This window comes from Oncorhynchus mykiss, unplaced genomic scaffold (genome assembly GCF_013265735.2).
Source record: "Oncorhynchus mykiss isolate Arlee unplaced genomic scaffold, USDA_OmykA_1.1 un_scaffold_331, whole genome shotgun sequence".
Lineage (NCBI taxonomy): Eukaryota > Metazoa > Chordata > Actinopteri > Salmoniformes > Salmonidae > Oncorhynchus > Oncorhynchus mykiss.
Window position 1 is genome coordinate 1 of NW_023493779.1, and position 130,000 is coordinate 130,000.

Below are 130,000 nucleotides of genomic sequence, written 5' to 3' on the forward strand. Positions count from 1 at the left end.
GATCTAGCTGGTCTGTCATAATACTATAGAGACAGTAGATCTAGCTGGTCTGTCATATTATAATAGAGACAGTAGATCTAGCTGGTCTGTCATAATATAATAGAGACAGTAGATCTAGCTGGTCTGTCATAATACTATAGAGACAGTAGATCTAGCTGGTCTGTCATAATATAATAGAGACAGTAGATCTAGCTGGTCTGTCATATTATAATAGAGACAGTAGATCTAGCTGGTCTGTCATAACATAATAGAGACAGTAGATCTAGCTGGTCTGTCATATTATAATAGAGACAGTAGATCTAGCTGGTCTGTCATAATATAATAGAGACAGCAGATCTAGCTGGTCTGTCATCATACTATAGAGACAGTAGATCTAGCTGGTCTGTCATAATATAATAGACACATTAGATCTAGCTGGTCTGTCATATTATAATAGAGACAGTAGATCTAGCTGGTCTGTCATAATATAATAGAGACAGCAGATCTAGCTGGTCTGTCATAATACTATAGAGACAGTAGATCTAGCTGGTCTGTCATAATATAATATACACATTAGATCTAGCTGGTCTGTCATAATACAATAGAGACAGTAGATCTAGCTGGTCTGTCATAATACTATAGAGACAGTAGATCTAGCTGGTCTGTCATAATATAATAGAGACAGTAGATCTAACTGGTCTGTCATATTATAATAGAGACAGTAGATCTAGCTGGTCTGTCATAACATAATAGAGACAGTAGATCTAGCTGGTCTGTCATATTATAATAGAGACAGTAGTTCTAGCTGGTCTGTCATAATATAATAGAGACAGCAGATCTAGCTGGTCTGTCATAATACTATAGAGACAGTAGATCTAGCTGGTCTGTCATATTATAATAGAGACAGTATATCTAGCTGGTCTGTCATATTATAATAGAGACAGTAGTTCTAGCTGGTCTGTCATAATATAATAGAGACAGCAGATCTAGCTGGTCTGTCATAATACTATAGAGACAGTAGATCTAGCTGGTCTGTCATATTATAATAGAGACAGTATATCTAGCTGGTCTGTCATATTATAATAGAGACAGTAGATCTAGCTGGTCTGTCATAATACTATAGAGACAGTAGATCTAGCTGGTCTGTCATAATACTATAGAGACAGTAGATCTAGCTGGTCTGTCATAATATAATAGAGACAGTAGATCTAACTGGTCTGTCATATTATAATAGAGACAGTAGATCTAGCTGGTCTGTCATAACATAATAGAGACAGTAGATCTAGCTGGTCTGTCATATTATAATAGAGACAGTAGATCTAGCTGGTCTGTCATAATATAATAGAGACAGCAGATCTAGCTGGTCTGTCATCATACAATAGAGACAGTAGATCTAGCTGGTCTGTCATAATACTATAGAGACAGTAGATCTAGCTGGTCTGTCATAATATAATAGAGACAGAAGATCTAACTGGTCTGTCATATTATAGTAAAGACAGTAGATCTAGCTGGTCTGTCATAACATAATAGAGACAGTAGATCTAGCTAGTCTGTCATATTATAATAGAGACAGTAGATCTAGCTGGTCTGTCATAATATAATAGAGACAGCAGATCTAGCTGGTCTGTCATAATACTATAGAGACAGTAGATCTAGCTGGTCTGTCATAATATAATAGAGACAGCAGACCTAGCTGGTCTGTCACAATACTATAGAGACAGTAGATCTAGCTGGTCTGTCATAATACTATAGAGACAGCAGATCTAGCTGGTCTGTCATAATATAATAGAGACAGTATATCTAGCTGGTCTGTCATAATATAATGGAGACAGTAGATCTAGCTGGTGTGTCATAATACAATAGTGACAGTAGATCTAGATGCTATGTCATAATATAATAGAGAGTAGATCTAGCTGGTCAGTCATAATATTATGGAGACAGTAGATCTAGCTGGTCTGTCATAATACTATAGAGACAGTAGATCTTGCTGGTCTGCCATAATATAGTAGAGAAAGAGATGTAGCTGATCTGTCATAATATAACAGAGACAGTAGATGTAGCTGGTCTGTCATAATATAATAGAGACAGCAGATCATGCAGGTCTGTCATAATATAATAGAGACAGGCAGATCTAGCTGGTCTGTCATAATACTATAGAGACAGTAGATCTAGCTGGTCTGTCATATTATAATAGAGACAGTATATCTAGCTGGTCTGTCATATTATAACAGAGACAGTAGATCTAGCTGATCTGTCATAATATAATAGAGACAGTAGATCTAGCTGGTCTGTCATAATATAATAGACACATTAGACCTAGCTGGTCTGTCATAATACAATAGAGACAGTAGATCTAGCTGGTCTGTCATAATACTATAGAGACAGTAGATCTAGCTGGTCTGTCATAATATAATAGAGACAGTAGATCTAAATGGTCTGTCATAACATAATAGAGACAGTAGATCTAGCTGGTCTGTCATATTATAATAGAGACAGTAGATCTAGCTGGTCTGTCATAATATAATAGAGACAGTAGATCTAGCTGGTCTGTCATAATACTATAGAGACAGTAGATCTAGCTGGTCTGTCATAATATAATAGAGACAGTAGATCTAACTGGTCTGTCATATTATAATAGAGACAGTAGATCTAGCTGGTCTGTCATAACATAATAGAGACAGTAGATCTAGCTGGTCTGTCATATTATAATAGAGACAGTAGATCTAGCTGGTCTGTCATAATATAATAGAGACAGCAGATCTAGCTGGTCTGTCATAATACTATAGAGACAGTAGATCTAGCTGGTCTGTCATAATATAATATACACATTAGATCTAGCTGGTCTGTCATAATACAATAGAGACAGTAGATCTAGCTGGTCTGTCATAATACTATAGAGACAGTAGATCTAGCTGGTCTGTCATAATATAATAGAGACAGTAGATCTAACTGGTCTGTCATATTATAATAGAGACAGTAGATCTAGCTGGTCTGTCATAACATAATAGAGACAGTAGATCTAGCTGGTCTGTCATATTATAATAGAGACAGTAGTTCTAGCTGGTCTGTCATAATATAATAGAGACAGCAGATCTAGCTGGTCTGTCATAATACTATAGAGACAGTAGATCTAGCTGGTCTGTCATATTATAATAGAGACAGTATATCTAGCTGGTCTGTCATATTATAATAGAGACAGTAGATCTAGCTGGTCTGTCATAATATAATAGAGACAGCAGATCTAGCTGGTCTGTCATAATACTATAGAGACAGTAGATCTAGCTGGTCTGTCATATTATAATAGAGACAGTAGATCTAGCTGGTCTGTCATATTATAATAGAGACAGTAGATCTAGCTGGTCTGTCATATTATAATAGAGACAGTAGATCTAGCTGGTCTGTCATAATATAATAGAGACAGCAGATCTAGCTGGTCTGTCATAATACTATAGAGACAGTAGATCTAGCTGGTCTGTCATAATATAATAGACACATTAGATCTAGCTGGTCTGTCATAATACAATAGAGACAGTAGATCTAGCTGGTCTGTCATAATACTATAGAGACAGTAGATCTAACTGGTCTGTCATATTATAATAGAGACAGTAGATCTAGCTGGTCTGTCATAACTATAATAGAGACAGTAGATCTAGCTGGTCTGTCATATTATAATAGAGACAGTAGATCTAGCTGGTCTGTCATAATATAATAGAGACAGCAGATCTAGCTGGTCTGTCATCATACTAATAGAGACAGTAGATCTAGCTGGTCTGTCATATTATAATAGAGACAGTAGATCTAGCTGGTCTGTCATATTATAATAGAGACAGTATATCTAGATAGTCTGTCATATTATAATAGAGACAGTAGATCTAGCTGGTCTGTCATAATATAATAGAGACAGCAGATCTAGCTGGTCTGTCATAATACTATAGAGACAGTAGATCTAGCTGGTCTGTCATAATATAATATACACATTAGATCTAGCTGGTCTGTCATAATACAATAGAGACAGTAGATCTAGCTGGTCTGTCATAATACTATAGAGACAGTAGATCTAGCTGGTCTGTCATATTATAATAGAGACAGTAGATCTAGCTGGTCTGTCATAACATAATAGAGACAGTAGATCTAGCTGGTCTGTCATATTATAATAGAGACAGTAGATCTAGCTGGTCTGTCATAATATAATAGAGACAGTAGATCTAGCTGGTCTGTCATAATACAATAGAGACAGTAGATCTAGCTGGTCTGTCATAATACTATAGGGACAGTAGATCTAGCTGGTCTGTCATAATATAATAGAGACAGATAGATCTAACTGGTCTGTCATATTATAATAGAGACAGTAGATCTAGCTGGTCTGTCATAACATAATAGAGACAGTAGATCTAGCTAGTCTGTCATATTATAATAGAGACAGTAGATCTAGCTGGTCTGTCATAATATAATAGAGACAGCAGATCTAGCTGGTCTGTCATAATACTATAGAGACAGTAGATCTAGCTGGTCTGTCATAATATAATAGAGACAGCAGATCTAGCTGGTCTGTCATAATACTAATAGAGACAGTAGATCTAGCTGGTCTGTCATAATACTATAGAGACAGCAGATCTAGCTGGTCTGTCATAATATAATAGAGACAGTAGATCTAGCTGGTCTGTCATAATATAATAGAGACAGTAGATCTAGCTGGTCTGTCATAATACAATAGTAGACAGTAGATCTAGCTGGTCTGTCATAATACTATAGAGACAGTAGATCTAGCTGGTCTGTAATAATATAATAGAGACAGTAGATCTAGCTGGTCTGTCATAATATAATAGAGACAGTAGATCTAGCTGGTCTGTCATAATATAATAGAGACAGTAGATCTAGCTGGTCTGTCATAATATAATAGAGACAGCAGATCTAGCTGGTCTGTCATAATACTATAGAGACAGTAGATCTAGCTGGTCTGTCATATTATAATAGAGACAGTAGATCTAGCTGGTCTGTCATATTATAATAGAGACAGTAGATCTAGCTGATCTGTCATAATATAATAGAGACAGTAGATCTAGCTGGTCTGTCATAATATAATAGACACATTAGATCCTAGCTGGTCTGTCATAATGCAATAGAGACAGTAGATCTAGCTGGTCTGTCATAATACTATAGAGACAGTAGATCTAGCTGGTCTGTCATAATATATAGAGACAGTAGATCTAACTGGTCTGTCATATTATAATAGAGACAGTAGATCTAGCTGGTCTGTCATAACATAATAGAGACAGTAGATCTAGCTGGTCTGTCATATTATAATAGAGACAGTAGATTCTAGCTGGTCTGTCATAATATAATAGAGACAGCAGATCTAGCTGGTCTGTCATAATACTATAGAGACAGTAGATCTAGCTGGTCTGTCATAATTATAATAGAGACAGTATATCTAGCTGGTCTGTCATATTATAATAGAGACAGTAGATTCTAGCTGGTCTGTCATAATATAATAGAGACAGCAGATCTAGCTGGTCTGTCATAATACTATAGAGACAGTAGATCTAGCTGGTCTGTCATATTATAATAGAGACAGTAGATCTAGCTGGTCTGTCATATTATAATAGAGACAGTAGATCTAGCTGGTCTGTCATAATACTATAGAGACAGTAGATCTAGCTGGTCTGTCATAATATAATAGAGACAGTAGATCTAACTGGTCTGTCATATTATAATAGAGACAGTAGATCTAGCTGGTCTGTCATAACATAATAGAGACAGTAGATCTAGCTGGTCTGTCATATTATAATAGAGACAGTAGATCTAGCTGGTCTGTCATAATATAATAGAGACAGCAGATCTAGCTGGTCTGTCATCATACTATAGAGACAGTAGATCTAGCTGGTCTGTCATAATATAATAGACACATTAGATCTAGCTGGTCTGTCATATTATAATAGAGACAGTAGATCTAGCTGGTCTGTCATAATATAATAGAGACAGTAGATCTAGCTGGTCTGTCATAATACTATAGAGACAGTAGATCTAGCTGGTCTGTCATAATATAATATACGACATTAGATCTAGCCTGGTCTGTCATAATACAATAGAGACAGTAGATCTAGCTGGTCTGTCATAATACTATAGAGACAGTAGATCTAGCTGGTCTGTCATATTATAATAGAGACAGTATATCTAGCTGGTCTGTCATATTATAATAGAGACAGTAGATCTAGCTGGTCTGTCATAATACTATAGAGACAGTAGATCTAGCTGGTCTGTCATAATATAATAGAGACAGTAGATCTAACTGGTCTGTCATATTATAATAGAGACAGTAGATCTAGCTGGTCTGTCATAACATAATAGAGACAGTAGATCTAGCTGGTCTGTCATATTATAATAGAGACAGTAGATCTAGCTGGTCTGTCATAATATAATAGAGACAGCAGATCTAGCTGGTCTGTCATCATACTATAGAGACAGTAGATCTAGCTGGTCTGTCATAATATAATAGACACATTAGATCTAGCTGGTCTGTCATATTATAATAGAGACAGTAGATCTAGCTGGTCTGTCATAATATAATAGAGACAGCAGATCTAGCTGGTCTGTCATAATACTATAGAGACAGTAGATCTAGCTGGTCTGTCATAATATAATATACACATTAGATCTAGCATGGTCTGTCATAATACAATAGAGACAGTAGATCTAGCTGGTCTGTCATAATACTATAGAGACAGTAGATCTAGCTGGGTCTGTCATAATATAATAGAGACAGTAGATCTAACTGGTCTGTCATATTATAATAGAGACAGTAGATCTAGCTGGTCTGTCATAACATAATAGAGACAGTAGATCTAGCTGGTCTGTCATATTATAATAGAGACAGTAGTTCTAGCTGGTCTGTCATAATATAATAGAGACAGCAGATCTAGCTGGTCTGTCATAATACTATAGAGACAGTAGATCTAGCTGGTCTGTCATATTATAATAGAGACAGTATATCTAGCTGGTCTGTCATATTATAATAGAGACAGTAGTTCTAGCTGGTCTGTCATAATATAATAGAGACAGCAGATCTAGCTGGTCTGTCATAATACTATAGAGACAGTAGATCTAGCTGGTCTGTCATATTATAATAGAGACAGTATATCTAGCTGGTCTGTCATATTATAATAGAGACAGTAGATCTAGCTGGTCTGTCATAATACTATAGAGACAGTAGATCTAGCTGGTCTGTCATAATACTATAGAGACAGTAGATCTAGCTGGTCTGTCATAATATAATAGAGACAGTAGATCTAACTGGTCTGTCATATTATAATAGAGACAGTAGATCTAGCTGGTCTGTCATAACATAATAGAGACAGTAGATCTAGCTGGTCTGTCATATTATAATAGAGACAGTAGATCTAGCTGGTCTGTCATAATATAATAGAGACAGCAGATCTAGCTGGTCTGTCATCATACAATAGAGACAGTAGATCTAGCTGGTCTGTCATAATACTATAGGGACAGTAGATCTAGCTGGTCTGTCATAATATAATAGAGACAGAAGATCTAACTGGTCTGTCATATTATAATAAAGACAGTAGATCTAGCTGGTCTGTCATAACATAATAGAGACAGTAGATCTAGCTAGTCTGTCATATTATAATAGAGACAGTAGATCTAGCTGGTCTGTCATAATATAATAGAGACAGCAGATCTAGCTGGTCTGTCATAATACTATAGAGACAGTAGATCTAGCTGGTCTGTCATAATATAATAGAGACAGCAGACCTAGCTGGTCTGTCACAATACTATAGAGACAGTAGATCTAGCTGGTCTGTCATAATACTATAGAGACAGCAGATCTAGCTGGTCTGTCATAATATAATAGAGACAGTATATCTAGCTGGTCTGTCATAATATAATGGAGACAGTAGATCTAGCTGGTGTGTCATAATACAATAGTGACAGTAGATCTAGATGCTATGTCATAATATAATAGAGAGTAGATCTAGCTGGTCAGTCATAATATTATGGAGACAGTAGATCTAGCTGGTCTGTCATAATACTATAGAGACAGTAGATCTTGCTGGTCTGCCATAATATAGTAGAGAAAGAGATGTAGCTGATCTGTCATAATATAACAGAGACAGTAGATGTAGCTGGTCTGTCATAATATAATAGAGACAGCAGATCATGCAGGTCTGTCATAATATAATAGAGACAGCAGATCTAGCTGGTCTGTCATAATACTATAGAGACAGTAGATCTAGCTGGTCTGTCATATTATAATAGAGACAGTATATCTAGCTGGTCTGTCATATTATAACAGAGACAGTAGATCTAGCTGATCTGTCATAATATAATAGAGACAGTAGATCTAGCTGGTCTGTCATAATATAATAGACACATTAGACCTAGCTGGTCTGTCATAATACAATAGAGACAGTAGATCTAGCTGGTCTGTCATAATACTATAGAGACAGTAGATCTAGCTGGTCTGTCATAATATAATAGAGACAGTAGATCTAACTGGTCTGTCATAACATAATAGAGACAGTAGATCTAGCTGGTCTGTCATATTATAATAGAGACAGTAGATCTAGCTGGTCTGTCATAATATAATAGAGACAGTAGATCTAGCTGGTCTGTCATAATATAATAGAGACAGTAGATCTAGCTGGTCTGTCATAATACTATAGAGACAGTAGATCTAGCTGGTCTGTCATAACATAATAGAGACAGTAGATCTAGCTGGTCTGTCATATTATAATAGAGACAGTAGATCTAGCTGGTCTGTCATAATATAATAGAGACAGCAGATCTAGCTGGTCTGTCATAATACTATAGAGACAGTAGATCTAGCTGGTCTGTCATAATATAATATACACATTAGATCTAGCTGGTCTGTCATAATACAATAGAGACAGTAGATCTAGCTGGTCTGTCATAATACTATAGAGACAGTAGATCTAGCTGGTCTGTCATAATATTAATAGAGACAGTAGATCTAACTGGTCTGTCATATTATAATAGAGACAGTAGATCTAGCTGGTCTGTCATAACATAATAGAGACAGTAGATCTAGCTGGTCTGTCATATTATAATAGAGACAGTAGTTCTAGCTGGTCTGTCATAATATAATAGAGACAGCAGATCTAGCTGGTCTGTCATAATACTATAGAGACAGTAGATCTAGCTGGTCTGTCATATTATAATAGAGACAGTAGATCTAGCTGGTCTGTCATATTATAATAGAGACAGTAGATTCTAGCTGGTCTGTCATAATATAATAGAGACAGCAGATCTAGCTGGTCTGTCATAATACTATAGAGACAGTAGATCTAGCTGGTCTGTCATATTATAATAGAGACAGTAGATCTAGCTGGTCTGTCATAATACTATAGAGACAGTAGATCTAGCTGGTCTGTCATAATACTATAGAGACAGTAGATCTAGCTGGTCTGTCATATATAATAGAGACAGCAGATCATGCAGGTCTGTCATAATATAATAGAGACAGGCAGATCTAGCTGGTCTGTCATAATACTATAGAGACAGTAGATCTAGCTGGTCTGTCATATTATAATAGAGACAGTAGATCTAGCTGGTCTGTCATATTATAACTAGAGACAGTAGATCTAGCTGATCTGTCATAATATAATAGAGACAGTAGATCTAGCTGGTCTGTCATAATATAATAGACACAGTAGATCTAGCTGGTCTGTCATAATACTATAGAGACAGTAGATCTAGCTGGTCTGTCATAATATAATAGAGACAGTAGATCTAACTGGTCTGTCATAACATAATAGAGACAGTAGATCTAGCTGGTCTGTCATATTATAATAGAGACAGTAGATCTAGCTGGTCTGTCATAATATAATAGAGACAGTAGATCTAGCTGGTCTGTCATAATACTATAGAGACAGTAGATCTAGCTGGTCTGTCATAATATAATAGAGACAGTAGATCTAACTGGTCTGTCATATTATAAAAGAGACAGTAGATCTAGCTGGTCTGTCATAATATAATAGAGACAGTAGATCTAGCTGGTCTGTCATATTATAATAGAGACAGTAGTTCTAGCTGGTCTGTCATAATATAATAGAGACAGCAGATCTAGCTGGTCTGTCATAATACTATAGAGACAGTAGATCTAGCTGGTCTGTCATATTATAATAGAGACAGTATATCTAGCTGGTCTGTCATATTATAATAGAGACAGTAGTTCTAGCTGGTCTGTCATAATATAATAGAGACAGCAGATCTAGCTGGTCTGTCATAATACTATAGAGACAGTAGATCTAGCTGGTCTGTCATATTATAATAGAGACAGTATATCTAGCTGGTCTGTCATATTATAATAGAGACAGTAGATCTAGCTGGTCTGTCATAATACTATAGAGACAGTAGATCTAGCTGGTCTGTCATAATACTATAGAGACAGTAGATCTAGCTGGTCTGTCATAATATAATAGAGACAGTAGATCTAACTGGTCTGTCATATTATAATAGAGACAGTAGATCTAGCTGGTCTGTCATAACATAATAGAGACAGTAGATCTAGCTGGTCTGTCATATTATAATAGAGACAGTAGATCTAGCTGGTCTGTCATAATATAATAGAGACAGCAGATCTAGCTGGTCTGTCATCATACAATAGAGACAGTAGATCTAGCTGGTCTGTCATAATACTATAGGGACAGTAGATCTAGCTGGTCTGTCATAATATAATAGAGACAGAAGATCTAACTGGTCTGTCATATTATAATAAAGACAGTAGATCTAGCTGGTCTGTCATAACATAATAGAGACAGTAGATCTAGCTAGTCTGTCATATTATAATAGAGACAGTAGATCTAGCTGGTCTGTCATAATATAATAGAGACAGCAGATCTAGCTGGTCTGTCATAATACTATAGAGACAGTAGATCTAGCTGGTCTGTCATAATATAATAGAGACAGCAGACCTAGCTGGTCTGTCACAATACTATAGAGACAGTAGATCTAGCTGGTCTGTCATAATACTATAGAGACAGCAGATCTAGCTGGTCTGTCATAATATAATAGATACAGTATATCTAGCTGGTCTGTCATAATATAATGGAGACAGTAGATCTAGCTGGTGTGTCATAATACAATAGTGACAGTAGATCTAGATGCTATGTCATAATATAATAGAGAGTAGATCTAGCTGGTCAGTCATAATATTATGGAGACAGTAGATCTAGCTGGTCTGTCATAATACTATAGAGACAGTAGATCTTGCTGGTCTGCCATAATATAGTAGAGAAAGAGATGTAGCTGATCTGTCATAATATAACAGAGACAGTAGATGTAGCTGGTCTGTCATAATATAATAGAGACAGCAGATCATGCAGGTCTGTCATAATATAATAGAGACAGGCAGATCTAGCTGGTCTGTCATAATACTATAGAGACAGTAGATCTAGCTGGTCTGTCATATTATAATAGAGACAGTAGATCTAGCTGATCTGTCATAATATAATAGAGACAGTAGATCTAGCTGGTCTGTCATAATATAATAGACACATTAGATCCTAGCTGGTCTGTCATAATACAATAGAGACAGTAGATCTAGCTGGTCTGTCATAATACTATAGAGACAGTAGATCTAGCTGGTCTGTCATAATATAATAGAGACAGTAGATCTAAATGGTCTGTCATAACATAATAGAGACAGTAGATCTAGCTGGTCTGTCATATTATAATAGAGACAGTAGATCTAGCTGGTCTGTCATAATATAATAGAGACAGTAGATCTAGCTGGTCTGTCATAATACTATAGAGACAGTAGATCTAGCTGGTCTGTCATAATATAATAGAGACAGTAGATCTAACTGGTCTGTCATATTATAATAGAGACAGTAGATCTAGCTGGTCTGTCATATTATAATAGAGACAGTAGATCTAGCTGGTCTGTCATAATATAATAGAGACAGCAGATCTAGCTGGTCTGTCATAATACTATAGAGACAGTAGATCTAGCTGGTCTGTCATAATATAATATACACATTAGATCTAGCTGGTCTGTCATAATACAATAGAGACAGTAGATCTAGCTGGTCTGTCATAATACTATAGAGACAGTAGATCTAGCTGGTCTGTCATAATATAATAGAGACAGTAGATCTAACTGGTCTGTCATATTATAATAGAGACAGTAGATCTAGCTGGTCTGTCATAACATAATAGAGACAGTAGATCTAGCTGGTCTGTCATATTATAATAGAGACAGTAGTTCTAGCTGGTCTGTCATAATATAATAGAGACAGCAGATCTAGCTGGTCTGTCATAATACTATAGAGACAGTAGATCTAGCTGGTCTGTCATATTATAATAGAGACAGTATATCTAGCTGGTCTTTCATATTATAATAGAGACAGTAGATCTAGCTGGTCTGTCATAATACTATAGAGACAGTAGATCTAGCTGGTCTGTCATAATACTATAGAGACAGTAGATCTAGCTGGTCTGTCATAATATAATAGAGACAGTAGATCTAACTGGTCTGTCATACTATAATAGAGACAGTAGATCTAGCTGGTCTGTCATAACATAATAGAGACAGTAGATCTAGCTGGTCTGTCATATTATAATAGAGACAGTAGATCTAGCTGGTCTGTCATAATATAATAGAGACAGCAGATCTAGCTGGTCTGTCATCATACTATAGAGACAGTAGATCTAGCTGGTCTGTCATAATATAATAGACACATTAGATCTAGCTGGTCTGTCATAATACAATAGAGACAGTAGATCTAGCTGGTCTGTCATAATACTATAGGGACAGTAGATCTAGCTGGTCTGTCATAATATAATAGAGACAGAAGATCTAACTGGTCTGTCATATTATAATAGAGACAGAAGATCTAAGCTGGTCTGTCATATTATAATAGAGACAGTAGATCTAGCTGGTCTGTCATAATACTATAGAGACAGTAGATCTAGCTGGTCTGTCATAATACTATAGAGACAGTAGATCTAACTGGTCTGTCATATTATAATAGAGACAGTAGATCTAGCTGGTCTGTCATAACATAATAGAGACAGTAGATCTAGCTGGTCTGTCATAATACTATAGAGACAGTAGATCTAGCTGGTCTGTCATAATATAATATACACATTAGATCTAGCTGGTCTGTCATAATACAATAGAGACAGTAGATCTAGCTGGTCTGTCATAATACTATAGAGACAGTAGATCTAGCTGGTCTGTCATAATATAATAGAGACAGTAGATCTAACTGGTCTGTCATATTATAATAGAGACAGTAGATCTAGCTGGTCTGTCATAACATAATAGAGACAGTAGATCTAGCTGGTCTGTCATATTATAATAGAGACAGTAGTTCTAGCTGGTCTGTCATAATATAATAGAGACAGCAGATCTAGCTGGTCTGTCATAATACTATAGAGACAGTAGATCTAGCTGGTCTGTCATATTATAATAGAGACAGTATATCTAGCTGGTCTGTCATATTATAATAGAGACAGTAGATCTAGCTGGTCTGTCATAATACTAGAGAGACAGTAGATCTAGCTGGTCTGTCATAATACTATAGAGACAGTAGATCTAGCTGGTCTGTCATAATATAATAGAGACAGTAGATCTAACTGGTCTGTCATATTATAATAGAGACAGTAGATCTAGCTGGTCTGTCATAACATAATAGAGACAGTAGATCTAGCTGGTCTGTCATATTATAATAGAGACAGTAGATCTAGCTGGTCTGTCATAATATAATAGAGACAGCAGATCTAGCTGGTCTGTCATCATACTATAGAGACAGTAGATCTAGCTGGTCTGTCATAATATAATAGACACATTAGATCTAGCTGGTCTGTCATAATACAATAGAGACAGTAGATCTAGCTGGTCTGTCATAATATAATAGAGACAGTAGATCTAGCTGGTCTGTCATAATATAATAGAGACAGTAGATCTAGCTGGTCTGTCATAATACTAATAGAGACAGTAGATCTAGCTGGTCTGTCATAATACTATAGAGACAGTAGATCTAGCTGGTCTGTCATAATATAATAGAGACAGTAGATCTAACTGGTCTGTCATATTATAATAGAGACAGTAGATCTAGCTGGTCTGTCATAATATAATAGACACATTAGATCTAGCTGGTCTCTCATAATATAACAGAGACAGTAGATGTAGCTGGTCTGTCATAATATAATAGAGACAGCAGATCATGCAGGTCTGTCATAATATAATAGAGACAGTAGATCTAGCTGGTCTGTCATAATACTATAGAGACAGTAGATCTAGCTGGTATGTCATAATATAATAGAGACAGTAGATCTATATGCTCTGTCATAATATAATAGAGACAGTAGATCTAGCTGGTCTGTCATATTATAATAGAGACAGTAGATCTAGCTGGTCTGTCATAATATAATAGAGACAGTAGATCTAGCTGGTCAGTCATAATATTATGGAGACAGTAGATCTAGCTGGTCTGCCATAATATAGTAGAGAAAGAGATGTAGCTGGTCTGTCATAATATAACAGAGACAGTAGATGTAGCTGGTCTGTCATAATATAATAGAGACAGCAGATCATGCAGGTCTGTCATAATATAATAGAGACAGCAGATCTAGCTGGTCTGTCATAATATAATAGAGACAGCAGATCTAGCTGGTCTGTCATCATACTATAGAGACAGTAGATCTAGCTGGTCTGTCATAATATAATAGACACATTAGATCTAGCTGGTCTGTCATAATACAATAGAGACAGTAGATCTAGCTGGTCTGTCATAATACTAAAGGGACAGTAGATCTAGCTGGTCTGTCATAATATAATAGAGACAGAAGATCTAACTGGTCTGTCATATTATAATAAGACAGTAGATCTAGCTGGTCTGTCATAACATAATAGAGACAGTAGATCTAGCTGGTCTGTCATATTATAATAGAGACAGTAGATCTAGCTGGTCTGTCATAATATAATAGAGACAGCAGATCTAACTGGTCTGTCATAATACTATAGAGACAGTAGATCTAGCTGGTCTGTCATATTATAATAAGACAGTATATCTAGCTGGTCTGTCATATTATAATAGAGACAGTAGATCTAGCTGCTCTGTCATAATATAATAGACACATTAGATCTAGCTGGTCTGTCATAATACAATAGAGACAGAAGATCTAGCTGGTCTGTCATAATATAATAGAGACAGCAGATCTAGCTGGTCTGTCATAATATAATAGAGACAGCAGATCTAGCTGGTCTGTCATAATACTATAGAGACAGTAGATCTAGCTGGTCTGTCATAATATAATAGAGACAGTAGATCTAACTGGTCTGTCATATTATAATAGAGACAGTAGATCTAGCTGGTCTGTCATAACATAATAGAGACAGTAGATCTAGCTGGTCTGTCATAATATAATAGAGACAGCAGATCTAGCTGGTCTGTCATAATACTATAGAGACAGTAGATCTAGCTGGTCTGTCAAATTATAATAGAGACAGTATATCTAGCTGGTCTGTCATATTATAATAGAGACAGTAGATCTAGCTGCTCTGTCATAATATAATAGAGACAGTAGATCTAGCTGGTCTGTCATAATATAATAGACACATTAGATCTAGCTGGTCTGTCATAATACAATAGAGACAGTAGATCTAGCTGGTCTGTCATAATACTATAGAGACAGTAGATATAGCTGGTCTGTCATAATATAATAGAGACAGTAGATCTAACTGGTCTGTCATATTATAATAGAGACAGTAGATCTAGCTGGTCTGTCATAATATAATAGAGACAGCAGATCTAGCTGGTCTGTCATCATACTATAGAGACAGTAGATCTAGCTGGTCTGTCATAATATAATATACACATTAGATCTAGCTGGTCTGTCATAATACAATAGAGACAGTAGATCTAGCTGGTCTGTCATAAGACTATAGAGACAGTAGATCTAGCTGGTCTGTCATAATATAATAGAGACAGTAGATCTAACTGGTCTGTCATATTATAATAGAGACAGTAGATCTAGCTGGTCTGTCATAATACTATAGAGACAGTAGATCTAGCTGGTCTGTCATATTATAATAGAGACAGTATATCTAGCTGGTCTGTCATATTATAATAGAGACAGTAGATCTAGCTGCTCTGTCATAATATAATAGAGACAGTAGATCTAGCTGGTCTGTCATAATATAATAGACACATTAGATCTAGCTGGTCTGTCATAATACAATAGAGACAGTAGATCTAATTGCTCTATCATAATATAAGAGACAGTAGATCTAGCTGGTCAGTCATATTATAATTAAGACAGTAGATCCAGCTGGTCTGTCATAATATGATAGGGACAGTAGATCTAGCTGGTCTGTTATAATATAATAGAGACAGCAGGTCTAGCTGCTAATGTAATAGAGACTGCAGATCTAGCTGGTCTGTCATATTATAATAGAGAAAGTATGTCTGGCTGGTCATAATATAATAGAGACAGTAGATGTAGTTGGTCTGTCATAATATAGTAGATATAGTAGATCTTGCAGGTCTGTCATAATATAGTAGAGACAGTAGATCTAGCTGGTCTGTCATAATATAATAGACAGTAGATCTAGCTTTTCTATCATAACATAAGAGACAGTAGATCTAGCTGGTCTGTCATATTATAATAGAGACGGTAGATCCAGCTGGTCTCTCATAATATAATAGAGACAGTAGATCTAGCTGGTCTGTAATAATATAATAGAGACAGCAGATCTAGCTGGTCTGTCATATTGTAATAGAGAAAGTATGTCTGGCTGGTCATAATATAATAGAGACAGAAGATCCAGCTGGTCTGTCATAATATAATAGAGACAGTAGATCTAGCTGGTCTGTAATAATATAATAGAGACAGCAGATCTAGCTGGTCTGTCATATTGTAATAGAGAAAGTATGTCTGGCTGGTCATAATATAATAGAGACAGTAGATCTAGCTGGTCTGTCAATTTTAATAGAGACAGTAGATCTAGCTGGTATGTATTATTATAATAGAGACAGTAGATCCAGCTGGTCTGTCATAATATAGAGACAGTAGATCTAGATGGTCTGTCATAATATAATAGAGACAGTAGATCTAGCTGCTCTGTCATAATATAATAGAGACAGTAGATGTAGTTGGTCTGTCATAATATAGTAGATATAGTAGATCTAGCTGGTCTGTCATAATATAATAGAGACAGTAGATCTAGCTGGTCTGTCATATTTAATAAAGAGAGTAGATCTAGCTGGTCTGTCATAATATAATAGAGACAGTAGATCTAGCTGGTCTGTCATAGTTATAATAGAGACAGTAGATCTAGCTGGTCTGTCATAATATAATAGAGACAGTAGATCTAGCTGGTCTGTCATATTATAATAGAGACAGTAGATCTAGCTGGTCTGTCATAATATAATAGAGACAGTAAATCTAGCTGCTCTGTCATAATATAATAGAGACAGTAGATGTAGTTGGTCTGTCATAATATAGTAGATATAGTAGATCTAGCTGGTCTGTCAGAATATAATAGAGACAGTAGATCTAGCTGGTCTGTTATAATATAATAGAGACAGTAGATCTAGCTGGTCTGTCATAATATAATAGATACAATATATCTAGCTGCTCTGTCATAATATAATAGAGACAGTAGATGTAGTTGGTCTGTCATAATATAATAGAGACAGTAGATGTAGCTGGTCTGTCATAATATAATAGAGACAGTAGATGTAGTTGGTCTGTCATAATATAATAGAGACAGTAGATGTAGTTGGTCTGTCATAATATAGTAGATCTTGCAGGTCTGTCATAATATAGTAGTGACAGTAGATCTAGCTGGTCTGTCATAATATAATAGATACAGTAGATCTAGCTTTTCTATCATAACATAAGAGACAGTAGATCTAGCTGGTCTGTCATATTATAATAGAGAAAGTATGTCTGGCTGGTCATAATATAATAGAGACAGTAGATGTAGTTGGTCTGTCATAATATAGTAGATATAGTAGATCTTGCAGGTCTGTCATAATATAGTAGAGACAGTAGATCTAGCTGGTCTGTCATAATATAATAGACAGTAGATCTAGCTTTTCTATCATAACATAAGAGACAGTAGATCTAGCTGGTCTGTCATATTATAATAGAGACGGTAGATCCAGCTGGTCTCTCATAATATAATAGAGACAGTAGATCTAGCTGGTCTGTAATAATATAATAGAGACAGCACATCTAGCTGGTCTGTCATATTGTAATAGAGAAAGTATGTCTGGCTGGTCATAATATAATAGAGACAGAAGATCCAGCTGGTCTGTCATAATATAATAGAGACAGTAGATCTAGCTGGTCTGTAATAATATAATAGAGACAGCAGATCTAGCTGGTCTGTCATATTGTAATAGAGAAAGTATGTCTGGCTGGTCATAATATAATAGAGACAGTAGATCTAGCTGGTCTGTCAATTTTTAATAGAGACAGTAGATCTAGCTGGTATGTATTATTATAATAGAGACAGTAGATCCAGCTGGTCTGTCATAATATAGAGACAGTAGATCTAGATGGTCTGTCATAATATAATAGAGACAGTAGATCTAGCTGCTCTGTCATAATATAATAGAGACAGTAGATGTAGTTGGTCTGTCATAATATAGTAGATATAGTAGATCTAGCTGGTCTGTCATAATATAATAGAGACAGATCTAGCTGGTCTGTCATATTTTAATAAAGAGAGTAGATCTAGCTGGTCTGTCATAATATAATAGAGACAGTAGATCTAGCTGGTCTGTCATGTTATAATAGAGACAGTAGATCTAGCTGGTCTGTCATAATATAATAGAGACAGTAGATCTAGCTGGTCTGTCATATTATAATAGAGACAGTAGATCTAGCTGGTCTGTCATAATATAATAGAGACAGTAAATCTAGCTGCTCTGTCATAATATAATAGAGACATTAGATGTAGTTGGTCTGTCATAATATAGTAGATATAGTAGATCTAGCTGGTCTGTCAGAATATAATAGAGACAGTAGATCTAGCTGGTCTGTTATAATATAATAGAGACAGTAGATCTAGCTGGTCTGTCATAATATAATAGATACAATATATCTAGCTGCTCTGTCATAATATAATAGAGACAGTAGATGTAGTTGGTCTGTCATAATATAATAGAGACAGTAGATGTAGCTGGTCTGTCATAATATAATAGAGACAGTAGATGTAGTTGGTCTGTCATAATATAATAGAGACAGTAGATGTAGTTGGTCTGTCATAATATAGTAGATCTTGCAGGTCTGTCATAATATAGTAGTGACAGTAGATCTAGCTGGTCTGTCATAATATAATAGATACAGTAGATCTAGCTTTTCTATCATAACATAAGAGACAGTAGATCTAGCTGGTCTGTCATAATATAATAGAGACAGTATATCTAGCTGGTCTGTCATAATATAATAGAGACAGCAGATCTAGCTGGTCTGTCATAATACTATAGAGACAGTAGATCTAGCTGGTCTGTCATATTATAATAGAGACAGTATATCTAGCTGGTCTTTCATATTATAATAGAGACAGTAGATCTAGCTGGTCTGTCATAATACTATAGAGACAGTAGATCTAGCTGGTCTGTCATAATACTATAGAGACAGTAGATCTAGCTGGTCTGTCATAATATAATAGAGACAGTAGATCTAACTGGTCTGTCATATTATAATAGAGACAGTAGATCTAGCTGGTCTGTCATAACATAATAGAGACAGTAGATCTAGCTGGTCTGTCATATTATAATAGAGACAGTAGATCTAGCTGGTCTGTCATAATATAATAGAGACAGCAGATCTAGCTGGTCTGTCATCATACTATAGAGACAGTAGATCTAGCTGGTCTGTCATAATATAATAGACACATTAGATCTAGCTGGTCTGTCATAATACAATAGAGACAGTAGATCTAGCTGGTCTGTCATAATACTATAGAGACAGTAGATCTAGCTGGTCTGTCATAATATAATAGAGACAGAAGATCTAACTGGTCTGTCATATTATAATAGAGACAGAAGATCTAACTGGTCTGTCATATTATAATAGAGACAGTAGATCTAGCTGGTCTGTCATAATACTATAGAGACAGTAGATCTAGCTGGTCTGTCATAATACTATAGAGACAGTAGATCTAACTGGTCTGTCATATTATAATAGAGACAGTAGATCTAGCTGGTCTGTCATAACATAATAGAGACAGTAGATCTAGCTGGTCTGTCATATTATAATAGAGACAATAGATCTAGCTGGTCTGTCATAATATAATAGAGACAGCAGATCTAGCTGGTCTGTCATAATACTATGGAGACAGTAGAGCTAGCTGGTCTGTCATAATATAATATACACATTAGATCTAGCTGGTCTGTCATAATACAATAGAGACAGTAGATCTAGCTGGTCTGTCATAATACTATAGAGACAGTAGATCTAGCTGGTCTGTCATAATATAATAGAGACAGTAGATCTAACTGGTCTGTCATATTATAATAGAGACAGTAGATCTAGCTGGTCTGTCATAACATAATAGAGACAGTAGATCTAGCTGGTCTGTCATATTATAATAGAGACAGTAGATCTAGCTGGTCTGTCATATTATAATAGAGACAGTAGATCTAGCTGGTCTGTCATAATACTAGAGAGACAGTAGATCTAGCTGGTCTGTCATAATACTATAGAGACAGTAGATCTATCTAATCTGTCATAATATAATAGAGACAGTAGATCTAACTGGTCTGTCATATTATAATAGAGACAGTAGATCTAGCTGGTCTGTCATAACATAATAGAGACAGTAGATCTAGCTGGTCTGTCATATTATAATAGAGACAGTAGATCTAGCTGGTCTGTCATAATACTATAGAGACAGTATATCTAGCTGGTCTGTCATATTATAATAGAGACAGTAGATCTAGCTGCTCTGTCATAATATAATAGAGACAGTAGATCTAGCTGGTCTGTCATAATATAATAGACACATTAGATCTAGCTGGTCTGTCATAATACAATAGAGACAGTAGATCTAGCTGGTCTGTCATAATACTATAGAGACAGTAGATATAGCTGGTCTGTCATAATATAATAGAAACAGTAGATCTAACTGGTCTGTCATATTATAATAGAGACAGTAGATCTAGCTGGTCTGTCATAATATAATAGACACATTAGATCTAGCTGGTCTCTCATAATATAACAGAGACAGTAGATGTAGCTGGTCTGTCATAATATAATAGAGACAGCAGATCATGCAGGTCTGTCATAATATAATAGAGACAGTAGATCTAGCTGGTCTGTCATAATACTATAGAGACAGTAGATATAGCTGGTATGTCATAATATAATAGAGACAGTAGATCTAGATGCTCTGTCATAATATAATAGAGACAGTAGATCTAGCTGGTCTGTCATATTATAATAGAGACAGTAGATCTAGCTGGTCTGTCATAATATAATAGAGACAGTAGATCTAGCTGGTCTGTCATAATACTATAGAGACAGCAGATCTAGATGCTCTGTCATAATATAATAGAGACAGTAGATCTAGATGCTCTGTCATAATATAATAGAGACAGTAGATGTAGCTGGTCTGTCATAATATAATAGAGACAGCAGATCATGCAGGTCTGTCATAATATAATAGAGACAGTAGATCTAGCTGGTCTGTCATAATACTATAGAGACAGTAGATCTAGCTGGTATGTCATAATATAATAGAGACAGTAGATCTAGATGCTCTGTCATAATATAATAGAGACAGTAGATCTAGCTGGTCAGTCATAATATTATGGAGACAGTAGATCTAGCTGGTCTGCCATAATATAGTAGAGAAAGAGATGTAGCTGGTCTGTCATAATATAACAGAGACAGTAGATGTAGCTGGTCTGTCATAATATAATAGAGACAGCAGATCATGCAGGTCTGTCATAATATAATAGAGACAGCAGATCTAGCTGGTCTGTCATAATATAATAGAGACAGCAGATCTAGCTGGTCTGTCATCATACTATAGAGACAGTAGATCTAGCTGGTCTGTCATAATATAATAGACACATTAGATCTAGCTGGTCTGTCATAATACAATAGAGACAGTAGATCTAGCTGGTCTGTCATAATACTATAGGGACAGTAGATCTAGCTGGTCTGTCATAATATAATAGAGACAGTAGATCTAGCTGGTCTGTCATATTATAATAGAGACAGTAGATCTAGCTGGTCTGTCATAATATAATAGAGACAGCAGATCTAGCTGGTCTGTCATAATACTATAGAGACAGTAGATCTAGCTGGTCTGTCATATTATAATAGAGACAGTATATCTAGCTGGTCTGTCATATTATAATAGACACATTAGATCTAGCTGGTCTGTCATAATACAATAGAGACAGTAGATCTAGCTGGTCTGTCATAATACTATAGAGACAGTAGATATAGCTGGTCTGTCATATTATAATAGAGACAGTATATCTAGCTGGTCTGTCATATTATAATAGAGACAGTAGATCTAGCTGCTCTGTCATAATATAATAGACACATTAGATCTAGCTGGTCTCTCATAATATAACAGAGACAGTAGATGTAGCTGGTCTGTCATAATATAATAGAGACAGCAGATCATGCAGGTCTGTCATAATATAATAGAGACAGTAGATCTAGCTGGTCTGTCATAATACTATAGAGACAGTAGATCTAGCTGGTATGTCATAATATAATAGAGACAGTAGATCTAGATGCTCTGTCATAATATAATAGAGACAGTAGATCTAGCTGGTCTGTCATATTATAATAGAGACAGTAGATCTAGCTGGTCTGTCATAATATAATAGAGACAGTAGATCTAGCTGGTCAGTCATAATATTATGGAGACAGTAGATCTAGCTGGTCTGCCATAATATAGTAGAGAAAGAGATGTAGCTGGTCTGTCATAATATAACAGAGACAGTAGATGTAGCTGGTCTGTCATAATATAATAGAGACAGCAGATCATGCAGGTCTGTCATAATATAATAGAGACAGCAGATCTAGCTGGTCTGTCATAATACTATAGAGACAGTAGATCTAGCTGGTCTGTCATATTATAATAGAGACAGTATATCTAGCTGGTCTGTCATATTATAATAGAGACAGTAGATCTAGCTGCTCTGTCATAATATAATAGACACATTAGATCTAGCTGGTCTGTCATAATACAATAGAGACAGAAGATCTAGCTGGTCTGTCATAATATAATAGAGACAGCAGATCTAGCTGGTCTGTCATAATACTATAGAGACAGTAGATCTAGCTGGTCTGTCATAATATAATAGAGACAGTAGATCTAACTGGTCTGTCATATTATTATAGAGACAGTAGATCTAGCTGGTCTGTCATAACATAATAGAGACAGTAGATCTAGCTGGTCTGTCATAATATAATAGAGACAGCAGATCTAGCTGGTCTGTCATAATACTATAGAGACAGTAGATCTAGCTGGTCTGTCAAATTATAATAGAGACAGTATATCTAGCTGGTCTGTCATATTATAATAGAGACAGTAGATCTAGCTGCTCTGTCATAATATAATAGAGACAGTAGATCTAGCTGGTCCGTCATAATATAATAGACACATTAGATCTAGCTGGTCTGTCATAATACAATAGAGACAGTAGATCTAGCTGGTCTGTCATAATACTATAGAGACAGTAGATATAGCTGGTCTGTCATAATATAATAGAGACAGTAGATCTAACTGGTCTGTCATATTATAATAGAGACAGTAGATCTAGCTGGTCTGTCATAATATAATAGAGACAGCAGATCTAGCTGGTCTGTCATCATACTATAGAGACAGTAGATCTAGCTGGTCTGTCATAATATAATATACACATTAGATCTAGCTGGTCTGTCATAATACAATAGAGACAGTAGATCTAGCTGGTCTGTCATAATACTATAGAGACAGTAGATCTAGCTGGTCTGTCATAATATAATAGAGACAGTAGATCTAACTGGTCTGTCATATTATAATAGAGACAGTAGATCTAGCTGGTCTGTCATAACATAATAGAGACAGTAGATCTAGCTGGTCTGTCATAATATAATAGAGACAGCAGATCTAGCTGGTCTGTCATAATACTATAGAGACAGTAGATCTAGCTGGTCTGTCATATTATAATAGAGACAGTATATCTAGCTGGTCTGTCATATTATAATAGAGACAGTAGATCTAGCTGCTCTGTCATAAGATAATAGAGACAGTAGATCTAGCTGGTCTGTCATAATATAATAGACACATTAGATCTAGCTGGTCTGTCATAATACAATAGAGACAGTAGATCTAATTGCTCTATCATAATATAAGAGACAGTAGATCTAGCTGGTCAGTCATATTATAATTAAGACAGTAGATCCAGCTGGTCTGTCATAATATGATAGGGACAGTAGATCTAGCTGGTCTGTTATAATATAATAGAGACAGCAGGTCTAGCTGCTAATGTAATAGAGACTGCAGATCTAGCTGGTCTGTCATATTATAATAGAGAAAGTATGTCTGGCTGGTCATAATATAATAGAGACAGTATATCCAGCTGGTCTGTCATAATATAATAGAGAAAGTATGTCTGGCTGGTCATAATATAATAGAGACAGTAGATGTAGTTGGTCTGTCATAATATAGTAGATATAGTAGATCTTGCAGGTCTGTCATAATATAGTAGAGACAGTAGATCTAGCTGGTCTGTCATAATATAATAGACAGTAGATCTAGCTTTTCTATCATAACATAAGAGACAGTAGATCTAGCTGGTCTGTCATATTATAATAGAGACGGTAGATCCAGCTGGTCTCTCATAATATAATAGAGACAGTAGATCTAGCTGGTCTGTAATAATATAATAGAGACAGCAGATCTAGCTGGTCTGTCATATTGTAATAGAGAAAGTATGTCTGGCTGGTCATAATATAATAGAGACAGAAGATCCAGCTGGTCTGTCATAATATAATAGAGACAGTAGATCTAGCTGGTCTGTAATAATATAATAGAGACAGCAGATCTAGCTGGTCTGTCATATTGTAATAGAGAAAGTATGTCTGGCTGGTCATAATATAATAGAGACAGTAGATCTAGCTGGTCTGTCAATTTTTAATAGAGACAGTAGATCTAGCTGGTATGTATTATTATAATAGAGACAGTAGATCCAGCTGGTCTGTCATAATATAGAGACAGTAGATCTAGATGGTCTGTCATAATATAATAGAGACAGTAGATCTAGCTGCTCTGTCATAATATAATAGAGACAGTAGATGTAGTTGGTCTGTCATAATATAGTAGATATAGTAGATCTAGCTGGTCTGTCATAATATAATAGAGACAGATCTAGCTGGTCTGTCATATTTTAATAAAGAGAGTAGATCTAGCTGGTCTGTCATAATATAATAGAGACAGTAGATCTAGCTTGTCTGTCATGTTATAATAGAGACAGTAGATCTAGCTGGTCTGTCATAATATAATAGAGACAGTAGATCTAGCTGGTCTGTCATATTATAATAGAGACAGTAGATCTAGCTGGTCTGTCATAATATAATAGAGACAGTAAATCTAGCTGCTCTGTCATAATATAATAGAGACATTAGATGTAGTTGGTCTGTCATAATATAGTAGATATAGTAGATCTAGCTGGTCTGTCAGAATATAATAGAGACAGTAGATCTAGCTGGTCTGTTATAATATAATAGAGACAGTAGATCTAGCTGGTCTGTCATAATATAATAGATACAATATATCTAGCTGCTCTGTCATAATATAATAGAGACAGTAGATGTAGCTGGTCTGTCATAATATAATAGAGACAGTAGATGTAGCTGGTCTGTCATAATATAATAGAGACAGTAGATGTAGTTGGTCTGTCATAATATAATAGAGACAGTAGATGTAGTTGGTCTGTCATAATATAGTAGATCTTGCAGGTCTGTCATAATATAATAGATACAGTAGATCTAGCTTTTCTATCATAACATAAGAGACAGTAGATCTAGCTGGTCTCTCATAATATAATAGAGACAGTAGATCTAGCTGGTCTGTAATAATATAATAGAGAGCAGATCTAGCTGGTCTGTCATATTGTAATAGAGAAAGTATGTCTGGCTGGTCAGAATATAATAGAGACAGTAGATCTAGCTGGTCTGTCATATTTTAATAGAGACAGTAGATCTAGCTGGTATGTCATATCATAATAGAGACAGTAGATCCAGCTGGTCTGTCATAATATAATAGAGACAGTAGATCTAGCTGGTCTGTCATAATATGATAGAGACAGTAGATCCAGCTTGTCTGTCATAATATAAGAGACAGTAGATGTAGCTGGTCTGTCATATTATAATAGAGACGGTAGATCCAGCTGGTCTCTCATAATATAATAGACACAGTAGATCTAGCTGGTCTGTTATAATATAATAGAGACTGCAGATCTAGCTGGTCTGTCATATTGTAATAGAGAAAGTATGTCTGGCTGGTCAGAATATAATAGAGACAGTAGATCTAGCTGGTCTGTCATATTTTAATAGAGACAGTAGATCTAGCATGTATGTCATATCATAATAGAGACAGTAGATCCAGCTGGTCTGTCATAATATAATAGAGACAGTAGATCTAGCTGGTCTGTCATAATATGATAGAGACAGTAGATCCAGCTTGTCTGTCATAATATAATAGAGACAGCAGATCTAGCTGGTCTGTCATATTATAATAGAGACACTAGATCTAGCTGGTCTGTCATAATATAATAGAGACAGTAGATCTAGCTGTTCTGTCATATTATAATAAAGACAGTAGGTCCAGCTGGTTTGTCATAATATGATAGAGACAGTAGATCCAGCTGGTCTGTCATAATATAATAGAGACAGTAGATCTAGCTGGTCTGTCATGTTTTAATAGAGACAGTAGATCTAGCTGGTCTGTCATAATATAATAGATACAATATATCTAGCTGCTCTGTCATAATATAATAAAGACAGTAGATGTAGTTGGTCTCTCATAATATAGTAGATATAGTAGATCTTGCAGGTCCGTCATAATATAGTAGTGACAGTAGATCTAGCTGGTCTGTCATAATATAATAGATACAGTAGATCTAGCTTGTCTGTCATAATACAATAGAGACAGTAGATCTAGCTGGTCTGTCATAATATAATAGATACAGTAGATCTAGCTGGTCTGTCATAATATAATAGAGACTGTAGATCTAGCTGGTCTGTTGTAATTTAATAGAGACAGTTTCTCTAGCTGGTCTGTCGTAATATCATAAAGATTGTAGATCTAGCTGGTCTGTTATAATATAATAGAGACAGCAGATCTAGCTGGTCTGTCATATTATAATAGAGACAGTATGTCTGGCTGGTCATAATATAATAGACAGTAGATCTAGCATGTCTGTCATATATTAATAGAGACAGTAGATCTAGCTGGTCTGTCATATTATAATAGAGACAGTAGATCCAGCTGGTCTGTCATAATATAATAGAAACAGTAGATCTAGCTGCTCTGTCATAATATAATAGAGACAGTAGATGTAGTTGGTCTGTCCTAATATAGTTGATATAGTAGATCTTGCAGGTCTGTCATAATATAGTAGAGACAGTAGATCTAGCTGGTCTGTCATAATATAATAGATACAGTAGATCTAGCTGGTCTGTCATAATATAATAGAGACAGTAGATCTAGCTGGTCTGTCATAATATAGTAGTGACAGTAGATCTAGCTGGTCTGTCATAATATAATAGATACAGTAGATCTAGCTGGTCTGTCATAATATAATAGAGACAGTAGATCTAGCTGCTCTGTCATAATATAATAGAGACAGTAGATGTAGTTGGTCTGTCATAATATAGTAGATATAGTAGATCTAGCTGGTCTGTCATAATATAATAGAGACAGTAGATCTAGCTGGTCTGTCATATTTTAATAGAGAGAGTAGATCTAGCTGGTCTGTCATAATATAATAGAGACAGTAGATCTAGCTGGTCTGTCATAATATAATAGATACAGTAGATCTAGCTGGTCTGTCATAATATAATATATACAGTAGATCTAGCTGGTCTGTCATAATATAGTAGTGACAGTAGATCTAGCTGGTCTGTCATAATATAATAGAGACAGTAGAACTAGCTGGTCTGTTGTAATTTAATAGAGACAGTTTCTCTAGCTGGTCTGTCGTAATATCATAGAGATTGTAGATCTAGCTGGTCTGTCATATTATAATAGAGACAGTATGTCTGGCTGGTCATAATATAATAGAGACAGTAGATCTAGCTGGTCTGTCATATTTTAATAGAGACAGCAGATCTAGCTGGTCTGTCATATTATAATAGAGACAGTAGATCCAGCTGGTCTGTCATAATATAATAGAGACAGTCGATCTAGCTGGTCTGTCATAGTATAATAGATACAATATATCTAGCTGCTCTGTCATAATATAAGAGACAGTAGATGTAGTTGGTCTGTCATAATATAGTAGATATAGTAGATCTTGCAGGTCTGTCATAATATAGTAGTGACAGTAGATCTAGCTGGTCTGTCATAATATAATAGAGACAGTAGATCTAGCTGGTCTGTCATATTTTAATAGAGACAGTAGATCTAGCTGGTCTGTCATATTATAATAGAGACAGTAGATCCAGCTGGTCTGTCATAATATAATAGAGACAGTAGATCTAGCTGGTCTGTCATAATATAATAGATACAATATATCTAGCTTGTCTGTCATAATACAATAGAGACAGTAGATCTAGCTGGTCTGTCATAATATAATAGAGACAGTAGATCTAGCTGGTCTGTCATAATATGATAGAGACAGTAGATCCAGCTTGTCTGTCATAATATAAGAGACAGTAGATGTAGCTGGTCTGTCATATTATAATAGAGACGGTAGATCCAGCTGGTCTCTCATAATATAATAGACACAGTAGATCTAGCTGGTCTGTTATAATATAATAGAGACTGCAGATCTAGCTGGTCTGTCATATTGTAATAGAGAAAGTATGTCTGGCTGGTCAGAATATAATAGAGACAGTAGATCTAGCTGGTCTGTCATATTTTAATAGAGACAGTAGATCTAGCATGTATGTCATATCATAATAGAGACAGTAGATCCAGCTGGTCTGTCATAATATAATAGAGACAGTAGATCTAGCTGGTCTGTCATAATATGATAGAGACAGTAGATCCAGCTTGTCTGTCATAATATAATAGAGACAGCAGATCTAGCTGGTCTGTCATATTATAATAGAGACACTAGATCTAGCTGGTCTGTCATAATATAATAGAGACAGTAGATCTAGCTGTTCTGTCATATTATAATAAAGACAGTAGGTCCAGCTGGTTTGTCATAATATGATAGAGACAGTAGATCCAGCTGGTCTGTCATAATATAATAGAGACAGTAGATCTAGCTGGTCTGTCATGTTTTAATAGAGACAGTAGATCCAGCTGGTCTGTCATAATATAATAGAAACAGTAGATCTAGCTGCTCTGTCATAATATAATAGAGACAGTAGATGTAGTTGGTCTGTCCTAATATAGTTGATATAGTAGATCTTGCAGGTCTGTCATAATATAGTAGAGACAGTAGATCTAGCTGGTCTGTCATAATATAATATATACAGTAGATCTAGCTGGTCTGTCATAATATAGTAGTGACAGTAGATCTAGCTGGTCTGTCATAATATAATAGATACAGTAGATCTAGCTGGTCTGTCATAATATAATAGAGACAGTAGAACTAGCTGGTCTGTTGTAATTTAATAGAGACAGTTTCTCTAGCTGGTCTGTCGTAATATCATAGAGATTGTAGATCTAGCTGGTCTGTCATATTATAATAGAGACAGTATGTCTGGCTGGTCATAATATAATAGAGACAGTAGATCTAGCTGGTCTGTCATATTTTAATAGAGACAGCAGATCTAGCTGGTCTGTCATATTATAATAGAGACAGTAGATCCAGCTGGTCTGTCATAATATAATAGAGACAGTCGATCTAGCTGGTCTGTCATAGTATAATAGATACAATATATCTAGCTGCTCTGTCATAATATAAGAGACAGTAGATGTAGTTGGTCTGTCATAATATAGTAGATATAGTAGATCTTGCAGGTCTGTCATAATATAGTAGTGACAGTAGATCTAGCTGGTCTGTCATAATATAATAGAGACAGTAGATCTAGCTGGTCTGTCATATTTTAATAGAGACAGTAGATCTAGCTGGTCTGTCATATTATAATAGAGACAGTAGATCCAGCTGGTCTGTCATAATATAATAGAGACAGTAGATCTAGCTGGTCTGTCATAATATAATAGATACAATATATCTAGCTTGTCTGTCATAATACAATAGAGACAGTAGATCTAGCTGGTCTGTCATAATATAATAGATACAGTAGATCTAGCTGGTCTGTCATAATATAATAGAGACAGTAGATCTAGCTGGTCTGTTGTAATTTAATAGAGACCGTTTCTCTAGCTGGTATGTCGTAATATCATAGAGATTGTAGATCTAGCTGGTCTGTTATAATATAATAGAGACAGCAGATCTAGCTGGTCTGTCATATTATAATAGAGACAGTATGTCTGGCTGGTCATAATATAATAGACAGTAGATCTAGCATGTCTGTCATATATTAATAGAGACAGTAGATCTAGCTGGTCTGTCATATTATAATAGAGACAGTAGATCCAGCTGGTCTGTCATAATATAATAGAGACAGTAGATCTAGCTGGTCTGTCATAATATAATAGAGACAGTAGATCCAGCTGGTCTGTCATAATATAATAGAGACAGTAGATCTAGCTGGTCTGTCATAATATAATAGAGACAGTAGATCTAGCTGGTCTGTCATAATATAATAGAGACAGTAGATCCAGCTGGTCTGTCATAATATAATAGAGACAGTAGATCTAGCTGGTCTGTCATAATATAATAGAGACAGTAGATCCAGCTGGTCTGTCATAATATAATAGAGACAGTAGATCTAGCTGGTCTGTCATAATATAATAGAGACAGTAGATCTAGCTGGTCTGTCATAATATAGTAGATATAGTAGATCTTGCAGGCCTGTCATAATATAGTAGTGACAGTAGATCTAGCTGGTCTGTCATAATATAATAGAGACAGTAGATCTAGCTGGTCTGTCATATTATAATAGAGACAGTAGATCTAGCTGGTCTGTCATAATATCATAGATACAATATATCTAGCTGCTCTGTCATAATATAATAGAGACAGTAGATGTAGTTGGTCTGTCATAATATAGTAGAGACAGTAGATCTAGCTGATCTGTCATAATATAATTGATACAATATATCTAGCTGCTCTGTCATAATATAATAGAGACAGTAGATGTAGTTGGTCTGTCCTAATATAGTTGATATCGTAGATCTTGCAGGTCTGTCATAATATAGTAGAGACAGTAGATCTAGCTGGTCTGTCATAATATAATTTATACAGTAGATCTAGCTGGTCTGTCATAATATAGTAGTGACAGTAGCTCTAGCTGGTCTGTCATAATATAATAGAGCCAGTAGAACTAGCTGGTCTGTTGTAATTTAATAGAGACAGTTTCTCTAGCTGGTCTGTCGTAATTTCATAGAGATTGTAGATCTAGCTGGTCTGTCATATTATAAGAGAGACAGTATGTCTGGCTGTTCATAATATAATAGAGACAGTAGATCTAGCTGGTCTGTCATAATATAATAGAAACAGTAGATCTAGCTGATCTGTCATAATATAATTGATACAATACATCTAGCTGGTCTGTCATAATATAATAGAGACAGTAGATCTAGCTGGTCTGTCATAATATAATAATAGAGACAGTAGATCTAGCTGCTCTGTCATAATATAATAGATACAATATATCTAGCTGGTCTGTCATAATATAATAGAGACAGTAGATCCAGCTGGTCTGTTATAATATAATAGATACAATATATCTAGCTGCTCTGTCATAATATAATAGAGACAGTAGATCTAGCTGGTCTGTCATAATATAGTAGATATAGTAGATCTAGCTGGTCTGCAATAATATAATAGATACAGTAGATCTAGCTGGTCTGTCATAATATAATAGACAGTAGATCTAGCTTTTCTATCATAACATAGGAGACAGTAGATCTAGCTGGTCTGTTATAATATAAGATAGACAGCAGATCTAGCTGGTCTGTCATATTGTAATAGAGAAAGTATGTCTGGCTGGTCATATATTAATAGAGACAGTAGATCTAGCTGGTCTGTCATAATATAATAGAGACAGTAGATCTAGCTGGTCTGTCATATTATAATAGAGACAGTAGATCTAGCTGGTCTGTCATAATATCATAGATACAATATATCTAGCTGCTCTGTCATAATATAATAGAGACAGTAGATGTAGTTGGTCTGTCATAATATATTAGATATAGTAGATCTAGCTGGTCTGTTGTCATTTAATAGAGACAGTTTCTCTACCTGGGCTGTCGTAATATCATAGAGATTGTAGATCTAGCTGGTCTGTTATAATATAATAGAGACAGCAGATCTAGCTGGTCTGTCATAATATAATAGAGACAGTTTCTCTAGCTGGGCTGTCGTAATATCATAGAGACAGTAGATCTAGCTGGTCTGTTGTAATTTAATAGAGACAGTATATCTAGCTGGTCTGTCATAATACAATAGAGACAGATCTAGCTGGTCTGTCATAATATAATAGAGACAGTAGATCTAGCTGGTCTGTTGTAATTTAATAGAGACAGTATATCTAGCTGGTCTGTCATAATATAATAGAGACAGTAGATCTAGCTGGTCTGATGTAATTTAATAGAGACAGTATGTCTGGCTGGTCATAATATAATAGAGACAGTAGATCTAGCTGGTCTGTCGTAATATCATAGAGATTGTAGATCTAGCTGGTCTGTCATATTATAATAGAGACAGTATGTCTGGCTGGTCATAATATAATAGAGGCAGTAGATCTAGCTGGTCTGTCATAATATACTAGATACAATATATCTAGCTGCTCTGTCATAATATAATAGAGACAGTAGATGTAGTTGGTCTGTCCTAATATAGTTGATATCGTAGATCTTGCAGGTCTGTCATAATATAGTAGAGACAGTAGATCTAGCTGGTCTGTCATAATATAATTTATACAGTAGATCTAGCTGGTCTGTCATAATATAGTAGTGACAGTAGATCTAGCTGGTCTGTCATAATATAATAGAGCCAGTAGAACTAGCTGGTCTGTTATAATTTAATAGAGACAGTTTCTCTAGCTGGTCTGTCGTAATTTCATAGAGATTGTAGATCTAGCTGGTCTGTCATAATATAATAGACAGTAGATCTAGCTTTTCTATCATAACATAGGAGACAGTAGATCTAGCTGGTCTGTTATAATATAATAGAGACAGCAGATCTAGCTGGTCTGTCATATTGTAATAGAGAAAGTATGTCTGGCTGGTCATATATTAATAGAGACAGTAGATCTAGCTGGTCTGTCATAATATAATAGAGACAGTAGATCCAGCTGGTCTGTCATATTATAATAGAGACAGTAGATCTAGCTGGTCTGTCATAATATAATAGAGACAGTAGATCCAGCTGGTCTGTCATAATATAATAGAGACAGTAGATCTAGCTGGTCTGTCATAATATAATAGATACAATATATCTAGCTGCTCTGTCATAATATAATAGAGACAGTAGATGTAGTTGGTCTGTCATAATATAGTAGTGACAGTAGATCTAGCTGGTCTGTCATAATATAATAGAGACAGCAGATCTAGCTGGTCTGTCATATTATAATAGAGACAGTATGTCTGGCTGGTCATAATATAAGAGAGACAGTAGATCTAGCTGGTCTGTCATATTAAAATAGAGACTAGATCTAGCTGGTCTGTCATAATATGATAGAGACAGTAGATCCAGCTGGTCTGTCATGATATAATAGAGACAGTAGATCTAGCTGGTCTGTCATAATATAATAGAGACAGTAGATCTAGCTGGTCTGTTGTCATTTAATAGAGACAGTTTCTCTACCTGGGCTGTCGTAATATCATAGAGATTGTAGATCTAGCTGGTCTGTTATAATATAATAGAGACAGCAGATCTAGCTGGTCTGTCATAATATAATAGAGACAGTTTCTCTAGCTGGGCTGTCGTAATATCATAGAGACAGTAGATCTAGCTGGTCTGTTGTAATTTAATAGAGACAGTATATCTAGCTGGTCTGTCATAATACAATAGAGACAGATCTAGCTGGTCTGTCATAATATAATAGAGACAGTAGATCTAGCTGGTCTGTTGTAATTTAATAGAGACAGTATATCTAGCTGGTCTGTCATAATATAATAGAGACAGTAGATCTAGCTGGTCTGATGTAATTTAATAGAGACAGTATGTCTGGCTGGTCATAATATAATAGAGACAGTAGATCTAGCTGGTCTGTCGTAATATCATAGAGATTGTAGATCTAGCTGGTCTGTCATATTATAATAGAGACAGTATGTCTGGCTGGTCATAATATAATAGAGGCAGTAGATCTAGCTGGTCTGTCATAATATACTAGATACAATATATCTAGCTGCTCTGTCATAATATAATAGAGACAGTAGATGTAGTTGGTCTGTCATAATATAGTAGATATAGTAGATCTAGCTGGTCTGTCATAACATAGTAGTGACAGTAGATCTAGCTGGTCTGTCATAATATAATAGAGACAGTAGATGTAGTTGGTCTGTCATAATATAGTAGATATAGTAGATCCAGCTGGTCTGTCATAATATAGTAGTGACAGTAGATCTATCTGGTCTGTCATAATATAGTAGTGACAGTAGATCTAGCTGGTCTGTCATAATATAATAGAGACAGTAGATCTAGCTGGTCTGTCATATTTTAATAGAGACAGTAGATCTAGCTGGTCTGTCATATTTTAATAGAGACAGCAGATCTAGCTGGTCTGTCATAATATAATAGAGACAGTAGATCTAGCTGGTCTGTCATAATATAATAGAGACAGTAGATCTAGCTGGTCTGTCATATTTTAATAGAGACAGTAGATCTAGCTGGTCTGTCATAATATAATATATACAATATATCTAGCTGCTCTGTCATAATACAATAGAGACAGTAGATGTAGTTGGTCTGTTATAATATAATAGAGACAGCAGATCTAGCTGGTCTGTCATATTGTAATAGAGAAAGTATGTCTGGCTGGTCATAACATAATAGACAGTAGATCTAGCTGGTCTGTCATATTAGAATAGAGACGGTAGATCCAGCTGGTTTGTCATAATATAATAGATACAGTATATCTTGCTGGTCTGTCATAATATAATAGAGACAGTAGATCTAGCTGGTCTGTTATAGTATAATAGAGACAGCAGATCTAGCTGGTCTGTCATATTGTAATAGAGAAAGTATGTCTGGCTGGTCATAATATAATAGAGACGGTAGATCCAGCTGGTCTGTCATAATATAATAGAGACAGTAGATCTAGCTGGTCTGTCATAATATAATAGGTACAATATATCTAGCTGCTCTGTCATAATATAATAGAGACAGTAGATGTAGTTGGTCTGTCATAATATAGTAGATATAGTCGATCTTGCAGGTCTGTCATAATATAGTAGTGACAGTAGATCTAGCTGGTCTGCAATAATATAATAGATACAGTAGATCTAGCTGGTCTGTCATAATATAATAGAGACAGCAGATCTAGCTGGTCTGTCATATTGTAATAGAGAAAGTATGTCTGGCTGGTCATAATATAATAGAGACGGTAGATCCAGCTGGTCTGTCATAATATAATAGGTACAATATATCTAGCTGCTCTGTCATAATATAATAGAGACAGTAGATGTAGTTGGTCTGTCATAATATAGTAGATATAGTAGATCTTGCAGGTCTGTCATAATATAGTAGTGACAGTAGATCTAGCTGGTCTGCAATAATATAATAGATACAGTAGATCTAGCTGGTCTGTCATAATATAATAGAGACAGCAGATCTAGCTGGTCTGTCATATTGTAATAGAGAAAGTATGTCTGGCTGGTCATAATATAATAGAGACGGTAGATCCAGCTGGTCTGTCATAATATAATAGAGACAGTAGATCTAGCTGGTCTGTCATAATATAATAGAGACAGTAGATCTAGCTGGTCTGTCATATTATAATAAAGACAGTAGATCCAGCTGGTCTGTCATAATATAATAGAGACAGTAGATCTAGCTGGTCTGTCATATTTTAATAGAGACAGTAGATCTAGCTGGTCTGTCATATTATAATAGACACAGTAGATCCAGCTGGTCTGTCATAATATAATAGAGACAGTAGATCTAGCTGGTCTGTCATAATATAATAGATACAGTAGATCTAGCTGGTCTGTCATAATATAATAGAGACAGTAGATCTAGCTGGTCTGTTGTAATTTAATAGAGACAGTTTCTCTAGCTGGGCTGTCGTAATATCATAGAGATTTTAGATCTAGCTGGTCTGTTATAATATAATAGAGACAGCAGATCTAGCTGGTCTGTCATAATATAATAGAGACAGTAGATCTAGCTGGTCTATTGTAATTTAATAGAGACAGTTTCTCTAGCTGGTCTGTCGTAATATCATAGAGATTGTAGATCTAGCTGGTCTGTCATAATATAGTTGATATAGTAGATCTAGCTGGTCTTTCATAATATAGTAGTAACAGTAGATCTAGCTGGTCTGTCATAATATAATAGATACAGTAGATCTAGCTGGTCTGTCATAATATAATAGAGACAGTAGATCTAGCTGGTCTGTTGTAATTTAATAGAGACAGTTTCTCTAGATGGTCTATCGTAATATCATAGAGATTGTAAATCTAGCTGGTCTGTCATATTATAATAGAGACAGTATGTCTGGCTGGTCATAATATAACAGAGACAGTAGATCTAGCTGGTCTGTCATATTTTAATAGAGACAGCAGATCTAGCTGGTCTGTCATATTATAATAGAGACAGTAGATCCAGCTGGTCTGTCATAATATAATAGAGACAGTCGATCTAGCTGGTCTGTCATAATATAATAGATACAATATATCTAGCTGCTCTGTCATAATATAATAGAGACAGTAGATGTAGTTGGTCTGTCATAATATATTAGATATAGTAGATCTTGCAGGTCTGTTATAATATAATAGAGACAGTAGATCTAGCTGGTCTGTCATAATATAATAGATACAGTAGATCTAGCTGGTCTGTCATATTTTAATAGAGACAGTAGATCTAGCTGGTCTGTCATATTAAAATAGAGACAGTAGATCTAGCTGGTCTGTTGTAATTTAATAGAGACAGTTTCTCTAGCTGGTCTGTCGTAATATCATAGAGATTGTAAATCTAGCTGGTCTGTTATAATATAATAGAGACAGCAGATCTAGCTGGTCTGTCGTAATATCATAGAGATTGTAGATCTAGCTGGTCTGTCATATTATAATAGAGACAGCAGATCTAGCTGGTCTGTCATATTATAATAGAGACAGTAGATCCAGCTGGTCTGTCATAATATAATAGAGACAGTCGATCTAGCTGGTCTGTCATATTTTAATAGAGACAGCAGATCTAGCTGGTCTGTCATATTATAATAGAGACAGTAGATCCAGCTGGTCTGTCATAATATAATAGAGACAGTCGATCTAGCTGGTCTGTCATAATATAATAGAGACAGTAGATCCAGCTGGTCTGTCATAATATAATAGAGACTGTCGATCTAGCTGGTCTGTCATAATATAATAGAGACAGTAGATCCAGCTGGTCTGTCATAATATAATAGAGACAGTCGATCTAGCTGGTCTGTCATAATATAATAGAGACAGTAGATCTAGCTGGTCTGTCATAATATAATAGAGACAGTAGATCTAGCTGGTCTGTCATAATATAATAGATACAATATATCTAGCTGCTCTGTCATATTTTAATAGAGACAGTAGATGTATTTGGTCTGTCATAATATAGTAGATATAGTAGATCTTGCAGGTCTGTCATAATATAGTAGTGACAGTAGATCTAGCTGGTCTGTCATAATATAATAGATAATGTAGATCCAGCTGGTCTGTCATAATATAATAGAGACAGTAGATCTGGCTGGTCTGTCATATTTTAATAGAGACAGTAGATCTAGCTGGTCTGTCATATTATAATAGACACAGTAGATCCAGCTGGTCTGTCATAATATAATAGAGACAGTAGATCTAGCTGGTCTGTCATAATATAATAGATACAGTAGATCCAGCTGGTCTGTCATAATATAATAGAGACAGTAGATCTAGCTGGTCTGTTGTAATTTAATAGAGACAGTTTCTCTAGCTGGTCTGTCGTAATATCATAGAGATTTTAGATCTAGCTGGTCTGTTATAATATAATAGAGACAGCAGATCTAGCTGGTCTGTCATAATATAATAGAGACAGTAGATCTAGCTGGTCTGTTGTAATTTAACAGAGACAGTTTCTCTAGCTGGTCTGTCGTAATATCATAGAGATTGTAGATCTAGCTGGTCTGTCATAATATAGTTGATATAGTAGATCTAGCTGGTCTGTCATAATATAGTAGTAACAGTAGATCTAGCTGGTCTGTCATAATATAATAGATACAGTAGATCTAGCTGGTCTGTCATAATATAATAGAGACAGTAGATCTAGCTGGTCTGTTGTAATTTAATAGAGACAGTTTCTCTAGATGGTCTATCGTAATATCATAGAGATTGTAAATCTAGCTGGTCTGTCATATTATAATAGAGACAGTATGTCTGGCTGGTCATAATATAACAGAGACAGTAGATCTAGCTGGTCTGTCATATTTTAATAGAGACAGCAGATCTAGCTGGTCTGTCATATTATAATACAGACAGTATATCTAGCTGCTCTGTCATAATATAATAGAGACAGTAGATCTAGCTGGTCTGTCATAATATAGTAGATATAGTAGATCTTGCAGGTCTGTCATAATATAGTAGTGACAGTATATCTAGCTGGTCTGTCATAATATAATAGAGACAGTAGATCTAGCTGGTCTGTCATATTTTAATAGAGACAGTAGATCTAGCTGGTCTGTCATATTATAATAGAGACAGTAGATCCAGCTGGTCTGTCATAATATAATAGAGACAGTAGATCTAGCTGGTCTGCCATAATATAATAGAGACAGTAGATCTAGGTGGTCTGTCATATTTTAATAGAGACAGTAGATCTAGCTGGTCTGTCATATTAAAATAGAGACAGTAGATCTAGCTGGTCTGTTGTGATTTAATAGAGACAGTTTCTCTAGCTGGTCTGTCGTAATATCATAGAGATTGTAGATCTAGCTGGTCTGTCATATTATAATCGAGACAGTATGTCTGGCTGGTCATAATATAATAGAGACAGTAGATCTAGCTGGTCTGTCATAATATAATAGAGACAGTAGATCCAGCTGGTCTGTCATAATATAATAGAGACAGTCGATCTAGCTGGTCTGTCATAATATAATAGAGACAGTAGATCCAGCTGGTCTGTCATAATATAATAGAGACAGTCGATCTAGCTGGTCTGTCATAATATAATAGAGACAGTAGATCTAGCTGGTCTGTCATAATATAATAGAGACAGTAGATCTAGCTGGTCTGTCATATTTTAATAGAGACAGTAGATCTAGCTGGTCTGTCATATTATAATAGAGACAGTAAATCCAGCTGGTCTGTCATAATATAATAGAGACAGTAGATCTAGCTGGTCTGCCATAATATAATAGAGACAGTAGATCTAGGTGGTCTGTCATATTTTAATAGAGACAGTAGATCTAGCTGGTCTGTCATATTAAAATAGAGACAGTAGATCTAGCTGGTCTGTTGTGATTTAATAGAGACAGTTTCTCTAGCTGGTCTGTCGTAATATCATAGAGATTGTAGATCTAGCTGGTCTGTTATAATATAATAGAGACAGCAGATCTAGCTGGTCTGTCATATTATAATCGAGACAGTATGTCTGGCTGGTCATAATATAATAGAGACAGTAGATCTAGCTGGTCTGTCATAATATAATAGAGACAGTAGATCCAGCTGGTCTGTCATAATATAATAGAGACAGTCGATCTAGCTGGTCTGTCATAATATAATAGAGACAGTAGATCCAGCTGGTCTGTCATAATATAATAGAGACAGTCGATCTAGCTGGTCTGTCATAATATAATAGAGACAGTAGATCTAGCTGGTCTGTCATAATATAATAGAGACAGTAGATCTAGCTGGTCTGTCATAATATAATAGATACAATATATCTAGCTGCTCTGTCATATTTTAATAGAGACAGTAGATGTAGTTGGTCTGTCATAATATAGTAGATATAGTAGATCTTGCAGGTCTGTCATAATATAGTAGTGACAGTAGATCTAGCTGGTCTGTCATAATATAATAGATAATGTAGATCTAGCTGGTCTGTCATATTTTAATAGAGACAGTAGATCTAGCTGGTCTGTCATATTATAATAGACACAGTAGATCCAGCTGGTCTGTCATAATATAATAGAGACAGTAGATCTAGCTGGTCTGTCATATTTTAATAGAGACAGTAGATCTAGCTGGTCTGTCATATTATAATAGACACAGTAGATCCAGCTGGTCTGTCATAATATAATAGAGACAGTAGATCTAGCTGGTCTGTCATAATATAATAGATACAGTAGATCCAGCTGGTCTGTCATAACATAATAGAGACAGTAGATCTAGCTGGTCTGTTGTAATTTAATAGAGACAGTTTCTCTAGCTGGTCTGTCGTAATATCATAGAGATTTTAGATCTAGCTGGTCTGTTATAATATAATAGAGACAGCAGATCTAGCTGGTCTGTCATAATATAATAGAGACAGTAGATCTAGCTGGTCTGTTGTAATTTAATAGAGACAGTTTCTCTAGCTGGTCTGTCGTAATATCATAGAGATTGTAGATCTAGCTGGTCTGTCATAATATAGTTGATATAGTAGATCTAGCTGGTCTGTCATAATATAGTAGTAACAGTAGATCTAGCTGGTCTGTCATAATATAATAGATACAGTAGATCTAGCTGGTCTGTCATAATATAATAGAGACAGTAGATCTAGCTGGTCTGTTGTAATTTAATAGAGACAGTAGATCCAGCTGGTCTGTCATAATATAATAGAGACAGTAGATCTAGCTGGTCTGCCATAATATAATAGAGACAGTAGATCTAGGTGGTCTGTCATATTTTAATAGAGACAGTAGATCTAGCTGGTCTGTCATATTAAAATAGAGACAGTAGATCTAGCTGGTCTGTTGTGATTTAATAGAGACAGTTTCTCTAGCTGGTCTGTCGTAATATCATAGAGATTGTAGATCTAGCTGGTCTGTTATAATATAATAGAGACAGCAGATCTAGCTGGTCTGTCATATTATAATCGAGACAGTATGTCTGGCTGGTCATAATATAATAGAGACAGTAGATCTAGCTGGTCTGTCATAATATAATAGAGACAGTAGATCCAGCTGGTCTGTCATAATATAGTAGATATAGTAGATCTTGCAGGTCTGTCATAATATAGTAGTGACAGTAGATCTAGCTGGTATGTCATAATATAATAGATACAGTAGATCTAGCTGGTCTGTCATAATATAATAGAGACAGTAGATCTAGCTGGTCTGTCATAATGTAATAGACAGTAGATCTAGCTGGTCTGTCGTAATATCATAGAGACAGTAGATCTAGCTGGTCTGTCATATTTTAATAGAGACAGTAGATCTAGCTGGTCTGTCATATTATAATAGAGACAGTAGATCTAGCTGGTCTGTCGTAATATCATAGATACAATATATCTAGCTGCTCTGTCATAATATAATTGAGACAGTAGATGTAGTTGGTCTGTCATAATACAGTAGATATAGTAGATCTAGCTGGTCTGTTGTAATTTAATAGAGACAGTTTCTCTAGCTGGTCTGTCATAATATCATAGAGACAGTAGATCTAGCTGGTCTGTCATACTATAGTAGAGAAGGTTGATCTAGCTGGTCTGTCATAATGTAATAGAGAGAGTAGATATAGCTGGTCTGTCAAAGGATAATAGAAACAGTGGATCTAGCTGGTCTGTCATAATATAATAGAGACAGTAGATGTAGTTGGTCTGTCATAATATAGTAGATATAGTAGATATTGCAGGTCTGTCATAATATAGTAGTGACAGTAGATCTAGCTGGTCTGTCATAATATAGAGACAGTAGATCCAGCTGGTCTGTCATATTTTAATGGAGACAGTAGATCAAGCTGGTCTGTCATATTTTAATAGAGACAGTAGATCTAGCTGGTCTGTCATATTTTAAAAGAGACAGTACATCTAGCTGGTCTGTCATAAAATAATAGAGACAGTAGATCTAGCTAGTATGTCATAAAAGAATAGAGACAGTAGATCTAGCTGGTCTGTCATAATATAATAGAGACAGTAGATCCAGCTGGCCTGTCATAATATAATAGAGACAGTAGATCTAGCTGGTCTGTCATATTTTAATAGAGACAGTAGATCCAGCTGGTCTGTCATACTATAATAGAGACAGTAGATCTAGCTGGTCTGTCATAATATAATAGAGACAGTAGATCCAGCTGGCCTGTCATAATATAATAGAGACAGTAGATCTATCTGGTCTGTCATAATATAATAGAGACAGTAGATCCAGCTGGTCTGTCATAATATAATAGAGACAGTCGATCTAGCTGGTCTGTCATAATATAATAGAGACAGTCGAACTAGCTGATCTATCATAATATAGTAGATCTTGCAGGTCTGTCATAATATAGTAGTGACAGTAGATCTAGCTGGTCTGTCATAATAGAATTGAGACAGTAGATCTAGCTGGTCTGTCATAATGTAATAGACAGTAGATCTAGCTGGTCTGTTGTAATTTAATAGAGACAGTTTCTCTAGCTGGTCTGTCGTAATTTAATAGAGACAGTAGATCTAGCTGGTCTGTCATATTATAGTAGAGAAGGTTGATCTAGCTGGTCTGTCATAATGTAATAGAGAGAGTAGATATAGCTGGTCTGTCAAAGGATAATAGAAACAGTGGATCTAGCTGGTCTGTCATAATATAATAGAGACAGTAGATGTAGTTGGTCTGTCATAATATAGTAGATATTGCAGGTCTGTCATAATATAGTAGTGACAGTAGATCTAGCTGGTCTGTCATAATATAGAGACAGTAGATCCAGCTGGTCTGTCATAATATATTAGAGACAGCAGATCAAGCTGGTCTGTCATATTTGAATAGAGACAGTAGATCTAGCTGGTCTGTCATGTTATAATAGAGACAGTAGATCTAGCTGGTCTGTCATAATATAATAGAGAGAGTAGATCCAGCTGGTCTGTCATAATATAATAGAGACAGTAGATCCAGCTGGCCTGTCATAATATAATAGAAACAGTAGATCTAGCTGGTCTGTCGTAATATCATAGAGACAGTAGATCTAGCTGGTCTGTTATAATATAATAGAGACAGTATATCTAGCTGGTCTGTTGTAATTTAATAGACAAGCCACCAAGCCATGAGGCTGAAAAATAGATAACAGAATGACTACAGGTCTATCTTCTATCCCCAAGCCACCAAGCCATGAGACTGGTAAATAGATAACAGAATGACTACAGGTCTATCTTCTATCCCCAAGCCACCAAGCCATGAGATTGATAAATAGATAACAGAATGACTACAGGTCTATCTTCTATCCCCAAGCCACCAAGCCATGAGACTGATAAATAGATAACATAATGACTACAGGTCTATCTCCTCTGACACTCCAACACACAGACATTTAATTTGCTCACGCACACATAACACGCACACACATTCATACCGACTCTACACACACCCTCTCATACAATCCTGATGCCTAGTCACCTTACCCCTATACATATCTACCTCCATCACTCCAGTATCCCTGTCCCCTTCCCCCTATACATATCTACCTCCATCACTCCAGTATCCCTGTCCCCTTCCCCCTATACATATCGACCTCCATCACTCCAGTATCCCTGTGCCTTCCCCCTATACATATCTACCTCCATCACTCCAGTATCCCTGTGCCTTCCCCCTATACATATCTACCTCCATCACTCCAGTATCCCTGTCCCCTTTCCCCTATACATATCTACCTCCATCACTCCAGTATCCCTGTCCCCTTTCCCCTATACATATCTACCTCCATCACTCCAGTATCCCTGTGCCTTCCCCCTATACATATCGACCCCCATCACTCCTGTACATTGTTAATATGGTACTGGAACTGACCCTGTATATAGCTTTCTTACTTTCTTGTGTTCTTATTTCCATTTCTCTGGTATTTTTTGTTCTACTTTACTTTATTTTATAGTACTATATATTGTCTTATTATTATTATTGTATTATTATTATTATTATTATTATTATTATTATTATTATTATATTGTATATACTATATATTGTATTATTATTATTATTATTGTATTATTATATTGTATATACTATATATTGTATTATTATTATTATTGTATTATTATTATTATATTGTATATACTATATATTGTATTATTATTATTATTGTATTATTATTATTATATTGTATATACTATATATTGTATTATTATTACTGTATTATTATTATTATATTGTATATACTATATATTGTATTATTATTATTATTGTATTATTATTATTATTATATTGTATATACTATATATTGTATTATTATTATTATTGTATTATTATATTGTATATACTATATATTGTCTTATTATTATTATTGTATTATTATATTGTATATACTATATATTGTATTATTATTATTATATTGTATATACTATATATTGTATTATTATTATTATTGTATTATTATTATTATTATTATATATACTATATATTGTATTATTATTATTATTATTGTATTATTATATTGTATATACTATATATTGTATTATTATTATTATATTGTATATACTATATATTGTATTATTATTATTATTGTATTATTATTATTATTATTATATATACTATATATTGTATTATTATTATTATTGTATTATTATATTGTATATACTATATATTGTATTATTATTATTATATTGTATATACTATATATTGTATTATTATTATTATTGTATTATTATATTGTATATACTATATATTGTATTATTATTATTATATTGTATATACTATATATTGTATTATTATTATTATATTGTATATACTATATATTGTATTATTATTATTATTGTATTATTATTATTATATTGTATATACTATATATTGTATTATTATTATTGTATTATTATTATTATATTGTATATACTATATATTGTATTATTATTATTATTGTATTATTATTATTATTATATTGTATATACTATATATTGTATTATTATTATTATTGTATTATTATATTGTATATACTATATATTGTATTATTATTATTATATTGTATATACTATATATTGTATTATTATTATTATTGTATTATTATTATTATTATTATATATACTATATATTGTATTATTATTATTATTGTATTATTATATTGTATATACTATATATTGTATTATTATTATTATATTGTATATACTATATATTGTATTATTATTATTATTGTATTATTATATTGTATATACTATATATTGTATTATTATTATTATATTGTATATACTATATATTGTATTATTATTATTATTGTATTATTATTATTATATTGTATATACTATATATTGTATTATTATTATTGTATTATTATTATTATATTGTATATACTATATATTGTATTATTATTACTGTATTATTATTATTATATTGTATATACTATATATTGTATTATTATTATTATTGTATTATTATTATTATTATATTGTATATACTATATATTGTATTATTATTATTATTATATTGTATATACTATATATTGTATTATTATTATTGTATTATTATTATTATTATATTGTATATACTATATATTGTATTATTATTATTGTATTATTATTATTATATTGTATATACTATATATTGTATTATTATTACTGTATTATTATTATTATATTGTATATACTATATATTGTATTATTATTATTATTGTATTATTATTATTATTATATTGTATATACTATATATTGTATTATTATTATTATTATATTGTATATACTATATATTGTATTATTATTATTGTATTATTATTATTATTATATTGTATATACTATATATTGTATTATTATTATTGTATTATTATTATTATTATATTGTATATACTATATATTGTATTATTATTATTATTGTATTATTATATTGTATATACTATATATTGTATTATTATTATTATTGTATTATTATATTGTATATACTATATATTGTCTTATTATTATTATTGTATTATTATTATTATTATATTGTATATACTATATATTGATTACTTGTTGGGAAATGAGCTCGTAAGAAACCCACTGTACTTGTGCATGTGACAATAACCCATTAAAACTTGTCCAAGACTACCACCTAGTGGACAGTTTACTTACTAAAAACGCTTTATCAACTTGACCGGATCCAGTTTGGCCCTCACTGACTAGCCGTAGTCAAAAGCGTCCTAGCAACGGGGCGGATAGGAACCTTCATTTAACAACAAGCTACTTATCTCCCACAACACAAAACAACTTATGTTACCGCTTATACAGTCTTAAATTATAATATTTATGTTTGTTTAAAAACAATCTATATTCTCAAGTTATCGTATGAAGCGGGATGGCTATCAACAACCCATCGGTGTTTCTGTTGATGATAAACGGACAGATAGAAGGGGCGAATGTGAGTAGCTAGCTAACGTTAGTAACGAGCTAACTAGCTAAGCATCTAACGTTAGTAACGAGCTAACTAGCTAAGCGTCTAACGTTAGTAACGAGCTAACTAGCTAAGCATCTAACGTTAGTAACGAGCTAACTAGCTAAGCGTCTAACGTTAGTAACGAGCTAACTAGCTAAGCATCTAACGTTAGTAACGAGCTAACTAGCTAAGCATCTAACGTTAGTAACGAGCTAACTAGCTAAGCATCTGACGTTAACAAGGTAAAATGAGGCGGATCATATTGGATAACTTGACCGCTTTTTGAATGATTGGTTTAGTGAGCATAAACATGTTCTATAAAACTGCCTTGTTCATTTGATGTTCCGTTTATTCTCTCTGATCTGACTGATGTGATGTGTTGTCAGTTTCCAGAGTATGATGACCTGTACTGTAAATACTGCTTCGTCTACGGACACGACTGGGCTCCCACCTCGGTGAGTGACTCCGAGTCATCTTGAACATGCTGAAGTTCCCTTACTGCGGATAGACAACATAACACACTTGTTTTTACTAAGCCAGCAACTACTAAGTACTTAAATAGCTGCATGTCCAGTGATGCAGGGAACTGGTAGAGGTTTGACTTCAGAGCGTTCAAAACGACTGGGAACTCGGACGAAAACGATCTCCGACTGGTAAAAAAAAAAAAGATTTGAACATTCATCCAACTCGGGAATTCGGGCCTCTTTCTCCAGCTCCGACCTGAAGATCACAGACGTCATGATTGGACCTATTTTTCCAGAGTTCCCAGTTGTTTAAAGAGACATCAATATCTCACCTCTCCTCCACACTCCCTTCTCTTTCCCCCTCCTTCCCTCCTCTCCCCCCCCCCCCCCCCCCCCCCCCTCTCTCTCTCCTCCTCTCCTCTCCCCTCTCCTCTCCCCCCCCTCTCTCTCTCTCTCTCCTCTCCCCCCCTCCCTCTCTCTCTCTCTCTCTCTCCTCTCTCTCCCTCTCCTCTCTCTCCCTCTCCTCTCCCTCCCTCTCCTCTCCCTCCCTCTCCTCCTCCACCCACCCTCCCTCCCTCTCCTCCTCCTCCTCCCCCCTCTCCTCTCCTCTCCTCTCTCCAGGGTCTAGAGGAGGGTATATCTCAGATTACGTCGAAAGGCAGAGACTCTCCTCAGAGAATGATCTGGAATTTTCCTCTGGAGATCACCTTTAAGAGCACCAACCCATTAGGCTGTGAGACACACACACACACACACACACAGACCCTTCTTACCGTAGCAGACAGTTGATGATACCATAGCTAACACTGTGTTGTGTGTACCCAGGGCCTCAGATCGTGGTAAGTGTCTACGGTCCTGATACGTTTGGTAACGATGTGGTCAGAGGATACGGAGCAACACACATCCCCTTCACTCCTGGACAGTCAGTATCTCTCCTCCTCCTCTTCCTGTCTCCTGGACAGTCAGTATCTCTCCTCCTCCTCCTCCTCTCTCCTGGACAGTCAGTATCTCTCCTCCTCCTCCTCTCTCCTGGACAGTCAGTATCTCTCCTCCTCCTCCTCTCTCCTGGACAGTCAGTATCTCTCCTCCTCCTCCTCCTCTCTCCTGGACAGTCAGTATCTCTCCTCCTCCTCCTCTCTCCTGGACAGTCAGTATCTCTCCTCCTCCTCTCTCCTGGACAGTCAGTATCTGTCCTCCTCCTCTTCCTCTCTCCTGGACAGTCAGTATCTGTCCTCCTCCTCTTCCTCTCTCCTGGACAGTCAGTATCTGTCCTCCTCCTCTTCCTCTCTCCTGGACAGTCAGTATCTCTGCTCCTCTTCCTCTCTCCTCTTCCTCTCTCCTGGACAGTCAGTATCTCTCCTCCTCTTCCTCTCTCCTGGACAGTCAGTATCTCTCCTCCTCTTCCTCTCTCCTGGACAGTCAGTATCTCTCCTCCTCTTCCTCTCCCCTGGACAGTCAGTATCTCTCCTCCTCTTCCTCTCCCCTGGACAGTCAGTATCTCTCCTCCTCCCCTTCCTCTCTCCTGGACAGTCAGTATCTCTCCTCCTCTTCCTCTCTCCTGGACAGTCAGTATCTCTCCTCCTCTTCCTCTCCCCTGGACAGTCAGTATCTCTGCTCCTCTTCCTCTCTCCTCTTCCTCTCTCCTGGACAGTCAGTATCTCTCCTCCTCTTCCTCTCTCCTGGACAGTCAGTATCTCTCCTCCTCTTCCTCTCTCCTGGACAGTCAGTATCTCTCCTCCTCCCCTTCCTCTCTCCTGGACAGTCAGTATCTCTCCTCCTCCCCTTCCTCTCTCCTGGACAGTCAGTATCTCTCCTCCTCCCCTTCCTCTCTCCTGGACAGTCAGTATCTCTCCTCCTCCCCTTCCTCTCTCCTGGACAGTCAGTATCTCTCCTCCTCTTCCTCTCTCCTGGACAGTCAGTATCTCTCCTCCTCTTCCTCTCCCCTGGACAGTCAGTATCTCTCCTCCTCTTCCTCTCTCCTCTTCCTCTCTCCTGGACAGTCAGTATCTCTCCTCCTCTTCCTCTCCCCTGGACAGTCAGTATCTCTCCTCCTCCTCTTCCTCTCTCCTCTTCCTCTCCCCTGGACAGTCAGTATCTCTGCTCCTCTTCCTCTCTCCTGGACAGTCAGTATCTCTCCTCCTCTTCCTCTCTCCTGGACAGTCAGTATCTCTCCTCCTCTTCCTCTCTCCTGGACAGTCAGTATCTCTCCTCCTCTTCCTCTCTCCTGGACAGTCAGTATCTCTCCTCCTCTTCCTCTCCCCTGGACAGTCAGTATCTCTCCTCCTCTTCCTCTCTCCTCTTCCTCTCTCCTGGACAGTCAGTATCTCTCCTCCTCTTCCTCTCCCCTGGACAGTCAGTATCTCTCCTCCTCCTCTTCCTCTCTCCTCTTCCTCTCCCCTGGACAGTCAGTATCTCTCCTCCTCTTCCTCTCTCCTGGACAGTCAGTATCTCTCCTCCTCTTCCTCTCTCCTGGACAGTCAGTATCTCTCCTCCTCTTCCTCTCTCCTGGACAGTCAGTATCTCTCCTCCTCTTCCTCTCTCCTGGACAGTCAGTATCTCTCCTCCTCCCCTTCCTCTCTCCTGGACAGTCAGTATCTCTCCTCCTCCCCTTCCTCTCTCCTGGACAGTCAGTATCTCTCCTCCTCCCCTTCCTCTCTCCTGGACAGTCAGTATCTCTCCTCCTCCCCTTCCTCTCTCCTGGACAGTCAGTATCTCTCCTCCTCCCCTTCCTCTCTCCTGGACAGTCAGTATCTCTCCTCCTCCTCCTCTCTCCTGGACAGTCAGTATCTCTCCTCCTCCCCTTCCTCTCTCCTGGACAGTCAGTATCTCTCCTCCTCCTCCTCTCTCCTGGACAGTCAGTATCTCTCCTCCTCCCCTTCCTCTCTCCTGGACAGTCAGTATCTCTCCTCCTCCCCTTCCTCTCTCCTGGACAGTCAGTATCTCTCCTCCTCCCCTTCCTCTCTCCTGGACAGTCAGTATCTCTCCTCCTCCCCTTCCTCTCTCCTGGACAGTCAGTATCTCTCCTCCTCCCCTTCCTCTCTCCTGGACAGTCAGTATCTCTCCTCCTCCTCCTCTCTCCTGGACAGTCAGTATCTCTCCTCCTCCCCTTCCTCTCTCCTGGACAGTCAGTATCTCTCCTCCTCCTCCTCTCTCCTGGACAGTCCGTATCTCTCCTCCTCTTCCTCTCTCCTGGACAGTCAGTATCTCTCCTCTAATGTGATCTCTTGTTTTCAGACACACCAGAACCATCCCAATGTTTGTTCCTGAATCCACATCAAGACTACAGAAATTCACAAGGTAACGTACGTGTGTGTCTTACTGTGTGCTAAACGCTGGGGGGCTAAGTGTGTGTGTTACTGGGGGCTAAGTGTGTGTGTTACTGGGGACTAAGTGTGTGTGTTACTGGGGGGCTAAGTGTGTGTGTTACTGGGGGGCTAAGTGTGTGTGTTACTGGGGGCTAAGTGTGTGTGTTACTGGGGACTAAGTGTGTGTGTTACTGGGGGCTAAGTGTGTGTGTTACTGGGGGGCTAAGTGTGTGTGTTACTGGGGGCTAAGTGTGTGTGTTACTGGGGGGCTAAGTGTGTGTGTTACTGGGGGGCTAAGTGTGTGTGTTACTGGGGGGCTAAGTGTGTGTGTTACTGGGGGGCTAAGTGTGTGTGTTACTGGGGGGCTAAGTGTGTGTGTTACTGGGGGACTAAGTGTGTGTGTTACTGGGGGACTAAGTGTGTGTGTTACTGGGGGGCTAAGTGTGTGTGTTTAATGCTGGGGGGCTAAGTGTGTGTGTTACTGGGGGGCTAAGTGTGTGTGTTACTGGGGGACTAAGTGTGTGTGTTACTGGGGGGCTAAGTGTGTGTGTTACTGGGGGGCTAAGTGTGTGTGTTACTGGGGGACTAAGTGTGTGTGTTACTGGGGGCTAAGTGTGTGTGTTACTGGGGGCTAAGTGTGTGTGTTACTGGGGGACTAAGTGTGTGTGTTACTGGGGGACTAAGTGTGTGTGTTACTGGGGGCTAAGTGTGTGTCTTACTGTGTGCTAAATGCTGGGGGGCTAAGTGTGTGTGTTACTGGGGGCTAAGTGTGTGTGTTACTGGGGGCTAAGTGTGTGTGTTACTGGGGGCTAAGTGTGTGTGTTACTGGGGGACTAAGTGTGTGTGTTACTGGGGGCTAAGTGTGTGTGTTACTGGGGGGCTAAGTGTGTGTGTTACTGGGGGCTAAGTGTGTGTGTTACTGGGGGACTAAGTGTGTGTCTTACTGTGTGCTAAATGCTGGGGGGCTAAGTGTGTGTGTTACTGGGGGCTAAGTGTGTGTGTTACTGGGGGACTAAGTGTGTGTGTTACTGGGGGCTAAGTGTGTGTGTTACTGGGGGGCTAAGTGTGTGTGTTACTGGGGGCTAAGTGTGTGTGTGTTACTGGGGGGCTAAGTGTGTGTGTTACTGGGGGGCTAAGTGTGTGTGTTACTGGGGGACTAAGTGTGTGTGTTACTGGGGGACTAAGTGTGTGTGTTACTGGGGGACTAAGTGTGTGTGTTACTGGGGGGCTAAGTGTGTGTGTTACTGGGGGGCTAAGTGTGTGTGTTACTGGGGGGCTAAGTGTGTGTGTTACTGGGGGACTAAGTGTGTGTGTTACTGGGGGACTAAGTGTGTGTGTTACTGGGGGGCTAAGTGTGTGTGTTACTGGGGGCTAAGTGTGTGTGTTACTGGGGGACTAAGTGTGTGTGTTACTGGGGGACTAAGTGTGTGTGTTACTGGGGGGCTAAGTGTGTGTGTTACTGGGGGGCTAAGTGTGTGTGTTACTGGGGGGCTAAGTGTGTGTGTTACTGGGGGACTAAGTGTGTGTGTTACTGGGGGGCTAAGTGTGTGTGTTACTGGGGGGCTAAGTGTGTGTGTTACTGGGGGGCTAAGTGTGTGTGTTACTGGGGGACTAAGTGTGTGTGTTACTGGGGGGCTAAGTGTGTGTGTTACTGGGGGGCTAAGTGTGTGTGTTACTGGGGGACTAAGTGTGTGTGTTACTGGGGGGCTAAGTGTGTGTGTTACTGGGGGGCTAAGTGTGTGTGTTACTGGGGGGCTAAGTGTGTGTGTTACTGGGGGGCTAAGTGTGTGTGTTACTGGGGGGCTAAGTGTGTGTGTTACTGGGGGACTAAGTGTGTGTGTTACTGGGGGACTAAGTGTGTGTGTTACTGGGGGGCTAAGTGTGTGTGTTACTGGGGGCTAAGTGTGTGTGTTACTGGGGGACTAAGTGTGTGTGTTACTGGGGGACTAAGTGTGTGTGTTACTGGGGGGCTAAGTGTGTGTGTTACTGGGGGGCTAAGTGTGTGTGTTACTGGGGGGCTAAGTGTGTGTGTTACTGGGGGACTAAGTGTGTGTGTTACTGGGGGGCTAAGTGTGTGTGTTACTGGGGGGCTAAGTGTGTGTGTTACTGGGGGGCTAAGTGTGTGTGTTACTGGGGGGCTAAGTGTGTGTGTTACTGGGGGACTAAGTGTGTGTGTTACTGGGGGGCTAAGTGTGTGTGTTACTGGGGGGCTAAGTGTGTGTGTTACTGGGGGGCTAAGTGTGTGTGTTACTGGGGGGCTAAGTGTGTGTGTTACTGGGGGCTAAGTGTGTGTGTTACTGGGGGACTAAGTGTGTGTGTTACTGGGGGACTAAGTGTGTGTGTTACTGGGGGGCTAAGTGTGTGTGTTACTGGGGGGCTAAGTGTGTGTGTTACTGGGGGGCTAAGTGTGTGTGTTACTGGGGGACTAAGTGTGTGTGTTACTGGGGGCTAAGTGTGTGTGTTACTGGGGGGCTAAGTGTGTGTGTTACTGGGGGACTAAGTGTGTGTGTTACTGGGGGGCTAAGTGTGTGTGTTACTGGGGGACTAAGTGTGTGTGTTACTGGGGGACTAAGTGTGTGTGTTACTGGGGGACTAAGTGTGTGTGTTACTGGGGGACTAAGTGTGTGTGTTACTGGGGGACTAAGTGTGTGTGTTACTGGGGGGCTAAGTGTGTGTGTTACTGGGGGGCTAAGTGTGTGTGTTACTGGGGGGCTAAGTGTGTGTGTTACTGGGGGACTAAGTGTGTGTGTTACTGGGGGCTAAGTGTGTGTGTTACTGGGGGGCTAAGTGTGTGTGTTACTGGGGGACTAAGTGTGTGTGTTACTGGGGGGCTAAGTGTGTGTGTTACTGGGGGACTAAGTGTGTGTGTTACTGGGGGACTAAGTGTGTGTGTTACTGGGGGACTAAGTGTGTGTGTTACTGGGGGACTAAGTGTGTGTGTTTAATGCTGGGGGGCTAAGTGTGTGTGTTACTGGGGGACTAAGTGTGTGTGTTACTGGGGGACTAAGTGTGTGTGTTACTGGGGGGCTAAGTGTGTGTGTTTAATGCTGGGGGGCTAAGTGTGTGTGTTACTGGGGGGCTAAGTGTGTGTGTTACTGGGGGACTAAGTGTGTGTGTTACTGGGGGGCTAAGTGTGTGTGTTACTGGGGGGCTAAGTGTGTGTGTTACTGGGGGACTAAGTGTGTGTGTTACTGGGGGACTAAGTGTGTGTGTTACTGGGGGACTAAGTGTGTGTGTTTAATGCTGGGGGGCTAAGTGTGTGTGTTACTGGGGGGCTAAGTGTGTGTGTTACTGGGGGACTAAGTGTGTGTGTTACTGGGGGGCTAAGTGTGTGTGTTACTGGGGGACTAAGTGTGTGTGTTACTGGGGGACTAAGTGTGTGTGTTACTGGGGGACTAAGTGTGTGTGTTTAATGCTGGGGGGCTAAGTGTGTGTGTTACTGGGGGACTAAGTGTGTGTGTTACTGGGGGACTAAGTGTGTGTGTTACTGGGGGGCTAAGTGTGTGTGTTACTGGGGGACTAAGTGTGTGTGTTACTGGGGGACTAAGTGTGTGTGTTACTGGGGGGCTAAGTGTGTGTGTTACTGGGGGACTAAGTGTGTGTGTTACTGGGGGGCTAAGTGTGTGTGTTACTGGGGGCTAAGTGTGTGTGTTACTGGGGGGCTAAGTGTGTGTGTTACTGGGGGCTAAGTGTGTGTGTTACTGGGGGACTAAGTGTGTGTGTTACTGGGGGCTAAGTGTGTGTGTTACTGGGGGACTAAGTGTGTGTGTTACTGGGGGGCTAAGTGTGTGTGTTACTGGGGGGCTAAGTGTGTGTGTTACTGGGGGACTAAGTGTGTGTGTTACTGGGGGCTAAGTGTGTGTGTTACTGGGGGACTAAGTGTGTGTGTTACTGGGGGCTAAGTGTGTGTGTTACTGGGGGACTAAGTGTGTGTGTTACTGGGGGACTAAGTGTGTGTGTTACTGGGGGACTAAGTGTGTGTGTTACTGGGGGCTAAGTGTGTGTGTTACTGGGGGCTAAGTGTGTGTGTTACTGGGGGCTAAGTGTGTGTGTTACTGGGGGCTAAGTGTGTGTGTTTAATGCTGGGGGACTAAGTGTGTGTGTTACTGGGGACTAAGTGTGTGTGTTTAATGCTGGGGGACTAAGTGTGTGTGTTACTGGGGACTAAGTGTGTGTGTTTAATGCTGGGGGCTAAGTGTGTGTGTTACTGGGGGACTAAGTGTGTGTGTTACTGGGGGCTAAGTGTGTGTGTTACTGGGGGACTAAGTGTGTGTGTTACTGGGGGACTAAGTGTGTGTGTTACTGGGGGACTAAGTGTGTGTGTTACTGGGGGCTAAGTGTGTGTGTTACTGGGGGCTAAGTGTGTGTGTTACTGGGGGCTAAGTGTGTGTGTTACTGGGGGCTAAGTGTGTGTGTTTAATGCTGGGGGACTAAGTGTGTGTGTTACTGGGGACTAAGTGTGTGTGTTTAATGCTGGGGGACTAAGTGTGTGTGTTACTGGGGGCTAAGTGTGTGTGTTACTGGGGGCTAAGTGTGTGTGTTTAATGCTGGGGGACTAAGTGTGTGTGTTACTGGGGACTAAGTGTGTGTGTTTAATGCTGGGGGCTAAGTGTGTGTGTTTAATGCTGGGGGGCTAAGTGTGTGTGTTACTGGGGGCTAAGTGTGTGTGTTACTGGGGGCTAAGTGTGTGTGTTTAATGCTGGGGGCTAAGTGTGTGTGTTTAATGCTGGGGGGCTAAGTGTGTGTGTGTCTCTGCAGTTGGCTGCTGGGGCGGCGTCCAGAGTTCACCGATCCTAAAGTCGTGGCCCAGGGAGAGGGCAGAGAAGGTAGGCTCTGTTTCTGTGTGTGGTAGAGAAGGTAGGCTCTGGTTCTGTGTGTGGTAGAGAAGGTAGGCTCTGTTTCTGTGTGTGGTAGAGAAGGTAGGCTCTGTTTCTGTGTGTGGTAGAGAAGGTAGGCTCTGTGTCTGTGTGTGGTAGAGAAGGTAGGCTCTGTGTTTGTGTGTGTGGTAGAGAAGGTAGGCTCTGTGTTTCTGTGTGTGGTAGAGAAGGTAGGCTCTGTGTCTGTGTGTGGTAGAGAAGGTAGGCTCTGTGTTTGTGTGTGTGGTAGAGAAGGTAGGCTCTGTGTTTCTGTGTGTGGTAGAGAAGGTAGGCTCTGTGTTTCTGTGTGTGGTAGAGAAGGTAGGCTCTGTGTCTGTGTGTGGTAGAGAAGGTAGGCTCTGTTTCTGTGTGTGGTAGAGAAGGTAGGCTCTGTTTGTGTGTGTGGTAGAGAAGGTAGGCTCTGTTTCTGTGTGTGGTAGAGAAGGTAGGCTCTGTTTCTGTGTGTGGTAGAGAAGGTAGGCTCTGTGTCTGTGTGTGGTAGAGTTCTGCCGGGATTCATTCAAAGACGTGTTGCTTCAGTTTCCCCTAAATATTCGTTGATCCTATTCATGGTGCAGGTCGACTGAAGCATAAATCCCTTTTTAAAAAAGCACATTGTAATGTTGGTAGGGTCTTTAAATGTATCCTGGTGTCTTCTCACTACCATTTCTCCCTCCTATGTGTCTCTCCCTTTCTCTCTCCTATGTGTGTATCTCCCCTATGTGTCTCTCCCTCCTATGTGTCTCTCCCTTTCTCCCTCCTGTGTGTCTCTCCCTCCTATGTGTCTCTCCCTTTCTCTCTCCTATGTGTGTATCTCTCCTATGTGTCTCTTCCTCATATGTCTCTCTCTCTCCCTCCTATGTGTCTCTCCCTTTCTCTCTCCTATGTGTGTATCTCTCCTATGTGTCTCTCCCTCATATGTCTCTCTCTCTCTCCCTCCCTCCTGTGTGTCTCTCCCTCCTATGTGTCTCTCCCTTTCTCTCTCCTATGTGTGTATCTCTCCTATGTGTCTCTCCCTCATATGTCTCTCTCTCTCCCTCCCTCCTGTGTGTCTCTCCCTCCTGTGTGTCTCTCCCTTTCTCCCTCCTATGTGTGTATCTCTCCTATGTGTCTCTCCCTCATATGTCTCTCTCTCTCTCCCTCCCTCCTGTGTGTCTCTCCCTCCTATGTGTCTCTCCCTTTCTCTCTCCTATGTGTATCTCTCCTATGTGTCTCTCCCTCATATGTCTCTCTCTCTCCCTCCCTCCTGTGTATCTCTCCATTTCTCTCTCCTGTGTGTCTCGCCCTCCTGTGTGTCTCCCTCCTGCGTGTCTCTCCCTCCTGCGTGTCTCTCCCTCCTGTGTGTCTCTCCCTCCTGCGTGTCTCTCCCTCCTGCGTGTCTCTCCCTCCTGCGTGTCTCTCCCTCCTGTGTGTCTCTCCCTCCTGTGTGTCTCTCCCTCCTGCGTGTCTCTCCCTCCTGCGTGTCTCTCCCTCCTGCGTGTCTCTCCCTCCTGCGTGTCTCTCCCTCCTGTGTGTCTCAGTGACCAGGGTCCGTTCTCAGGGTTTCGTCTCCCTCTCCTTCCACATTGTGACTAAAGACATGAAGAGACTGGGTTACGACACCACACCTTCCGAGACCTCACACACTCTGTCACACACTGCTGCAGCAGGCATCGGACCGGGAGACCAGCCCTACAGCACGTGACGGAAACACACACACACAATCGGACCGGGAGACCAGCCCTACAGCACGTGACGGAAACACACACAGGGACCAAAGACAACACCATCTCCCTCCCTGACCCCTGTGTGTGGTCCCATCAGTAGCAGCTGGATACTGTAGGTGTTAGTGATGTCTGGTCTCTCTCCTCGAGGAACAGGAGAGCTTCTACCCGCCCACTTCCATTCAGACTGATCTAGGACCTGCTGATCCACTGATCCCTCTATAATACGGCTGGTTTAAAGACATCTGACTGATCCAGGACCTGCCTATCCCCTCTATAATAAGGCTGGTTTAAAGACATCAGGCTGGTTTAAAGACATCAGACTGATCCAGGACCTGCCGATCCCCTCTATAATAATCTATCTGGACAGCTGACGATGCAGTTTTTAAAAGATAATTTTCCCCGTTGACCAACAACAGCCTTTACATGAATGAAAACAATGCCTTTTAAATGTCTCTTTTTTTTAAAGCCGCATTGTGTACAACCTTCAAATGTATTGAATCCCCAGCCTCCCCGTTAATAACCAGGTGTTCGTAAGTCATCGTGTTCGGTCTGAGGATCTGTGTCTCTCTCTCAGGGAAGTCTAGTTACTGTGTTACTAAAAAAAAAAAGGTCCCGATTCAAATCAGTTCCTCTTTACGTTTTGACAGCGTCGGAGGTGGAAGTGGGTTAAGAGCCGTCAAGGTTTCCAGAGGGCATCCTCTGCGTTTATATCTAAAACGGGGGACGTTCCCCGACGGCTGCATTAAGATAAATCCTCTGTGTTTAAAACGGGGGATGTTCCCGGACGGCTGCATTAAGATAAATCCTCTGTGTTTAAAACGGGGGATGTTCCCGGACGGCTGCATTAAGATAAATCCTCTGTGTTTAAAACGGGGGATGTTCCCGGACGGCTGCATTAAGATAAATCCTCTGCGTTTATATCTAAAACGGGGGACGTTCCCCGACGGCTGCATTAAGATAAATCCTCTGCGTTTATATCTAAAACGGGGGACGTTCCCTGACGGCTGCATTAAGATAAATCCTCTGTGTTTAAAACGGGGGATGTTCCCGGACGGCTGCATTAAGATAAATCTTCTGCGTTTATATCTAAAACGGGGGACGTTACCCGACAGCTGCATTAAGATAAATCCTCTGCGTTTATAACGGGGGACGTTCCCCGACGGCTGCATTAAGATAAATCCTCTGCGTTTATATCTAAAACGGGGGACGTTCCCTGACGGCTGCATTAAGATAAATCCTCTGCGTTTATATCTAAAACGGGGGACGTTCCCTGACGGCTGCATTAAGATAAATCCTCTGCGTTTATATCTAAAACGGGGGACGTTCCCCGACGGCTGCATTAAGATAAATCCTCTGTGTTTATATCTAAAACGGGGGACGTTCCCCGACGGCTGCATTAAGATAAATCCTCTGCGTTTATATCTAAAACGGGGGACGTTCCCCGACGGCTGCATTAAGATAAATCCTCTGCGTTTATATCTAAAACGGGGGACGTTCCCTGACGGCTGCATTAAGATAAATCCTCTGCGTTTATATCTAAAACGGGGGACGTTCCCTGACGGCTGCATTAAGATAAATCCTCTGCGTTTATATCTAAAACGGGGGACGTTCCCCGACGGCTGCATTAAGATAAATCCTCTGTGTTTATATCTAAAACGGGGGACGTTCCCCGACGGCTGCATTAAGATAAATCCTCTGCGTTTATATCTAAAACGGGGGACGTTCCCCGACGGCTGCATTAAGATAAATCCTCTGCGTTTATATCTAAAACGGGGGACGTTCCCCGACGGCTGCATTAAGATAAATCCTCTGCGTTTATATCTAAAACGGGGGACGTTCCCCGACGGCTGCTTTAAGATAAATCCTCTGCGTTTATAACGGGGGACGTTCCCCGACGGCTGCATTAAGATAAATCCTCTGCGTTTATATCTAAAACGGGGGACGTTCCCCGACGGCTGCATTAAGATAAATCCTCTGCGTTTATAACGGGGGACGTTCCCCGACGGCTGCATTAAGATAAATCCTCTGCGTTTATATCTAAAACGAGGGACGTTACCCGACGGCTGCATTAAGATAAATCCTCTGCGTTTATAACGGGGGACGTTCCCCGACGGCTGCATTAAGATAAATCCTCTGCGTTTATAACGGGGGACGTTCCCCGACGGCTGCATTAAGATAAATCCTCTGCGTTTATATCTAAAACGGGGGACGTTCCCCGACGGCTGCATTAAGATAAATCCTCTGCGTTTATATCTAAAACGGGGGACGTTCCCCGACGGCTGCTTTAAGATAAATCCTCTGCGTTTATAACGGGGGACGTTCCCCGACGGCTGCATTAAGATAAATCCTCTGCGTTTATATCTAAAACGGGGGACGTTCCCCGACGGCTGCATTAAGATAAATCCTCTGCGTTTATAACGGGGGACGTTCCCCGACGGCTGCATTAAGATAAATCCTCTGCGTTTATAACGGGGGACGTTCCCCGACGGCTGCATTAAGATAAATCCTCTGCGTTTATATCTAAAACGGGGGACGTTCCCCGACGGCTGCATTAAGATAAATCCTCTGTGTTTATATCTAAAACGGGGGACGTTACCCGACAGCTGCATTAAGATAAATCCTCTGCGTTTATATCTAAAACGGGGGACGTTACCCGACGGCTGCATTAAGATAAATCCTCTGCGTTTATATCTAAAACGGGGGACGTTCCCCGACGGCTGCATTAAGATAAATCCTCTGCGTTTATATCTAAAACGGGGGACGTTCCCCGACGGCTGCTTTAAGATAAATCCTCTGCGTTTATATCTAAAACGGGGGACGTTCCCCGACGGCTGCATTAAGATAAATCCTCTGCGTTTATATCTAAAACAGGGGGACGTTCCCCGACGGCTGCATTAAGATAAATCCTCTGCGTTTATATCTAAAACGGGGGACGTTCCCCGACGGCTGCTTTAAGATAAATCCTCTGCGTTTATAACGGGGGACGTTCCCCGACGGCTGCATTAAGATAAATCCTCTGCGTTTATAACGGGGGACGTTCCCCGACGGCTGCATTAAGATAAATCCTCTGCGTTTATATCTAAAACGGGGGACGTTCCCCGACGGCTGCATTAAGATAAATCCTCTGCGTTTATATCTAAAACGGGGGATGCTACCCGACGGCTGCATTAAGATAAATCCTCTGTGTTTATATCTAAAACGGGGGATGCTACCCGACGGCTGCATTAAGATAAATCCCCTGCGTTTATAACGGGGGACGTTCCCCGACGGCTGCATTAAGATAAATCCTCTGCGTTTATAACGGGGGACGTTCCCCGACGGCTGCATTAAGATAAATCCTCTGCGTTTATATCTAAAACGGGGGACGTTCCCCGACGGCTGCATTAAGATAAATCCTCTGCGTTTATAACGGGGGACGTTCCCCGACGGCTGCATTAAGATAAATCCTCTGCGTTTATAACGGGGGACGTTCCCCGACGGCTGCATTAAGATAAATCCTCTGCGTTTATATCTAAAACGGGGGACGTTCCCCGACGGCTGCATTAAGATAAATCCTCTGCGTTTATATCTAAAACGGGGGATGCTACCCGACGGCTGCATTAAGATAAATCCTCTGTGTTTATATCTAAAACGGGGGATGCTACCCGACGGCTGCATTAAGATAAATCCCCTGCGTTTATAACGGGGGACGTTCCCCGACGGCTGCATTAAGATAAATCCTCTGTGTTTATATCTAAAACGGGGGACGTTACCCGACAGCTGCATTAAGATAAATCCTCTGCGTTTATATCTAAAACGGGGGACGTTACCCGACGGCTGCATTAAGATAAATCCTCTGCGTTTATATCTAAAACGGGGGACGTTCCCCGACGGCTGCATTAAGATAAATCCTCTGCGTTTATATCTAAAACGAGGGACGCTACCCGACGGCTGCATTAAGATAAATCCTCTGCGTTTATATCTAAAACGGGGGACGTTCCCCGACGGCTGCATTAAGATAAATCCTCTGCGTTTATATCTAAAACGAGGGACGCTACCCGACGGCTGCATTAAGATAAATCCTCTGCGTTTATATCTAAAACGGGGGACGTTCCCCGACGGCTGCATTAAGATAAATCCTCTGCGTTTATATCTAAAACGGGGGACGCTACCCGATGGCTGCATTAAGATAAATCCTCTGCGTTTATATCTAAAACGAGGGACGCTACCCGACGGCTGCATTAAGATAAATCCTCTGCGTTTATATCTAAAACGGGGGACGTTACCCGACAGCTGCATTAAGATAAATCCTCTGCGTTTATATCTAAAACGGGGGACGCTACCCGACGGCTGCATTAAGATAAATCCTCTGCGTTTATAACGGGGGACGTTCCCCGACGGCTGCATTAAGATAAATCCTCTGCGTTTATATCTAAAACGAGGGACGCTACCCGACGGCTGCATTAAGATAAATCCTCTGCGTTCATATCTAAAACGGGGGACGTTCCCCGACGGCTGCATTAAGATAAATCCTCTGCGTTCATATCTAAAACGGGGGACGTTCCCCGACGGCTGCATTAAGATAAATCCTCTGCGTTCATATCTAAAACGGGGGACGTTCCCCGACGGCTGCACGGAGCGGCATTAAGATAAATCCTCTGCGTTTATATCTAAAACGGGGGACGTTCCCTGACGGCTGCACGGAGCGGCATTAAGATAAATCCTCTGCGTTTATAACGGGGGACGTTCCCTGACGGCTGCACGGAGCGGCATTAAGATAAATCCTCTGCGTTTATATCTAAAACGGGGGACGTTCCCTGACGGCTGCACGGAGCGGCATTAAGATAAATCCTCTGCGTTTATATCTAAAACGGGGGACGTTCCCTGACGGCTGCACGGAGCGGCATTAAGATAAATCCTCTGCGTTTATAACGGGGGACGTTCCCTGACGGCTGCACGGAGCGGCATTAAGATAAATCCTCTGCGTTTATAACGGGGGACGTTCCCTGACGGCTGCACGGAGCGGCATTAAGATAAATCCTCTGCGTTTATAACGGGGGACGTTCCCTGACGGCTGCACGGAGCGGCATTAAGATAAATCCTCTGCGTTTATAACGGGGGACGTTCCCTGACGGCTGCACGGAGCGGCATTAAGATAAATCCTCTGCGTTTATAACGGGGGACGTTCCCTGACGGCTGCACGGAGCGGCATTAAGATAAATCCTCTGCGTTCATATCTAAAACGGGGGACGTTCCCTGACGGCTGCACGGAGCGGCATTAAGATAAATCCTCTGCGTTCATATCTAAAACGGGGGACGTTCCCTGACGGCTGCACGGAGCGGCATTAAGATAAATCCTGCTCTCACTTTATTTGTATTTGTTTTTTAATGTATCCTTAATATATTTAACTAGGCAACAAGTCAGTTAAGAACAAATTCTTATTTACAATGACGGCCTACCGGGGAACAGCGGGTTAACTGCCTTGTTCAGGGGCAGATTTTGTACCTTGTCAGCTCGGGGATTCGATCTTGCAATCTTGCAACCTTTCGGGTTACTAGCGCTAACCACTAGGCTACCCTGCCGATAAGTAACTGGTTAAGGTTAGCAGAAGGATTTTTCAAATCCTGAGCATCTTTATTTTCTATATATCCTCCACTTTCTCCTTCTGAGCGTCTTTATTTTCCAAATATCCTACACTTTCTCCTTCTGAACGTCTTTACGATAGTAGGACGGGGCGTGGCTTCCTGACAACGATCACCGATTGGACAGCCACCCAACCTCCAAAAAAAACAAAAACATCGGCTTCTAGCTTATGCCGGTTATCGCTTGATCTGTGTTGTAGTTTTTGGACTGATAATAAAATGTGTTTCATGAACAAGGTGTAGTCCGTGTTGTGTACGTCTCTACGACCTCTACGACCTTGTGTACGTCTCTACGACCTCTGTTTCCGTTACAGTAGATGGTGAGAGGGGACGACCAGTCGCGGGTCACAGACCCAAATGGTTTGGCAGCGGGAAAACCGTTTTAACTCTAGAAACTAAACGGGACCTGAACTTGTCCAATTAGAAACTCGTATTTTTTTCCGTTGCGAAACCTGATCCGGTTTTTGGAGTGAATGATTTCCGTTGCAAAACATTTAGACTAAATGGATACACCCGTGGTTGTACTGTGTGTTTCCAGCCGCACATCAGTAACACACACACACACGAGAGAAACAGGCCACACACACACGAGAGAGAAACAGGCCACACACACACGAGAGAGAGAGAAACAGGCCACACACACACACACGAGAGAAACAGGCCACACACACACACAAGAGAGAAACAGGCCAACACACACACGAGAGAAACAGGCCAACACACACGAGAGAGAGAGAGAGAGAGAGAGAAACAGGCCACACACACACAAACACACGAGAGAGAGAAACAGGCCACACATGGAGACGTCAGCGCTGAAAGTGATCCATTTTATTGTCCCATAGCAGCTCCAGGTGAAGCTGGTTTAGACTGGTGTTAATATACCCCCCCCCCCCCCGGATCCTATAAAACCCCCCAGGAAGAAATTACAGAATAAAAAGACCCACAATATTATGTTAGGATAATACAAACGATATAAATTATATTACATTATTATAATGTCAAACAGGTTAGCACACCATCCAGACACAAGCAGCTCCCAGGAAATATTAAATGTGTAAATAAAGACTAGAGTGAGAATGCAAATATAATTCTGAACATGGGGACGCTTTCAGACAGGAAGGAGTGTCATAATGTTGCCTAGTAACCAGACTGTTGTCTGTGAAGCCTAGTAACCAGACTGTTGTCTGTGAAGCCTAGTAACCTCACAGCGCCAGACTGTTGTCTGTGAAGCCTAGTAACCTCACAGCACCAGACTGTTGTCTGTGAAGCTTAGTAACCTCACAGCGCCAGACTGTTGTCTGTGAAGCTTAGTAACCAGACTGTTGTCTGTGAAGTCTAGTAACCAGACTGTTGTCTGTGAAGCTTAGTAACCTCACAGCGCCAGACTGTTGTCTGTGAAGCTTAGTAACCTCACAGCACCAGACTGTTGTCTGTGAAGCCTAGTAACCTCACAGCACCAGACAGTTGTCTGTGAAGCCTAGTAACCTCACAGCACCAGACTGTTGTCTGTGAAGCCTAGTAACCAGACTGTTGTCTGTGAAGCCTAGTAACCTCACAGCACCAGACTACACACAGACAGAACGAGGCATCATAGCATCAGAAGAGGAAGACCTGACAAAACCACATTTTCAACCGCTAACACAGAAGGACCATCGTTACACTTTCCTTTTTAAAATCCATTTTAGTTGTTGTTGCAGAGAATCACCCAGGACCACAAACACCCCCCCCCCCCCCCCCCCTCACGTTCTGAGCTGCCCCTCCCTGTGCCTGAGTAGAAAGGGCCCCCTGTCTCAGCTATAATACCAGTCCAGGGGAGGGTACTAGGTAGAAAGGGCCCCCTGTCTGTCTCAGCTGTAATGCCAGTCCAGGGGAGGGTACTAGGTAGAAAGGGCCCCCTGTCTGTCTCAGCTGTAATACCAGTCCAGGGAAGGGTACTAGGTAGAAAGGGCCCCCTGTCTGTCTCAGCTGTAATACCAGTCCAGGGAAGGGTACTAGGTAGAAAGGGCCCCCTGTCTCAGCTGTAATACCAGTCCAGGGGAGGGTACTAGGTAGAAAGGGCCCCCTGTCTGTGTCAGCTGTAATACCAGTCCAGGAGAGGGTACTAGGTAGAACCCCCTGTCTGTCTCAGCTGTAATACCAGTCCAGGGGAGGGTACTAGGTAGAAAGGGCCCCCTGTCTGTCTCAGCTGTAATACCAGTCCAGGAGAGGGTACTAGGTAGAACCCCCTGTCTGTCTCAGCTGTAATACCAGTCCAGGGGAGGGTACTAGGTAGAAAGGGCCCCCTGTCTGTGTCAGCTGTAATACCAGTCCAGGAGAGGGTACTAGGTAGAACCCCCTGTCTGTCTCAGCTGTAATACCAGTCCAGGGGAGGGTACTAGGTAGAAAGGGCCCCCTGTCTGTCTCAGCTGTAATACCAGTCCAGGGGAGGGTACTAGGTAGAAAGGGCCCCCTGTCTGTCTCAGCTGTAATACCAGTCCAGGGGAGGGTACTAGGTAGAAAGGGCCCCCTGTCTGTCTCAGTTGTAATACCAGTCCAGGGGAGGGTACTAGGTAGTTACAGACAGACAGGTTGTGTAGTCTAGGACAGGTCAGTTACACTAGGAGATAGATGGTTACAGACAGACAGACAGGTTGTGTAGTCTAGGACAGGTCAGTTCCACTAGGAGATAGATGGTTACAGACAGACAGGTCAGTTCCACTAGGAGATAGATGGTTACAGACAGACAGGTCAGTTCCACTAGGAGATAGGTGGTTACAGACAGACAGGTCAGTTCCACTAGGAGATAGGTGGTTACAGACAGACAGGTCAGTTACCCTAGGAGATAGATGGTTACAGACAGAGATCAGTTACACTAGGAGATAGGTGGTTACAGACAGACAGATCAGTTACCCTAGGAGATAGGTGGTTACAGACAGACAGGTCAGTTCCACTAGGAGATAGGTGGTTACAGACAGACAGGTCAGTTCCACTAGGAGATAGGTGGTTACAGACAGACAGGTCAGTTCCACTAGGAGATAGATGGTTACAGACAGACAGGTCAGTTACCCTAGGAGATAGGTGGTTACAGACAGACAGGTCAGTTCCACTAGGAGATAGGTGGTTACAGACAGACAGGTCAGTTACACTAGGAGATAGATGGTTACAGACAGACAGGTCAGTTCCACTAGGAGATAGATGGTTACAGACAGACAGGTCAGTTACACTAGGAGATAGATGGTTACAGACAGACAGGTCAGTTACCCTAGGAGATAGATGGTTACAGACAGGTCAGTTCCACTAGGAGATAGATGGTTACAGACAGACAGGTCAGTTACCCTAGGAGATAGGTGGTTACAGACAGACAGGTCAGTTCCACTAGGAGATAGGTGGTTACAGACAGACAGGTCAGTTCCACTAGGAGATAGATGGTTACAGACAGACAGGTCAGTTACACTAGGAGATAGATGGTTACAGACAGACAGTGTAGTAGCAATATAAAGATGATTATAAGATGTGAGATTACTAATATTCAGCCAGTTAACCACAGTCCTGGAGTCAGATGTTAACTCCAGTCTCTAAATGGTGGAGGTTAGGGCCACGTTAACCACAGTCCTGGAGTCAGAGGTTAGGGCCCCGTTAACCACAGTCCTGGAGTCAAGAGGTTAACTAAAGGACTCCAGCCGGGGGGGGGGGGGCCTAAAGGACTCCAGCCGGGGGGGGGGGCCTAAAGGACTACAGCCGGGGGGGGGGGGGCCTAAAGGACTCCAGCCGGGTGGGGGGGCCCTAAAGGACTCCAGCCGGGTGGGGGGCCCTAAAGGACTCTAGGGGGGGGGCCCTAAAGGACTCCAGCCGGGGGGGGGGGGGGGCCTAAAGGACTCCAGACAGTTGTATAATAACAGACATCTTTAGTCTACTGAAACAAGTCCCTTGAGTCTTTTACTCCCAAATAAACACAGTCTCTTCCTCTTCTGAGAAAGTTCATCCACCCAGTCACCAGTTCATATACGTTGACCTCAGGGGTTAAAGTTCATATATACGTTGACCTCAGGGGTTAAAGTTCATATATACATTTGCGGGGGGGTGAAAATTCACACGTGGACCTCAGGGGGGGTGAAAATTCACACGTTGACCTCAGGGGGGGTGAAAATTCAGACGTTGACCTCGGGGGGGGGGGGGGGGTGTGAAAATTCACACGTGGACCTCGGGGGGGTGAAAATTCACACGTTGACCTCGGGGGGGGTGAAAATTCACACGTTGACCTCGGGGGGGTGAAAATTCACACGTTGACCTCGGGGGGGTAAAAATTCACACGTTGACCTCGGGGGGGGGGGGGTGAAAATTCACACGTTGACCTCGGGGGGGGGGGGGGGGGGGGGGGGTGAAAATTCACACGTTGACCTCGGGGGGGGGGGGGGTGAAAATTGACACGTTGACCTCGGGGGGGGTGGAAATTCACACGTTGACCTCGGGGGGGGGGTGAAAATTCACACGTTGACCTCGGGGGGTGAAAATTCACACGTTCACCTCGGGGGGGGGGGGGGGGTGAAAATTCACACGTTGACCTCGGGGGGGTGAAAATTCACACGTTGACCTCGGGGGGGGAGGGTGAAAATTCACACGTTGACCTCGGGGGGGAGGGGGGAAATTCACATGTGGCTGTGTGTCAGGGTCATAGGTCGCTAAGCAGTGACCTCACAAGTTGTGGCCGGTAACGGGGTGGGGGGGGTAGTAACACAGTGTACCTGGCAGTGGAGTCGTCTCCAGCTAAGGACTAACGGTGAAGCAACAGTCACAGCTAATTAAGCATGTGCAAAATCCCTGCTTAGTACACACACACACACCTGGGGTTGTACAAGTTTAGTTAGATTCACTCTATGATCAGACTAGCATTAAAAACAGTCAGAACAGCCAGGAATACTGTCTACAGGATACAGTATCTGATATAAGACAGAGGGAGAGGAGAGAGGAAGAGAAGAGGAGAGAGAGGAAGAGGAGAGAGAGAGGAAGAGCAGAGGGGAGAGAGGAAGAGGGGAGAGGAGAGAGAGGAAGAGGGGAGAGGAGAGAGAGGAAGAGGAGAGAGAGGAAGAGGGGAGAGAGGAGAGAGAAAGAAAGAGGAGAGAGAGAGAAAGGAAGAGGAGAGAGAGAAAGGAAGAGGAGAGAGAGAAAGGAAGAGGAGAGAGAGAAAGGAAGAGGAGAGAGAGAACAGAGAGGGAGAGGGGAGAGAGGAAGAGCAGAGTGGAGAGGGGAAGAGCAGAGGGGAGAGAGGAAGAGAGAGAGGAAGAGAGAGAGGAAGAGCAGAGGGGAGAGAGGAAGAGAGAGAGGAAGAGGGAGGAAGAGGAGAGGGGGGGTGGAAAAACAGGAGAGGAGTCCAGGGGTGTTGTCTTGTTGGGGGGGGGTGTAGTTGAGGCGTTCCTCACAACAAGAAGGGGTTAGTGGTCCCGGGGGGCTGTGTGCCAGCTGTGGGGGGCAGAGCTGAGCCGAAGAGGGGCTGGGTCAGAGGCATAGAGGCCGGGAAACCCCCCATCCCTCCAACCCCGGGCACCATGTGGCCCGTCAGGGGGGGCAGAGGGTCTACCATGGAGGACAAGCTGCTGAACCCTGCTCCCCCTCCCAGACTCAGGCCTGGCATAGGGCTGACTCTCATCTGGTTTAGGGTAGGGGGGTTAGGCTGGCCCATCTGGAAGGGGTTGGCCTGGGGGGCGGCTACAGGGGCGGCTCCTAAGGAGACACAGGAGAGACAAACAGAACACAGAGAAGACATCAGCATTACCAAACACCAGAGAGAGAGATTGAGACTATGTACAGACTCAGTGAGCATAGCCTTGCTATTGAGAAAGGCCGCCGTAGGCAGACATGGCTCTCAAGAGAAGACAGGCTATGTGCAACACTGACCACAAAATGAGGTGGAAACTGAGCTGCACTTCCTAACCTCCTGCCCAATGCCCATATTAGAGAGACATATTTCCCTCAGATTACACAGATCCACAAAGAATTCGAAAACAAATCCAATTTTGATAAACTCCCATATCTACTGGGTGAAATTCCACAGTGTGCCATCACAGCAGCAAGATTTGTGACCTGTTGCCACGAGAAAAGGGCAACCAGTGAAGAACAAACACCATTGTAAATACCACCCATATTTATGCTTATTTATTTTATCTTGTGTACTTTAACACTTCTTAGGGAAGTCTAACTGTGCCACCAGAGACTCTGGGTTCGCGCCCAGGCTCTGTCGTAACCAGCCGCGACCGGGAGGTTGCAATTGGCCTAGCGTCGCCCGGGTTAGGGAGGGTTTGGTCGGTAGGGGTGTCCTTGTCTCATCGCGCACCAGTGACTCCTGTGGCGGGCCGGGCGCAGTGCATTCCAACCAAGGTCGCCAGGTGCACGGTGTAGCCTCCGACACATTGGTGCGGCTGGCTTCCCGGGTTGGATGCACGCTGTGTTATGAAGCGGTGCGGCTTGGTTGGGTTGTGTATCGGAGGACGCATGACTTTCAACCGTCGTCTCTCCCGAGCCCGTACGGGAGTTGTAGCGATGAGACAAGATAGTAGCTACTAAAACAATTAGACACCACGAAATTGGGGGGAAAAAAATGTAAAAATAAAATAAACTGTTTGACTGTGAACAACATTAACTGAAACCTTCTGAAGTTTCTAAATGTCTGTGAGTATAACATAACTGATTTGGCAGGCGAAACCCCGAGCACAATCCATCCAGGGAAAATGTTGTTTTGAGCTCAATGCGTTTTTCTATGGCAAGGCCGTTTTAACAGTAATTTGCCTGCAGTTCCTAAGGCTGCCACTAGATGTCAACAGTCTTTAGAAATTGGTTGCTGTTTTTTCTTGTGAGAAAGTAGTCCTGTTCTTTCCATGTGTCACTCAGAGGGACTCAAGTGGAACGTGCTTCACTTTGTTTTCGCCCGGTACTGAACGCAGTTCATCCCATCTTAAATTTGATCGATTATTTACGTTTTAAAATACCTAAGTTTGGATCTGGAACGTTGTTTGAAATGTTTGGACCAAGTTTACAGGTCACTTATTATATCCTTTGTAGGCATGTTGGGGGGAGTTGGAACCGGTTCTGAATCAAACGCGCCAAATAAAATGGACATTTTGGGGACATGATTTAAATAAAACTAATCATCAAGCTTTGATATGGGGCCAAAAACCCAAAATGTGTACCCCTTGGGGGGGTCCCAGAGGACCGCTGGTGTACCATCTGCCCAGTACTGGGTGTCTCGGTACAGGGGGGTGTCGGTACAGGGGGGTGTCGGTACAGGGGGGTGTCGGTACAGGGGGGTGTCGGTACCTGCGGCAGCGAGGAAGGGGTTGACAATAGGAGCAGGCTGAGGAGGCTTGGTGACCAGTGAGTCCAGGTTGACCAATGCTGCATTAGGACCCAGGAAGGACTCTGGGGTCTTCCTGTTGGGCAGAGGGTCAAACAGGTCCCCGGTACCACTAGTCAGGGAGGAGAGACCCCGACCATCACCTAGAGGATTACAGAGAGAGAGAGACAGGTTACCCCTGGCTGATGAGTCCTTGTTGTCCCCAGTCCACCTGGTCGTGCTGCTGCTCCAGTTTCAACTGTGGGTTGAAAACTTACTGACGCAGACATTTGAGCCCGCAATCAAAACCGGCCGGGACCGGGGCCCGCCCTCAATACCGACCGGGACCGGGGCCCGCCCTCAATACCGACCGGGACCCGGCTCCACACAACGGGTCGTCAATACGACTAGGATTGTACCTTTGGCTTCCGGACAACGAAAGAAAGTTGATTTGAAAACCAGTAGAAGAGGACAGAAATGCTGGATTCAACAGCCCACGAGGAAATCTTGATGAAGTAACTCCCTAAACATCTCAAGTTGGGTTTTGACGATGCTACTTTAAAAGGGTAAACATTACCTCAAAACATGAACGAAAATATCCAGGTTTCAAACAATTGGCCGCTGTGAATTTTATTTAAATTTGAAAATAAGAATAGGCTTTTTCCATTATGATTATTTTGGTCCAAAAGCCAGCTACTACCGGCTAACTAAACCCTGGCGTTGAGGTGTAGGAGCCAGCTACTACCGGCTAACTAAACCCTGGTGTTGAGGTGTACCAGCTACTACCGGCTAACTAAACCCTGGTGTTGAGGTGTAGGAGCCAGCTACTACCGGCTAACTAAACCCTGGTGTTGAGGTGTACCAGCTACTACCGGCTAACTAAACCCTGGTGTTGAGGTGTAGGAGCTAGCTACTACCGGCTAACTAAACCCTGGTGTTGAGGTGTACCAGCTACTACCGGCTAACTAAACCCTGGCGTTGAGGTGTGGGAGCTAGCTACTACCGGCTAACTAAACCCTGGTGTTGAGGTGTAGGAGCCAGCTACTACCGGCTAACTAAACCCTGGTGTTGAGGTGTACCAGCTACTACCGGATAACTAAACCCTGGTGTTGAGGTGTAGGAGCCAGCTACTACCGGCTAACTAAACCCTGGCGTTGAGGTGTGGGAGCCAGCTACTACCGGCTAACTAAACCCTGGTGTTGAGGTGTACCAGCTACTACCGGCTAACTAAACCCTGGTGTTGAGGTGTAGGAGCCAGCTACTACCGGCTAACTAAACCCTGATGTTGAGGTGTACCAGCTACTACCGGCTAACTAAACCCTGGCGTTGAGGTGTAGGAGCCAGCTACTACCGGCTAACTAAACCCTGGTGTTGAGGTGTATGAGCCAGCTACTACCGGCTAATTAAACCCTGGTGTTGAGGTGTAGGAGCCAGCTACTACCAGCTAACTAAACCCTGGCGTTGAGGTGTAGGAGCCAGCTACTACCGGCTAACTAAACCCTGGCGTTGAGGTGTAGGAGCCAGCTACTACCGGCCAACTAAACCCTGGTGTTGAGGTGTAGGAGCCAGCTACTACCGGCTAACTAAACCCTGGTGTTGAGGTGTAGGAGCCAGCTACTACCGGCTAACTAAACCCTGGTGTTGAGGTAAAGGAGACAGCTACTACCGGCTAACTAAACCCTGGTGTTGAGGTGTAGGAGCCAGCTACTACCGGCTAACTAAACCCTGGTGTTGAGGTGTACCAGCTACTACCGGCTAACTAAACCCTGGTGTTGAGGTATAGGAGCCAGCTACTACCGACTAACTAAACCCTGGTGTTGAGGTGTAGGAGCCAGCTACTACCGGCTAACTAAACCCTGGTGTTGAGGTGTATGAGCCAGCTACTACCGGCTAACTAAACCCTGGTGTTGAGGTGTAGGAGCCAGCTTCTACCGACTAACTAAACCCTGGTGTTGAGGTGTACCAGCTACTACCGGCTAACTAAACCCTGGTGTTGAGGTGTAGGAGCCAGCTACTACCGGCTAACTAAACCCTGGTGTTGAGGTGTACCAGCTACTACCGGCTAACTAAACCCTGGTGTTGAGGTATAGGAGCCAGCTACTACCGACTAACTAAACCCTGGTGTTGAGGTGTAGCAGCCAGCTACTACCGGCTAACTAAACCCTGGTGTTGAGGTGTAGGAGCCAGATACTACCGGCTAACTAAACCCTGGTGTTGAGGTATAGGAGCCAGCTACTACCGGCTAACTAAACCCTGGTGTTGAGGTGTATGAGCCAGCTACTACCGGCTAACTAAACCCTGGTGTTGAGGTGTAGGAGCCAGCTACTACCGGCTAACTAAACCCTGGTGTTGAGGTGTAGGAGCCAGCTACTACCGGCTAACTAAACCCTGGTGTTGAGGTGTAGGAGCCAGCTACTACCGGCTAACTAAACCCTGGTGTTGAGGTGTAGGAGCCAGCTACTACCGGCTAACTAAACCCTGGTGTTGAGGTGTAGGAGCCAGCTACTACCGGCTAACTAAACCCTGGTGTTGAGGTGTATGAGCCAGCTACTACCGGCTAACTAAACCCTGGTGTTGAGGTGTAGGAGCCAGCTACTACCGGCTAACTAAACCCTGGTGTTGAGGTATAGAAGCCAGCTACTACCGGCTAACTAAACCCTGGTGTTGAGGTGTAGGAGCCAGCTACTACCGGCTAACTAAACCCTGGTGTTGAGGTGTACCAGCTACTACCGGCTAACTAAACCCTGGTGTTGAGGTGTAGGAGCCAGCTACTACCGGCTAACTAAACCCTGGTGTTGAGGTGTATGAGCCAGCTACTACCGGCTAATTAAACCCTGGTGTTGAGGTGTAGGAGCCAGCTACTACCGGCTAACTAAACCCTGGCGTTGAGGTGTAGGAGCCAGCTACTACCGGCTAACTAAACCCTGGCGTTGAGGTGTAGGAGCCAGCTACTACCGGCCAACTAAACCCTGGTGTTGAGGTGTAGGAGCCAGCTACTACCGGCTAACTAAACCCTGGTGTTGAGGTGTAGGAGCCAGCTACTACCGGCTAACTAAACCCTGGTGTTGAGGTAAAGGAGACAGCTACTACCGGCTAACTAAACCCTGGTGTTGAGGTGTAGGAGCCAGCTACTACCGGCTAACTAAACCCTGGTGTTGAGGTGTACCAGCTACTACCGGCTAACTAAACCCTGGTGTTGAGGTATAGGAGCCAGCTACTACCGACTAACTAAACCCTGGTGTTGAGGTGTAGGAGCCAGCTACTACCGGCTAACTAAACCCTGGTGTTGAGGTGTAGGAGCCAGCTACTACCGGCTAACTAAACCCTGGTGTTGAGGTATAGGAGCCAACTACTACCGGCTAACTAAACCCTGGTGTTGAGGTGTACCAGCTACTACCGGCTAACTAAACCCTGGTGTTGAGGTGTAGGAGCCAGCTACTACCGGCTAACTAAACCCTGGTGTTGAGGTGTATGAGCCAGCTACTACCGGCTAACTAAACCCTGGTGTTGAGGTGTAGGAGCCAGCTTCTACCGGCTAACTAAACCCTGGCGTTGAGGTGTGGGAGCCAGCTACTACCGGCTAACTAAACCCTGGTGTTGAGGTGTAGGAGCCAGCTACTACCGGCTAACTAAACCCTGGTGTTGAGGTGTAGGAGCCAGCTACTACCGGCTAACTAAACCCTGGTGTTGAGGTGTAGGAGCCAGCTACTACCGGCTAACTAAACCCTGGTGTTGAGGTGTACCAGCTACTACCGGCTAACTAAACCCTGGTGTTGAGGTATAGGAGCCAGCTACTACCGACTAACTAAACCCTGGTGTTGAGGTGTAGCAGCCAGCTACTACCGGCTAACTAAACCCTGGTGTTGAGGTGTAGGAGCCAGATACTACCGGCTAACTAAACCCTGGTGTTGAGGTATAGGAGCCAGCTACTACCGGCTAACTAAACCCTGGTGTTGAGGTGTATGAGCCAGCTACTACCGGCTAACTAAACCCTGGTGTTGAGGTGTAGGAGCCAGCTACTACCGGCTAACTAAACCCTGGTGTTGAGGTGTAGGAGCCAGCTACTACCGGCTAACTAAACCCTGGTGTTGAGGTGTAGGAGCCAGCTACTACCGGCTAACTAAACCCTGGTGTTGAGGTGTAGGAGCCAGCTACTACCGGCTAACTAAACCCTGGTGTTGAGGTGTAGGAGCCAGCTACTACCGGCTAACTAAACCCTGGTGTTGAGGTGTAGGAGCCAGCTACTACCGGATAACTAAACCCTGGTGTTGAGGTGTACCAGCTACTACCGGATAACTAAACCCTGGTGTTGAGGTGTAGGAGCCAGCTACTACCGGATAACTAAACCCTGGTGTTGAGGTGTAGGAGCCAGCTACTACCGGATAACTAAACCCTGGTGTTGAGGTGTAGGAGCCAGCTACTACCGGATAACTAAACCCTGGTGTTGAGGTGTACCAGCTACTACCGGCTAACTAAACCCTGGTGTTGAGGTATAGGAGCCAGCTACTACCGGCTAACTAAACCCTGGTGTTGAGGTGTAGGAGCCAGCTACTACCGGCTAACTAAACCCTGGTGTTGAGGTGTAGGAGCCAGCTACTACCGGCTAACTAAACCCTGGTGTTGAGGTATAGGAGCCAGCTACTACCGGCTAACTAAACCCTGGTGTTGAGGTGTACCAGCTACTACCGGCTAACTAAACCCTGGTGTTGAGGTGTAGGAGCCAGCTACTACCGGCTAACTAAACCCTGGTGTTGAGGTGTATGAGCCAGCTACTACCGGCTAATTAAACCCTGGTGTTGAGGTGTAGGAGCCAGCTACTACCAGCTAACTAAACCCTGGCGTTGAGGTGTAGGAGCCAGCTACTACCGGCTAACTAAACCCTGGTGTTGAGGTGTAGGAGCCAGCTACTACCGGCTAACTAAACCCTGGTGTTGAGGTGTAGGAGCCAGCTACTACCGGCTAACTAAACCCTGGTGTTGAGGTGTAGGAGCCAGCTACTACCGGCCAACTAAACCCTGGTGTTGAGGTGTAGGAGCCAGCTACTACCGGCTAACTAAACCCTGGTGTTGAGGTGTAGGAGCCAGCTACTACCGGCTAACTAAACCCTGGTGTTGAGGTAAAGGAGACAGCTACTACCGGCTAACTAAACCCTGGTGTTGAGGTGTAGGAGCCAGCTACTACCGGCTAACTAAACCCTGGTGTTGAGGTGTACCAGCTACTACCGGCTAACTAAACCCTGGTGTTGAGGTATAGGAGCCAGCTACTACCGACTAACTAAACCCTGGTGTTGAGGTGTAGGAGCCAGCTACTACCGGCTAACTAAACCCTGGTGTTGAGGTGTAGGAGCCAGCTACTACCGGCTAACTAAACCCTGGTGTTGAGGTGTAGGAGCCAGCTACTACCGGCTAACTAAACCCTGGTGTTGAGGTGTAGGAGCCAGCTACTACCGGCTAACTAAACCCTGGTGTTGAGGTGTAGGAGCCAGCTACTACCGGCTAACTAAACCCTGGTGTTGAGGTGTAGGAGCCAGCTACTACCGGATAACTAAACCCTGGTGTTGAGGTGTACCAGCTACTACCGGATAACTAAACCCTGGTGTTGAGGTGTAGGAGCCAGCTACTACCGGCTAACTAAACCCTGGTGTTGAGGTGTACCAGCTACTACCGGATAACTAAACCCTGGTGTTGAGGTGTAGGAGCCAGCTACTACCGGATAACTAAACCCTGGTGTTGAGGTGTACCAGCTACTACCGGCTAACTAAACCCTGGTGTTGAGGTATAGGAGCCAGCTACTACCGGCTAACTAAACCCTGGTGTTGAGGTGTAGGAGCCAGCTACTACCGGCTAACTAAACCCTGGTGTTGAGGTGTAGGAGCCAGCTACTACCGGCTAACTAAACCCTGGTGTTGAGGTATAGGAGCCAGCTACTACCGGCTAACTAAACCCTGGTGTTGAGGTGTACCAGCTACTACCGGCTAACTAAACCCTGGTGTTGAGGTGTAGGAGCCAGCTACTACCGGCTAACTAAACCCTGGTGTTGAGGTGTATGAGCCAGCTACTACCGGCTAATTAAACCCTGGTGTTGAGGTGTAGGAGCCAGCTACTACCAGCTAACTAAACCCTGGCGTTGAGGTGTAGGAGCCAGCTACTACCGGCTAACTAAACCCTGGTGTTGAGGTGTAGGAGCCAGCTACTACCGGCTAACTAAACCCTGGTGTTGAGGTGTAGGAGCCAGCTACTACCGGCTAACTAAACCCTGGTGTTGAGGTGTAGGAGCCAGCTACTACCGGCCAACTAAACCCTGGTGTTGAGGTGTAGGAGCCAGCTACTACCGGCTAACTAAACCCTGGTGTTGAGGTGTAGGAGCCAGCTACTACCGGCTAACTAAACCCTGGTGTTGAGGTAAAGGAGACAGCTACTACCGGCTAACTAAACCCTGGTGTTGAGGTGTAGGAGCCAGCTACTACCGGCTAACTAAACCCTGGTGTTGAGGTGTACCAGCTACTACCGGCTAACTAAACCCTGGTGTTGAGGTATAGGAGCCAGCTACTACCGACTAACTAAACCCTGGTGTTGAGGTGTAAGAGCCAGCTACTACCGGCTAACTAAACCCTGGTGTTGAGGTGTAGGAGCCAGCTACTACCGGCTAACTAAACCCTGGTGTTGAGGTATAGGAGCCAACTACTACCGGCTAACTAAACCCTGGTGTTGAGGTGTACCAGCTACTACCGGCTAACTAAACCCTGGTGTTGAGGTGTAGGAGCCAGCTACTACCGGCTAACTAAACCCTGGTGTTGAGGTGTATGAGCCAGCTACTACCGGCTAACTAAACCCTGGTGTTGAGGTGTATGAGCCAGCTACTACCGGCTAACTAAACCCTGGTGTTGAGGTGTAGGAGCCAGCTTCTACCGGCTAACTAAACCCTGGCGTTGAGGTGTGGGAGCCAGCTACTACCGGCTAACTAAACCCTGGTGTTGAGGTGTAGGAGCCAGCTACTACCGGCTAACTAAACCCTGGTGTTGAGGTGTAGGAGCCAGCTACTACCGTCTAACTAAACCCTGGTGTTGAGGTGTATGAGCCAGCTACTACCGGCTAACTAAACCCTGGTGTTGAGGTGTAGGAGCCAGCTACTACCGGCTAACTAAACCCTGGTGTTGAGGTGTATGAGCCAGCTACTACCGGCTAACTAAACCCTGGTGTTGAGGTGTAGGAGCCAGCTTCTACCGGCTAACTAAACCCTGGCGTTGAGGTGTGGGAGCCAGCTACTACCGGCTAACTAAACCCTGGTGTTGAGGTGTAGGAGCCAGCTACTACCGGCTAACTAAACCCTGGTGTTGAGGTGTAGGAGCCAGCTACTACCGGCTAACTAAACCCTGGTGTTGAGGTGTAGGAGCCAGCTACTACCGGCTAACTAAACCCTGGTGTTGTGGTGTAGGAGCCAGCTACTACCGGCTAACTAAACCCTGGTGTTGAGGTGTAGGAGCCAGCTACTACCGGCTAACTAAACCCTGGTGTTGAGGTGTAGGAGCCAGCTACTACCGGCTAACTAAACCCTGGTGTTGAGGTGTACCAGCTACTACCGGATAACTAAACCCTGGTGTTGAGGTGTAGGAGCCAGCTACTACCGGCCAACTAAACCCTGGTGTTGAGGTGTACCAGCTACTACCGGCTAACTAAACCCTGGTGTTGAGGTGTACCAGCTACTACCGGCTAACTAAACCCTGGTGTTGAGGTGTACCAGCTACTACCGGCTAACTAAACCCTGGTGTTGAGGTGTAGGAGCCAGCTACTACCGGCTAACTAAACCCTGGTGTTGTGGTGTAGGAGCCAGCTACTACCGGCTAACTAAACCCTGGTGTTGAGGTGTAGGAGCCAGCTACTACCGGCTAACTAAACCCTGGTGTTGAGGTGTAGGAGCCAGCTACTACCGGCTAACTAAACCCTGGTGTTGAGGTGTACCAGCTACTACCGGATAACTAAACCCTGGTGTTGAGGTGTAAGAGCCAGCTACTACCGGCCAACTAAACCCTGGTGTTGAGGTGTACCAGCTACTACCGGCTAACTAAACCCTGGTGTTGAGGTGTACCAGCTACTACCGGCTAACTAAACCCTGGTGTTGAGGTATAGGAGCCAGCTACTACCGACTAACTAAACCCTGGTGTTGAGGTGTAGGAGCCAGCTACTACCGGCTAACTAAACCCTGGTGTTGAGGTGTAGGAGCCAGCTACTACCGGCTAACTAAACCCTGGTGTTGAGGTATAGGAGCCAGCTACTACCGGCTAACTAAACCCTGGTGTTGAGGTGTACCAGCTACTACCGACTAACTAAACCCTGGTGTTGAGGTGTACCAGCTACTACCGGCTAACTAAACCCTGGTGTTGAGGTGTAGGAGCCAGCTACTACCGGCTAACTAAACCCTGGTGTTGAGGTGTAGGAGCCAGCTACTACCGGCTAACTAAACCCTGGTGTTGAGGTGTAGGAGCCAGCTACTACCGGCTAACTAAACCCTGGTGTTGAGGTGTAGGAGCCAGCTACTACCGGCTAACTAAACCCTGGTGTTGAGGTGTAGGAGCCAGCTACTACCGGCTAACTAAACCCTGGTGTTGAGGTGTAGGAGCCAGCTACTACCGGCTAACTAAACCCTGGTGTTGAGGTATAGGAGCCAGCTACTACCGGCTAACTAAACCCTGGTGTTGAGGTGTAGGAGCCAGCTACTACCGGCTAACTAAACCCTGGTGTTGAGGTGTAGGAGCCAGCTACTACCGGCTAACTAAACCCTGGTGTTGAGGTGTAGGAGCCAGCTACTACCGGCTAACTAATCCCTGGCGTTGAGGTGTAGGAGCCAGCTACTACCGGCTAACTAAACCCTGGTGTTGAGGTGTAGGAGCCAGCTACTACCGGCTAACTAAACCCTGGTGTTGAGGTGTAGGAGCCAGCTACTACCGGCTAACTAAACCCTGGCGTTGAGGTGTAGGAGCCAGCTACTACCGGCTAACTAAACCCTGGTGTTGAGGTGTAGGAGCCAGCTACTACCGGCTAACTAAACCCTGGTGTTGAGGTGTACCAGCTACTACCGGCTAACTAAACCCTGGTGTTGAGGTATAGGAGCCAGCTACTACCGACTAACTAAACCCTGGTGTTGAGGTGTAGGAGCCAGCTACTACCGGCTAACTAAACCCTGGTGTTGAGGTGTAGGAGCCAGCTACTACCGGCTAACTAAACCCTGGTGTTGAGGTATAGGAGCCAGCTACTACCGGCTAACTAAACCCTGGTGTTGAGGTGTAGGAGCCAGCTACTACCGGCTAACTAAACCCTGGTGTTGAGGTGTAGGAGCCAGCTACTACCGGCTAACTAATCCCTGGCGTTGAGGTGTAGGAGCCAGCTACTACCGGCTAACTAAACCCTGGTGTTGAGGTGTAGGAGCCAGCTACTACCGGCTAACTAAACCCTGGTGTTGAGGTGTAGGAGCCAGCTACTACCGGCTAACTAAACCCTGGCGTTGAGGTGTAGGAGCCAGCTACTACCGGCTAACTAAACCCTGGTGTTGAGGTGTAGGAGCCAGCTACTACCGGCTAACTAAACCCTGGCGTTGAGGTGTAGGAGCCAGCTACTACCGGCTAACTAAACCCTGGTGTTGAGGTGTAGGAGCCAGCTACTACCGGCTAACTAAACCCTGGTGTTGAGGTGTACCAGCTACTACCGGCCAACTAAACCCTGGTGTTGAGGTGTACCTGCGTAGGAGGTTCCTCCAGAACCCCAGGGGTCAGGAGCAGGGTTGGTTCCCCAGGGATCACTGCTCTTCATGGGGGGAACAGAGGAGGACGGGGGCCCCCAGGGGTCTACTGGAGCCACTGGCGTTGGGGCTGCACCTGGACACACAGGCACAACATGAGTCCCACCCCAGTAGACAGATGACAAGTCATTCCTGCTGTCTGTCACAATGCTGTTCCATCGTTTTCAGATCACTACTGTTCTGGACGACTAACATCTCTCTCCCCCCTCTCCGTCCTCCCCCCCCCCTCTCTCTCTCTGTCCCCCCCCCTCTCCGTCCTCCCCCCCTCTCTCTCTCAGTCCCCCCCCTCTCTCTCTGTCCCCCCCTCTCTGTCCTCCCCCCTCTCTCTCCATCCCCCCCTCAGTCCCCCCCTTCTCTCTCTCTCCGACCCCCTCTCTCTCCGTCCCCCTCTCCGTCCTCCCCCCCTCAGTCCCCCCTCTGTCCCCCCCTCTCTCTTTCTCCACCCCCCCTCTCCATTCTCCCCCCTCAGTCCCCCCTTCTCTCTTTCTCAGCCCCCCCCCCTCTCCATCCTCCCCCCCTCTCTCTCCGGCATCCCCCCTCTCTCTCAGTCCCCCCCTCTCTCTCCGCCCTCCCCCTCCCCTCTCTCTGTCCCCCCCCTCTCTCCGCCCTCCCCCCCCTCTCTCTCCACCCTCCCCATCTCTCCACCCCCCGCCTCTCCCCCCCTCCTCTCCCCCAGTCTCTTTCCACCCCCCGCCTCTCCCCCATCTCTTTCCAACCCCCGCCTCTCACCAGTCTCCCCACCCCCCGCCTCTCCCCCCAACCCCCGCCTCTCCCCCCGTCTCTCACCCCAACCCCCGCCTCTCCCCCCGTCTCTCTCCACCCCCGCCTCTCTCTCCACCCCCCGTCTCTCTCCCCGTCTCTCTCTACACCCCGTCTCTCTCTCCTCCCCCCGCCTCTCTCTCTACACCCCCCGCCTCTCACCCAGTCTCTCTCTACACCCCCGCCTCTCCCCCCGCCTCGCTCTCTACCCCCCCCGCCTCGCACTCTACACCCCCCGCCTCGCTCTCTCCACCCCCCCGTCTCTCTCCACCCCCCCCGCCTCTCCCCCCGCCTCTCTCTACACCCCCCGCCTCTCCCCCCGTCTCTCCACCCCCCCGCCTCTCTCTCTACACCCCCCCGCCTCTCTCCACCCCCCCGTCTCTCTCTCTCTCCCCCCTCTCAGTAGATATGTCAGGACCAGTATAGCAGCATTCCTGCTGAACAAAGAGCCACTGTTCTGACAACTGCAGGTGTAGAGGAGACAGAGACAGTCCCTGTCCTTCCACACTGGTCCCTGTCCTTCCACACTGGTCCCTGTCCCCTTCCACACCGACAAACCCACTGGTCCCTGTCCCCTTCCACACTGACAAACCCACTGTTCTGACAACTGCAGGTGTAGAGGAGACAGACAGTCCCTGTCCTTCCACACTGGTCCCTGTCCCCTTCCACACCGACAAACCCACTGGTCCCTGTCCCCTTCCACACCGACAAACCCACTGGTCCCCGTCCCCTTCCCCCCACTGGTCCCTGTCCCCTTCCACACTGACAAACCCACTGGTCCCTGTCCCCTTCCACACTGACAAACCCACTGGTCCCTGTCCCCTTCCACACCGACAAACCCACTGGTCCCCGTCCCCTTCCCCCCACTGGTCCCTGTCCCCTTCCACACTGACAAACCCACTGGACCCTGTCCCCTTCCACACTGACAAACCCACTGGTCCCCGTCCCCTTCCCCCCACTGGTCCCTGTCCCCTTCCACACTGACAAACCCACTGGTCCCTGTCCCCCACTGGTCCCTGTCACCCACTGGTCCCCGGTCCCCTTCCCCCACTGGTCCCTGTCCCCCACTGGTCCCCTTCCCCCCCTTCTCCCCTTCCCCCACTGGTCCCTGTCCCCCACTGGTCCCTTGCCCCTTCCCCCACTGGTCCCTGTCCCCTTCCACACTGACAAACCCACTGGTCCCTGTCCCCCACTGGTCCCTGTCCCCCACTGGTCCCTGTCCCCTTCCACACTGACAAACCCACAGGTCCCTGTCACCCACTGGTCCCCGGTCCCCTTCCCCCACTGGTCCCTGTCCCCTTCCCCCACTGGTCCCTGTCCCCCACTGGTCCCTGTCCCCTTCCCCCCACTGGTCCCTGTCCCCTTCCACACTGACAAACCCATTGGTCCCTGTCACCCACTGGTCCTCGGTCCCCTTCCCCCACTGGTCCCTGTCCCCTTCCCCCACTGGTCCCTGTCCCCCACTGGTCCCTGTCCCCCACTGGTCCCTGTCCCCCACTGGTCCCTGTCCCCATCCCCACTGATAAACCCACTGGTCCCTGTCCCCTTCCCCCACTGGTCCCTGTCCCCTTCCCCCACTGGTCCCTGTCCCCGTCCCCCACTGGTCCCTGTCCCCCACTGGTCCCTGTCCCCTTCCCCACTGATAAACCCACTGGTCCCTGTCCCCTTCCCCCACTGGTCCCTGTCCCCTTCCCCCACTGGTCCCTGTCCCCACTGGTCCCTGTCCCCCACTGGTCCCTGTCCCCCACTGGTCCCTGTCCCCCACTGGTCCCTGTCCCCCACTGGTCCCCGTGTCCTGGGTTCATTTGGGAACAGCTCGTCCCCCTAATCTGGATTATCATACTGTTGTATTGTGCCAGGGACTCCCAGTGGTTCATTTGGGAACAGCTCATCCCCCTAATCTGGATTATCATACTGTTGTATTGTGCCAGGGACTCCCAGTGGTTCATTTGGGAACAGCTCGTCCCCCTAATCTGGATTATCATACTGTTGTATTGTGCCAGGTACTCCCCCAGTGGTTCATTTGGGAACAGCGTGTCCCCCTAATCTGGATTATCATACTGTTGTATTGTGCCAGGGACTCCCAGTGGTTCATTTGGGAACAGCATGTCCCCCTAATCTGGATTATCATACTGTTGTATTGTGCCAGGGACTCCCAGTGGTTCATTTGGGAACAGCTCATCCCCCTAATCTGGATGATCATACTGTTGTATTGTGCCAGGGACTCCCAGTGGTTCATTTGGGAACAGCATGTCCCCCTAATCTGGATTATCATACTGTTGTATTGTGCCAGGGACTCCCAGTGGTTCATTTGGGAACAGCTCATCCCCCTAATCTGGATGATCATACTGTTGTATTGTGCCAGGGACTCCCAGTGGTTCATTTGGGAACAGCGTGTCCCTCTAATCTGGATTATCATACTGTTGTATTGTGCCAGGGACTCCCAGTGGTTCATTTGGGAACAGCTCATCCCCCTAATCTGGATTATCATACTGTTGTATTGTGCCAGGGACTCCCAGTGGTTCATTTGGGAACAGCTCATCCCCCTAATCTGGATTATCATACTGTTGTATTGTGCCAGGGACTCCCAGTGGTTCATTTGGGAACAACGTGTCCCCTAATCTGGATTATCATACTGTTGTATTGTGCCAGGAACTCCCAGTGGTTCATTTGGGAACAGCGTGTCCCCTAATCTGGATTATCATACTGTTGTATTGTGCCAGGGACTCCCAGTGGTTCATTTGGGAACAACGTGTCCCCTAATCTGGATTATCATACTGTTGTATTGTGCCAGGGACTCCCAGTGGTTCATTTGGGAACAACGTGTCCCCCTAATCTGGATTATCATACTGTTGTATTGTGCCAGGGACTCCCAGTGGTTCATTTGGGAACAACGTGTCCCCTAATCTGGATTATCATACTGTTGTATTGTGCCAGGGACTCCCAGTGGTTCATTTGGGAACAGCATGTCCCCCTAATCTGGATTATCATACTGTTGTATTGTGCCAGGGACTCCCAGTGGTTCATTTGGAAACAGCGTGTCCCCTAATCTGGATTATCAGCTGTTGTATTGAGTCAGGGACCCCACCCATTGGTTCATTTGGGAACAGCGTGTCCCCTAATCTGGATTATCAGCTGTTGTTAAACATGATATCAACATGATATCAAAAAGACGATTCTCTTCCTAATTAGTGATGCAGTGAATTCTACTAGATGAAAACCCTCAAAATGAGTTTTACATCCTGGCATTTAAAAGCACTCCATTATGTTAATATAAAACATTATATTTACTCATTACCAAAATACCTGCCATTTAGAGCACAAGTACGGGTACTCAGACACGGTGTGTGTGTGTGTGTGTGTGTGTGTGTGTGTGTACCGTAGGCCTGCCAGGGGTCTGGTGCGGCGGCAGCGCCTCCTCTCGCCCCCCAGGGGTCGGCCGAATCCGATTCTGGAACATCCATCAGATCCAACAGAGAGGACTGGGCCTGCTGGGAGGAGAGAGAGCGAGAGAGAGAGATGACCACCCATTAGATCCTAACAGAGAGGACTGGGCCTGCTGGGAGGAGAGAGAGAGAGAGAGATGACCACCCATTAGATCCTAACAGAGAGGACTGGGCCTGCTGGGAGGAGAGAGAGAGATGACAACCCATTAGATCCTAACAGAGAGGACTGGGCCTGCTGGGGGGAGAGAGAGAGAGATGACCACCCATTAGATCCTAACAGAGAGGACTGGGCCTGCTGGGAGGAGAGAGAGAGAGAGAGATGACCACCCATTAGATCCTAACAGAGAGGACTGGGCCTGCTGGGAGGAGAGAGAGAGAGAGAGAGAGATGACCACCCATTAGATCCCAACAGAGAGGACTGGGCCTGTTGGGAGGAGAGAGAGAGAGAGAGAGAGAGATGACCACCCATTAGATCCTAACAGAGAGGACTGGGCCTGCTGGGAGGAGAGAGAGAGAGAGAGATGACCACTCATTAGATCCTAACAGAGAGAACTGGGCCTGCTGGGAGGAGAGAGAGAGAGAGATGACCACTCATTAGATCCTAACAGAGAGGACTGGGCCTGCTGGGAGGAGAGAGAGAGAGAGAGATGACCACCCATTAGATCCTAACAGAGAGAACTGGGCCTGCTGGGAGGAGAGAGAGAGAGAGATGACCACTCATTAGATCCTAACAGAGAGGACTGGGCCTGCTGGGAGGAGAGAGAGAGAGAGAGAGATGACCACCCATTAGAGCCTAACAGAGAGGACTGGGCCTGCTGCGAGGAGAGAGAGAGAGAGAGAGAGAGATGACCACCCATTAGATCCTAACAGAGAGGACTGGGCCTGCTGGGAGGAGAGAGAGAGAGAGAGATGACCACTCATTAGATCCTAACAGAGAGGACTGGGCCTGCTGGGAGGAGAGAGAGAGAGAGAGAGATGACCACCCATTAGAGCCTAACAGAGAGGACTGGGCCTGCTGCGAGGAGAGAGAGAGAGAGAGAGAGAGAGAGATGACCACCCATTAGAGCCTAACAGAGAGGACTGGGCCTGCTGGGAGGAGAGAGAGAGAGAGAGAGAGATGACCACCCATTAGAGCCTAACAGAGAGGACTGGGCCTGCTGGGAGGAGAGAGAGAGAGAGAGAGAGATGACCACCCATTAGAGCCTAACAGAGAGGACTGGGCCTGCTGGGAGGAGAGAGAGAGATGACCACCCATTAGAGCCTAACAGAGAGGACTGGGCCTGCTGGGAGGAGAGAGAGAGAGAGAGAGAGATGACCACCCATTAGATCCTAACAGAGAGGACTGGGCCTGCTGGGAGGAGAGAGAGAGAGAGAGAGAGATGACCACCCATTAGATACTAACAGAGAGGACTGGGCCTGCTGGGAGGAGAGAGAGAGAGAGAGAGATGACCACCCATTAGATCCTAACAGAGAGGACTGGGCCTGCTGGGAGGAGAGAGAGAGAGAGAGAGATGACCACCCATTAGATCCTAACAGAGAGGACTGGGCCTGTTGGGAGGAGAGAGATTACCACCCATTAGATCCTAACAGAGAGGACTGGGCCTGCTGGGAGGAGAGAGAGAGAGAGAGATGACCACCCATTAGATCCTAACAGAGAGGACTGGGCCTGCTGGGAGGAGAGAGAGAGAGAGAGAGAGAGATGACCACCCATTAGATCCTAACAGAGAGGACTGGGCCTGTTGGGAGGAGAGAGATTACCACCCATTAGATCCTAGCAGAGAGGACTGGGCCTGCTGGGAGGAGAGAGAGAGAGAGAGATGACCACCCATTAGATCCTAACAGAGAGGACTGGGCCTGCTGGGAGGAGAGAGAGAGAGAGAGAGATGACCACCCATTAGATCCTAACAGAGAGGACTGGGCCTGCTGGGAGGAGAGAGAGAGAGAGAGATGACCACCCATTAGATCCTAACAGAGAGGACTGGGCCTACTGGGAGGAGAGAGAGAGAGAGAGAGATGACCACCCATTAGAGCCTAACAGAGAGGACTGGGCCTGCTGGGAGGAGAGAGAGAAAGATGACCACCCATTAGATCCTAACAGAGAGGACTGGGCCTGCTGGGAGGAGAGAGAGAGAGAGAGATGACCACCCATTAGATCCTAACAGAGAGGACTGGGCCTGCTGGGAGGAGAGAGAGAGAGAGAGATGACCACCCATTAGATCCTAACAGAGAGGACTGGGCCTGCTGGGAGGAGAGAGAGAGAGATGACCACCCATTAGATCCTAACAGAGAGGACTGGGCCTGCTGGGAGGAGAGAGAGAGAGAGATTACCACCCATTAGATCCTAACAGAGAGGACTGGGCCTGCTGGGAGGAGAGAGAGAGATGACCACCCATTAGATCCTAACAGAGAGGACTGGGCCTGCTGGGAGGAGAGAGAGAGAGATTACCACTCATTAGATCCTAACAGAGAGGACTGGGCCTGCTGGGAGGAGAGAGAGAGAGATGACCACCCATTAGATCCTAACAGAGAGGACTGGGCCTGCTGGGAGGAGAGAGAGAGATGACCACCCATTAGATCCTAACAGAGAGGACTGGGCCTGCTGGGAGGAGAGAGAGAGAGATTACCACCCATTAGATCCTAACAGAGAGGACTGGGCCTGCTGGGAGGAGAGAGAGAGAGAGATGACCACCCATTAGATCCTAACAGAGAGGACTGGGCCTGCTGGGAGGAGAGAGAGAGAGATTACCACCCATTAGATCCTAACAGAGAGGACTGGGCCTGCTGGGAGGAGAGAGAGAGAGAGATGACCACCCATTAGATCCTAACAGAGAGGACTGGGCCTGCTGGGAGGAGAGAGAGAGAGAGAGAGATGACCACCCATTAGATCCTAACAGAGAGGACTGGGCCTGCTGGGAGGAGAGAGAGGGAGAGAGAGAGATGACCACCCATTAGATCCTAACAGAGAGGACTGGGCCTGTTGGGAGGAGAGAGAGAGAGAGATGACCACCCATTAGATCCTAACACAGAGGACTGGGCCTGCTGGGAGGAGAGAGATGACCACCCACCACCCATCCTGGTCATATATAATATGACCAGGATTATCGTCAACTAGCATGGGATGCTAATATGACCAGGATTATCGTCAACTAGCATGGGATGCTAATATGACAAGTATTATCATCAACTAGCATGGGATGCTAATATGACCAGGATTATCGTCAACTAGCATGGGATGCTAATATGACCAGGATTATCATCAACTAGCATGGGATGCTAATATGACTAGGATTGTATTTCAATCAGCTGTGTGATGAGATGTAAAGCTGTCTCTCTCTCTCTCTACATCAACCGGTATTTCAATCAGCTGTGTGATGAGATGTAAAGCTGTCTCTCTCTCTCTACATCGACCGGTATTTCAATCAGCTGTGTGATGAGATGTAAAGCTGTCTCTCTCTCTCTACATCTCTCTCTCTCTACATCTCTACCTCTCTACATCTCTACCTCTCTACATCTCTACCTCTCTACATCTCTACCTCTCTACATCTCTACCTCTCTACATCTCTACCTCTCTATATCTCTCTATATCTCTACCTCTCTATATCTCTACCTCTACATGACCATCTGATCATTTATCACTCCATTGTTAATCTGCAAAATTGTAATTATTCACCTACCTCCTCATGCCTTTTGCACACAATGTATATATAGACTCCCCTTTTTTCTACTGTGTTATTGACTTGTTTATTGTTTACTCCATGTGTAACTCTGTGTTGTTGTCTGTTCACACTGCTATGCTTTATCTTGGTCAGGTCGCAGTTGTAAATGAGAACTTGTTCTCAACTGGCCTACCTGGTTAAATAAAGGTGTTCTCAACTAGCCTACCTGGTTAAATAAAGGTGTTCTCAACTAGCCTACCTGGTTAAATAAAGGTGTTCTCAACTAGCCTACCTGGGTAAATAAAGGTGTTCTCAACTAGTCTACCTGGTTAAATAAAGGTGTTCTCAACTAGCCTACCTGGTTAAATAAAGGTGTTCTCAACTAGCCTACCTGGTTAAATAAAGGTGTTACCAACTAGCCTACCTGGTTAAATAAAGGTGATTTTTTTTATTTTATAAATAAAAAACATTGGCCGGTATTTCAGGTGGGATTTTTGTTCCTGCTCCGATTGGACGGCACCCATTTTATTTATCGTCTTTCGAATGCATTTTAAAAATCAGCCTGAGGTCGGGTGACAGAAACCCTGACAGAGACAAAAACAACCGTCCTAACGAGAAACAATCAGTCAGCCCAGCAGCAGTCTCATGAGGGGTCAATCAGCCAGCAGTCTCATGAGGGGTCAATCAGCCAGCAGTCTCATGAGGGGTCAATCAGCCAGCAGCCTCATGAGGGGTCAATCAGTCAGCAGTCTCATGAGGGGTCAATCAGTCAGCAGTCTCATGAGGGGTCAATCAGTCAGCAGTCTCATGAGGGGTCAATCAGTCAGCAGTCTCATGAGGGTCAATCAGTCAGCAGTCTCATGAGGGGTCAATCAGTCAGCAGTCTCATGAGGGGTCAATCAGTCAGCAGTCTCATGAGGGGTCAATCAGTCAGCAGTCTCATGAGGGGTCAATCAGTCAGCAGTCTCATGAGGGGTCAATCAGTCAGCAGTCTCGTGAGGGGTCAATCAGTCAGCAGTCTCATGAGGGGTCAATCAGTCAGCAGTCTCATGAGGGGTCAATCAGTCAGCAGTCTCATGAGGGGTCAATCAGTCAGCAGTCTCATGAGGGGTCAATCAGTCAGCATTCTCATGAGGGTCAATCAGTCAGCAGTCTCATGAGGGGTCAATCAGTCAGCAGTCTCATGAGGGTCAATCAGTCAGCAGTCTCATGAGGGGTCAATCAGTCAGCCCAGCAGCAGTCTCATGAGGGTCAATCAGTCAGCCCAGCAGCAGTCTCATGAGGGGTCAATCAGTCAGCATTCTCATGAGGGTCAATCAGTCAGCAGTCTCATGAGGGGTCAATCAGTCAGCAGTCTCATGAGGGGTCAATCAGTCAGCAGTATCATGAGGGTTCAATCAGTCAGCAGTCTCATGAGGGGTCAATCAGTCAGCAGTCTCATGAGGGTCAATCAGTCAGCATTCTCATGAGGGGTCAATCAGCCAGCAGTCTCATGAGGGGTCAATCAGTCAGCAGTCTCATGAGGGGTCAATCAGTCAGCAGTCTCATGAGGGTCAATCAGTCAGCAGTCTCATGAGGGGTCAATCAGTCAGCAGTCTCATGAGGGGTCAATCAGTCAGCAGTCTCATGAGGGGTCAATCAGTCAGCAGTCTCATGAGGGGTCAATCAGTCAGCAGTCTCATGAGGGGTCAATCAGTCAGCAGTCTCATGAGGGGTCAATCAGTCAGCATTCTCATGAGGGGTCAATCAGTCAGCAGTCTCATGAGGGGTCAATCAGTCAGCAGTCTCATGAGGGGTCAATCAGTCAGCAGTCTCATGAGGGGTCAATCAGTCAGCAGTCTCATGAGGGGTCAATCAGTCAGCAGTCTCATGAGGGTCAATCAGTCAGCAGTCTCATGAGGGGTCAATCAGTCAGCAGTCTCATGAGGGGTCAATCAGTCAGCATTCTCATGAGGGTCAATCAGTCAGCAGTCTCATGAGGGTCAATCAGTCAGCAGTCTCATGAGGGGTCAAACAGTCAGCAGTCTCATGAGGGGTCAATCAGTCAGCATTCTCATGAGGGTCAATCTGTCAGCAGTCTCATGAGGGGTCAATCAGTCAGCCCAGCAGCAGTCTCATGAGGGGTCAATCAGTCAGCATTCTCATGAGGGTCAATCAGTCAGCAGTCTCATGAGGGGTCAATCAGTCAGCAGTCTCATGAGGGGTCAATCAGTCAGCATTCTCATGAGGGTCAATCAGTCAGCAGTCTCATGAGGGGTCAATCAGTCAGCATTCTCATGAGGGTCAATCAGTCAGCAGTCTCATGAGGGTCAATCAGTCAGCAGTCTCATGAGGGGTCAATCAGTCAGCAGTCTCATGAGGGGTCAATCAGTCAGCATTCTCATGAGGGTCAATCAGTCAGCAGTCTCATGAGGGGTCAATCAGTCAGCAGTCTCATGAGGGGTCAATCAGTCAGCAGTCTCATGAGGGTCAATCAGTCAGCCCGGCTGGAGTCTCATGAGGGTCAATCAGTCAACAGTCTCATGAGGGTCAATCAGTCAGCTCAGCAATAGTCTCATGAGGGTCAATCAGTCAGCAGTCTCATGAGGGTCAATCAGTCAGCAGTCTCATGAGGGTCAATCAGTCAGCCCGGCTGGAGTCTCATGAGGGGTCAATCAGTCAGCAGTCTCATGAGGGTCAAGCAGTCAGACCAGCAGGAGTCTCATGAGGGGTCAATCAGTCAGCTCAGCAATAGTCTTATGAGGGTCAATCAGTCAGCAGTCTCATGAGGGTCAATCAGTCAGCAGTCTCATGAGGGTCAATCAGTCAGCAGTCTCATGAGGGTCAATCAGTCAGCCCGGCTGGAGTCTCATGAGGGTCAATCAGTCAGCAGTCTCATGAGGGTCAATCAGTCAGCAGTCTCATGAGGGGTCAATCAGTCAGCCCAGCAGCAGTCTCATGAGGGTCAATCAGTCAGCCCAGCAGCAGTCTCATGAGGGGTCAATCAGTCAGCATTCTCATGAGGGTCAATCAGTCAGCAGTCTCATGAGGGGTCAATCAGTCAGCAGTCTCATGAGGGGTCAATCAGTCAGCAGTCTCATGAGGGTCAATCAGTCAGCATTCTCATGAGGGGTCAATCAGCCAGCAGTCTCATGAGGGGTCAATCAGTCAGCAGTCTCATGAGGGGTCAATCAGTCAGCAGTCTCATGAGGGTCAATCAGTCAGCAGTCTCATGAGGGGTCAATCAGTCAGCAGTCTCATGAGGGGTCAATCAGTCAGCAGTCTCATGAGGGGTCAATCAGTCAGCAGTCTCATGAGGGGTCAATCAGTCAGCAGTCTCATGAGGGGTCAATCAGTCAGCAGTCTCGTGAGGGGTCAATCAGTCAGCAGTCTCATGAGGGGTCAATCAGTCAGCAGTCTCATGAGGGGTCAATCAGTCAGCAGTCTCATGAGGGGTCAATCAGTCAGCAGTCTCATGAGGGGTCAATCAGTCAGCAGTCTCATGAGGGTCAATCAGTCAGCAGTCTCATGAGGGGTCAATCAGTCAGCAGTCTCATGAGGGGTCAATCAGTCAGCATTCTCATGAGGGGTCAATCAGTCAGCATTCTCATGAGGGTCAATCAGTCAGCAGTCTCATGAGGGTCAATCAGTCAGCAGTCTCATGAGGGGTCAATCAGTCAGCAGTCTCATGAGGGGTCAATCAGTCAGCAGTCTCATGAGGGGTCAAGCAGTCAGCAGTCTCATGAGGGTCAATCAGTCAGCCCGGCTGGAGTCTCATGAGGGTCAATCAGTCAGCAGTCTCATGAGGGTCAATCAGTCAGCTCAGCAATAGTCTCATGAGGGTCAATCAGTCAGCAGTCTCATGAGGGTCAATCAGTCAGCAGTCTCATGAGGGTCAATCAGTCAGCCCGCCTGGAGTCTCATGAGGGGTCAATCAGTCAGCAGTCTCATGAGGGTCAAGCAGTCAGACCAGCAGGAGTCTCATGAGGGGTCAATCAGTCAGCTCAGCAATAGTCTCATGAGGGTCAATCAGTCAGCAGTCTCATGAGGGTCAATCAGTCAGCAGTCTCATGAGGGTCAATCAGTCAGCAGTCTCATGAGGGTCAATCAGTCAGCCCGGCTGGAGTCTCATGAGGGTCAATCAGTCAGCAGTCTCATGAGGGTCAATCAGTCAGCCCAGCAGGGGTCTCATGAGCGTCAATCAGTCCACACAGCAGGAGTCTCATGAGGGTCAATCAGTCAGCCCAGCAGCAGTCTCATAAGGGTTAATCAGTCAGCCCAGCAGGAGTCTCATGAGGGTCAATCAGTCAGCCCAGCAGCAGTCTCATGAGGGTTAATCAGTCAGCCCAGCAGGAGTCTCATGAGGGCCAATCAGCTATGAGAAAAACAGACTACCAACCTACAGCCATAACATGGGAAACACTGAGAGTTCTGTCTGTACCTCTCTCTTCTTCTTGGCTAGTTTAGATAGTTCTGTCTGTACCTCTCTCTTCTTCTTGGCTAGTTTAGATAGTTCTCTGTCTGTACCTCTCTCTTCTTCTTGGCTAGTTTTCCAGAGCCGGTATCACCGAGGGCTTTTCCTTTACGACTCTCCTCGAGTGCCATCTGGAGTCTCAGGTCATCTCCCCGACGCATCCTGTCCTCCTACACAGAGAGAGACAGGGACACACAGGGAGACACAGAGAGAGCTGTAATCGCAGCAGGGGGCAGCACTGAGCCGTCTCCTCAGAGATCCTCACTGAACTTCTGGAGAGAGTTTGCTGCACTGAAAGTAAAGGGGCTGAATAATTTTGCACGCCCAATTTTTCAGTTTTTGATTTGTTAAAAAAAGTTTGAAATATCCAATAAATGTCGTTCCACTTCATGATTGTGTCCCACTTGTTGTTGATTCTTCACAAAAAAATACAGTTTTATATCTTTATGTTTGAAGCCTGAAATGTGGCAAAAGGTCGCAAAGTTCAAGGGGGCCGAATACTTTCGCAAGGCACTGTATGTTTGCGTGTGTGTACCTGTTCAGCAGCCTCTCTGCTCATGGCCAGTGCTAGCTGCAGCTGTAGCTCCTCCTCTCCGCTGGTCTGGGGGCGGGCCTGCTCCAACTCTGAGCCTGGAACCGGAGACGTGGCTACACACACACACACCAGACACACAGACGTTAGACATGCCTCAGCAGAACGGACACTGTAGTACTAGACTAGAGAGATCAAACAGACTACATTATGACTGCTAAACTACACACACACCAGGCACACACACACCAGACACACCAGACACCAGACACACACACAGACGTTAGACATGCCTCAGCAGAACGGACACTGTAGTACAAGACTAGAGAGATCAGACAGAAGACATTATGACTGCTAAACTACACACACACACGCGAGCAGCTTCTATGAGACTGTGGCTGGAAACAGTGAGTGTGTTGTTTCCGTGGGAACAGAGGCGGGGGCGGGAGTAGACGACGACAGCATGGTCGGAGACTGATGACATCATACATTTTCTACTTTCGGTCTGCCTTGCTTTGCTGCCTCTCCCACTCTTCACCCACCCCCCCCCCCCCTTTCCCCTCTGAATGTCCCGTCTCCCCCTGCAGTACCCCTGACGGCCTTCCATTGGAGTTACTCAATGAAAGGGGGCAGCACTGAGCCGTCTCACCCTGCAGTACCCCGGTCAGCCTTCCGTTGGAGTTACTCAATGAAAGGGGGCAGCACTGAGCCGTCTCCCCCTGCAGTACCCCGGACGGCCTTCCATTGGAGTTACTCAATGAAAGGGGGCAGCACTGAGCCGTCTCCCCCTGCAGTACCCCGGTCGGCCTTCCATTGGAGTTACTCAATGAAAGGGGGCAGCACTGAGCCGTCTCCCCCTGCAGTACCCCGGACGGCCTTCCATTGGAGTTACTCAATGAAAGGGGGCAGCACTGAGCCGTCTCCCCCTGCAGTACCCCGGACGGCGTTCCATTGGAGTTACTCAATGAAAGGGGGCAGCACTGAGCCGTCTCCCCCTGCAGTACCCCGGTCGGCCTTCCATTGGAGTTACTCAATGAAAGGGGGCAGCACTGAGCCGTCTCCCCCTGCAGTACCCCGGACGGCCTTCCATTGGTGTTACTCAATGAAAGGGGGCAGCACTGAGCCGTCTCCCCCTGCAGTACCCCGGACGGCCTTCCATTGGAGTTACTCAATGAAAGGGGGCAGCACTGAGCCGTCTCCCCCTGCAGTACCCGGACGGCCTTCCATTGGAGTTACTCAATGAAAGGGGGCAGCACTGAGCCGTCTCCTCCTGCAGTACCCCGGTCGGCCTTCCATTGGAGTTACTCAATGAAAGGGGGCAGCACTGAGCCGTCTCCCCCTGCAGTACCCCGGTCGGCCTTCCATTGGAGTTACTCAATGAAAGGGGGCAGCACTGAGCCGTCTCCCCCTGCAGTACTCCGGTCGGCCTTCCATTGGAGTTACTCAATGAAAGGGGGCAGCACTGAGCCGTCTCCCCCTGCAGTACCCCGGACGGCCTTCCATTGGTGTTACTCAATGAAAGGGGGCAGCACTGAGCCGTCTCCCCCTGCAGTACCCCGGACGGCCTTCCATTGGAGTTACTCAATGAAAGGGGGCAGCACTGAGCCGTCTCCCCCTGCAGTACCCGGACGGCCTTCCATTGGAGTTACTCAATGAAAGGGGGCAGCACTGAGCCGTCTCCTCCTGCAGTACCCCGGTCGGCCTTCCATTGGAGTTACTCAATGAAAGGGGGCAGCACTGAGCCGTCTCCCCCTGCAGTACCCCGGTCGGCCTTCCATTGGAGTTACTCAATGAAAGGGGGCAGCACTGAGCCGTCTCCCCCTGCAGTACCCCGGTCGGCCTTCCATTGGAGTTACTCAATGAAAGGGGGCAGCACTGAGCCGTCTCCCCCTGCAGTACCCCGGTCGGCCTTCCATTGGAGTTACTCAATGAAAGGGGGCAGCACTGAGCCTTCTCCCCCTGCAGTACCCCGGTCAGCCTTCCATTGGTGTTAATCAATGAAAGGGGGCAGCACTGAGCTGTCCACATTCAGATGTCATGAAATCAGAATCATTCTGTAAAAAGTCCCCAAAGAGAAAACATCCCTGTGTCGCTCGTCTTTTCAGTTCGCTGCAGCTAGCGACTGGAACGAGCTGCAACTAACACTCAAACTGGACAGTTTGATCTCAATCTCTCTTCATTCAAAGACTCAACCATGGACACTCTTACTAACAGTTGTGGCTGCTTTGTGTGATGTATTGTTGTCTCTACCTTCTTGTCCTTTGTGCTGTTGTCTGTGACATCCTAACCCACTACATATTCAGACAGACTCCATCCTAACCCACTACATATTCAGACAGACTCCATCTAACCCACTACATATTCAGACAGACTCCATCCTAACCCACTACATATTCAGTCAGACTCCATCCTAACCCACTACATATTCAGTCAGACTCCATCCTAACCCACTACGTGTTCAGTCAGACTCCATCCTAACCCACTACATATTCAGTCAGACTCCATCCTAACCCACTACATATTCAGTCAGACTCCATCCTAACCCACTACATATTCAGTCAGACTCCATCCTAACCCACTACATATTCAGTCAGACTCCATCCTAACCCACTACATATTCAGTCAGACTCCATCCTAACCCACTACGTGTTCAGTCAGACTCCATCCTAACCCACTACATATTCAGTCAGACTCCATCCTAACCCACTACATATTCAGTCAGACTCCATCCTAACCCACTACATATTCAGTCAGACTCCATCCTAACCCACTACATATTCAGACAGACTCCATCCTAACCCACTACATGTTCAGTCAGACTCCATCCTAACCCACTACATGTTCAGTCAGACTCCATCCTAACCCACTACATGTTCAGTCAGACTCCATCCTAACCCACTACATATTCAGTCTGATTGAGACTCCATCCTAACCCACTACATGTTCAGTCAGACTCCATCCTAACCCACTATATATTCAGTCAGACTCCATCCTAACCCACTACATGTTCAGTCAGACTCCATCCTAACCCACTATATATTCAGTCAGACTCCATCCTAACCCACTACATGTTCAGTCAGGCTCCATCCTAACCCACTACATATTCAGTCAGACTCCTTCCTAACCCACTACATATTCAGTCAGACTCCATCCTAACCCACTACATATTCAGTCAGACTCCATCCTAACCCACTACATGTTCAGTCAGACTCCATCCTAACCCACTACATATTCAGACAGACTCCATCCTAACCCACTACATGTTCAGTCAGACTCCATCCTAACCCACTACATATTCAGTCAGACTCCATCCTAACCCACTACATATTCAGTCTGACTCCATCCTAACCCACTACATATTCAGTCTGACTCCATCCTAACCCACTACATATTCAGTCAGACTCCATCCTAACCCACTACATATTCAGTCAGACTCCATCCTAACCCACTACATATTCAGTCAGACTCCATCCTAACCCACTACATGTTCAGTCAGACTCCATCCTAACCCACTACATATTCAGTCAGACTCCATCCTAACCCACTACATATTCAGTCTGACTCCATCCTAACCCACTACATATTCAGTCTGACTCCATCCTAACCCACTACATATTCAGTCAGACTCCATCCTAACCCACTACATATTCAGTCAGACTCCATCCTAACCCACTACATATTCAGTCAGACTCCATCCTAACCCACTACATATTCAGTCAGACTCCATCCTAACCCACTACATATTCAGTCAGACTCCATCCTAACCCACTACATATTCAGACAGACTCCATCCTAACCCACTACATATTCAGTCAGACTCCATCCTAACCCACTACATATTCAGTCTGATTGAGACTCCATCCTAACCCACTACATATTCAGTCAGACTCCATCCTAACCCACTACATATTCAGTCAGACTCCATCCTAACCCACTACATATTCAGTCAGACTCCATCCTAACCCACTACATATTCAGACAGACTCCATCCTAACCCACTACATATTCAGTCTGATTGAGACTCCATCCTAACCCACTACATATTCAGTCAGACTCCATCCTAACCCACTACATATTCAGTCAGACTCCATCCTAACCCACTACATATTCAGTCAGACTCCATCCTAACCCACTACATATTCAGTCTGACTCCATCCTAACCCACTACATATTCAGTCAGACTCCATCCTAACCCACTACATATTCAGTCAGACTCCATCCTAACCCACTACATATTCAGACAGACTCCATCCTAACCCACTACATATTCAGATAGACTCCATCCTAACCCACTACATGTTCAGTCAGACTCCATCCTAACCCACTACATATTCAGTCTGACTCCATCCTAACCCACTACATATTCAGTCAGACTCCATCCTAACCCACTACATATTCAGTCAGACTCCATCCTAACCCACTACATATTCAGACAGACTCCATCCTAACCCACTACATGTTCAGTCAGACTCCATCCTAACCCACTACATATTCAGTCAGACTCCATCCTAACCCACTACATGTTCAGTCAGACTCCATCCTAACCCACTACATATTCAGTCAGACTCCATCCTAACCCACTATATATTCAGTCTGATTCAGACTCCATCCTAATCCCTACTGAGTCTACACATTGGTAGGTGTCTGTTCAGTCTAAGGTTGAACACAACAGAGATCCTAGTGATGTGTTAATATCAGCCAGCCAGCCATCGAGCCAGCCAGCCAGCCAGCCAGCCAGCCAGCCAGCCAGCCAGCCAGCCAGCCAGCCAGCCAGTCAGCCAGTCAGCCAGTCAGCAGCGAGCAAGCCAGTCAGCCAGTGAGCCAGCCAGCCAGCCAGTCAGCCTACAGACAGAGAGATCCTAGTGATGTATAAATATAGCTCCAGTATCTCTCGGTACAACAAACCATGAAAACGGAAAAACCAAAAATAAACTGCATTTAATCCTGGAAATAATAAATATGCTAATGAAGTGCTGAAACAAGGTTCCTCCTTATACTGACCCTGTCTCATAAAGACACATTATAACCTCAGACCATCTACTGATACATTATACTGACCCTGTCTCATAAAGACACATTATAACCTCAGACCATCTACTGATACATTATACTAACCCTGTCTCATAAAGACACATTATAACCTCAGACCATCTACTGATACATTATACTGACCCTGTCTCATAAAGACACATTATAACCTCAGACCATCTACTGATACATTATAACCTCAGACCATCTGCTGATACATTATACTAACCCTGTCTCATAAAGACACATTATAACCTCAGACCATCTGCTGATACATTATACTGACCCTGTCTCATAAAGACACATTATAACCTCAGACCATCTGCTGATACATTATACTGACCCTGTCTCATAAAGACACATTATAACCTCAGACCATCTACTGATACATTATACTGACCCTGTCTCATAAAGACACATTATAACCTCAGACCATCTACTGATACATTATACTGACCCTGTCTCATAAAGACACATTATAACCTCAGACCTGAACACAGACCATCTACTGATACATTATACTGACCCTGTCTCATAAAGACACATTATAACCTCAGACCATCTACTGATACATTATACTGACCCTGTCTCATAAAGACACATTATAACCTCAGACCATCTGCTGATACATTATACTGACCCTGTCTCATAAAGACACATTATAACCTCAGACCATCTGCTGATACATTATACTGACCCTGTCTCATAAAGACACATTATAACCTCAGACCATCTACTGATACATTATACTGACCCTGTCTCATAAAGACACATTATAACCTCAGACCATCTGCTGATACATTATACTGACCCTGTCTCATAAAGACACATTATAACCTCAGACCATCTACTGATACATTATACTGACCCTGTCTCATAAAGACACATTATAACCTCAGACCATCTACTGATACATTATACTGACCCTGTCTCATAAAGACACATTATAACCTCAGACCATCTGCTGATACATTATACTGACCCTGTCTCATAAAGACACATTATAACCTCAGACCATCTACTGATACATTATACTGACCCTGTCTCATAAAGACACATTATAACCTCAGACCATCTACTGATACATTATACTGACCCTGTCTCATAAAGACACATTATAACCTCAGACCTGAACACAGACCATCTACTGATACATTATACTGACCCTGTCTCATAAAGACACATTATAACCTCAGACCATCTACTGATACATTATACTGACCCTGTCTCATAAAGACACATTATAACCTCAGACCATCTACTGATACATTATACTGACCCTGTCTCATAAAGACACATTATAACCTCAGACCATCTGCTGATACATTATACTGACCCTGTCTCATAAAGACACATTATAACCTCAGACCATCTGCTGATACATTATACTGACCCTGTCTCATAAAGACACATTATAACCTCAGACCATCTACTGATACATTATACTGACCCTGTCTCATAAAGACACATTATAACCTCAGACCATCTACTGATACATTATACTGACCCTGTCTCATAAAGACACATTATAACCTCAGACCTGAACACAGACCATCTACTGATACATTATACTGACCCTGTCTCATAAAGACACATTATAACCTCAGACCATCTACTGATACATTATACTGACCCTGTCTCATAAAGACACATTATAACCTCAGACCATCTACTGATACATTATACTGACCCTGTCTCATAAAGACACATTATAACCTCAGACCATCTGCTGATACATTATACTGACCCTGTTTCATGAAGACACATTATAACCTCAGACCATCTGCTGATACATTATACTGACCCTGTCTCATAAAGACACATTATAACCTCAGACCATCTACTGATACATTATACTGACCCTGTCTCATAAAGACACATTATAACCTCAGACCATCTACTGATACATTATAACCTCAGACCATCTGCTGATACATTATACTAACCCTGTCTCATAAAGACACATTATAACCTCAGACCATCTGCTGATACATTATACTGACCCTGTCTCATAAAGACACATTATAACCTCAGACCATCTGCTGATACATTATACTGACCCTGTCTCATAAAGACACATTATAACCTCAGACCATCTGCTGATACATTATAACCTCAGACCTGAACACAGACCATCTACTGATACATTATACTGACCCTGTCTCATAAAGACACATTATAACCTCAGACCATCTACTGATACATTATACTGACCCTGTCTCATAAAGACACATTATAACCTCAGACCTGAACACAGACCATCTACTGATACATTATACTGACCCTGTCTCATAAAGACACATTATAACCTCAGACCATCTACTGATACATTATACTGACCCTGTCTCATAAAGACACATTATAACCTCAGACCATCTGCTGATACATTATACTGACCCTGTCTCATAAAGACACATTATAACCTCAGACCATCTGCTGATACATTATACTGACCCTGTCTCATAAAGACACATTATAACCTCAGACCATCTACTGATACATTATACTGACCCTGTCTCATAAAGACACATTATAACCTCAGACCATCTACTGATACATTATAACCTCAGACCATCTGCTGATACATTATACTAACCCTGTCTCATAAAGACACATTATAACCTCAGACCATCTGCTGATACATTATACTGACCCTGTCTCATAAAGACACATTATAACCTCAGACCATCTGCTGATACATTATACTGACCCTGTCTCATAAAGACACATTATAACCTCAGACCATCTGCTGATACATTATACTGACCCTGTCTCATAAAGACACATTATAACCTCAGACCATCTACTGATACATTATACTGACCCTGTCTCATAAAGACACATTATAACCTCAGACCATCTGCTGATACATTATACTGACCCTGTCTCATAAAGACACATTATAACCTCAGACCATCTGCTGATACATTATAACCTCAGACCTGAACACAGACCATCTACTGATACATTATACTGACCCTGTCTCATAAAGACACATTATAACCTCAGACCATCTACTGATACATTATACTGACCCTGTCTCATAAAGACACATTATAACCTCAGACCATCTGCTGATACATTATACTGACCCTGTCTCATAAAGACACATTATAACCTCAGACCATCTACTGATACATTATACTGACCCTGTCTCATAAAGACACATTATAACCTCAGACCATCTACTGATACATTATACTAACCCTGTCTCATAAAGACACATTATAACCTCAGACCATCTGCTGATACATTATACTGACCCTGTCTCATAAAGACACATTATAACCTCAGACCATCTGCTGATACATTATAACCTCAGACCTGAACACAGACCATCTACTGATACATTATACTAACCCTGTCTCATAAAGACACATTATAACCTCAGACCATCTGCTGATACATTATACTAACCCTGTCTCATAAAGACACATTATAACCTCAGACCATCTGCTGATACATTATACTAACCCTGTCTCATAAAGACACATTATAACCTCAGACCATCTGCTGATACATTATACTAACCCTGTCTCATAAAGACACATTATAACCTCAGACCATCTGCTGATACATTATACTGACCCTGTCTCATAAAGACACATTATAACCTCAGACCATCTGCTGATACATTATACTAACCCTGTCTCATAAAGACACATTATAACCTCAGACCATCTGCTGATACATTATACTAACCCTGTCTCATAAAGACACATTATAACCTCAGACCATCTGCTGATACATTATACTAACCCTGTCTCATAAAGACACATTATAACCTCAGACCTGAACACAGACCATCTACTGATACATTATACTAACCCTGTCTCATAAAGACACATTATAACCTCAGACCATCTGCTGATACATTATACTAACCCTGTCTCATAAAGACACATTATAACCTCAGACCATCTGCTGATACATTATACTAACCCTGTCTCATAAAGACACATTATAACCTCAGACCATCTGCTGATACATTATACTAACCCTGTCTCATAAAGACACATTATAACCTCAGACCATCTACTGATACATTATACTGACCCTGTCTCATAAAGACACATTATAACCTCAGACCATCTGCTGATACATTATACTGACCCTGTCTCATAAAGACACATTATAACCTCAGACCATCTGCTGATACATTATACTGACCCTGTCTCATAAAGACACATTATAACCTCAGACCATCTGCTGATACATTATACTAACCCTGTCTCATAAAGACACATTATAACCTCAGACCATCTACTGATACATTATACTGACCCTGTCTCATAAAGACACATTATAACCTCAGACCTGAACACAGACCATCTACTGATACATTATACTGACCCTGTCTCATAAAGACACATTATAACCTCAGACCATCTGCTGATACATTATACTGACCCTGTCTCATAAAGACACATTATAACCTCAGACCTGAACACAGACCATCTACTGATACATTATACTGACCCTGTCTCATAAAGACACATTATAACCTCAGACCATCTACTGATACATTATACTGACCCTGTCTCATAAAGACACATTATAACATCAGACCTGAACACAGACCATCTACTGATACATTATACTAACCCTCTCATAAAGACACTACACACCTTGCATTATAACCTCAGACCATCTACTGATACATTATACTGACCCTGTCTCATAAAGACACATTATAACCTCAGACCATCTACTGATACATTATACTGACCCTGTCTCATAAAGACACATTATAACCTCAGACCATCTACTGATACATTATACTGACCCTGTCTCATAAAGACACATTATAACCTCAGACCTGAACACAGACCATCTACTGATACATTATACTGACCCTGTCTCATAAAGACACATTATAACCTCAGACCTGAACACAGACCATCTACTGATACATTATAACCTCAGACCTGAACACAGACCATCTACTGATACATTATACTGACCCTGTCTCATAAAGACACATTATAACCTCAGACCATCTACTGATACATTATAACCTCAGACCTGAACACAGACCATCTACTGATACCTTATACTGACCCTGTCTCATAAAGACACATTATAACCTCAGACCTGAACACAGACCATCTACTGATACCTTATACTGACCCTGTCTCATAAAGACACATTATAACCTCAGACCTGAACACAGACCATCTACTGATACATTATAACCTCAGACCTGAACACAGACCATCTACTGATACATTATAACCTCAGACCTGAACACAGACCATCTACTGATACATTATAACCTCAGACCTGAACACAGACCGTCTACTGATACATTATACTGACCCTGTCTCATAAAGACACATTATAACCTCAGACCTGAACACAGACCATCTACTGACACATTATAACCTCAGACCTGAACACAGACCATCTACTGATACATTATAACCTCAGACCTGAACACAGACCATCTACTGATACATTATACTAACCCTCTCATAAAGACACATTATAACCTCAGACCTGAACACAGACCATCTACTGATACATTATAACCTCAGACCTGAACACAGACCATCTACTGATACATTATACTAACCCTGTCTCATAAAGACACATTATAACCTCAGACCTGAACACAGACCATCTACTGATACATTATACTAACCCTCTCATAAAGACACATTATAACCTCAGACCTGAACACAGACCATCTACTGATACATTATACTAACCCTGTCTCATAAAGACACATTATAACCTCAGACCTGAACACAGACCATCTACTGATACCTTATACTGACCCTGTCTCATAAAGACACATTATAACCTCAGACCTGAACACAGACCATCTACTGATACATTATACTAACCCCGTCTCATAAAGACACATTATAACCTCAGACCTGAACACAGACCATCTACTGATACATTATACCAACCCTGTCTCATAAAGACACTACACACCTTGCATTATAACCTCATTATACATTATATTAACCCTAAGGAGAGGGAGAGACCAATGAGACGCCAGAGGAGAGAGAGGGAGTCACTCCACAGTTTTGGTGAACAATACCCAGAACCTTCCACTGTCTGGAATCTCAAAAATGTTCCCTGGCAACACCCTCCAGCCCCACTCTCATTGGCCAGTGCCTGTCCAGCCTCGTTTCTATTGGCTGATCTCTGCTTCCTTCAGAGGAGGAGGATGATGAGTCAGCTGCTACAGTTTCCACCACATGTATCAAAACCACACACACACCACACACACACACGGAGGTGAGACCTTGGAGTACCACTGCTGTGACCTAAAGGTTAGAGGTCAGAGGTGACTGGGGCCAGAGAGAGAGGAACTGTTGTTTCTTCTCTCTCCACGTGAAGGGGAGATAAACACGGAGCTCTCCAGAGAAGAAGAACAGATTGCAGTCACGTGAAGGAGGGAACAGACTCCAGTCACGTGAAGGAGGGAAGGGGAACAGACTCCAGTCACGTGAAGGAGGGAAGGGGAACAGACTCCAGTCACGTGAAGGAGGGAAGGGGAACAGACTCCAGTCACGTGAAGGAGGGAAGGGGAACAGACTCCAGTCACGTGAAGGAGGGAAGGGGAACAGACTCCAGTCACGTGAAGGAGAGAAGGGGAACAGACTCCAGTCACGTGAAGGAGAGAAGGGGAACAGACTCCAGTCACGTGAAGGAGGGAAGGGGAACAGACTCCAGTCACGTGAAGGAGGGAAGGGGAACAGACTCCAGTCACGTGAAGGAGGGAAGGGGAACAGACTCCAGTCACGTGAAGGAGGGAAGGGGAACAGACTCCAGTCACGTGAAGGAGGGAAGGGGAACAGACTCCAGTCACGTGAAGGAGGGAAGGGGAACAGACTCCAGTCACGTGAAGGAGGGAAGGGGAATAGATTCCAGTCAAATGAAGGAGGGAAGGGGAACAGACTCCAGTCAAATGAAGGAGGGAAGGGGAACAGATTCCAGTCACGTGAAGGAGGGAAGGGGAACAGACTCCAGTCACGTGAAGGAGGGAAGGGGAACAGACTCCAGTCACGTGAATGAGGGAAGGGGAACAGACTCCAGTCACGTGAATGAGGGAAGGGGAACAGACTCCAGTCACGTGAAGGAGGGAAGGGGAACAGACTCCAGTCACGTGAAGGAGGGAAGGGGAACAGACTCCAGTCACGTGAAGGAGGGAAGGGGAACAGACTCCAGTCACGTGAATGAGGGAAGGGGAACAGACTCCAGTCACGTGAATGAGGGAAGGGGAACAGACTCCAGTCACTTGAAGGAGGGAAGGGGAACAGACTCCAGTCACGTGAAGGAGGGAAGGGGAACAGACTCCAGTCACGTGAAGGAGGGAAGGGGAACAGACTCCAGTCACGTGAAGGAGGGAAGGGGAATAGATTCCAGTCAAATGGAGGGAAGGGGAACAGACTCCAGTCAAATGAAGGAGGGAAGGGGAACAGATTCCAGTCACGTGAAGGAGGGAAGAACAAACTCCAGTAGGGTGAAGGAGGGAGGGGAACAGATTCCAGTCACGTGAAGGAGGGAAGGGGAACAGACTCCAGTCACGTGAAGGAGGGAAGGGGAACAGACTCCAGTCACGTGAAGGAGGGAAGGGGAACAGACTCCAGTCACGTGAAGGAGGGAAGGGGAACAGACTCCAGTCAAATGAAGGAGGGAAGGGGAACAGACTCCAGTCAAATGAAGGAGGGAAGGGGAACAGACTCCAGTCACGTGAAGGAGGGAAGGGGAACAGACTCCAGTCAAATGAAGGAGGGAAGGGGAACAGATTCCAGTCAAATGAAGGAGGGAAGAACAAACTCCAGTAGGGTGAAGGAGGGAGGGGAACAGACTCCAGTCACGTGAAGGAGGGAAGGGGAACAGGCTCCAGTCACGTGAAGGAGGGAGGGGAACAGACTCCAGCCACGTGAAAGAGGAAGGGGAACAGAGTCCAGAACGGGAACATGGGTGTCTCCCCTCTGCCCAAAGCGGGGGAAAACGCACTTTGGTGACAGAATGTCCCTTCCTTATGTTATAAAGTACATTTTAACAAGACAAGTATAATTCTTTGTGTTCTGAATGGTTCAGTAGGATCTCCAACATGTCATTAACATGCTACCCCCCCCAAAAAAGGTGGGATTGTGTAACCTAAAACATCCCATAATAAGCACCGAGCTCTGTTGACAGAGAGGTGGTACTAAGTCGGCCTTTTTTGGGGGGGGGTCTACGTGTTGTGGTGTTCGTCTGAAAAGTTGTTTCCGAAGGTCCCTATAAAAGCTAAATTAACGTGAAACGAGCTGAAAGGTAAAGAAAGAGGAGTTTTGATTGGACGCTGGTTTTAGGAAGAAGAAAGATCAAACCTCCAACACCATCTAAAACCCTTAGTGTCTAAGCCTGTGTGTGTGTGTGTGTGTGTGTGTGTAATATAGTTAGATCTACTCACAGCCGTGGTAAGATGCAGGTGACCCCTCCGACTTGCCGTACTCCTCGCTGTAGGAGGTCGACAGGTTGGGTTGAGACGAACCTCGGCCAAAACCCTGACCCGGTGTCACCGCCCCTGTAGTGGTGACCTGAGCCATCCTCTCCTTCGTCTTCAGAGCCTGGGAACGCTCACCTGGACAGGAACATCATCCTCATCATTAACCTCACCTGGACAGACCTAGTGGTCTATGACAGGCAGTACATGACTCCAGACAGACAGTACAGTACTCCAGACAGACAGTACATTACTCCAGACAGACAGTACATTAATCCAGACAGACCTAGTGGTCTATGACAGACAGTACATTACTCCAGACAGACAGTACATTAATCCAGACAGACCTAGTGGTCTATGACAGACAGTACATTACTCCAGACAGACAGTACATTACTCCAGACAGACAGTACATTAATCCAGACAGACCTAGTGGTCTATGACAGACAGTACATTACTCCAGACAGACAGTACATTAATCCAGACAGACCTAGTGGTCTATGACAGACAGTACATTACTCCAGACAGACAGTACATTAATCCAGACAGACCTAGTGGTCTATGACAGACAGTACATGACTCCAGACAGACAGTACATTACTCCAGACAGACCTAGTGGTCTATGACAGACAGTACATTACTCCAGACAGACAGTACATGACTCCAGACAGACAGTACATTAATCCAGACAGACCTAGTGGTCTATGACAGACAGTACATGACTCCAGACAGACAGTACATTACTCCAGACAGACCTAGTGGTCTATGACAGACAGTACATGACTCCAGACAGACAGTACATTACTCCAGACAGACCTAGTGGTCTATGACAGACAGTACATGACTCCAGACAGACAGTACATTACTCCAGACAGACCTAGTGGTCTATGACAGACAGTACATGACTCCAGACAGACAGTACATGACTCCAGATAGACCTAGTGGTCTATGACAGACAGTACATTACTCCAGACAGACAGTACATTAATCCAGACAGACCTAGTGGTCTATGACAGACAGTACATGACTCCAGACAGACCTAGTGGTCTATGACAGACAGTACATTACTCCAGACAGACAGTACATTACTCCAGACAGACCTAGTGGTCTATGACAAACAGTACATGACTCCAGACAGACAGTACATGACTCCAGACAGACCTAGTGGTCTATGACAGACAGTACATGACTCCAGACAGACAGTACATGACTCCAGACAGTACATTACTCCAGACAGCCCTAGTGCCAGACAGTACCACCACCTCCCTCATCCTCCTCCTCACCTTTCAATCTCTCCTCATCTTTCAGCAGTACCACCTCCCTCCCTCCTCCTCCTCCTCACCTTTCAGTCTCTCCTCATCTTTCAGCAGGACCACCACCTCCCTCTTCCTCACCTTTCAGTCTCTCCTCATCTTTCAGCAGGACCACCACCTCCCTCCTCCTCCTCACCTTTCAGTCTCTCCTCATCTTTCAGCAGGACCACCACCTCCCTCCTCCTCCTCCTCACCTTTCAGTCTCTCCTCATCTTTCAGCAGGACCACCACCTCCCTCAACACCTTTCAGTCTCTCCTCATCTTTCAGCAGGACCACCACCTCCCTCTTCCTCCTCCTCACCTTTCAGTCTCTCCTCATCTTTCAGCAGGACCACCACCTACCTCCCTCTTCCTCCTCCTCCTCACCTTTCAGTCTCTCCTCATCTTTCAACAGGACCACCAGCTGTTTGCTCTTCTCTCTGACGTTGATTCCCTGGTCTTTTCCGTCTCTGTCTATGTACTGAAAGTCCTTCAGAGTCTGGATGGCGAAGATGTTCTCTTTACACTGCAGAGCCACGCGCTCTGACCCCGTCTGGAAAACAAACACACACACACACACACACACACACACACACACACACAACATATTAACACATTAACACTGCAGGAACCTCCTGGGTGGCGCAGTGGTCTAAGGCACTGCATCTGTGCCACCAGACTCTGGGTTCGCAGCGGGCCGCGATCGGGAGGCCGGAAGGCTTGGCCCGGCAGGGATATCCTTGTCTCATAGCGACTCCTGGTGCAGTGCGCGCTAACCAGGTCGCCAGGTGCACGGTGTTTCCTCCGACACATTGGTGCGGAGTTAAGAAGCAGTGCAGCTTGGTTGGGTCGTGTTTCGGAGGACGCATAGCTCTCGACCTTCGCCTCTCCCGAGTCCGTACGGAAGTTGCAGCGATGAGACAAGACTTTTACTACCAATTGGATGAAATAGGGGAGAAAAAAAGGGCACAAAAACTAAAATAAACACTGAAAAAAAATCTCAAAATCCAAACCTGAGAACTACATGTTCAGCTCAGACGTCACGGATACCAGTTAGGATTCTGACTAAAACGTTTAAAGACAACGAAGCCAGAAAACGCTGGGAGGACTTCCTTTGTTTGGGTTAGGATGCGTATCCCCCCGTCGGGAGACTGATAAGATGTTGTCACGGGTTCCTCAGATCCTCAAAAAGGTTCTACAGCTGCACCATCGAGAGCATCCTGACCGGTTGCATCACCGCCTGGTATGGCAACTGCTCGGCATCTGAACGTAAGGCGCTACAGAGGCGAACGGCCCATCCAGTCAGCGTTTCACAGTTCAAGTGAACTGTGTTTTATAACCTGTTTTATTAATATTAATATTAATAGTATTATTATTGTTTATTGTTTTATTATTATTAATATTAATATTATTTATTGTTTTATTATTATTAATATTATTATTGTTTATTGTTTTATTATTATTAATATTATTTATTGTTTTATTATTATTAATATTATTATTTTATTCATATCATTTATTATTGTTTTATTATTATTATTAATACTATAATATGCATTATTTATTATTATTTATTGATTTATTGTTATTACTATTATATTATTAATTGTTTTATTGTTATTATTATTATTATTATTATTATTATTATTATTATTAATATTATTTATTTATTATTGTTTTATTGTTAATGTTATTTATTATTGTTTTATTATTATTATTAAGGTTATTAATATTATTATTTATTACTGGTATCAGGGGTGGGGCGTTACCTTAATCAGGTAGTTATTATTACTGGTATCAGGGGTGGGGCGTTACCTTAATCAGGTAGTTATTATTACTGGTATCAGGGGTGGGGGCGTTACCTTAATCAGGTAGTTCTTATTACTGGTATCAGGGGTGGGGGCGTTACCTTAATCAGGTAGTTCTTATTACTGGTATCAGGGGTGGGGCGTTACCTTAATCAGGTAGTTCTTATTACTGGTATCAGGGGTGCAGCGTTACCTTAATCAGGTAGTTCTTATTACTGGTATCAGGGGTGGGGGCGTTACCTTAATCAGGTAGTTCTTATTACTGGTATCAGGGGTGGGGGCGTTACCTTAATCAGGTAGTTCTTATTACTGGTATCAGGGGTGGGGCGTTACCTTAATCAGGTAGTTCTTATTACTGGTATCAGGGGTGGGGGCGTTACCTTAATCAGGTAGTTCTTATTACTGGTATCAGGGGTGGGGCGTTACCTTAATCAGGTAGTTCTTATTATTGGTATCAGGGGTGGGGCGTTACCTTAATCAGGTAGTTCTTATTACTGGTATCAGGGGTGGGGCGTTACCTTAATCAGGTAGTTCTTATTACTGGTATCAGGGGTGGGGCGTTACCTTAATCAGGTAGTTCTTATTACTGGTATCAGGGGTGCAGCGTTACCTTAATCAGGTAGTTCTTATTATTGGTATCAGGGGTGGGGCGTTACCTTAATCAGGTAGTTCTTATTATTGGTATCAGGGGTGGGGCGTTACCTTAATCAGGTAGTTCTTATTATTGGTATCAGGGGTGGGGCGTTACCTTAATCAGGTAGTTCTTATTATTGGTATCAGGGGTGGGGCGTTACCTTAATCAGGTAGTTCTTATTACTGGTATCAGGGGTGGGGCGTTACCTTAATCAGGTAGTTCTTATTATTGGTATCAGGGGTGGGGCGTTACCTTAATCAGGTAGTTCTTATTATTGTTTTATTACTGGTATCAGGGGGTGGGAAGTTACCTTAATCAGGTAGTTCTTATTATTGGTATCAGGGGTGGGGCGTTACCTTAATCAGGTAGTTCTTATTATTGTTTTATTATTGGTATCAGGGGTGGGGCGTTACCTTAATCAGGTAGTTATTATAACTGGTATCAGGGGTGGGGCGTTACCTTAATCAGGTAGTTATTATAACTGGTATCAGGGGTGGGGCGTTACCTTAATCAGGTAGTTATTATTATTGTTTTATTATTGGTATCAGGGGTGGGGCGTTACCTTAATCAGGTAGTTATTATTATTGGTATCAGGGGTGCAGCGTTACCTTAATCAGGTAGTTATTATTACTGGTATCAGGGGTGCAGCGTTACCTTAATCAGGTAGTTATTATTATTGTTTTATTACTGGTATCAGGGGTGGGGCGTTACCTTAATCAGGTAGTTATTATTATTGTTTTATTATTGGTATCAGGGGTGGGGCGTTACCTTAATCAGGTAGTTATTATTATTGGTATCAGGGGTGGGGCGTTACCTTAATCAGGTAGTTATTATTATTGTTTTATTATTGGTATCAGGGGTGGGGGCGTTACCTTAATCAGGTAGTTCTTATTATTGTTTTATTATTGGTATCAGGGGTGGGGCGTTACCTTAATCAGGTAGTTATTATTATTGTTTTATTATTGGTATCAGGGGTGGGGCGTTACCTTAATCAGGTAGTTATTATTATTGGTATCAGGGGTGGGGCGTTACCTTAATCAGGTAGTTATTATTATTGTTTTATTATTGGTATCAGGGGTGGGGGCGTTACCTTAATCAGGTAGTTCTTATTATTGTTTTATTACTGGTATCAGGGGTGGGGGCGTTACCTTAATCAGGTAGTTCTTATTACTGGTATCAGGGGTGGGGCGTTACCTTAATCAGGTAGTTATTATTATTGGTATCAGGGGTGGGGCGTTACCTTAATCAGGTAGTTCTTTTTATTGGTATCAGGGGTGGGGCGTTACCTTAATCAGGTAGTTATTATTATTGTTTTATTATTGGTATCAGGGGTGGGGCGTTACCTTAATCAGGTAGTTATTATTACTGGTATCAGGGGTGGGGCGTTACCTTAATCAGGTAGTTATTATTATTGTTTTATTATTGGTATCAGGGGTGGGGCGTTACCTTAATCAGGTAGTTCTTATTATTGTTTTATTATTGGTATCAGGGGTGGGGCGTTACCTTAATCAGGTAGTTATTATTATTGGTATCAGGGGTGGGGCGTTACCTTAATCAGGTAGTTATTATTATTGTTTTATTATTGGTATCAGGGGTGGGGCGTTACCTTAATCAGGTAGTTATTATTATTGTTTTATTATTGGTATCAGGGGTGGGGCGTTACCTTAATCAGGTAGTTATTATTATTGGTATCAGGGGTGGGGGCGTTACCTTAATCAGGTAGTTATTATTACTGGTATCAGGGGTGGGGGCGTTACCTTAATCAGGTAGTTATTATTACTGGTATCAGGGGTGGGGGCGTTACCTTAATCAGGTAGTTATTATTACTGGTATCAGGGGTGGGGGTGTTACCTTAATCAGGTAGTTCTTATTATTGTTTTATTACTGGTATCAGGGGTGGGGCGTTACCTTAATCAGGTAGTTCTTATTACTGGTATCAGGGGTGGGGCGTTACCTTAATCAGGTAGTTATTATTATTGGTATCAGGGGTGGGGCGTTACCTTAATCAGGTAGTTATTATTATTGGTATCAGGGGTGGGGCGTTACCTTAATCAGGTAGTTATTATTATTGGTATCAGGGGTGGGGCGTTACCTTAATCAGGTAGTTATTATTATTGTTTTATTATTGGTATCAGGGGTGGGGGCGTTACCTTAATCAGGTAGTTATTATTATTGTTTTATTACTGGTATCAGGGGTGGGGCGTTACCTTAATCAGGTAGTTATTATTATTGTTTTATTACTGGTATCAGGGGTGGGGCGTTACCTTAATCAGGTAGTTCTTATTACTGGTATCAGGGGTGGGGCGTTACCTTAATCAGGTAGTTATTATTATTGGTATCAGGGGTGGGGCGTTACCTTAATCAGGTAGTTATTATTACTGGTATCAGGGGTGGGGCGTTACCTTAATCAGGTAGTTCTTATTACTGGTATCAGGGGTGGGGCGTTACCTTAATCAGGTAGTTATTATTATTGGTATCAGGGGTGGGGCGTTACCTTAATCAGGTAGTTATTATTACTGGTATCAGGGGTGGGGCGTTACCTTAATCAGGTAGTTCTTATTATTGGTATCAGGGGTGGGGCGTTACCTTAATCAGGTAGTTCTTATTACTGGTATCAGGGGTGGGGCATTACCTTAATCAGGTAGTTCTTATTATTGGTATCAGGGGTGGGGCGTTACCTTAATCAGGTAGTTCTTATTACTGGTATCAGGGGTGGGGCATTACCTTAATCAGGTAGTTCTTATTACTGGTATCAGGGGTGGGGGCGTTACCTTAATCAGGTAGTTCTTATTATTGGTATCAGGGGTGGGGCGTTACCTTAATCAGGTAGTTCTTATTATTGGTATCAGGGGTGGGGCGTTACCTTAATCAGGTAGTTCTTATTATTGTTTTATTACTGGTATCAGGGGTGGGGCGTTACCTTAATCAGGTAGTTCTTATTACTGGTATCAGGGGTGGGGGCGTTACCTTAATCAGGTAGTTCTTATTATTGGTATCAGGGGTGGGGCGTTACCTTAATCAGGTAGTTCTTATTATTGGTATCAGGGGTGGGGCGTTACCTTAATCAGGTAGTTGTTATTACTGGTATCAGGGGTGGGGCGTTACCTTAATCAGGTAGTTATTATTATTGGTATCAGGGGTGGGGCGTTACCTTAATCAGGTAGTTCTTATTACTGGTATCAGGGGTGGGGCGTTACCTTAATCAGGTAGTCGAGCAGCGTCAGCGCCTTGTAAACGTGTCTCCAGTTCTTCCCGTGGTCGTTGAGGCGTCTCCAGATCATACTCATGATCTCACTGAACGCCACGACGTTGTAGGTCAGGTCGGCCACCTCTGACATCAGAGAGGACGAGGGGCCCCAGGGGTCGTTGGAGGTGGACTCCCGCACCTTCTTCTCCGCGTCGGAGTAGTTGTTCACCATGTTCTTCACAGAACGTCTGATAGTGGAGCTCGGCATAGTGGTGGTGGTCACACACACACACGCGCTACCACGACTGGGACACACAGTCAAGAGTGTGTGTGTGTGTGTGTGTGTGTGTGTGTGTGTTGGGGGGGAGGGGAGGGGGGGGGGGGGAGAGTTTGTGTGTCCGAATCCGTTCTCGCTGCGTTGTGTGTGTGTGTGTCACCGTGTCACTGAGTGTGTGTGTGTGTCACCGTGTCTCTGAGTGTGTGTGTGTGTGTTGTCACCGAGTGTGTGTGTGTGTGTGTGTGTGTGTGTGTGTGTGTGTGTGTGTGTGTGTTCAGGGTGCCTCCGCAGGCCAGCAGTGTGTTCCACAGTCCTCACAGACAACAGCCTGTTAGAACCATCTCCACACACACAGAGCTGGACACACACACAGCCACGCCATCACCTGAGAGAGAGAGGGGGGGGGGGACAGAAACAGACAGAGAGAGAAACAAGAAAGAGAGACAGTTTAAGGGCCCAGAAATGTGACTCCTGTGGAGACCCCAAAACTTCCTCCTCACCCTGCCTCCCCCAAACCCTACCTCACCCTGCCTCCTCCCCCTCCCTCCTCACCCTGCCTCCCCGAAACCCTCCCTCACCCTGCCTCCCCCCAACCCTCCCTCCTCACCCTGCCTCCCCCCAACCCTCCCTCCTCACCCTGCCTCCCCCCAACCCTCCCTCCTCACCCTGCCTCCCCCAACCCTCCCTCCTCACCCTGCCTCCCCCAAACCTGCCTCCTCACCCTGCCTCCCCCAAACCTCCCAACCCTCCCTCCTCACCCTGCCTCCCCCCAACCCTCCCTCCTCACCCTGCCTCCCCCCAACCCTCCCTCCTCACCCTGCCTCCCCCCAAACCTCCCTCCTCACCCTGCCTCCCCCCAAACCTCCCTCCTCACCCTGCCTCCCCCCAAACCTCCCTCCTCACCCTGCCTCCCCCCTCCCCCAACCCTCCCTCCTCACCCTCCCCCCCTTGCCTCCTCCCTCCCTCCCCACCCTCCCTCCTCAACCTGCCTCCTCCCTCCCTCCCTCCCTCCTCACCCTGCCTCCCCCTCCCTCCTCCCTCCCTCCTCACCCTGCCTCCCCCTCCCCCCCTCCCTCCCTCCTCACCCTGCCTCCCCCTCCCCCCCTCCCTCCCTCCTTCCTCACCCTGCCTCCTCCCTCCCACCACTATGAATACAGCACTGACCTAATGACATCTGCTGCTTTAAAATCACTTATTCACACGACTAGAGGAAGAGCCCCCGTCCGAATCCCCCCGGAACAACCCCCCCAGCCCAGGAGGACTGCACAGACAGGGTCTGTCAGAGCACAGAGACAGAGAGACAGAGACAGAGAGAGAAAGAGAGCAAGACAGAGAGAGGGTCTGGGCCTAAACCACACTAGACACTATGGAACACAAAGCTTTTACTATCTCATCCTTGGAATATACAAGGTCAGAGGTCATCTGCCTTTGTCCTAAAGAGCAGGAACCCAGACTTCATCAAAGAAATCAGAAATATAGACATTGTCATCCTACAAGAAACCTGGTATAGAGGAGACGGGCCCACTGGTTGTCCTCTAGGTTACAGAGAGCTGGTAGTCCCATCCACCACACTACCAGGTGGGTGGTATAGAGGAGACAGACCCACTGGTTGCCCTCTAGGTTACAGAGAGATGGTAGTCCCATCCACCAAACTACCAGGTGGGTGGTATAGAGGAGATGGACCCACTGGTTGCCCTCTAGGTTACAGAGAGCTGGTAGTCCCATCCACCACACTACCAGGTGTGAAACATGGTATAGAGGAGACGGACCCACTGGTTGCCCTCTAGGTTACAGAGAGCTGGTAGTCCCATCCACCACACTACCAGGTGGGTGGTATAGAGGAGATGGACCCACTGGTTGTCCTCTAGGTTACAGAGAGCTGGTAGTCCCATCCACCACACTACCAGGTGGGTGGTATAGAGGAGATGGACCCACTGGTTGTCCTCTAGGTTACAGAGAGCTGGTAGTCCCATCCACCACACTACCAGGTGGGTGGTATAGAGGAGACGGGCCCACTGGTTGTATACTAGGTTACAGAGAGATGGTAGTCCCATCCACCACACTACCAGGTGGGTGGTATAGAGGAGATGGACCCACTGGTTGTCCTCTAGGTTACAGAGAGCTGGTAGTCCCATCCACCACACTACCAGGTGGGTGGTATAGAGGAGATGGACACACTGGTTGTCCTCTAGGTTACAGACCAGCTACCAGGTGTAAATTCACAGCCGGTGCCCAAGAAAGACCTGGTGACCTGGCCAAATGACTATTGCTCCATGGAGCTCACCACATCCTCATGAAGTGCTTGGAGAGGCTGGTCATGGGCCACGTCAAGGCCAGGAGAGGCTGGTCATGGGCCACGTCAAGGCCAGGAGAGGCTGGTCATGGGCCACGTCAAGGCCAGGAGAGGCTGGTCATGGGCCACGTCAAGGCCAGGAGAGGCTGGTCATGGGCCACGTCAAGGCCAGGAGAGGCTGGTCATGGGCCACGTCAAGGCCAGGAGAGGCTGGTCATGGGCCACGTCAAGGCCAGGAGAGGCTGGTCATGGGCCACGTCAAGGCCAGGAGAGGCTGGTCATGGGCCACATCAAGGCCAGTATGCCCACTGGACCCAGTCCAATTTCCCCTACCGCTCTAACAGATGCACAAAAGATGCCACCTCACCACCTCACAACAGGAGCACCTTTGCTGTTCATGGACTACAGTTCCAAGCTTTCAACACTACTGTTCCCTCCAAGGTCGACACCGAGCTCGGAGTTCTGGGTCTGGACAGCACCCCTTCTGCAACTGGATCCAGGACTTCCTCTGGGCTGTAAAAACACTTTGTAGCAGCTAGCCTGGCTAGCCTAGCGTGATGCTAACCACTCTGGGCTGTAAAAACACTACGTAGCAGCTAGCCTGGCTAGCCTAACGTGATGCTAACCACTCTGAGGTGTAAAATCACACTATGTAGCAGCTAGCCTGGCTTGCCTAGCATGATGCTAACCACTCTGAGCTGTAAAAACACTATGTAGCAGCTAGCCTGGCTAGCCGAGCGTGATGCTAACCACTCTGGGCTGTAAAACACACTATAAAAAAATGGTATCCACGAGTTCATCTGACTGGGGAAGTAGACAACGGCCTCATTGCCAAAAAACCCTGGAATATCCCTTTATTGATACACCGGGCTGACAACACAATAGGTATTTCTGTGTGTGTGTGTATAGACAAGCAAATCCAACCGGTTCTTTCACCATTCTAAAGAACCGGACTGTTGGAATCTAGAATGTTTTCAGAAGCAGTAAACTGGGACATGTTCCACAGACAGAGAGTTCCTCATCACTCATCTACCATTCACATAAGCACGCAAGAAATCTTCAAGCGCTGATTTATCATCTGTGCTCAGTGAGCTCCTGCCCAAGTCAAGAACTGCTTATCAATTCAATTCAGAGATCAATCCATACTAACATAATGTAATGTCCAAGCACCCTTCTCTCTCTCACACTCACCCCTCCCTTCCCATGCCCCGAGACATCAGTCGCCCTTTTGTCCTCCCCAGCCCAAGACAAAGCCGGAGATACCGCCCCGAGAGTCGGCTACAGGTGCATCGGTCACCCCCCCCTCCCTCCCTCCCGAACCTGCCTTTACTCAAACTGAACACACACACACACACACAGACAATAGACAAAGCCTGCCCGCTAACCCCACCACGGGGTCTAGCGGCTCCCCTAAGCCTGGGCAGAGGGGCAGCATCCCAAGCCTGGGCAGAGAGGGGCAGCATCCCAAGCCTGGGCAGAGAGGGGCAGCATCCCGGCTACACCCAGGGGGCATTACAGCTCAGTGTCCTGCACCATGTTTCCGAGCTAAGAGATAAATGATTCAGCGATTGATACATGGTGACAGAGGTAAAAACAGCGCCCCCACCTGGACAAACATTATGACCACTACAATGAAGTGAACAAACACCAACCACTCTTATAGTGAATTATGTTCCGCTTCACTGTTAGCTAGTTACCAAAACTGGACAGATAGTTTACTGGAAATGTCAATGGTTTTTCTTGCTACAGTGATTCATCAACCACATCAAATCAGCTGATATTATAAGCTAGTTATGAGAAACAACGATTCCCCAGTTGTCTAGTTAGCGTCGTTTTGCCATGAAAACAAACAGAGCCGGTAGCTAACAAGCTAACAACCCAGCCCCCCAAAAGGTTAGCTAAAATGGTAAAGACAACTTTCTCTTGCACACTAGTAGCTTTGTATACGAACTAAAGCTAAAGTGTGTCCTAAAACACTAAACGTTTGAGTTGAGCAGTTTTTAAACCAGTTATGTTGGATCGATGGACTAACAAAAGTGTCATCAACGCCTTTTCTGAAATACATATCTAGCTAACCGGCTAGTTAGCTAAAAAATAAATTCAAAATATTTTGGAAACAAACTACGTAGCTAAACGTAAGCAAAAAAAAAATGTACATTTTCTGTCACATTTAAAATGGTTGAAAATCTGTGTGACTTCACTACAACTCTAACTAACTTCATTTAAAACCTGTTTTTAAGTTATGGTTATCTACAAACTTAGCTAACAAATTAGCATGTTCGTTACAAGAACTTATTGAATGAAAAATTCCTCCCCCCAAAAAGTTGTTGGAACAACAAAAAATATCCTCACCAATACAACCACCCCTCTCCTCTACTCCAACCACCCCTCTCCTCTACTCCAACCACCCCTCTCCTCTACTCCAACCACCCCTCTCCTCTACTCCAACCACCCCTCTCCTCTACTCCAACCACCCCTCTCCTCTACTCCAACCACCCCTCTCCTCCAACCACCCCTCTCCTCTACTCCAACCACCCCTCTCCTCTACTCCAACCACCCCTCTCCTCTACTCCAACCACCCCTCTCCTCTACTCCAACCACCCCTCTTCTCTACTCCAACCACCCCTCTCCTCTACTCCAACCACCCCTCTTCTCTACTCCATACTCCTTCAGTTTACAGTAAAAAAATTAAAAATAAAGTTCCAACAATTTTGTTGTTTGAACATGTTTTAGGATTTAAATTGTTGCATTTTATCTGGGTTTATAATTAGGGAGTCACTCCAACACAGTAGCTAGGCCACTAGCTAACTACAACACCTTCTTGATACTGTTAGCTTAGCTACAACGATACTAAAAAAAGATAGCAAATGCTAAACCTTGTTAGCTAACTCACTGGCTAAACCGTGTTAGCTAACTCACTGGCTTAACCCGTGTTAGCTAACTCACTGGCTAACCCGTGTTAGCTAACTCACTGCCTAACCCGTGTTAGCTAACTCACTGCCTAACCCGTGTTAGCTAACTCACTGCCTAACCCGTGTTAGCTAACTCACTGGCTAACAAACTGGCTAAACCTTGTTAGGTAACTAACTGGCTAAACCTTGTTAGGTAACTAACTGGCTAACCTTGTTAACTAACTGGCTAACCTTGTTAACTAACTGGCTAACCTTGTTAACTAACTGGCTAACCTTGTTAACTAACTGGCTAACCTTGTTAACTAGTTGGCTAACTCTTGTTGGCTAACTCACTGGCTAACTCACTGGCTAACTCACTGGCTAACTCACTGGCTAACTCTTGTTAGCTAACTAACTGGCTAACTCTTGTTAGCTAACTAACTGGCTAACTAACTGGCTAACCCTTGTTAGCTAACTAACTGGCTAACCCTTGTTAGCTAACTAACTGGCTAACCCTTGTTAGCTAACTAACTGGCTAACCCTTGTTAGCTAACTAACTGGCTAACCCTTGTTAGCTAACTAACTGGCTAACCCTTGTTAGCTAACTAACTGGCTAACCCTTGTTAGCTAACTAACTGGCTAACCCTTGTTAGCTAACTAACAGGCTAACCCTTGTTAGCTAACTAACAGGCTAACCCTTGTTAGCTAACTAACAGGCTAACCCTTGTTAGTTAACTAACTGGCTAACCCTTGTTAGCTAACTAACAGGCTAACCCTTGTTAGCTAACTAACAGGCTAACCCTTGTTAGCTAACTAACAGGCTAACCCTTGTTAGCTAACTAACTGGCTAACCCTTGTTAGCTAACTAACTGGCTAACTAACTGGCTAACGTTAGCTAGCTAGGTTTAAGTGCTAGGTGGAGACATTCACCCAAAAGCATCCCAAGGAGATTTGAAACAACCTGGAAAGCAAAAAAAAACAATGAATAACTTACCATTTCCTTTTTCCCGAGTTATTCTACAGAGTAAATGAATATCCAGGAATTTTACAACCCATACGATCAAAGAAGTCACCATCCAAGACAAAAATACCAGGAAAGTTGACTTATTTGTTGTGGTTGTTGGATAAATGTTCTTTCTAACCCTTCCCGTAATGTGTAGTTTAGTTCGCTAAGCAGGCTTTTACACGTCTCTGACTCCTGCTCTATCAACATGGCGGGCGGTAAAGCTCCTCTCTCGTCCCGGGAGGGGGGACATGTAGGCGGGGGAAGGGTGTGACCAAAGCTGCTTGACTCGCTGATGCAGAAATACATCCTTTCCTTCCCCCCACCACCACCTCCTCCCTTCTGAGGAAATCCATTCATAACGAGACCGTTTAGAGCAACAGTGTGCAAGGCTAGAGGACATGGGGAAGAATATAAAATATTAAAATCCTAGCTCCTCGTCTCCTTCTCAAAGCCCATTGGAGAAGAAGGTTAGAAGGGACGAGACCTCTGGTTTTCTCATCCAATAGATTTGGAGATGGAGACAAAAAACGAGATGGGTTTTAAATTTGAGATTTCACATGTTGGTTTCAAGACAACTCAATATGGTGTAATTGCATTACCGCAATTCGGGGTGTTTCATAATATGGGCGTTCCGTGTAATCAGGATGATTACACGGAACCTTTAGTGTAACCTTTAGATGATACGATAAGCGCATTGGTGGCTGTCATTCGTCCGTCCGTTGATACCTGCCGTTGGTTCAGTTCCAGCACTGTCCCACGCTTTTTGGATTGCCTATGTTGAAAAAGCACTAGTTTTAAATCAATGCTTTTACATATGACGCGAATTGCACTTTTTATTTTTATTTGCATGACTCGGTGGATGGAGCATGATGCAAAACTATTTATCAGAATGAGGATGTATCGTTATGTACCGCAATGAAACAGTCCTAGTAAACTAATGTCTAACACCTAAAAATCGTACTGCATATAGACTACAACAAAACAAACTATATTAGACTATAAAAAAAAGTAAATTACAGAGTTAACAGTAATACCGTTTTTTTTTAACGACCAAAGTTCAAAGTTGAAAACGTAACAGTTTAAAGCTGACAAAAACTAAGATAAAATTAGACTGTGTGTTTATGTTTGAATTTCTGGCAAAGTGAGAAGGCTATAACTCTGGTGCCTTCAGTTATCGTCAGCTAGAAATCTCACAATCTTGAAACATGATCTCTATTCTCCTGTATACAAATATACAGTGCATTTGGAAAGTATTCAGTTACGTTACAGCCTTATTGTAAAATGGATGAAACAAATTTTTCCCCTCATTAATCTACACACAATACCCCATAATGACATCACAATACCCCATAATGACATCACAATACCCCATAATGACACCACAATACCCCATAATGACACCACAATACCCCATAATGACACCACAATACCCCATAATGACATCACAATACCCCATAATGACACCACAATACCCCATAATGACATCACAATACCCCATAATGACATCACAATACCCCATAATGACATCACAATACCCAATAATGACACCACAATACCCCATAATGACATCACAATAACTCATAATGACACCACAATACCCCATAATGGCATCACAATACCCCATAACCCTTAATGACAAAGGAAAAACAGGTTTTTAGAAATGTTTGCTAACTTATAAAAACATTTTTTTTTAAGTAAATGGCAGCGATTACAGCCTCAAGTCTTCTTGGGTATGACGCTACAAGCTTGGCACACCTGTATTTGGGGAGTTTCTCACATTCCTCTCTGCAGATTCTCCAATGCTCTGTCAGGTTGGATGGGAAGAGTCGCTGCACAGCTATTTTCAAGTCTCTCCAGAGATTTTCTGGCTGGGCCACTCAATGACATTCTGAGACTTGTCCCTAAGCCACTCCTGCATTGTCTTGGCTGTGTGCTTAGGGTCATTGTCCTGTTAGAAGGTGAACCTTCAACCAGTCTGTCTTGAGCGCTCTGGAGTAAGTTTTCATCAAGGATCTTTCTGTACTTTGCTCCGAATATTGTTCCCTCGATCCTGACTAGTCTCCCAGTCCCTGCTGCTGAAAAACATCCCCACAGAATGATGCTGCCACCACCATGCTTCACCGTAGGGATGGTGGCAGGTTTCCTCCAGATGTGATGCTTAGCATTCAGGCCAAAGAGTTCAATCTTGGTTTCATCAGACCAGAGAATCTTGTTTGTCATGGTCTGAGAGTCCTTTAGGTGCCTTTTTGCAAACTCCAAGTGGGCTGTCATGTGCCATTCAGTGAGGATTGGCTTCCGATAGGCCACTGTGTTCCTGGGGACCTTCAATGCTGCAGAAATGTTTTGGTACCCTTCCCCAGATCTGTGCATTGACACAATCCTGTCTCTGAGCTCTACGGACAATTCCTTCGACCTCATGGCTTGGATTTTTAGTTTTATATATATATACATACATACAATACCAGTCAAAAGTTTGGACACACATTCCATCGGTTTTCTTTATTTGTACTATTTTCTACATTGTAGAACAATAATGAAGACGTCAAAACTATGAAATAACACATATGGAATCATGTAGTAACCATTTTTTTTAAACAAAATCCAAATATATTTTATGTTGGCTGCTTTTCAATGACTCTGCGGTCCAACTCATCCCAAACCATCTCAACTGGGTTGAGGTCAGGTGATTTTGGAGGCCAGGTCATCTGATGCAGCACTCCATCACTCTCCTTCTTGGTCAAATAGCCCTTACAGCGCCAGGAGATGTGGTGGGTCATTGTCCTGTTGATAAACCAATGATAGTCCCAACAAACCTCCATGCTTCACGTTGGGAAATACACACGCAATACACGCAATACACATCATCCGTTCACCTACTCTACGTCTCACAAAGACATGGCACTTGGAACCAAAAAATCTCAAATTGGGACTCATCAGACCAAAGGACAGATTTCCACCAGTCTAATGTCCACCGCTCGTGTTTCTTGGCCCAAGCAAGTCTCTTCTTATTATTGGTGTCCTTTAGTAGTGGTTTATTTGCAGCAATTTGACCATGAAGGCCTGATTCACGCAGTCGTGAATGTCTCAGCTGATGTTGAGATGTATCTGTTACTTGAACTCTGTGAAGCATTTATTTGGGCTGCAAAATGTAAAATAATAATAAATATTAAATCAAAATGTAACTCTAATTAATTTATTCTCTGCACCTGAAGAAACATAAAAAGTTCTTGACATTTTCCTAATTGACTGACCTTCATGTCTTAACGTAATGATGGACTGTCATTTCTCTTTGCTTATTTGAGCTGTTCTTGCCATAATATGGACTTGGTCTTTTACCAAATAGGGCTATCTTCTGTATACCATCCCTACCTTGCCATAACACAACTGATTGGCTCAAAAATGCATTAAGAAGGAAAGAAATTCCACAAATTAACTTTTAAGAAGGCACACCTGTTAATTGAAATGCATTCCAGGTGACTACCTCATGAAGCTGGTTGAGAGAATGCTAAGAGTGTGCAAAGATGTTTATCTGTGAAAAGGGTGGTAATTTGAAGAATCTCAAATATAAAATATATTTGGATTTGTTTAACACTTTTTTTGGTTACTACATGATTCCATTGTCACGGTCGTTGTATGGAGGAGACCAAGGCACAGCGTGGCATGCGTGCAATCTCTTTTATTAGACGAATGAACACTGAACAAACTAACAAAAACAACAAAAACTACCCGTGACGCTATATAAACAAGTGCTGACAGGCAACTACACATAGACAAGAACCCACAAAACCAAAAGGGAAAAAATAGCAACCTAAATAGGATTCCCCAATCAGAGACAACGATAAACAGCGGCCTCACCCCACATAGCCTGGTTCCTCTCTAGGTTTCTTCCTAGGTTTTGGCCTTTCTAGGGAGTTTTTTCCTAGCCACCGTGCTTCTACACCTGCATTGCTTGCTGTTTGGGGTTTTAGGCTGGGTTTCTGTACAGCACTTTGAGATATCAGCTGATGTACGAAGGGCTATATAAATACATTTGATTTGATTTGATTTTCTGATTGGGAACCAATTCAGGCCACCATAGACCTACATTTACCTAGACAAATTAAAAACCTAGATATACAAAACCCTAGACAAGAGAAAACAAGCATACCCACCCACCCACACCACACCCTGACCTAACCAAACAGAGAAATAAAACGTCTCTCTAAGGTCAGGGCGTGACTTCCATATGCGTTAATTTCATAGATTTTATGTCTTTAAAATAAATCAAAACGAATAAATAATAACCCTTGAATGATTAGGTGTGTCGCAACGTTTGACTGGTGTTGTGTATGTAACACTAGTTATGACAAGTTAAAAGCCTTTACATTCTAAGCCGGGGGGGTATTTAGTATGTCATTAGGATCCCCATTAGCTGTTGCGAAAGCGGCAACTACTCTTCCTGGCAAAACATGAAACATAATACAGAACATTAGTAGACAAGAACAGCTCGAGGACAGAACTACATCACTAACTATCTAGGTCCAACAGGGGATAGGCGTGAAGGTGTTGCTTTATCTCTTTTCTGAAACCAGGTTTGCTGTTTATTTGATCAACATGAAACATAATACAGAACATTAGTAGACAAGAACAGCTCGAGGACAGAACTACATCACTAACTATCTAGGTCCAACAGGGGAGAGGCGCTGTGCCGTGAAGGTGTTGCTTTATCTGTTTTCTGAAACCAGGTTTACTGTTTATATTGATCAATATGAGATGGAAGGAAGTTCCATGCAATAAGGGCTCTATATAATACTGTACGTTTATCTTGAATTTAACCTGGATTCGGGGACTGTGAAAAGACCCCTGAGGGGCGTGTCTGGTGGGGTACGTGTGTGTGTCAGAGCCTTGTGGAAGTTGACTATGAAAACAATTTGGGATTTTCAACACTTGAATGTTTCTTATAAAAAGAGGAAGTGATGCAGTCAGTCTGAGATACGCCCTTTTCTATTGGCCAGTCTGAGATACGCCCTTTTCTATTGGCCAGTCTGAGATACGCCCTTTTCTATTGGCCAGTCTGAGATACGCCCTTTTCTATTGGCCAGTCTGAGATACGCCCTTTTCTATTGGCCAGTCTGAGATACGCCCTTTTCTATTGGCCAGTCTGAGATACGCCCTTTTTCTATTGGTCAGTCTGAGATACGCCCTTTTTCTATTGGTCAGTCTGAGATACGCCCTTTTCTATTGGTCAGTCTGAGATACGCCCTTTTTCTATTGGTCAGTCTGAGATACGCCCTTTTCTATTGGCCAGTCTGAGATACGCACTTTTTCTATTGGTCAGTCTGAGATACGCCCTTTTCTATTGGCCAGTCTGAGATACGCCCTTTTCTATTGGCCAGTCTGAGATACGCCCTTTTCTATTGGCCAGTCTGAGATACGCCCTTTTCTATTGGCCAGTCTGAGATACGCCCTTTTCTATTGGCCAGTCTGAGATACGCCCTTTTTCTATTGGCCAGTCTGAGATACGCCCTTTTCTATTGGCCAGTCTGAGATACGCCCTTTTCTATTGGCCAGTCTGAGATACGCCCTTTTCTATTGGCCAGTCTGAGATACGCCCTTTTCTATTGGCCAGTCTGAGATACGCCCTTTTCTATTGGCCAGTCTGAGATACGCCCTTTTCTATTGGCCAGTCTGAGATACGCCCTTTTCTATTGGCCAGTCTGAGATACGCCCTTTTCTATTGGCCAGTCTGAGATACGCCCTTTTCTATTGGCCAGTCTGAGATACGCCCTTTTCTATTGGCCAGTCTGAGATACGCCCTTTTCTATTGGCCAGTCTGAGATACGCCCTTTTCTATTGGCCAGTCTGAGATACGTCTTTTTCTTTGGAACTCTGTCTAGAGATTCAGACCTGAGACAGCATTGGAGTCTCTCTGTCTAGAAGGCAGAGATTCAGACCTGAAACAGCATTGGAGTCTCTCTGTCTAGAAGGCCCACAGCAGAGATTCAGACCTGAGACAGCATTGGAGTCTCTCTGTCTAGACCTACATTTACCTAGACAAATACATTTACCTAGACAAATTAAAAACCTAGATATACAAAACCCTAGACAAGAGAAAACAAGCATACCCACCCACCCACACCACACCCTGACCTAACCAAACAGAGAAATAAAACGTCTCTCTAAGGTCAGGGCGTGACTTCCATATGCGTTAATTTCATAGATTTTATGTCTTTAAAATAAATCAAAACGAATAAATAATAACCCTTGAATGATTAGGTGTGTCGCAACGTTTGACTGGTGTTGTGTATGTAACACTAGTTATGACAAGTTAAAAGCCTTTACATTCTAAGCCGGGGGGGTATTTAGTATGTCATTAGGATCCCCATTAGCTGTTGCGAAAGCGGCAACTACTCTTCCTGGCAAAACATGAAACATAATACAGAACATTAGTAGACAAGAACAGCTCGAGGACAGAACTACATCACTAACTATCTAGGTCCAACAGGGGATAGGCGTGAAGGTGTTGCTTTATCTCTTTTCTGAAACCAGGTTTGCTGTTTATTTGATCAACATGAAACATAATACAGAACATTAGTAGACAAGAACAGCTCGAGGACAGAACTACATCACTAACTATCTAGGTCCAACAGGGGAGAGGCGCTGTGCCGTGAAGGTGTTGCTTTATCTGTTTTCTGAAACCAGGTTTACTGTTTATATTGATCAATATGAGATGGAAGGAAGTTCCATGCAATAAGGGCTCTATATAATACTGTACGTTTATCTTGAATTTAACCTGGATTCGGGGACTGTGAAAAGACCCCTGAGGGGCGTGTCTGGTGGGGTACGTGTGTGTGTCAGAGCCTTGTGGAAGTTGACTATGAAAACAATTTGGGATTTTCAACACTTGAATGTTTCTTATAAAAAGAAGAAGTGATGCAGTCAGTCTGAGATACGCCCTTTTCTATTGGCCAGTCTGAGATACGCCCTTTTCTATTGGCCAGTCTGAGATACGCCCTTTTCTATTGGCCAGTCTGAGATACGCCCTTTTCTATTGGCCAGTCTGAGATACGCCCTTTTCTATTGGCCAGTCTGAGATACGCCCTTTTCTATTGGCCAGTCTGAGATACGCCCTTTTTCTATTGGTCAGTCTGAGATACGCCCTTTTTCTATTGGTCAGTCTGAGATACGCCCTTTTCTATTGGTCAGTCTGAGATACGCCCTTTTTCTATTGGCCAGTCTGAGATACGCCCTTTTCTATTGGCCAGTCTGAGATACGCCCTTTTCTATTGGCCAGTCTGAGATACGCCCTTTTCTATTGGCCAGACCTGAGACAGCATTGGAGTCTCTCTGTCTAGAAGGCAGAGATTCAGACCTGAAACAGCATTGGAGTCTCTCTGTCTAGAAGGCAGAGATTCAGACCTGAAACAGCATTGGAGTCTCTCTGTCTAGAAGGCCCACAGCAGAGATTCAGACCTGAAACAGCATTGGAGTCTCTCTGTCTAGAAGGCAGAGATTCAGACCTGAGACAGCATTGGAGTCTCTCTGTCTAGAAGGCCCACAGCAGAGATTCAGACCTGAGACAGCATTGGAGTCTCTCTGTCTAGAAGGCCCACAGCAGAGATTCAGACCTGAGACAGCATTGGAGTCTCTCTGTCTAGAAGGCAGAGATTCAGACCTGAAACAGCATTGGAGTCTCTCTGTCTAGAAGGCAGAGATTCAGACCTGAAACAGCATTGGAGTCTCTCTGTCTAGAAGGCCCACAGCAGAGATTCAGACCTGAAACAGCATTGGAGTCTCTCTGTCTAGAAGGCCCACAGCAGAGATTCAGACCTGAAACAGCATTGGAGTCTCTCTGTCTAGAAGGCCCACAGCAGAGATTCAGACCTGAGACAGCATTGGAGTCTCTCTGTCTAGAAGGCCCACAGCAGAGATTCAGACCTGAAACAGCATTGGAGTCTCTCTGTCTAGAAGGCCCACAGCAGAGATTCAGACCTGAGACAGCATTGGAGTCTCTCTGTCTAGAAGGCCCACAGCAGAGATTCAGACCTGAAACAGCATTGGAGTCTCTCTGTCTAGAAGGCCCACAGCAGAGATTCAGACCTGAAACAGCATTGGAGTCTCTCTGTCTAGAAGGCACACAGCAGAGATTCAGACCTGAAACAGCATTGGAGTCTCTCTGTCTAGAAGGCCCACAGCAGAGATTCAGACCTGAGACAGCATTGGAGTCTCTCTGTCTAGAAGGCCCACAGCAGAGATTCAGACCTGAAACAGCATTGGAGTCTCTCTGTCTAGAAGGCCCACAGCAGAGATTCAGACCTGAAACAGCATTGGAGTCTCTCTGTCTAGAAGGCCCACAGCAGAGATTCAGACCTGAAACAGCATTGGAGTCTCTCTGTCTAGAAGGCCCACAGCAGAGATTCAGACCTGAGACAGCATTGGAGTCTCTCTGTCTAGAAGGCCCACAGCAGAGATTCAGACCTGAGACAGCATTGGAGTCTCTCTGTCTAGAAGGCCCACAGCAGAGATTCAGACCTGAAACAGCATTGGAGTCTCTCTGTCTAGAAGGCCCACAGCAGAGATTCAGACCTGAAACAGCATTGGAGTCTCTCTGTCTAGAAGGCCCACAGCAGAGATTCAGACCTGAAACAGCATTGGAGTCTCTCTGTCTAGAAGGCCCACAGCAGAGATTCAGACCTGAGACAGCATTGGAGTCTCTCTGTCTAGAAGGCCCACAGCAGAGATTCAGACCTGAGACAGCATTGGAGTCTCTCTGTCTAGAAGGCCCACAGCAGAGATTCAGACCTGAAACAGCATTGGAGTCTCTCTGTCTAGAAGGCCCACAGCAGAGATTCAGACCTGAAACAGCATTGGAGGCTCTCTGTCTAGAAGGCAGAGATTCAGACCTGAAACAGCATTGGAGTCTCTCTGTCTAGAAGACCCACAGCAGAGATTCAGACCTGAAACAGCATTGGAGTCTCTCTGTCTAGAAGGCCCACAGCAGAGATTCAGACCTGAAACAGCATTGGAGTCTCTCTGTCTAGAAGGCACACAGCAGAGATTCAGACCTGAGACAGCATTGGAGTCTCTCTGTCTAGAAGGCCCACAGCAGAGATTCAGACCTGAAACAGCATTGGAGTCTCTCTGTCTAGAAGGCCCACAGCAGAGATTCAGACCTGAAACAGCATTGGAGTCTCTCTGTCTAGAAGGCCCACAGCAGAGATTCAGACCTGAAACAGCATTGGAGTCTCTCTGTCTAGAAGACCCACAGCAGAGATTCAGACCTGAAACAGCATTGGAGTCTCTCTGTCTAGAAGGCCCACAGCAGAGATTCAGACCTGAGACAGCATTGGAGTCTCTCTGTCTAGAAGGCCCACAGCAGAGATTCAGACCTGAAACAGCATTGGAGTCTCTCTGTCTAGAAGGCCCACAGCAGAGATTCAGACCTGAAACAGCATTGGAGTCTCTCTGTCTAGAAGGCCCACAGCAGAGATTCAGACCTGAAACAGCATTGGAGTCTCTCTGTCTAGAAGGCCCACAGCAGAGATTCAGACCTGAAACAGCATTGGAGTCTCTCTGTCTAGAAGGCCCACAGCAGAGATTCAGACCTGAAACAGCATTGGAGTCTCTCTGTCTAGAAGGCCCACAGCAGAGATTCAGACCTGAAACAGCATTGGAGTCTCTCTGTCTAGAAGGCCCACAGCAGAGATTCAGACCTGAGACAGCATTGGAGTCTCTCTGTCTAGAAGGCCCACAGCAGAGATTCAGACCTGAAACAGCATTGGAGTCTCTCTGTCTAGAAGGCCCACAGCAGAGATTCAGACCTGAGACAGCATTGGAGTCTCTCTGTCTAGAAGGCCCACAGCAGAGATTCAGACCTGAAACAGCATTGGAGTCTCTCTGTCTAGAAGGCCCACAGCAGAGATTCAGACCTGAAACAGCATTGGAGTCTCTCTGTCTAGAAGGCCCACAGCAGAGATTCAGACCTGAAACAGCATTGGAGTCTCTCTGTCTAGAAGGCCCACAGCAGAGATTCAGACCTGAAACAGCATTGGAGTCTCTCTGTCTAGAAGGCCCACAGCAGAGATTCAGACCTGAGACAGCATTGGAGTCTCTCTGTCTAGAAGGCCCACAGCAGAGATTCAGACCTGAAACAGCATTGGAGTCTCTCTGTCTAGAAGGCCCACAGCAGAGATTCAGACCTGAAACAGCATTGGAGTCTCTCTGTCTAGAAGGCCCACAGCAGAGATTCAGACCTGAGACAGCATTGGAGTCTCTCTGTCTAGAAGGCCCACAGCAGAGATTCAGACCTGAAACAGCATTGGAGTCTCTCTGTCTAGAAGGCCCACAGCAGAGATTCAGACCTGAAACAGCATTGGAGTCTCTCTGTCTAGAAGGCCCACAGCAGAGATTCAGACCTGAGACAGCATTG

General features: G+C 43.7%; 2 protein-coding genes and 2 long non-coding RNA genes across 8 annotated transcripts; 2 read left to right on the forward strand and 2 right to left on the reverse strand.

The window, feature by feature from the left end:
* Nucleotides 1-46,458: 46,458 nt before the first annotated feature.
* LOC110510645 (B9 protein domain 1) lies at nt 46,459-63,023 on the forward strand. 2 transcript variants are annotated; one of them, XM_036973831.1, is made up of 8 exons: nt 46,459-46,815; nt 47,217-47,285; nt 47,916-48,027; nt 48,120-48,216; nt 50,529-50,591; nt 55,358-55,425; nt 56,976-57,106; nt 57,158-63,023. In XM_036973831.1, exons 1-8 carry the CDS (start codon nt 46,753-46,755, stop codon nt 57,188-57,190), a joined length of 636 nt encoding a protein of 211 aa, XP_036829726.1. In that variant the 5' UTR covers nt 46,459-46,752; the 3' UTR covers nt 57,191-63,023. The 2 variants fall into 2 exon arrangements, with proteins under 2 accessions (XP_036829726.1, XP_036829725.1); XM_036973830.1 differs by having other exon boundaries at nt 46,465-46,815; nt 56,976-63,023.
* A 569-nt stretch (nt 63,024-63,592) lies between these two features.
* LOC118951564 lies at nt 63,593-64,568 on the reverse strand. 3 transcript variants are annotated; one of them, XR_005042964.1, is made up of 3 exons: nt 64,279-64,568; nt 64,203-64,230; nt 63,593-64,154 (listed from the first exon to the last, which is right to left on the reverse strand). It is a non-coding gene; the product is annotated as an uncharacterized LOC118951564 (long non-coding RNA). The 3 variants fall into 3 exon arrangements; XR_005042963.1 differs by having other exon boundaries at nt 63,593-64,230; nt 64,335-64,568; XR_005042962.1 differs by having other exon boundaries at nt 63,593-64,230.
* Nucleotides 64,569-64,578: 10 nt separating this feature from the next.
* Nucleotides 64,579-66,174, forward strand: LOC118951563. The gene is made up of 3 exons (XR_005042961.1): nt 64,579-65,275; nt 65,333-65,587; nt 65,898-66,174. It is a non-coding gene; the product is annotated as an uncharacterized LOC118951563 (long non-coding RNA).
* Nucleotides 66,175-68,021: 1,847 nt separating this feature from the next.
* On the reverse strand, nt 68,022-119,952 carry LOC110510849 (epsin-2). Of its 2 annotated transcripts, none has more exons than XM_036973833.1 (10): nt 119,581-119,952; nt 113,136-113,787; nt 107,884-108,049; nt 106,172-106,342; nt 92,728-92,840; nt 92,246-92,362; nt 84,017-84,125; nt 79,817-79,954; nt 70,071-70,250; nt 68,022-68,480 (listed from the first exon to the last, which is right to left on the reverse strand). In XM_036973833.1, the coding sequence occupies exons 2-10, from the start codon at nt 113,391-113,393 to the stop codon at nt 68,176-68,178; spliced, it is 1,557 nt and encodes a 518-aa protein (XP_036829728.1). In that variant the 5' UTR covers nt 113,394-113,787; nt 119,581-119,952; the 3' UTR covers nt 68,022-68,175. The 2 variants fall into 2 exon arrangements, with proteins under 2 accessions (XP_036829728.1, XP_036829727.1); XM_036973832.1 differs by having other exon boundaries at nt 68,026-68,480; nt 84,017-84,128; nt 119,581-119,947.
* Between the last annotated feature and the right edge of the window lie 10,048 nt (nt 119,953-130,000).

Excerpts from the sequence above, each read along its gene's own strand:
- LOC110510645 (XM_036973831.1), top strand. The coding sequence starts at position 46,753 with ATGGCTATCAACAACCCATCGGTGTTTCTGTTGATGATAAACGGACAG. Across the intron at positions 47,286-47,915 it reads ACGACTGGGCTCCCACCTCG|GGTCTAGAGGAGGGTATATC; the intron begins GTGAGTGACTCC and ends TCCTCTCTCCAG. Across the intron at positions 48,217-50,528 it reads ATCCCCTTCACTCCTGGACA|ACACACCAGAACCATCCCAA; the intron begins GTCAGTATCTCT and ends TCTTGTTTTCAG.
- LOC110510849 (XM_036973832.1), bottom strand. The coding sequence starts at position 113,393 with ATGCCGAGCTCCACTATCAGACGTTCTGTGAAGAACATGGTGAACAAC. Across the intron at positions 92,363-92,727 it reads GCAGAGAGGCTGCTGAACAG|GAGGACAGGATGCGTCGGGG; the intron begins GTACACACACGC and ends CTCTCTGTGTAG. Across the intron at positions 68,481-70,070 it reads CCCCTTCCTCGCTGCCGCAG|GAGCCGCCCCTGTAGCCGCC; the intron begins GTACCGACACCC and ends GTGTCTCCTTAG.